This window comes from Peromyscus leucopus, chromosome 16_21 (genome assembly GCF_004664715.2).
Source record: "Peromyscus leucopus breed LL Stock chromosome 16_21, UCI_PerLeu_2.1, whole genome shotgun sequence".
Lineage (NCBI taxonomy): Eukaryota > Metazoa > Chordata > Mammalia > Rodentia > Cricetidae > Peromyscus > Peromyscus leucopus.
Window position 1 is genome coordinate 25,411,274 of NC_051084.1, and position 144,179 is coordinate 25,555,452.

At 47.7% G+C, this 144,179-nt stretch overlaps 2 protein-coding genes across 2 annotated transcripts in view; both read right to left on the reverse strand.

Annotated features, from left to right (window-relative positions):
* Mrln (myoregulin) overlaps positions 1-5,789 on the reverse strand; it is a 14,630-nt gene extending 8,841 nt beyond the window's left edge. Inside the window, exon 1 of the mRNA XM_028877207.2 lies at positions 5,393-5,789. The gene's annotated coding sequence lies outside the window, so the exon portion shown is untranslated. The remainder of the gene's footprint in view (positions 1-5,392) is intronic.
* Positions 5,790-14,597: 8,808 nt separating this feature from the next.
* Positions 14,598-115,130, reverse strand: Ccdc6 (coiled-coil domain containing 6). Its single transcript, XM_028877252.2, is given in 10 exon segments — positions 14,598-18,828; positions 19,829-19,953; positions 26,919-27,019; positions 30,183-30,339; positions 36,122-36,282; positions 38,097-38,200; positions 53,243-53,371; positions 66,054-66,203; positions 114,792-114,976; positions 114,979-115,130. Coding segments are annotated over 10 exon segments (1,440 nt in total). The 5' UTR covers positions 115,073-115,130; the 3' UTR covers positions 14,598-18,594.
* Positions 115,131-144,179: the final 29,049 nt, after the last annotated feature.

Consider the following 144,179-nt stretch of genomic DNA (forward strand, 5'->3'; position numbering starts at 1 on the left):
TGTTGACGTCATAACTGTGTTTAAAATAGACACCTACTTGGAAGACTTAATGGTCTTGTTCAGAAGAAAATCACAGTGGGAAAAACATAGACTACCTTTCTCAGAAAATCGTTTAAACAAGAAAAACTCCAAAGCTGAGTATGTTCAACTTGTCTTAATTTGGAAAGTGCTTGGCATTCTAGTGAGGGTTATGTTCACTAAGACTGTCTTTTTGAACTTGAGAAATCCAATGAAAATCTGTTAAGATGTTTTTGCTCTCTCTCTCTCTCTCTCTCTCTCTCTCTCTCTCTCTCTCTCTCTCTCTCTCTCTCTCTCATGCTTGCATGTACCTGGGAAACTGAATAAGGTTGTTGGCAGGACACAAACATTTGGCATGGGACTGTCAGGGCCTGCAATTCATTATATGGTACATTTGAGATTTGCAGCCACTAAGATCCCCAAATTCAAGTGGTCTGGGAATTCACTGGAAATGTATGCACTTTCAATAGTAAGTAGATTTCGTGGGTTCTATGAACTTCTGAACTGTCAGCTCAAGCTGTATTTTCTTGGCTAACTATGGCCCCATTCAAGGATGCCCAGAGTTGAATCATATCATAGAGAGGGACTTAATACAGAGCAAAGGTTTTGTTGAACCTTGGATAGGAGAAAACATGTATGAAAATAAAGGAAGTTCCTACGGCATTAAATTATTGCAGTCCTGATTGCTGTAGCCTGCTTACTGATTATGACATAATTTCAAGGTGATTTTCATCTTTTGAGCTAAGAAAAATAATTAGTACTGAAAGTATTAAAGAGATGCTGGCACCAGAATGCTATTTCATTTTTCATCATCCTTTCATTTGACACATGAGATCTTGAGAGGTACAGACTTGGTCAGGGTCACTGGTCATTGTTTTCAAAGCTGGAGCCACAACTGCCTAGCAACCTTTTGACATTTAAAGTAGTTGGTCTGTGTTTCACCAGAGTTCATTATTTGTAAAGAATCTGCGTTTGTCACCTACCCCCCTATCCCCCTGCCCCTGCGTTTTTTATTCAAGCCAACATATAACCAGAAAGCTCAATGTAATATAAAACAGGAGGGAAGACAGGAAATAATCTGGCAGGTCAGGGTCACACAACAAATCTGACAAAGCAAACTTCAACTAAAAACAAAGACATATTTGGCCACATTTGGGCAGTGAACACGAAGAAGGGAAAAAGAGGAGGATCTGGAGCTGGATGGAACTGGTTTAGATCCTGGCTGGCTCTGTAGTCTTTGCAAGAGGGATGTTCCTTTCTCTGGGAGAACAGAGAATAACGTCTGTCTTGAATGATTTCCTTCATCGCTAGCATGAACTGACCCTCCACACTTGCATGTTAGGCCCATGAAACACCAGCAGCTGCAAATTAACACTAGTCTTCTCTCAGTTGGAGAGACCAAAGCCCGGAGAGATCGATAGTCTCTCCAAGGTCATATACTGAACAAGCTGTGATGAGATTTGGAAAGAAATCTGTTTGGCACCAAGGCCATAGGCTTAACCGCTGTAGTTTCTCAGGACTGATAAAAACAAAAGCCAAGGACCCAGCATGCTGCGTGGTGCTCAGTAAATACTGAGATGAATCATCAGAATCAGAAAGCCAGCCTTTCTCAGTACCCAACCAGGAGAAGAGTGAGGGTATGGCTCAGGCGGACCTGTGGATAGAAAGCCCTAGGAGGGGCCAGGCGGTAGTGGTGGCGCACGCCTTTAATCCCAGCACTCAGGAGGCAGAGGCAGGTGAATCTCTGTGAGTTCAAGGCCAGCCTGGGCTACAGAGTGAGATCCAGGACAGGCACCAAAGCTACACAAGGGAAACTCCGTCTCAAAAAAAACCAAAGAGAGAGAGAGAGAGAGAGAGAGAGAGAGAGAGAGAGAGAGAGAGAGAGAGAGTGAGTGAGCCCTACAAGGGTGAAACCAATGGACACATGGTCAGCAAAGCCCTACTTTAGTTTGGTAGCACTTGGGAAGGACCACCTGACTGTCAGGTGCCGCCAGGGGGCAGAGGGGTTCCAGGACCTGGCTCTCACCACTCGGCCCATGCTTTTCCTTCCAAGCCATTTCTCTCCCTTTTCTTTCACCCATATGAATCATCATACCTCTCTTTTGATGGCATCATCATATCCCACACATGCCTCAGATGCTTGAATGTCAGCAGGCCCTCAGACAAACCCCTTTTGTACTCATGAATAAAAGTGTCCTCTTCCTCATCCACTACTGGGGCTCCTGTAGGGCTGGGGGTTTTTAGCCACTACATGCTCGCCACTAAGTAAGTTGTACACTGACCCTTAATTTCCATAGATATTGTTGAGTGGTATTAGAAACAGTCTGCAATCCAGATGGCCAAAATGTTATCATCCATTAAGTTCCCACCCTCTCCATGACTCACAGCCAGAGTGCCCTCTTACAAGGCCCAATGAAATGCCCTGAGCTTTGGTTGGATACTCTTGGTACCAGGCTTGGTAAGAGAGCCCCAGCGTGCAACAGGGCACCCACCAGCCACCCTTCAGGTGGGTTGAAGAAACAGGTATGGGAATTCGGATGGACTGGATGGTAGTGGTGGTGATGGGGGTGGGGGGAGGTGGGGACGGTGGGGGTGTCCTATGCAGAACTTAGCTGCCCACATGAATGTCATTCCTGGATTGGAAATGAGGAATGGAGAGTGGAGAATCCTTGAGCTTGAGTTCTCATAAAAGCACTTGGTAAAAGCTTTAGCTTGCTTCCATGGTTTGCTCATTTATAACAGCTCACTGTTGTTATAAAATGTTTTTTCAATATATATATATATTGAATATATAATATATATATGTTATATATAATATATGTTGGATATATATTATATATAATATATTGAATATATATAATATATAATTATATAGCTTCCAGTTTTTTTTTTTTTTTTTTGGTTTTTCGAGACAGGGTTTCTCTGTGTAGCTTTGCGCCTTTTCCTGGAACTCACTTGGTAGCCCAGGCTGGCCTTGAACTCACAGAGATCCTCATGCCTCTGCCTCCCGAGTGCTGGGATTAAAGGCGTGCGCCGCCGCCGCCGCCGCCGCCGCCGCCGCCGCCGCCGCCGCCGCCACCACCACCCGGCTGCTTCCAGATATTTAACTAAGAATGCAGAGGGCCTGGTTGGAGAACACCATTTCATGTTTAAATGAAACTATGGCTTCCTTCAGGACTGGCAACAATGTTGACTCTCAATTATTCTGGTGGCTACAGGGATGGTGAGGTGTATTTTTGTGTGCATGTATGCAGGGTGGGGGTACATGCATGGTTTGTGCACATGTATCAGTGTGCATGCTTATGTGTGCATGTATGTGTAGAAGCCAGATGTTAATATCAGGTGTCTTTTTTTTTTTTTTTTTTTTTAAACAAAGTCTCTCACTGAGCCCAGAACTCACTGATTGGCTAGGCTAGCTGTCCTGTGAACTCCGAGGATCTGCTTGTCTCCATGGTCTCTCTCAGCACTAGGTTTACAGGCTCGCACCACCAAACACCGTTCTTTTTGTTTTGTTTTAAATTGTCTGAATATGGGTGTTTGCCTGCAGGTACGTCTGTGCACCAAGGGTATGCCTAGAGTCCACGGAGGCCAGAGGAGGGCATTGGATTCCTAGAACTGAAGTCATAGATGGTTGTGAGCCACCATGTGGGTGCCAGGAACTGAACCTGGGTCTTTTTGTAAAAGAGAAGCAAATGGTTTTAACCACTGAGCCATTTCCAGCCTCCACACTCAACTTTTGTATAGACACTGGAGATCTCAGCTCAGGCCCCCATGCTTGTGTGCCAAGCACATGGCTATCATCTCCCATGCCCAGCAAGGTTTATCTTTAAGTCATTTTTTTCCTACGCTCATCAAGCCATTATGAAGATTATGATACTCACGTTGGGGGGGGTCCCCCAAAGTTCTGAATCACGAAGAAGCCCACTCTCTTATTGGAGTTACTCATAAAATAACCATTTTTTTTCTCCCACCACGTGAATGGCTCATGGGCGGTTCTGGCCCAGCACTGTGCCTTTACACAGCGGAAACGCAGTACGCCTTTTCATAGTATAAACGTACAGAGGAAAACACAAATCCCATCCTGCCTCCGGAGTCCCAACAATCTTCTGTTCTAGGCTGTGTCAGCAAAGAGTTCCATGGAAGTGCACATCAGGGGAACACAGGGAGATGCTGGTTGTCCCTAAGCAAGGGGTTTGGGGTGGGGCCACCCCACTATCTCTGATCCCAGCTGTAGCCTTACGTCTCGAGTTGTAAGCAAGATAGGATCTTCCCACTCGCTCACAACACGAGTGCAGCACACATTGTTCTGAAAACAAAGACATCAAGTGTGAGAAAGTTCAACACCAGCTTCTTCTTCAGACTAATATTTCCCTGTAAGCACGGTGTTTGGAGGCTCTGCAATTGAATTGGAAATGGTAGGTGATCCTGAAAACACATCGAGTGAAGGATTTTTAGGCAATATTAAAATAGTTGTCACTGTTCATGGCCAGTGATAGACATTATTAGCAGACACCCCAAACCCTGCAAGGTAAGTAACAATTTGCATTTCTTAAGTGGGGAAACTGAGGCCGAAAGGGGCTGAGTCCCTGTATTCAGTCTCACAATTGCCCTTACCTGGCCCACACTTGTGTCTTTCTAATTCATCACAATGCTTCTGGTAAGATTCTATCTGGACGTGCACACGTGCTCAGGAATGGAACTCATACAACCTCCACAGAGAGCTATGCTAGTGTATGGCTTCCCAGAAGGACTGTGTCGTCAGCTCTGCTCAGGAGGACTGGGCAAGCCATCCGGCTCTCTGAATTCCATGATCCTCCCTTGCCAGACAGCCAACACAGTGACCTACTTCACAGGCCTCTGAGAAGGAACCGTTACAAAGAGAGCTGCAAAGATAAAGCCCTTTGGTTATGAAACTAGTAAGCAGTGGGTCCATCCAACAAGACGGCCCTCTCTGCCCCAAACCTAGACCATGGAAAAACAGCAGGGCCTCATGCCTCCTCCAGCTCTCCCACATGGATTCCTGTAAGTGAAAACTCCCTTTGGAGGCCCTGGGATTCTATCTGGAGAGGCAACAGAGGAAGATGTGTCAAGCTGCAGCTCCATGCCTTAGCCAAGCCCTTTATATCCAGTATTATTAATAACCCACTTCTCCTGCCATTAGCCAAAGCTGAAACACAAGGAGTAGGCTTCTAATTCATTCATCTCTCCTATCAGGCTCATAAAACTTGGAGGGATGTTGAAATACGGGCAGTGGAAATCGGTTTTGTGAGTCTCAGCAGGCTTTACCATCCATTGTTTCCTATGAGAAGCAAACAAGAGTCCCACTAAGCTCTCCTATGGCGACACTACTTAAAAACACAAACCCAGCACTCACTGTTCAGGGGTTCAACGGGCCAAGTCCAAAAGTCACGGGGATGGTCGCTCTGCCTCTCAAAAACACCATATGCTCCTGGTGGATGCAGAGCTCACTGGGCTGATATTAATAACTGGCTTAGAGTGTGCGGCAGAAACATGAGCCAGTTTGTCATGGGAGGCGGCGAGGGGAAAGGAACTGACAGACACAGGTGGGATGGATTGTAACAAAAATATACTGACACAGAAGCTCAAGTACGTCGTTAGGCGGGGATGGCTTCCTCCACCATCGATGGGTCCCCATGTTGGCTGTTCTAAAATATTAACAAGCAACAAATATCTCCTTCATGCTGAAAGCACAAGGCTTGTCTAATGATGAACTACCCTTGCTCTTCCACAGTCCTTTTCTGTGGGGGTCTGGGTTTTTATTGTTTTAGTTTTTATTTAGTTTTATGTGTGTAATGCCATATGAATGAGTGTGCCTACGAAGGCCAGAGCTGCTGGAGCTATGGTTACAGGTGAGTGGCCACATGTGGATGCAGAAAACTCAACCTGGTCTTCTATGAGAGCAGTACACGCTCTTAACCGCTGAGCCACCGAGGACTCCCACCCCGTTCTGTTACTTTTTTTTGTATTTATAAATTTAACCTCGTCTACTTTGATTCCCCCATTTTCAAAATATATCAAGTGGATTTTAAAATGTCTATTATTGAGCCTGTGTGCACATCCGTGTTTGTGTGGGGTCGTGTGGGGTGTGTGCACAGCATTAGGAAGGTTGACCACCACTGCCTTAGATCCTCTCCACTATGTTGAGATTAGGACTCTCACTGACCTAGAACCTGACAAGTATCCTCGGCTGGCTGGCCATGGAGCCTCAGCGATTAACCTGTCTCTGCCTCCTCAGTGCTGGGGATACGCGTACTGCCACCACATCTGGCTTTTTAATATGCATCCTAAACATTGTCCCCATACTTGCACAGCAAGCAGCTCTGTGATGGATTGCTTGAAGTTTGTTTGCTTTCCCTTCAGAATCCCAAAACAATCTTAAAAACATATTACAGTTGTTTAGGAGGGAAGTGGATCTTGGGGTGACACCATATCCCCAAAGCAACCTGCAGAATTGATGTGGTCAGATGGAAAGAGTTGGGATATAGCTTCTGGCTTGAGGGGCTTTCTTTGGAAAATCTGTATTTCAAACATTTCCAGATGGTCCCTCCAAGCCCCTCACTCACACGGAACATCAAATTGTCCAGATCATCAGCGGAGCAACTTTAGACTCAAGTTCCACTGAACACATTTGTTGTCTTGTTAAAGGAGAAGTGGCATTTACCTAACAGTGATTGCAGTATGTTGTTATGCTGTGGCCATCTTCCGGGCAGTGCTCAATTTGCCGCTTTACTCCTAAGGTTCCAGGTGTCTTTTACACTAGCTCGGGCCCCATGGCGGTGAATCTTCCATGGTGAGTTTGTTTGCATTGGGAGTCGCCTAGGAGACACACTTCTGGGTATGTCTGTAACAGAGTCTCTACAGAGGTTTAACCAAGGAGGAAAGAATCTTCCTTAAAGTAAGGCACACCATGCCATGGGTAGGATATACTGGACTGGATACAAAGAAAAAAAAAAAAAAGCAGCAAGCTGAGCACCTGCATTCAGCTCTCTGCTTCATCACAGTGATACCCAATGTGGCCATGTGACATCTCATGTTCCTTCTGCCATGACTTCCCCACAGTGAAGGACTGGACCCTTCAGTGGAGAGAAACAAAGCATCAACAGCGAAATACTTAAATTGTCTTTGTCAACTGTTCTTTCAAAGTCTCTTATCAACTAAACACTGGTGACACAGGCGTGACCGTCGGTTCAGGGGATGTGTGCGAGCTTCCAGATTTCAATTATCCACACTACGATCAGCTTAACATTCATGAGTGTCTGTTGGGTGCATGTACATATGGACGACTGTGTGTTAATGAAAGATGGGGTACGCTGTCAGGTGATTCTGTTGCCAGTACACAGATCAAACATGGTATTTACCAAACCTAACTGTGATAGGTCAGTCAGTCCGCACAGCCTCTAGATATCTCAGCAAACTTACACATTTTGCCTCTAGCATCCATTATTTCTGCCAGGGACAGCTCTCTTGCTTTTTATTTCTTAAATTTCCAAAAAGGAGTATCAGAAATACCAAACATTATATGCAATTAAGAATGAGAGCTATCTTTTAATGGTTTCCTCTGATATCATTTAAAGAAGTTAATTATGCAGTAATAAGCTTGATGAATGTTGTATAAGTCAGTGAACCTTGTAAGAAAACCGAGCAAATCCTCAGTGAAATCTGAGAACCACTCCACTCCTTCCTCATAGACCTACTAGCTTCCTCCTCTCAGGTACCTCAGAGCTGCAGAAAGGAAGCTCTGGAGCTGTCTCCTGACAGTCATGTTGAACCTGGAGCCTCCACTGGGGGAAGAGATGGGCCAGCTGCAGGAAGATGATTAGCAAAATGGATTAAACAAATGCCTTTCATAGTAGTATTTACCAAGAAACTAACATCCGGTCCTTAATCGACCTGATCTATCTATCTATCTATCTATCTATCTATCTATCTATCTATCTATCTATCTACCTACCTACCTACCTACCTACCTACCTACCTACCTACCTACCTACCTACCTACCTAATCTGAGAGATGGGATCATCTTTGGGATGCCAGGTACATAGAGGGATTAAGAAAGACTGCCAATGGAAAGCTCTTGCCTTCTGTCCTGTTTGGCCCAATCTGGGCCTCATCATGATGTCTGTGCCCATTGTGGGGGGGGGATCTTCTGTGGCTGATGCAAATGTGGACCTCCCGAGACGAAGAGTTCCAGGCAGTTCTTAGACCTGAATGACAGTCATCCCATCTGTATAGTGGGGGCATGGCAAGTTAATCTTAACAAGTCAAAACATCCTACAGAAGACGATCCAAGACGAATAAAGTGTGCTTTCTTCTTTTCTGGCTCTGTCCTTTTGGGTGATGAGTCTTACTATGTAGATAGGCTCACCTCAAACTCTCCAGCCTCCTGCCTCAGGCTTCCAAGGGCTGGGATGACAGGTGTATACCACCATGCACAGCCTAAAACTAAGGAAATTATTTCATTTCTTTGTGTGTACAGAGGACGGTGGTTTGGGCTGCAATGTAGTGGGCCAACCTTGAACTCATCCTTCTGCCTCTATGTATTTTTATTCTTCTTGCTGCTTTACCAATGACATCTTTCAAATGCAACTGAAGAATAGAAGGGGACTTCCTGGGCTCTTCATCTAAGGGTGAGTATAGTCCTTCATGGAGGGTATATGTCGTGACCACAGGCATGTGTGGTGGCTGGTCACACTGTCCAATCAGGAAGCAGAGGAGGATGTCCGCTAGCAGTCCACTTCCTCCTCTTACTTCAGGACCTCAGCCCACAGATCCCTGCCACCTACATTCAAGATGTGTCTTGCCTCTGCAGTTAAACCTCTCTGCAAACACCCTTATCGGCACACCCACAAGTGCGTTTCCATGGTGATTCTAAATCCAACCACGTTAAGTGACAGTTCCCAAACTCTGGGATCACAGGTGTGCACCACGGCACCCAGTAGGAAGGACAGACAGACAGACAAAATCTAAAAGGTGGTATCATCAGTTTCATCTGCAATGTTCCTATGTCAGTGCCAGGAAAATCAGGTCACTGTTGGAGAATCTAACTGTTTTGTGTTTATTTGCAAGTTCATAAATGAAAACAGATTGGAGAAGCTACATTGGCTGCTACCTTGGGTCTGGGAAAACCACTGAACACGGGTGTATGTAACCGTTCTCAGCTTCAATCACAGACGGTGTCACTCTGGGTGACACTTATCCTCACGCAGCCTAATGGCCAAGACAAGAAGACAAATCCAGAGTGTCTACATCACTCCTCCAAAGACATGGGTGTCAGAGGTCACATGCTCTGGTAGCAGACGTCCTGGTTCCAAGACCATGTTCTGAATCCTGTGTGCTCAAAACAGACAGGAATGTCTGTGGTAAAACCATGCATCCTGACAGTAAAACAGAAGGGGGGAGGGGAGGCAGGGAGGGAGGGATGGAGGCGAAGGGGTCATGCCCAGAGCCAAATGCACTGCGTATTCCAGTGTTTCCGGAGCCAGAACCAAGGACGCCAGATCCTGTTGAATTGAAAGCCTCACAGAACAAACTCGATGCACAGCGTGGATGAGCACAGGCCACGCTTCATGGGCAGAACTCTCCTTCCTTAATTCTTCTACGTACTCGACATAACGAGGCCAGTCTAAGCTTGACCAGAAGTCCACTTGGTCTCCACAAATAAACAAAATGTAACTCAGGGCATAGGCTCTTTCCCATTCAAGGTCAAACTTAAGTCCCCTTCCTTCCTCCAGTCTCAAAGTGTGTGTGTGGGGCGCCTGTATAAATTGGCCCAATAATATGAATAACCTTTTCCTCTCTGAATGGCAATGAGATTAATTCGTCAACTAAGGACCTGATTGCCAATATAAAGCAACCGTTTTTTTCCTAAAGCACACAGAGACTATCATAAAAACAAGACTCACTGTTTAATTGTTTTATAAGCACACCCTCTCCTTCCTGTACAACTTGCCCTCTTGGTAAAAACTGCTGAGGTGATGGGCTGAGCAAGGTGTTAAAAGCAAGGAAAATCAAGGAGGTTTCTTCAGATTATGAGGCAGAATGTGATTTAAGAACTCGGCTGGAAACCTGGTTACTGGTAGAATCCGAAGAAGTCTTTGCTCTGATTCCGACTTCAACCCCACATTCTAACACTTCCTGCCCCGGCAGACAGTGAGAAACTGCAGATACTGTGGGTTTCTGGGCCTCAGAGTGCTTCACTTTCAGTGTGGTAAGCCACTGGGTTTAAGAACCAAGGTGGAAGGCACGGTGATCCACACAGAACAGGGGCTCAGGATGTCAAAGATGTGCTGCCATTGAGGGAAGGATCACCCACTGGAGCTTCTCCCACGGTCCGCTCATGTTCCCGCTTCTGCAGCCTCTGGGCTCCCGTCCCGGCTGAAGCATGGGGTGACGGCAAGGGGAGACAAAGGCAAGGAAGAGTGGAAAACCCAAGGGGAAACCATACTGGTTTCATGAGACCCTTCCCACACGACAGCAGTCTCAGGGTCCTGAGGTTCCCGAGATAGTCTCACCCTGCTCTACTGCATGTCCTCGGCCACATCCATTGCCACGCTTGCTCCAAGCCTGGAGCTGTGCTTAGTCTGAGTTTCCTTCATAAATCACTGCTTCTTCTCCCCTCCCTCCCGTTGCCCGAGGTGCCCCCCGACACACCCAGGGCATCACCAAGCACCAAAGGTTACCAAATGCCCAGACTTTGTAATACCATGGTGGTTCCACGTTGTCGCCTACCAAGTTCATGCTTGAGAACAGTGCAGTGAAGTCACAACCAACCACTCTCCCAAATGCAAAAATCATGTTTAAACAAGTTTCAGATTGTCTGTTGGGCTGCATTCACAGCCATTCAAAGTCACAGGTGGTCACGTGTGGCCTGTGGGTCAAGGGATGGACATGCCTGCTGGACAGCAGAGACTCTACTGACCTCAAGCCCAGATGTGCTAGGGCAAAGTTCATGAGAGCCAATGATTACATCTAGGAACACAGTCATCTGGTTGTAGAACATTGACACTTTAAATTACATAGAATCAGGATAAAAAATATACGAGATAGATAATCCTTAACACATTTCTTTTTAAATTAATTCTACTTTTGTTATTAATTTTCTTTGAGACAGTGCCTCATCTATTCCAGGCTGACTTCGCATACACTTCGCAGCATAGGTAGCTGAAGAGAACCTCGAACTCCTGACCCTCTGCCTCAAACTTCCAAGTGCTAGAATTGCAGGTATGCACCACCACTTCCGGTTTATATGGTGTGGGGAGAGAACCCCAGGCTGTGTGCAAGCCGGACACATGCTCAGCCACCAATCTACATGGGAGCTGCTGTCCGGCTTTTCTCACACTCACAAGAATCTTTATAGTTAACATAGTCACGTGGTACACAAAATACAACTATGTAACACTACAGCTTGAAATCACCAAAGAAAACGGCAAGCAATACGAATCAGGGCTATTTTCACTTCTGGGTGGTTTCTCATGAGACCTGGACTCACAGGATAGCCCTGCTGACTAGCTAGGGACTCACAGACATCCTTCTGTCACTGACTCCCTCTAGTGCTGGGAATAAAGGCATGTCCCAGAACACTCAGGAGATCCAGGACTTTTTTTTTTTTTTTTGAGACAGGGTTTCTCTGTGTAGTTTTGGTGCCTGTCCTGATCTCGCTCTGTCGCTCTGTAGACCAGGTTGGCCTTAAACTCCCAGGGATCCACCTGCCTCTGCCTCCAGAGTAATGGGATTAAAGGCATGTGCCAACACTGCCCGGACTTTTTAAACATACTGTTCTTTGGATCTCTTTATAGTACTAGACCTGTGAGTCCTGCCTCAGCTCAGTCGGCTAAACCCACACCAAGAGATCCATCTTGCAGCAGGACAGCGGTGGCGCACCCCTTTAATCCCAGTACTCTGGAGGCAGAGGCAGGTGGATCTCTGGGAGTTTGAGGCCAGCCTGGTCTAAAATGTGCATTTCAGGACAGCCAGGGATACACAGAGAATGTAGTTCCCCATGTTGTGGTGATCCCCAACCATAAAATTATTTTTGTTGCTACTTCATAACTGTAATTTTTCTGTGAAGACTCATAATGCAAATATCAGTGTTTTCTGATAGTCTTAAGTGATCCCCACGAAGTTGTTCAACCCCCCGCAAGGGGTCATGACTCACAGGTTGAGAACTATTGCATTAGATACCCCAGCTACGAGAACTCAGGAACACTAATTCTACTTTGTAGCTTGAGGTCCACAAGGAAGACTCATTTACCAAGGTCCCCTGGGTACATTTAATTTTCATATGATTAGCTGGACTTAATAATTATTCCAGGAACTTCTGGTATATGCCTTTTTTCCAAAGCAGGCTTTAATTTCTCTTCCTCTTTCCTTTGTACACACACAAGAACTAGCAGTCCTGGACTTCCCATATTCAACATATGCCCTTTCCAAGTAGGTCACGAACTCAAAGGCCTGCAGGTCCACCAACCCCTCAGCTTGGGATGATTACGCAATGGCAGCCTGCCAGCACTTCACATTTTCAAAAGGAATCAGGAAATGTTTCTTTTCTTTTTTTTTAAATTAAAAATGCCTCATTTCAAAATGAATTCCAATTTTCCATCAACACACCAGGCTATCTATCAAGCAATACTGAGATGGTTAACCAGCCCGAGGCTACCTGACTTCCCAGTGGTGAGTTGTGCCATTTGCTGGAATCCCTCGTGAAGCATGGGGTAGATGTTCACTTGCTGCCTCACGAGACTCTCACACACAGCACAGGAAACCTGGATGTAGACAGGGAGGGATCTTCTTCCCAGAGTCGCCTTTATCTAATGGGTAAAAGGAGCTGGTGGTCCAGCCGCTCCATCTTCTGTTAGAATAACTCTGAAGCTTGTCTGAGGCTGCCCTCAGCCCCTGGACATCAGCTCCAGCTGCCTCACTGATGAACAGGCAGCCAGTTCACTTACCCTGTGCTGACTCCCCTTCCGCCACTGACTCCAAGTCCAGGGATCACTTCCCAGCTTCCTGCGCCCCCAACTTGTGAAACTGGAAACAGGTGGACTCCATCCACCTGTTCAGAACCCTGCCTAAAAAAAATCAATTCCTTTGCCTAAGAAAAAAATCAATTCTTTTGAAGTCTTTCCCCCTCCTCTCTCTCATGTTTTGTTGAGACAGGATTTCTCTGCATATACAGTCCTGGCAGTCCTGGAATTCACTCTGTACACCAGGCTGGCCTCAAACTCAAGAGATCCGCTGCCTCTGCTGCTCAAGCGCTGGGATTGAACGCGGGCGCCACCACTGTCCTGGAAGTCTTTTCTGATTCAAAGTATATCCTTGTATTTAAAAAAAAAAAGGGGGGGGAGATAGGTTTCGACCCAATGAGATGGTATCAGGAACTCCTGAAGACTACATTCCTTAAAGGATTCTGTGATTATGCACTGCCACCCCCAGCCTTATCAAATTGTAACTGACAAGCCACACACCCTTCCAACAGATACCAACCCAAAATATTCTCTAGTACATACACACCATCTCAGAGACTGTTATTTTCCCCAACCCACTGATGTAATACAGTCATAGGATCTGTACTGAGGCTGCTGCTGGTGCCGCACAGCAAGCTGTTTGAAGAATAACTTCATTATTACCTTTTGTTAATCTTGGATGGGTGTGTACTGATGGGGTGTGGAGGAGTTGGTTCTCTCCTACCACGTAGGTCCCAGAGTTCAAACTCAGGTGGTCAGCTGAGCTTCTAGTAGATACATTTATCTCCTGGGCCATCTCACTGGCCCAAGAGTAAACTTTTTAACAAACAGGAATACACACACACACACACACACACACACACACACACAATACACTACTGACTACTACATACTGCAGTAGCAAGGAATGCTGTTCACATAGGGTTGATGTCACAGGCTTATCCATACTGGGTCCATTACACACATAACCAACGCACAGCATTTCACGACAGCCTTGCTGTCCAGATCTCTGTTCTCTTTCAGGATGACTCATCATCTGCCGAAATATCCTCTGCAACACGCCTTTGCATGCTGGCCCATGTGAGACATTTTGGGACGATTTAGCTTTCCATTCCATTTTATAACCCTCTAGGGTTTACTGTTGGAACCTAAAACACAGCATACTGGGAGAGCAAGCACTCTATCAAGACGCAAAACCATGGGACAGATCAGTGGTTCAAAGTACTGGCTGCTCTTCTGGAGGACCCGAGTTCAGTTCCCAGCACACACATGGTGGCTCACAACCTCTGCTAACTCTAGGTGCAAGGGAGCCCATGCCCTCTTTCTGGCTTCCGCAGGCACTGGACACATGTGGTGCATCGACATACATGCAAACAAAAAACCCATATACATGCATTTTTTTTCTCCCTCTTAAGTATTTATAAACAAGAAATCCTATTAATCCCATTTATGCTGCCTTCCTACATTTACTTCCTCTGGATGCCTTGAGAGTTTATAATTGAACTGACTCTGAACGTCTGCTGGAACCAACACCAAACAACGATCATTTCCAACTCAAAAGACCAGAAAGAATGAGAGGAAGTTTATGGTTCAAGAGGTACATTTTAAAAAAATTATCTTTATTTAGGTTTTTTTTTTTTTCTGATTCAGCACATGTATTAAAGACTGATCAACATAAAAGTAAATAAGACATGAACTAGACGCCTTACATCTCTCTAAACTCCAACAGAGAATGTCAGGATTGCCACCATTACCTGAACTCCAAGCTAGGGAAGCTGCAGACAGGCTATCAGAACAACACACAGAGCACACGGTACGCAGAGGCAGAGGGCATGCTAGCATCTGGCTCTCCTCTCTTCCTTGTCGACATCTTCCCATTGGACAGTCTGCTTTCTTTCCAAATGAAGTCCCAAATCAAGTCCACGGAGACAACTCAGGGCGCATCTGACTGGACAGTCTTCCGAAGGAATGCATTCCAACCTGTGGTGCCTGCAAACTTGTTTTTGTTTTTTGTTTTTTTTTTTTTTTTTTTTTTTCCAGGATGAAGTTCAGGTCAAGATGCACAATACAATCTGATGATGGTGAGGACCGAGTCCAACAGCGAAGCTCAGCAGTAACCCAAGTTAAGGCATGAATGCACACACGCACACGTGCACACACACACAGCACCCATGCTAGCACGCACAGAGGATCCCATTGATCACTCAAGGAGAGGCGACCTGGGTGTGGCCAGTAATCACAACTGCTGAGCATTCTGGGAAATGCTCCCCAAAATGGTAGGCTAACACATTTTTATCAAAAATTAAAAAAGAAAAAAAGAGAGAAAGAGAGAACTAAAACTTAAAAAAAAAAAAAAAAAAAACAAACCCTAAGAATCTTTTAGTCTCTCACAATGGCTCCTGAGAAGGAAGCCATGGAGCAGCATCAATGGCTGGCTCTTTAATAATTTGGAAATACAAGTTTTACTATGCATATCTTTGGTAGTCATCACTACAAGCTCTCAGCACTGGATACCCTATTAGACGTACTAGACAGAAGATCAAGCTACACAGAAAACTTCCTCCTGCACTTCTAAAAAAAAAAAAAAAACCAAACAAAAAAAAAAACAACAACATTCTGAAGCACGCATCGCCATGCTTTTTCCTGTCTTAGTGGGCTATCTTTAAGAGCAGAGCGCTGTGCTGGGCAAGTTCGTGTCTACCTAACCATGGGGGATACGCACTGTTTTCCTACCAAGGAAGGATCAACAAAAAATTAATATGCTCCATTAGATCTGGTCGAATCAGAAGCCAATGACAAAAGGCACAGGCAGCGTAAGGTGTCAAAGCCACATTCTGGTCACACATTCACTCCATGGTCACTTGTCCTGTGTCTCAGGAGCTCAGAACTGACAACTCCTTCCAATCAAAGACGTTGAAACAAGATCTTAAACACTTCCACATCTGCCAAAGGTCTAGAATTCTGTCTAGAATGCCAGCGTGCTTGACAAGAGAAAGCAGTTCAGAGCCCAGAGGCGCTAGGTGCTGGGTGCGTGGACTGGGTTCTGTACAAAGGCGAGGTCATCTGGGAACAGACCCTCAACCTATTAGCAGCACAGTGGTACCCGAGGGTCTCTGTCAGCAAGACAGGAAATGAAGGTACTGTTGATCTCACCTGCTGAGGATGGCTATGGATGTTCTCCCATAGAGAGTGGGGAGCTGAACCCAAAGGAGCCACGTCCTAAGTCCGTTTCCCACCGCAAGGAGACTCCTGTCTCCGGGGGGCTCAGCAGCTGATTCTCTTACCTATCGCTACTTGCTTCAAAAGTGACACACAAGATCCTAAATTCAGATTGTAGTGTTTGTTCTCTTGGTCTTACCGCCTGCAGGGAGAAGCAACTGGGTTTTGCTAGAAAGTGCTGTTAGCGGATCTGGGTTTATCTGGAGGTGAAGTGATGGGTCCGAGAGGAAGCTGCAGGGCATTTCCTGGGGCAAGTCCGACCGTCAAGAACCTATCTCTAAGAGGCTCTGCTGGGCGCACAGCACAGCAGCGCCTCCACACTTGTGCTTCTGGGAGGTAACTCAACTGATGGGCAGTGAAGGAGAGAACTTTACAGAATGGACTTGTGGCTGGAGGAGAAGCCGCTAGCCAACAGTACTGTAATCTACAAGTCCAGGAAGAGTCTTGTAAACATACCATACTTCTCTCACAAGGAAAAAAAAAAATCAAAGAAAGACTGTACCGTGAAGGGAGAATTCTTCTGCCCTAGCCTCAGAATTTCCTTGGAATGGTCATGTACCCAGAGGGTCAGTGAGCTGCTGGAGAAATGCCTGGGCTTAGCCTGACACTGAAAACCTAATGCCTTGACAGGAAATGCCAGACCCCACCCCGTGTCTGATAACGGCACTACGGCCTGTCCATCACACACACCTTAAAAATAAAACTTTTATAGACCGACAGTTTCTTCCTGGTCGTCGGGAGGATAACATTCTCAGTGTAGGGGCGGAAGAGGAGAGGTCAAAGGTCCTACGTTGTTCTTATTCTCAAGTTCTTAAAATGCTGTCAAACACTATTATCCAATAACACTTTTTCATTCTGTTAACTCTTAAATATGCATTCGAAGGCAAAAATGGAGGTTTCTAGACTGTACAATATTAAATATCTACAATGTCACCAGGGTATGTTCCTCGTTCTCGGGAGTGTGTTCCATGAGGAGTTGCTATTAGAGGTGGTTGTCACAAACATGAACTCTTAAAAATTACCGATAAATTAATTTTCAGTCCTCTGATTATATCCAACAGATTCACGTTTCTCATCATAAAATATACATTCTCTAGTAAGTTATTTTCATCCACGGCATATATAAATATGCGAACACAGGCAGGGAAAAGCACGTGACTACGAAAGCACACAGCAACCGCTGACAAACAGAAATGAAGGTGGGAACAGAGCCACTCGGGGTTCCACCCCAAGTGAAACCCAAGGATTTACTTGTGCTGAATGAATGGCAATCATGTGGAGAACCTTCCTGGTAACTCTCCTGCCTTATGTGTGATGGGCGAAGCGAGGAGCCGTCAAGGCCGATGAGCCCATTTGCTGGCTACACTTCCTTCCTGCCAGGTGCCAAGGTACCACCCACACTTCAAACAGTAGTATTTCCTAACAGCAGTTTGCACCTGGGAAATACTTGCTCACCCTCTGTCTCAGGACAACACAAACAAATGGAAGGGGGTTAACCATTTCGGCTCTGTTACAATCTCATGGCTCCTGCAGTGGAGACCCAAGACCACATTCAAGTCAGTCGTCAAGATCACTGGTGGGAAGGCATCTATCCACAGGGCAGAAGGGACTGGCTTAGGTGGATTAACTCTAAGGAGAAAGGAAAGAATCACATCTCAATAGGCAATAATCCCCCTCCCACGCACACGTGGGAGGAGATACAGCTATGTGATTTGTTTGCGTAGGCTGTTTCACAAGAGACACGGCGGTCCATTTACATCAAAAACAATCGGTAAAAAGTGTGTCTGTAGAAAGCTCTAGACTAGACATGTTGTGGGCACCGATTCATCTAACTTCCAATCCTATACTGAGAGTTAGGTTTGCAAAGGTCTGAACTGTAGTGCTCAATTCTTGGTATGTTCGGTAAACTCCACTGTGAACTGGAGAAGGAGGATTTCTAACAGCTCGGTCATTTCCTGAAAATTCACAGAGGAAAAAAAAATTATAAAAAAAAAAAAAAAAAAAAAAGATTTCCCTTCCTATTTTACAAACCTAAAAGCCAAGAAAAGAAGCCCTGGGGCCGGGGGAAGGGGCGGGGCTCGCACACTGCTTCTTATTACCAAATACCAGATAGCAATGTTCCAGCCAGGGAATGACGGACACGGAGATTCAAGTAAAACACCGATGGGAAAAAAAAAAGTCGTCTGGTTAGTGTTGCAGACCCCACGACACCGGCTGCGTTTCCGACAGACATTCACAACACTATGAGGAGGGAAGCTAGACAACCTCAGTGCAAACACATCAGATCCAAATATGCCAGGGGAGAGGAAGCCTTTGGCGTTGAGAAGGCGGCTCCATCAGACCGGTCCCGACTTGAAATTTGACTAAGCTCATGCATTAAGGCTGGGAGGAAGGATGCACCGAATGCTGCTGCTGTTGCTGCTGCTGCTGCTGCTGCTGCTGCGTTGACGGGACGGGCTGCGAGGGCGTGGCTGCCGAGGGCACCGAGGGCTGCATGGGGGGCGGAGGCGGCGGCGGAGGCGGCTGGACTGGGCTCTGTGTGTTGGGAGATGGAGGAGGCGTGGGTCGTTTGAACTTATCAGGACTGCTGCTTCTCCGCGGTGACGGCCTCTGTGAGGGAGGACAGGGACAGAGGGTCAGTTTGGGACATCGGTTCAATTCCAACAAAGTCCGAATCAGGGCTGAGGAGAATCGAACCTAAGACCAACGAGGGCAAGAAAGCCATGGGTTCCTTCTTTATCATTAGTGGTTCCTGAACTCATTGGGACAACATACACAAAGTAGTGGTCATACCTACACCTATGAAGAAGTAAATACAAAGTGATAGTGCATCTTTCACAGCCAAACTTGGGCCCTTTAATGAAAGAAAAATAGTAATAATGATAAAGATGCCATATTATCCCCTTAAACCTGTCACTCGCGTGTCCTTATTTCTTTTCATCATTCAGCTTGTTTTCATACTCTGAGGCATCAGGATACAACATTTGCAACCTCTACACAACGTCCTTCAAGCTTCAAAAGACCTGCATGGGCACCCCCCCCCCAAATCATTCCACAGAGGAAGGCTCCTGGAACTATTTCCTCCCCTCAATCCTATGTTGGCATTTCTTCCCGTTCTCTCAGCCAAGCACACAGTCAAGGGTGCAGGGCAACTCTCCTGAGGGGAGCCCGAGAGCCGGATGAACCTGACTCTCCTGAATCCAGGGGAGAAAATTAAAACTAGAGGCCAGGGCGACTTTTAGGAAGGCCACCCAGGGTCAGTGAGCTGCAAAGGTGTTGAGAAGAGGTATTTTCCCGATATTACGGCAACACCCATGATGCTTGAGGGCAAGCAGCTGGCAACAGTTAAGGGAAGACACTGTCCAGACTTCAAATGGCATGTCATAGAGGGCAAGCTCCACCAATGAAGACGAGTCTCACCACCTGGGGACACATGTTTCAACACCAGAACTCTGTCAAATTCTCGGGAGCACTCTGTAACTAGAGGGAGGAGGGGATCCAAGACCCCAGGTGGTAAATGGAGAACAGTAGTAATCCTCAGCTCCAACCAGAGACCAGCTAGGACCTTGTCGTGAGTGGGGAGCTGCCTGCTCCCCACAGGGACACTTACTGTGATGCCGTGGGAGGCCCCCATGTGCTGGACGTGGAGGCCTGGAGAGTTGTAGTAAGACATTCCAGCCCGAGTCAGGGAGGTTGGCGGGGTGAACCCGACCGTGTGACTTGCATATGAAAGACCTGAAACACAAGAGCAACAAGGTTCGACATTGTCTGTAGCCTGGTTGTCTAGAATAATCGGCAACCGTCCAGGAAAATGTAAAAGACAGAGCAGACAAGCAGAGGTGTGGGGCCACTCAGCGGCATGCTGGGTAACAGGGTGCATAAAAACAAACAAACAAACAAACAAACATGAAGAACTGGAGCTGAACAGTTAAGTCCAGACATGAACGTGGTCATCACATTCCATCAAATGACCCTTCACACGGCTGACAAGAGACGAAGAAGGGATGGACAAGAACGATCTCTTCAATGGTGTTGGGAAAACTTCACACCCACAGGCAAAACCAAACAAACAAATCCTGTGTTGAATTTGCGCTTTAACTAGGCAAACATTTGTTTCTGCTGCATTTGTTCAACGACATAGACGGGTGGCTGTCTCACCGTGCCTGCCTCAGGTACCCGATGGGTCTGGTGAAAAGCTGAACGGCCGACAGTTAGGCAGGAGAGGGGCAGGTGGACAGAAGAAGTGGGAGGAGAAATCTAAGGCGGAGAGAGAAGAGAACAAGAAGGAGACGCCCAGGGCCAGAAGCCACGCACGAGATGCAGCGAGAGTTAAGATATACGGAAGGAAGAAGAGAGGGAAAAGCCCCGAGCAAAACAAAGATGAAGAGGAACAGGTTACGTTATGAGAGCTGGGGGGACACACAAGACATGGCCAAGCCCTTGTAACTCTTCAGAAGTCTCTGGGTCACGATTTGGGAGCTGGGTGGTGGCCCAGGAGAGAGCCTGCTACAAACACACACCTTTTGTGTCACACCATCCACAGGCATCACGTGGATTATGGAGTGGCCGAGCACGTCTGTGCTCACCCGTGGGTAGAACCTGCAGTGTGAAAACAGACTCACTGCTCATCCGTGCTTCAGCGCGGATGAAGGAGGGAATCAGCGATCCAGATGGCGAGTTCTGTTCTGTCACACAGTGGGAAATAATCCTGCCTTACGCGTGTGCCAGAGAGTACTACACCAGGTCAAACAGTCACAGAGGGACACATAGGGCACGGTTCCACGTCCATGTGGAATCTGGAAAGGCACAGCACAGACGCAGGGGAATGGTGGCTGCCAGGGACCAGGGGGAAAGGCGAGGTCTGCTGCTCTGCGGGCCTGAGGCTCCAGCACGGTGACGTGGAAAGGGGTGGCTGGAGAGCACGGACTGTGCCCACAGGTCACCACAGTACGAGACACTCAAAGAGAGGGCAGACCTCGGGCTAAGGGCGTGCCACAGCTTAAAAAAAAAAAGTCAAGCCCTGCCAGTTCAGGCCTTTACAGAAGAGTATAGAAGAATCCAGGGGAAAGTGAGAAAAGGGTGAGAATCACATGTAAGAAAAGGAAGAAGAGAGACGAGATACATCAGGACAACTGTGTGTGCACGTGCGTATGTGTGTGTGCGCATGCGTGAGTGTGTGCGTGCGTGCGTGTGTGTGTGTGTGTGTGTGTGTGTGTGTGTGTGTGTGTGTTTGTTTGCATGCACACAAACTCTGCCACCTGCAAGTGTTTGGTCCAGGATACAAAAGCCCCACACATGCCAATGTTCCCGGAAAGATGCCAAGAAAAACAGCACACATCAGGGCTGAGGAGACGGCTCAGGTGGTGACGTTCTTGCTGTGCACGCATGGGGATCCGGCCCGAGCACTATCCCGGTCGCCCATGTAACACGCCAGGAGGGTCCCTCGGGCTTGTCGGTCAGCCAGCCTAGCTGAACTGATGAGTCTCAGGTCAACGAGAGACACTATTTCAAAACACAAGACGGACAGGTCCCTCTCTAAGGAATGATGCTTGAGGCTGTCCTCTGGCCTTCAAGTATGTGTACCCCCCCACCCACCCATGCACACCCCTTGACACTCTCATTTTCTCTCTCATTAGATAGGCCCGGGGTAGGGTCCAGTCAGCCCTATTTGAAATATTCAGAGCGACTTAACTGTGGACGCTCTAAGAAGCTCTAGAGAGCTGGTACTGAAGGCAGTACTGGTCTGGGCAACGCTGCATCAACCCAGCACTTTACCTTTCACTCCCAGCATCTAAATGGAAAAACTGCACGGGGTAGGACCTTGCTGTGGCTTCAGTGTGTGACGTCTGGGGCGCCTGTGTTTTCATGGGAACGCTTGGTCCCCAGCAGATGGCGCTGTTTGGGAAGGCTGCGGAACCCTTAAGAGGTAGGGCCTCAGAAGGAGCAGTCAAGTAGAGAGAACCTGAAGGTTCTATAGAGTTCAGCCTCACATCCGGGTCTGTTCTCCTCTGCCTGTGGACACAATGTGACCAGCCGCCTCATGCTCCCGCCCCCATGTTCTTCTCTGGCGGAACAGGCTGTAACCCACCCTTAGGGTGCTTCCTGTCAAAAAAAAAATGTTTGGTCATCGTGTAACTAATACAGAGCCATACAAATGGATGAAGTAGAAACCCTAATAGAGATGGGTTTGGACAAGGACCTGCAGGTGGCTAGAGGCCAAGCTGTTACTTATTGCTGCCCTGAATGACACAGGGACAAGCTGCAGGTCTGTTTACTTCCGCAGTGATACTCCCGAGTATCTCACAGGACTTTTCTGTGCCCTCAATATCAAGTGCCAAGAACGTACTTCCCGACTTGACAACGTCACTGGTGCTTTTTGTCTGATAGATTTCTCTCTTGCCAACTGATTCTTGACTCACATTTACAGAGTGGCGTTCGGAGACGAGGCACCAGTCTAAAGACCAAAGCGGTCGTTTCACAAGCTGCTGACTGATGGGCTGAGTGAGACTCAAGAGGTCGTCTTCAAGTAACAGCCCGGGAACAGAACCCTAATTCTGCTTCCTAGGAACGGAATGGTGAGGCTGGGGGTGGAGGCGGGGGTGTCCCACTCAATGCTAAAATAGTTGTCTACAGGCACAAGGTCTGGGTTCAATCCCCACCACCAAGAAAAACAAAACAAAACAAAAAAACAAATGAATAAACACTCCCCCGGGGTTTATTTTTTATTTCATTTTATGCTTTTATGTCTGACTTGTTAGCCTTGTTGACCACGTGGCTCATAACCACCCAGTTCCAAGGCCCCCAAATCCCTCTTCCCCTGAAGGAATCAGGTATGCATATGATACACATACATACATGTAGGCTAACAAGTCAGACATAAAAGCATAAAATGAAATAAAAAATAAACTCCTTTCATGAAACAAAAAATTCCAGCTGATTTACTAGGTTTATTTTGTTTTTTTTTGTTTTTTTTTTTTGAAGAATAATTTTAACTATGTTAAACCACTAACCAAGCATCTCCCAAGACTCTCTATTCCCTACCTAAATATCTTCATTCTCTCCCCTGTCCCCGCCCCGATGCTCTAGGTCGGCAATTCTCAACTCTGAACATCAAGCCTTCTGACCCTAACTCCAACTCTGACCTTAAACCAAATCAATCAAGGGAGTGGTGCCTAGAGCAGCCAGGGATGACCGCCTCTGTCACCTGGTACTGAGCTGCAAGGACATATTATTTAACCTCATCGCGCTATAAATCCCACCACTAGAGAACATGACCGCTCGAACACCCTCAGATTATTGCAAGGACTAAATGAGCGTCTAGTGAATTTTTTCTACCCTCTTCCCCAGGCCCTGTTGATTATATAAGATTCAGTCGGGGGAATCTTACTAATTTTTACCCCTCCTTAAATCTTAGTAACCATGCGTCTCACCCTCCGGCCCAGGAATACATTAGAAAATAAACAACAGCAATAACCAACCTTTGTTGAAGCTGGCAGTCAGCAGACGGTGGCCGCTGAGCAGAGTAGACTCAGTGCATCTTAAGGACAAGGGACACATTTTAGGAACTGTGTCTGTCAGCAATTTCAACGAGAGCGATCAGAGTGTCCCCAAACTGCTAGGGAATACCACCACTAGGAAGTACTGTGGTCTCTGATGTCCACTGCTGACAGAATCATTACCACAGTGCAGATAATTAGATGGCTTTCATTGGTCACACTGTCCTAGCTTTGGAACCCAAGGGCTCCTGACTCTCAGTCACATCCCTACATAGGTCCTTACTGGTCACACTGCTCTAGCTTTAGTATCTGGGGGCTCCTGATTTTCTGTCACATCCTTACAAGTGTTTCCGAGAAACTCTTTACTTTGCAAAGGTGTCTCAGATCTACACACACACCCATCTTTCCAAGTGGCCCAAGATCCTTTTAACTGAGAACAGAGATAGAAACCAAATCTGTCTTCTGGGTGCACTCATTGTTACTGGGGATACAAAGCTGCTTTTAGACCTAGTTACTGCCCACTCCCAATTTAGACACATCCAAACATGTTATTGAGAAGATCTTAGTACCATTATACAAATGCAGTAGGATTGCTCTGCAGATCATTTCAACAACAGAAATACTATTCTAAACCAAACTTTCACATTTGTTGGTCCGCTCCCCCGCCCACCCAATGACTGCAGTATTATTTCTGATCATTTGGAAATGACATGTACTGTGGGATAATGTTCTTATACACTGGTTTAATAAAACGCTGATTGGCCAGTAGCCGGGCAGGAAGTATGGGCAAGATAAGCAGACCAGGAGAATTCTGGGAAGAGAACTGCTGGGTCAGGAGATGCCAGCCCGCAGTCCAGGGAGCAGCATGTAACGGCACACAGGTAAAGCCACGGAACACGTGGCGACATATAGATGAACAGAAACGGGCTGAGTTTAAGTGTAAGAGCTACTCAGTAGTAAGCCTGAGCTAATGGCCGAGCAGTTTTAATTAATATAAGCCTCTGTGTGTTTACTTGGGGGACGCAAGTGGGAGAGATTTGTCCCGACCACCAGCACGCCGGGACACAGGAAATCTTCCTACTACAGACGTGCCTCTAAGAAAGTTGTCAGCTTTAAGTGTATCAAACAAGATATGAAATTACATTCAGCATGAGCTGGTATTCCTGCCTGCTAACAAAGAGACCCTCCCTCTTACTCCTGACTTTGATTTCCTTTTCTGCCAATAAATCAGAAGGTAAAGAGAGACCTTCACCGTGGGAGTGACAGCCTAGCACTATTTTGGGGAAAATTAAGAGGCAGCTAAGAGCCGCTTCTGGGGACAGACTGACGGCCGCTGGAGACTAGAGGAATGGATCCAGATTTGGGGACATCTATTTGGTAAGAACAAAGCACAATGGCCAGCCCCATGGCTCATCTTGAGAGGAATCCCTGGTCATCTGTGGTCTCCTTTGCCTCAGAGCACTCACATCTACAACAGAAGAGTCGCCACCGTGTGGGAGACTCTTTCTGTTCGCACTGAGTGTCTCCTTTGAAGAGGGAAAGGGAGTAGGGAGCTGGAGGGATGGCTCGGTGGTTAGAGCACTGGCTGCTCTTCCAGAGGACCCGATGCAAACCCCCAGGACCCCCAGGATGGTGGCTCACAACCATCTGTAACTCTAGTCTCAGGGACCCAATGTATCCCTTCTGACCTCCGAGGGCACTGCACGCAAGTGGTTCACAGACACAGCGAAAGAATAATAATAATAATATTAATCTATCATTAAAAGTCACTGTAGGGCTGGCCAGACCCCACACACCGATAAAGCCAAGACATCCCTACCACACTGTCCTAACTGCTGTGGCTCTAGAGCATCACGTCCCCTTCGTCAACCTTAAGGGACATCCTTGTTTTCACCATGACCTCAGACGAAACAAACCACAGTCCTAACAAAGCCTTTGCAAGGCCACCCCCCTAGGGTGACACCCCTCCAACCTGGCGCCACCCCCACAGACTCGTCCCTCAACTCTATCTGCAGCGTGTTCACCAGCTGGCACATAAACAGAGGTCTCCACAAGCTGCCAGCTTCTGCCTTGTCCCCTCTACTCTCGCCACCCACCCTCTGCCTCACTTCCGCCTCATCCTTGAGGGTGGATCCCGTACTGGCCCACCAACATTGGAGTCCCATGCAATGCTGCTGGTGCTAGACCTGGGACACTGAGGAGTATTTTGGGGGCTCAGATGAAGCCAAGCATGCTGGGAAAATGAAAGCCCTTGGGTAACACAAAGCAGACGAGGAAGCAGCTGCCTTGCTTCTTCCTGGCCTTCCAGGCCTGGCTCACAAATCACTGCAAGTATCAGGAGGCTGCTCAGGTGAGGTTTTGGACAAGGAAGCCCACCCTGGCCTCGTCCTGGCCCAGTGACGGAGAGCTGGTAACTCATGAATGGCTGCTTCTTTATTTTAACAAGAAGGGTGCTACAGTATCTCTGAGGGCAAAAGGGAGATTAGCGGAGTAGGAATGCAGTGAGGGGACCTACAGAAGACACACGGTAAGGCATGCTGGAAATCTACCCGGGACCCTGCCCACCCAGGGACTAATCACACACACAGTCCTCCCCTAGAAAGGGGTTTTCAGGTCAAATTTAAGGTTAAGAAATAATCTATACCTAAGGCTCACTGAACATTGAGGAAGAGGAGGTGGATAGATGGTATGAAGTACTCAAAAGTTAAAAACTAAAGAAAAACACTAAATAATAAAATAGTAATTAAAAAAAAAAAAAAAAAAAGCCGGGCGGTGGTGGCACACGCCTTTAATCCCAGCACTTGGGAGGCAGAGGCAGGCGGATCTCTGTGAGTTCGAGGCCAGCCTGGGCTACCAAGTGAGTTCCAGGAAAGGCGCAAAACTACATAGAGAAACCCTGTCTCGAAAAAACAAAAAAAAAAAAAAAAAAAAAAAAAAAAAAAAACCAACCAACCCATACAGTCCTTGTATTTAAGAACTTCAAGCCAACACTCATGACCGACGGTGACGTATTTTTGAAAAACACAAAACAGAAGGACACACAACCAGGGCTGCTGCTGATTAAACGTATCAGCAGAGCTAGCTGAAAAATCAGTGGGGGAGCACCTGGCTACACCTGTGTGAGGCCGTGGGTTCAATCCCCAGCACCGCCCCCCCACACACACACACTGGAAGTCACACTGTGGTAGCGGAGGACACACTCACCGGGTGATATAGGCCTGCTTGAACTGGGAGAAGGCGTGTAAGGGATTGGGCTGGACACAGTGCGAGGTCTTAATCCTTGTGCAGACATCTCATTAAAATACCTAGAAGGAGAGAGGAGAGAGGGAGGGAGTTCAAACACCAGTATTCAAGTGGTCCCTAGAAGACATCCTCACAACAAAGGTGTGAAGGCACAACTTGAGGTCAAAATCCAGGGAGTTGGTGGAGGCTGTACCCTGGGGGTATTTCTAGTGTAGACTTCTGAGTCAAACTGCCCCACTTGGGCAGACCTCACTACCCCCAGAGGCCTGTCACAGCCAGGCCACACATCAGAGAGGACCAGCCGAAGGAGTCCCTTCGGTGACCCCAGAAGCGCCAAGACCTCTATGCTTCAACTGCTATTTGAAACTCAATACCAAAGAAGCTCACCAAGAGTGAAGTTATCCCATTGAGTTTAAAGACACCTAGGCCGCCCCTCCCTCCCTCCCCCAACCCCCCGGGGGCTGAGGGCCGCGTGTTTACAAGGCAAGCTCTGTGTAACAGATGGTCGGTCACACGTTAGATTTTAACAGGAGACACCCGTGCTAAGCATCTTCGCCGGGTCACGCTCCGCCGCACTGTGCTGAGTCAGAGCCTCTACCTGATTTTAGAAGCCACGTCAGCCCTGAAAGTGCTGAAGTGTGATTATCAGGACCAGCCGGCTTTCACTCTGTGATCCAAGGACAGAGTACTTGCTGCTTGACAGACTTCCTGACAAACCGCCCTCCCTGGCCTTAAAGCTCAACAGGCCTGTACTTTCCTCCCTGAGCACCGTCAGCCCTGGCGTTCATTCACACGAGGAGCTAACATGGCCATTTCCCAGCAGGTTAATGGAGCCTGATTGTCACACAGCTCAATTAGATGCCTGCCTCTCTGTCTTCTTCCCCTTTAAAAAAAAAAAAGCCCACCACAGCAATACCAGGTAGAACCTTCCTTGTGCCGTACACGCAGGCAGGTGGTTCGTACTACCCAATGGTCTGAAGTGGTTAGAAGTGTCTCAAGTTTTCTTTCCCCGAGATCCACCACATCACTATCAGTCCTAAGATGCAGAGTGGTACTTAACCAGGCATCTCCACTGTACCTGGAATAATTTACCAAAAAATAAAAGCAGGGCTGGGGATGTCGCTCAGCTGGCAGAGTGCTTGCCAAGCATGCGTGACTCCAGGTTGTGCCTCCATGCTCCTGTGGTGGCATGCACTAGATAGTTTAGTAAGTACTTTAAGACTCAGAGGAGACTGGGGGTGAAGTACAAAACACCTGGATTTACATACGAACCAAATTCCCCTCTCATCCCTCTTCCTGTTCCCCACCAGCCTTCCACCCCCGCCCAGCCCCTCTGAAAAGGTAAGGCCTCCCACGGGGAGTCAGCAAAGCCTGGTACATTCCGTAGAGGCAGGACCAAGACCCTCCTCCCCCTGCATCGATACTGTGCAAGGTGTCCCACCATAAGCCACTCAGAGCTTAGACAGAGTCCATCTCAAGCTATGAGACTGACTTAAGTCACAGAATTACAGAGATTGTCTGCACACCTAGGCTGTTACGGCTCTGTTCCTAACAGCCGAGTTGTGGATTTTGCACAGAGATCCATCCCCAAGGGAAATGTGGTGTGTGTGTAAGCAGCGGAACTCATGCGGTTGTAAAGATAGAAATGACGCTATTTGCAGGATCACAGAGACGGCTGGAAACCAAAGTCAGTCCAGACTCGGAGGCAAGTCTCGAATCTTCTCTGTGGTGATATATTGTGGACCCTAATAAACTTGCCTGAGGGTCAGACGACAGAACCAGCCACTAGATTAGACACAGAGCCAGGCAGTGGGGGCACACACCTTTAATCCCAGCACTTGAGAGCTCATGCCTTTGCTCGGGAAGCACACACGCCTTTAATCCCAGGAAGTAATATGAAGGGCAGAGAAAGGTATATAAGGCGTGAGGAGACAGGATCTCACTCTCTTCAGGCTGAGGATTTTGTAGAGGTAAGAACTAGTGGCTGGCTGCTCTGCTTCTCTGATCTTTCAGCTTCACCTTGATATCTGGCTCTGGGTTTTTTATTAAAAGACTATCTAAGATTTGAACAACACTTCTTTCATTTGAGGGTTCTAGATTTTTTTACAGACACACAAAACCATATGTACACATACGGCATGAAATCAGAAGAAGAGGCGGAGGGACGGAAAGATGACCAAGTAGATGGAAGAAAGTGGAGGAAGAAGCTGGGGGTGTGAAGTGAACGAGGTCAACGCACGTAACATACTTGAGACAGATCGTCTCTATGAAACCCAACATTGTCAGGAAAAAAAAAAAAAAATCACACCCAACCCCCCACAGATTATTCTGCAATTACTCTGCCCCGATGCTTTTCTGATCAAGATCCTAAGAGTTATTTCCAAAGGATACGGATGCACGGACGAGCTAAATGCTAAACTCAGCGGGTTAAAAACAAAGATAGCAAAGGGGGTGGGGGACTGCTGGGTGGGGTGGGGTGTGAGAGTGATCACACATGGGGGATGAAAATGGCCCAAATTCAATCTACAAATGTTTGAAATCATCAAGGAATTTTAAAGAAGAGCTTGGCATAGCGTATTGACAAATGAGGTTAACATAAATATTCTAAAAGGGGAAAAAAAAAATCACTGAAATGTTTGCAATTCAATTAAAGCAGATTTGGAGAAAATCCTGCTAAATGTGCCTGTGATATTTGTATCTAAGTACGTGAACTTATTTATTCCTGTTACTAGAAATAGGAGCAGCAGCAAATGCATGTCTCTAGTATCTTTGCTTGCATTTAAATATCAACGTTGAAAATTTAAAAACAAAACAAATGCCAGCTTGGCCTCCATTTCTCTCCCTCGCACGCCATTCCAGAAGGGCAGCTTCTCCTCCAGGGTAAGCAGAGTATTCAATCCCACACATACCCTACTGTGGGTACATGCTTTAACTTGGGGGGGGGGGGTTATTCATCACCACAGCCCGTATGACATTTAAGCTCTCCTCTTCTAGAATATATCATTTTAAAATCAATGTATGGATACGGGTGTTTCTGCCTGCAAGTATGCCAGCACCCAAGCTACAGCCCTGGTGCCCATGGATAAGAGCACCGGATCCTCTGGGACTCGAGCTATAAAGGGTGCGTGTTTGTGTGTGTGTGTGTGTGTGTGTGTGTGTGTGTGTGCGTGCGCGCGCACGCGCGTGTGCAGGGGATGGGGTGGGGGGAGCATGCAGGGTGCAAACCTTTCGTCATCCATTTCCAGGCTGGACTCGCTCTCGGAGAGCTGGCGACAGAGTGCTTCCCTCCTCTCCATCTCCCGCTGGAGCTTCCGCTGCAGTCTGAGGTTCTCTTCCCTCATGTGCCTCTCCTCCTCCAAGTACTGGGCCATCTTCTCCGAATCTGAAGAGCCACAGCGCGCAATTAAGACCGTGTCGTGGGCAATCATCCCCCCACCCCTCACAGGAGTCCGGGGTTTAAAGTTTATCCTCAGCATCAGGTTCACAAGTGAGGTCCAGTTAGCAAATGATCTAACAGGCAGAGCGGACAGGCTCGGCGGCTTCACCCCATCCCCCTCGCACTCGCAGGACACAGGACGAGGGCTCTAGGTGATGACGTGACAGAATTGGGCTGAGTTTCATTCACCACCTTGCCAGACTTCCTTCTCCACGGTGGAAGCTTGGAGAGCAGGGAGTCTAGTTAGGGGGACAGACTGGCCCACCGGTTGCCCTATAGGCTGTCTGTCCACTCTAGCCAGGCCACCTGGGGGGTGGGGGCGTCACCCTCAATAGCACATCCACCGTGCATGGTGGGCGAGCACCACCAGAAGCACTGTGCTAGTGGGACACTTTTGGTGGCAGATAACATTCTTGTAAAACACAACTTCACACAGTGAGCGAAAAGCTCTTGTTCCACTAAGTGTGTGTAAGCCTCATCCAGGCGTGTGGATAATCTTTGGGAACTGCTTCATGCCCATCAACCACGTGGGTTCTGAGGATCGAACTCAGGTCCTCAGGCTTGGTGGCAAGTGCCTTTACCCACTCAGCCCGCCTGCCCAATAATGACTTCTGATGACAATTATTCAATGATTTCCAAGTACATATCATTACAGAATATACAAAAGCTTTTAAACTTTATTTCTTAATTTAAAAAAATTGTTTTATTCTAAATTATGCATAGATGTGTGCCTGTGGGTTAGTATATGCACCAGAATACAATGCCCATGTAAGCACGAAGACATCCCATGTCCTAGTGCTGAAATCGCAGTTGCTAGGAATTGAACTAAGATCCTCTGGGTGGGCAGTAAGCAGTCTTAACCACTGAGCCATCTCTCCAGCCTGGTCTCTCCCTGTTTCAGAAATTAAAATACTCAGATTATCAGACACCATTATGTCCACTAAACACTAAATCTCTCAGCTGTTTTGAATACAGCCAGAAACCCCCGCTGCCTAATCCATATGCGAAGTCTTTTTAATTGAAGTGATGCTGGGAAAATACTTACAAAGCTCACTTTTAATATGAACAGCTTAAATTAAGTCTCCCCAAGTATGCTTGTGTGCAGATTTCTCATTGAGCTCAACAGGAAGTACCAGGTGGCCCTGGGCATACCTAATGCTTGCTCAAACTCAGATGGCGACTACAGAGCAAGTTCCCAGAACAGTGATTTAAGAGGAAATGTTATTTTTCAAAGAAAACTGCTATTCAGGCTGGACACGGGATACATGCCTATATTCCCAGCACCCAGGGTTAAGGCAGGAGAGCTGAGAGTTTGAGGTCAGCCTGGGCTACATAATGAGACCCTGTCTCAAACAAACAAAAATACAATAGAACAAAACTAAAAGGAGAGGTCAATGTGTTAGGATATGGGGACTTGGCAGAGGAACGCTAGGCCAGTAACTTAGAGGTAAGAATGTCACCTCAGGAAGGACTTCAGGACTTCCTGTCAATACATCAACTCAACTCAGATACATTAGCAGGCCCCAAGTGCAAGTTCTCCAGTGTCAAGACCCAGGCACCGGAGGCTGGAACCAAGGCATTCCTTGGGTGCCCTCTGCTGGTACTGTCTCTTTCCTCTCCCACACAGCTCTCTAGTCCTGGGGGTCCACGGTTTGTACAGCCCTCATCGTCTACTACCTCCTGAAATCGAACCTCAGCCATCCGGTGAGGATGGCCACCCAAACCAGTTTCAAAGCAATGCCCCCACAAGCAGATGGTTTTCCGTCCCCTTCCCAGCCTATAGACCACACGGGGACCAAGCCCCAGCCGAGTCTGAGGCTCAACCCAAACTGAGAACTCCTGAGAGATTCAAGTGTTTATGAGTCAGGGATGGGCTGAGGGGCTAAGGCCACAGCTACACCCAAGGAGGTGCAGGCCGCCTGATGTACAGAGTTGGAGACAGAGGATAGGACGGGTCAGTAACACATTGTCCTCTAAGCCTTACTGACACCAGCTGAGCTGATTGGTGCTGATGGCCTCTTTGGGCCAGCCTTTTCTGTCCTGGAGGGGGTGGGGTGGGGGATCACACTAGCATTCCCTGACCCCTTCAGCAAGATCTGCAGGCCCTTCCAAGACCAAGCAGTGCAGTGAGTGCTAAGGGATGAGAATACAGCACCCTTCCCTTGGAGGTGACTAGCCAAGCATGAAGGAGGAAGGAAAAAGGGAGCTGGGTGCCCTGGAAGAGGGGATAAAAACACGCTGCCTATCCAGCCCAGAACAAACTGGCACTGAGAACATTTTGATTTAGCTCATCCGGTGTCATGGAGTATCTGCAGCAGTTACCTGAGATACACCTCAGAATTCCCTGGATTAAAAACAAACATTTCAGAGGACTACCGTCTAGGCCTGGAAGAACTCAGAAAACCACCCAGCGCTGGCAGGAACGATGGCGGTGCTGGCGGACTCATCCCCCACCTACCGCATGACACCAAGACAAAAGGGATTTTGTATGTGTGATCAAATTAAGGATTCAGGATGGTGAGATAATCCTGGATTATCGGGGTAGGTAGAAGATAATCACAAGGCTTAGCCAGCGTGAAAAGGAGACCTGAACAGGGAGAGGATATGGGAGAAACTTCCCCACAAGGAAGAGCCACAGTGGAGGTATGGATGGAGCCTGAAGAGTCACAGACCAAGAGGAGAGCCTCAGAGTCTCCGGACATCTCCAGAGATACATAGTGCTACATACTATATAGACAGCCTTGGAAGCCCCCCACATGTCAGACTTCCGGCCTCCAGAGCTACAAAATAATCCATCTGTGCCCTTCTGAGCCACTGTGCCTAGGCTTGTTGCAGCAACAAGAGAGAACACGCCATACTTTTGAAAGACTCCAGGATTTTGAGATATCATCCAGGACAGAACACTGAACCTCTACTTGTAATACTCTTCAATGGAGAAGTGAGTGAGCCATTGAGATCATCAGTGTGCCTTCTACTGAGTGGACTGGTCTGTCTGGGGTCTGTCCAAGGCACTTGTGCACAGGGAGATGTGCACACACAAGCGTGCTCACTGCAGCTCGAGGACAACACCACACGGGGTCATTTGGGGCCGGGGAGATGGCCCTTCAGGTTAAGAGGCACACCTACCACCACGCTTGCTAGCCCGAGCTGGACCCCTCGACTCACACGGTGAAAGGAGAGAACCTACTCCTAACAAGCTGTTCTCTAACCAACATATGAGCACCCGGCCATGTGCTAAATAAATACATGTAATAAAAATATTTAGAAAGGGGATCCTTTGTACGGAGCACTGAATGGGTAGAATAGTCAGCCTTTAAGGGAGGGCCCAAGGCAGCTGTGTAGGCAGCCGGGAGAAGAACTGCAACACTAGCTGTTTTAAAGTGATTTTGCCGGGCGGTGGTGGCGCACACCTTTACTCTAGCACTCGGGAGGCAGAGGCAGGTGGATCTCTGTGAGTTCAAGGCTGACCTGGTCTACTGAGCGAGTTCCGGGACAGTCAGGACTACACAGAGAAAACCTGTCCTGAAAAAAACAAAACAAAAAAGTGTTTTCAAAGAGAAAGATGCAGAAGGTCATGCTCACTGCGCAACTCTGGGTATGAAGCAATTCTGGCGCATGCACACATCTGTGTGAACACTAAGTATTTGCCTGTGCAAACTGCTCACCTGGCAGAAACAGGGGATTGGGAAGCCCTTCCCCCCACTACATTACCTCAAGGAAGAAATGTCTGCAACCAAACATCAGAAGTAGGGCAGACCCCTAAAAATGCAGAGAGACCCAGACAAGTTCAGCAACCCAGTACCTTGATTTCTACTCCATACCCTGCCTGGCCTTTTCCAAACATTAAGTCTAAATTTCAAAAGCATTTATTCTGCAAATACCATGGGCAAATGTCAGCTGAGATTAGATTCAGCAGTAAGGAAGGCAAACACTCTTCACAGCCCTCCCTTCATAGTCCAGAAGCGCAGGGAGGGCTCCTGTGCAGATTCATTAGCACATCATACAGATAAACATGATTACAAAGGTCACCTGGCCTGACAGTTTTAATTGCCAATTGGATACTGTCTAGAACTCTAACAGGCAGAAATGCAAATATTCTAAAACACTTGTGTCTTTTATTCTCACTATCAGACTACTGAAACAGTGTGCACCAAGGAAATTGTAATTTCCCCAGGAATCTCATACTGGTAGAAGGGAAGGGCAACCGAGAGAGCTGGCGGGGGAAACCTGTCTCCCTGGAAGAGATTTCACACTCTACAGGTTGAGACGGAAACCCAGACAAAGACGCACCCACGGCGGGAGGGACCACACCTGGACCAGAACTGCTTAGATGTGCAAATCCGTGGTCCCAGGGAAGGGTGCTGTACTCGCATCCCTTAGCACTTCACTGCACTGCTTGGTCTTGGAAGGGCCTGCAGATCTTGCTGAAGGCGGCAGGGAGTGCTAGTGTAGTTTTTCCCAGGGCAGAAAAGGCTGGCCCAAAGAGGCCATCAGCACCGATCAGCTCAGCTGGTGTCAGTAAGGCTTAGAGGACAATGTGTTACTGACCCGTTCTATCCTCTGTCTCCAACTCTGTGTATCAGGCAGCCTGCACCTCCTTGGGTGTAGCTGTGGCATTAGCCCCTCGGTCCTCATCCCTGACTCATACATAAGCTCTTTGTCCCCTTCCCCAAGGTGGCCAGTGATTAAACCTTCCTCTCCTGCTTTCCACTGTGAATTTGACCTTTTTACTGCCTCACTGAGGACAGGTAGTCAGACCCGATTTGGGGTTACAGGTTGTGACCCACTCCCCCAGCCAAGTTCGGTAACAGAACCATGTGGAAAGGGGCCTCAGAAAAGTGTATGAGAAGGATTATTTTAATTATATTAATGGATGTGGGAGGACATGCATGGTGAGTGGCACCGCTTTCTTGAGGTCTAGGGTCAGAGTCAGGTCCTGGTAGGTAGGCTGATTCTGCTGTAGCGGATGACCCCACACTTGAGTACCTAGAGAGCTCGAGGGGGTTCAGGGAGTTAAATAAAATGCAGACACAAAGTTGGAAGTGTGGTGATGGAGGGTGGGTGTGGCAGGAGTTACGAGGAGGCGTGAATGGTGACAATAATCAAAATACATGACATGAAATCATCAAAGCAGCAATAATATATATAAATACTATATAAATATATAAATACTATATAAAATATATAAATACTATATATTATAAATATCATAAATACTATATAGACATCATATAAATTATATATGTGTGTGTGTATATATATATATATATATATGAAGGTAGCTGAGCATAGGTATGCATTAATTAACTGTTCTCTGTTTCCAACTATGGGTGTGATGTGACCGGTTTCTCCATGACTTCCCATGTCATGATGAGCTGTAATCTGTGTGCCAAATAAGCACGTTCTCCCTTAAGTCAGAGAATTTTATCTCAGCAAGGAAGGAAGAAGGAAGATACCTGGGATCCCGATAATTCAGTGTCTCCCTCTTGAGATGATCAGAATTATCTTCTGGAAGTATTCTAAATTACGGGCCCTCCCCTACGATAGCTTCCTTTTAAAAAATGCATCCCAGAAATGACAGGTACTCGTGTACCAATGTCTACGTGTCACTAATAAGGCACACTGTGAGTACGGCTAGGCAGGTTCACCGGTAAGTGCAGAGACTGATGTGGGCCTGGTACACGCACTGATCTGACAGACAGGAACGAGGGGACGGGACGCCACGTACGCTGTAACTGGGCTGCTCGAAGCTGCTTCTTCAGCCGCTCCACTTCATTCTTTAAAAACCTGATATGCCTCATCATGTTCTCAGGAGAATCGATCTCCATGGAGATGTCTCTAGGCGATGGCGGGGCGGACACAGGCTGGTCTAATTTCTCCTGTAGAATTCTTCACAGGAAAGAGAAGGAAAAAGAAAGAAAGAAAAAAACAACAACAATGAAGAACAGTTTGCATGCAATAGAAGACTCTGCGACATTCGAGCTGAGGGCTGGCCTGAAAAGCATCCACAGGACAGACGGATGCCTGTCTGTCTCACCACCTCTCTGCCCATCCTCAGTTACAAGTATCACAGGTCAAACAGGCAGAATGGCAAGATCTCATTTCTTTTGTGTTTATTGTGTGCTCTCGGGTTAGCACAGGTGCACACGTGCCACCCACACGTGGAGGTCAGAGGGCGCTCCCAGGTGTGGGTCCTCCCTTCCCCCTGGTTCACAACAAGGTCTCTTGTTCTCTGCTGCTAAGCAAGGTAAACTGGCCAGGGCTTCTGGGAATTCTGTCTCCACCTCCCACCTTGCTTTAGGAGCACGTTTGCGGTTACACGCAGGGGCTAGCGTGTAACTAGCGTGTCCGGCTGCTGTCAGTCCTGGGAATCTGAACTCAGGTCCTCACGCTTTGTGCAGCAAGTACGGCACCACCGAGCCACCATCCCTGTTCCTTCTGCTCTGTGAGTGACCCTGGCAGCCGACCGTAACTGTGAAGTCTGTGGATCGCGTTTCCCGTTCCTATGCCCAGAGTCCAGCAAACATTCAGAGACCTAGCTGATGATGTAACTTAGAAAAGGCTCCATCGCATTTTACCTACACAATGACCATTTCTTACAGCTAAGTTCAGTAACAATACAATTATAATATGTATGTAAAAGCCTCCGACTGCGTTCCAAAAGGCAGGCTAACTGCAACAATCTCTCACCTCCCTCTCTAAGCCGCTGGGGCTCCCGGGGTTTGCTTTATATTGAATTATTTACCTCTCAATTTGCTCAACTGCAAAACTGACCGACCTGTAGTTCCTACCCTCGCTGAGGAAATTAACAGGGAAATATGGTCGCAATCACAAGGTAACTTCATAATTCAGTTTATTGGAACTGCTACCATGATGCGGACTGATTATGGCTGGAGGGTTTCTCCTAGACATACAGTTAGAATCTTCACGTTTCTTAGGCTCTGTGGTTTGGTTTGGTGTTTGTATTTCGACACGTGAACTCGGAACAGCGTGGAACAGCTCTTTGAAACCAGCGACATACAGCATAGGCTTCTGGGAGGCAAACCCAAGATTCTGGGGCAGGGGGCTAATAATCAGCTTCAAAGGAAACTCGCCTTTACCCCACACAAAGCTCTGAGACAGGTTCTTCTTGCTATTTTTATACGCTCTGTCCCTTCTAACCCCAAAGTACAGAGCGGTCAAAAACAAGGACCAAGGCAATCTGCAACCAGGCAATTTGGGAACTGTCTGTTGCTGGGTGATGCTTTACATCTGTGTATGTACACTGAACACACAAGTATTAAATATCCACAGGTATCTATTTACAGTGGGTTTAAAAGCTAATGGATAGCCATTTTTCTACTCAGGTCTCCCAACTAAGTCAATCCTAGAGATGTGCACTAATTAATAGGTGACCTGCGGCACTCAAGGTCGACTTCCGCCTTGGCCTTGTACCAGCCAATGAAATAATCCCTATGTGTGGCAGGAGAAAAGCCAAGCAGAGAGAGGAGACCGCCAGCGGAGAGACCAACATGTATTTCCTTTAACAAGTTAGGATGGTGTGTATCACCCAAGCAATGCAAATGTCTCACTGTTATCCTAGTAACAGTCAGGAACCCTCCAAACAAGCGCGCGTGCGCGCGCACACGCACGCACGCACGCACGCACGCACGCACGCACGCACACACGCACGCACACGCACAGGTGAGTGAGGCTAAACAGACCTCTTTTCAGCTTCCAGCTTATCCATCCTCTTCCACAGCCGATTCACCAGCGCCTCTTGCTCTTGCTCCAGGGTGTTTTCCAGGTCAATCTTCTCCCGTCTCAACTAGAGGAAAAGGGAACAGCTTTACTGAGAATAGCAGGGCACTGGAGCATCCTTGACTGGATCTCACCAGGTGGAAGGGATGAGGAAAGAGCTGGAGGAATAGCTTTGGAATGACTGGGCCCTGGATACAACTATTTTCCTGTAACTGTAACCACTTCAGCAAGACGGCCAACCCGGCGCTAATTCACCGCCATAATCAGACTCACCTCTGTTTCTCAAACAGCCGAGAGAGAACCAAGTGGCTGTGATCACAAACCCTGCGTCACATATCTGGGTTCAAATCCCAGCTCCACCAATGGTCAGCTGGAAGAATGGGAAGTTATGAGATGGGAATTCACCATTTGTAAAGGATGAGCATAACGTCTGGGTGACTGAGTTTAAGTGACTTAACTTAGGCATCATTAATAAGTGTTACTTAGAATCCTGTGCTCGATATTTGTCACGGTCACTGGTTATTTGTTTTATCCCGTTCCAGTCATCTAGGATGTAACTCCCCAGGTCCCTGTTCTTGATATATATATATCTCAAAACTATAGTAGTATATCACAACCAAGATACTAACATATATATATATACATATACTAACATATATACTAACACATATATATATCACAACCAAGATACTAACATATATATATATACTAACATATATATACTAACATATATATGTTAGTATCTTGGTTGTGATATACTACTATACTTTTGTGAGATGCTATTGTATTTCATTCACTTTTATTACCAAAATATCTTATACAAAGTAAGGGGTGTCATTATGAGACCCGTGCACACCCATGTAATATGCTGTGACTATATGCACCCCAGTCCCACCACCCTCCTCTCATCTCCCTTCACCCTCCTCTGTTTTGTTCATGACTGAATCCTAAGTGTCTAGACTCAAGACTTAATCAGTAAAACAGTGGCGGGTTTTTTTGGACAAGCGAATGAGCCAAGATCATATAGGAAACAGAAAGTCTCTTGTGTGCGTGGTGGAATGTGGCTTTGCAGAACAGCTCAGGGGCAACCAACAGGAGGGAGCAGAGTCAAAATACTTCAGAAGCCTTGGGTGACCGAGCAGGGAGCTTCGTGAGGTCCCTGGGTAGCTTGAGTGCCAGGTAAGAATGGCTTCCACCTCAAAAAATACAAAAAATGCTCAGTAATTCTGTAATTATCTCCTCTATACCCTTCTCAGGTTTTTTCTGTTCGTTTTATTTAGTTTTAAACTCAGAGTTCCCACAACCGGCACCCTCTCTACCCACAGTCAAAAATCTACATATCAGGCCAAGCTGCCCCCCGCCACACACACACAGGTTATTCTGCAGCCCCTAGGATCCAGGGCTAGAGCTCAGCAGCAGAGAGCTCATTTGAAAAGCTGCTTCCTAATTAAGTCTTTCAGTGGCATGCCCAATTCTTCACTGGTGTTCAGCAGTTCCACTCCTCATTTCGGGTTAATTAACGTCAGACTGGGAGTCCTATTATAGTCCCCCATTAAACCTGGAACTTCCTCGGTGGGTAAACAGTGTATGGAAGTCTGCCCGGGATATGAGATCCCCTGGCTTGTCAGGCTTGTGTCTGGGGAGTACAGAAAAGGGCAGGGAGGCCCAGCTCCACTGTGGCTCCCTCCCACTGTTCACTTCCCTATTAGAGCAGACTGAGAAAACCTGTAATCCCAGCACTCAGAGGCTAAGGCAGGGGGATGGAGAGCATGAGGTCCAAACTGAAATGAAACAAAATGCATAATAAAATAGAGGACTCATCCTGGAGAGGGGACGGGGGAAAGGGATGCTCAGTAACAAACCCAAATGAGAACTCCGCCCTTTCACACCGGGTTCGGCTGTGAGACTCACAAAAGTTTTCCCAATCCACTTTGCAAAGGTTTAGTCTGAGCCCAATTTCATCAGTGCCACTAAGAGAAAATACACTTCGAACTTCAAAGATCAGACCCCTCAAACAAAACGTGGAAAGCAGCCGGTTAGAACTCAGACATCACTAATCTAGGCGTTAATGAGAGGAAGCCTTCCCTACAAGTGGAACAGACGCAAAGTCTCTTACAACGAAGCTTCTCTCAAAGTTTGCTCCTCAGGAACCACATGGCAGAAGAGAACTGACTTCTGCTGATTTTTCATGTGACCTCCACACACATGCCATGGTACATACCACCTCCCCCCCAAATAAATAATTGTAATTCAAATTAAAAAGAGAAGGAAGACAAAAAGCACTATCGATGCTATGCTGGGAGCTGGCTCCGGAGACAAAACACTCACCGTGCAAGAAGGAGGCCCATGATTTGGATCCCCATCATTCCCACGGCGTGGAAGTCTATCTGTAATCCCAGGGCTCAGGAGGAAAGAGTACTGGGGCATGCTGGTCCCTAGGGCAAGCCGGCTAGCTCCATGGACCCAATCGGCAGGTTCCAGATTCAATGAGAGAGGCTGCCTCAGTAAATAAAGTGGAGTGACCCAAGAAGACACCTGACCACACACACACACACACACACACACACACACACACACACACACACTCTGTAAGTAACTCATGAAGTGCTAGGTGTGCCCAAGTCTGAAGCCACCACATAGCAAGCCCCCACTCACGCCAAGTATATAGGGAACATAATCTATTCAAATACAAGCACTCCATCAACCAAACATGTAGGCAGGATTCGTTTATCTTGGTTGACTGAGATGAAGACAAAGCCTAAGAAAACATGAGACTTCGGAGCAGTTACAGCTGAAGGTCAGACTAGCTCAGCCCACTCCGACCACTAGTCTTTGTTTGTTTGTTGTTTTGTTTTGTTTTTTGCTTTTCGAGACAGGGTTTCTCTGTGTAGCTTTGCGCCTTTCCTGGAACTCACTTGGTAGCCCAGGCTGGCCTCGAACTCACAGAGATCCGCCTGCCTCTGCCTCCCAAGTGCTGGGATTAAAGGCGTGCGCCACCACCGCCCGGCTCACTAGTCTTTTTAATATTGTCTATGACCAGGTATCCAGAGTGCTGACCTAGTTAGTGGTAGATCAGACCCACTTGGAAAAATACAAGCGGAGTATTTAGAAAATGACCCAGGCACATCAGGAACGAGCTATGTGTTCTTCACTGCTGGAGTAAGGATGCCATAGGTCTTTGTCTCATTCTGTCGTCCTTCCCTGTAAGCTAACCCAACTTTTTACATACACATCAGAAGAAAGGACCTCAGAGGACTCATGAGGGGTCACAACAGCTGCTGACAGCACAGTGGAACCCCTGCCTGATGACATACCCTTCACAGAGCAAACCTGCAGAGACAAGCCGGAACCTAAGCGTAGCCTCTGCTGGTTTCTGGTGAGTACTCAGCCCTGGCAACTCTCCTCCTAGCAGGGAACACCGCTGATTCTGGCCCTTGCGTCCAGAAAACAGTCCTTAAACAACAACAACAACAACAACAAAACCCACACAGTCCATTTGTGTTAGTTCTAGATCGAGACCCTGCCGCTGCCCCTCCCCCTGACCTGATCAACCAATCAGCAACTGTTTCAGAACAAAGGCTATAGGTTCAAGGGTATCCCCCGGGGCTCATACACATGGAAGCTTCAAAGAAGTCAACCAGCAAACATTAAGAGGAGGGAAGGGTGGCCACTTCCAAGTTCCCAAGTTCCAACCATCACTGAAAGTCAGTTACGTACTCCAGAGGCAGAAAATGTTTCTGCACCGGGGGTGAGGGGGTGGGGTGGGAGTGGGGGGCATTGAACAAAACTCTCTAGCATGACAAACAGTTCACTGGAATGAAACGGTCGTCTCTTTTCCTTTCCTGCCTTACCCAATTTTAAAAAACAAACATCTATTTTTGTCATTAAAAGAAGAACATCTAAAGGCATCTAATTTTAGAAGTCTGTAATTTCATAACAGAAGCAATCCAGCAACCACCAATAGCAATCCTGCAATAAATTGGCGTTAATTTATGTGTATTAAGCACCCTTAAGGGGAAGATGGATCATTTCCTACAAGGATGGAAGTGAACAAAGGTTCACCTCCCTGGGAGACTGCGAGGGAGCCCAGAGTTAGGCTTGTATAATACAACCTACATCATTTTTCTTTTTGAAGAACTTTCTTCTAAAACACTGTTTTTCAACCTGTGGCTCATGACACACACGCACGCATGCACGCAAGCACACGGGGGTGGAGAGGGGGGGTGGAGGTTGGGGGGGTGGGGGTTGGGTTATTGAGTGACCCTTTCAGAGGGGTCGCCTAAGACCATCATAAAATGCAGATATTTTTATTATGATTCATAACAGTAGCAAAATTAGTTATGAGGTGGCAACAAAAATAATTTTATGGCTGGGTGGCGGCAGCGGCGGCGGCGGCGGCGGCGGCGGCGGCGGCAGCGGCACACACCTTTAATTCCAGCACTCAGGAGGCAGAGCCAGGCAGATCTTTGTGAGTTCAAGGCCAGCCTAGTCTACAGAGCGAGATCCAGGATAGGTACAAAGCTACACAGAGAAATCTTGTCTCTCAAAACAAAAACAAACAAAAATAATAATTTTGTGGTTGGAGGGGGGGTCACAACATGAAGAACTGTATTAAAGCGTGGCAGCATTAGGCAGGTTGAGAACCACTGTTCTAACATCTGTCTGCCTCTGCCTCCCAAGTGCTGGGATTTAAAAGCATGGGCCACCATGCCCAGTGGGAACTTTAAAAACAAACAACAACAAAAACAGACACATGGGTCTCCCTCCCGTGACATCAGCACTCGACTACACAACCTAGCACGCTGGTGGTCCATAACTCTCCACATTTATTTTTCCTTTCTGACCAAGTAATTACTGTGGATGGAAAGCAGGGTGCAAGCCACTGGGTATGTGTCCTTCACTATGTCAAAAACTCAGCGGAGGGGCTGGGGGGACGGCTCAGTGCTAAAAGTTCTGGCTGCTCTTGCCTGAGGACCTGAGTTCAGTCTCCGGCACCCAAACCTGATGGCTCACAACCCCCCCATCTCCAGCTTCAAGGGATCCACAGCCCTATGCAGGAAGCCCTCCTAAATCACTCCACACGCATATCAATATGTATCACATACATATCAATAAATTTAAATCTAAAAAAAAAAAAAAAAAAAAAAAAAGGCAGTGGCCAAGTCCTTACAGAAATCCTACCAGCGACTGCCACAAGCCTCGGTTCATTTACTGTTGGGGGAGGCTGGTAGTGGAGGGACAACTCGCACGCGTCAGCTCTCTGTTCACCATGCAAGGCCTGGGGCTCAAACTCAGGTCATCAGGCTTGGCGACAAGCTCCCTTAACCGGAAGCAATCTTGCTAGCCCTAAAACGATGTTCTTTAAGGAAATAAAGCCAACGAAACTTCCCGAGATGCACTGTATCCAAAACTCGAGTTTGCTTAACACGAAACCACTTATTATCACCACATTCATCCCACTGCCCTGTGTGGGGCCGCATTTAGCCCTTCATTTATTTCCCGCGTGGGCACCGCTCAGCGCCGTCTCCCCTAAGTCAACCGACATCCATCAGGATCTCAGCAGGTACCCGATGCACTTCAAATGATAAGCAGACAATCTCGGGATGTGGGGGGGGGGGGCTCTGGATTTCACCACCCTCGCCACAGCACCCTAGTGCCCTTTATTAGACCCCCGAGGCCTGATCATCCAATGTCCACCCCTGGATGAAGAGACGTTGCCTCTCCCTATGCAGGACAGACGCTGTGAAGGTCCGTCACGTACCGCCACCTGTGTGAAGGGACCCATGTGGAAATATTACCGGACGCTACAAAATAAGGCTAAACAAGAAGAAGGACCACAGTGGAGTTTTTGTAACTTAAGTGAAATGTCCCTTTCAACGGCTGCAGCACACACGACCTCTCTTCCCTGACGGCAGTGCTCAGAGACCTCTCAGTTGACGCTGTGACATCTCAGCAGCTCAATTCGACAGAACAGATGGAGTATGGAGACTGCCAAGGCTTCTTGAGGGGAGGTAATGACCCCAGTTCATCTACCTCCAGGGCGTAAGGATCTGACATATTCTTCAGCATGGCTGGAGGGGTCTCCATCCCTCTCCTGGAGGAGCAGTGGGTAGGCTGGAGGTGTCTCCATCCCTCTCCTGGAGGAGCGTGGGTATGACTCTGGGACCCAAGCTTTGGAAGTAACGGGCATAGCTCCAAAGATTGACTCTCATCCCATTCTGAAATGACAGACTGGCTACTTGCTTTAGGAAAGAGGAAGAGGAGGGAAGCTGAAGACCTATCAACAGCAGCGGGGAGTGGGTGTGGAAACATGGGGGCTGTCATGGTAATATTTCCGTTATCTTTTCGTAACTGTTTTCCAAATATTCGTGGGAGAGCAAGGGATTATCACTACAATGCAAACACTGAGTTTAACGAAAGGTTTCGAAACTTCCAGGATTTGAGGTTGACGTTTGAAATTGAGCTTCAAAACGTGTATGGAGGTCACGGGATTTCACTGCCTGAATGCAGGAGAATGCTCAAGGACTAAAGGTTACTCCTCTACTCTCTGCACCTCAAAACACACAACCAACAGCAGGTACCACCGGCCCCCTTCCAACAGGCCCTTCCAGCTGCGGGAATCTGCAAGGACAGTTGTCAGTGTGAATGGGACGCTAACAGACCCTGTCTGGTCCTCACAGCTACAGCTCTAAGATATACGCTGTTCTCCAACAACAGAAAAGTCAAGGACTTCACTCTTGTATAAATCACAGGCAGGGAGGGACAAGCCGCGCGCACACCGACCAGTGCTCGCTCTCGCTCGTCCACTCACATGACAAAATATGCACTCCGGTGGCTATGTGTTCCGAGTCACGAGTGGGGTGTCACAGTTTGGCTTTTGTTGCGGGCCACTTATCTTTCGGGCAACATAAAAGGCGTTTTGTAGCACATGAACAACCCCAATGCTAAGGGCAAGAACCCCAAAATGTAAATTTAAAATGTATTAAACATTTCCCTGTTTTGCCTAAAAAAAAATGAACGATTGTCAAGCTCACATAGAGACTGGTAGGTAGGGAGAAGGGGGGTTGGTCATGGGGGGCTTAACAGGAAGGGGGTTGGATGAGGAAGTGTCATTCATAGGGGTGTAGGTCACTGACAGGGAGAAGGAAGCCTGACAGGGTAGAATGGGGTGGCAGGGAGGAGGGGGTCCATGGGGCACAGAGGTACTAACAAAGATGAGGAAGGCGGATAAGGATTAAAGGAAGACACAAGGGTGCACGGAAGACAATAATCGGAATGTCGTGTATGCGTGCACGCTGAGTCACAACCTTAATCAATTAAAAAATATAACAAAAAGGAAACTTTTCCCCAAGGACTCCGGCACTGTGCTGTACCGGCCGGTGTAGTTTCCTGCAGCTGGAGATGGCACAGGACACTCGGCCGTGTCCTCAGAAGCTGGGCTCTTATCACGCCCGTGAGTCACCCACCCGCTAGGACTAGGAACTGAGGGTGACAGTTCATGGGACACTGCTAGCACCGAGGTCTGGCCAAAATGACTCACTGTTAACGACGACGAGCGTATGCCCTCAAAATGGCGCTGCCACAGCCAGGAAGGATCGATCCATTTACCACTCCCTAGCATTTCTGTTATCAGCATGGCTGTGCGGCCTGCTGACACTCTGGTGGCCTCCTCGCTGGAACACTGCTGCCTGCCAGGACATCTGTTCCCCTGAACACGACTGGACGCGGGTGTCTCTCTCTAGCTGGTCTGGGCCTGTCTTTTCTGCCTTCATCTAGGCATGTCCCAGTCTCCTCTGCTGCCTGGTGGCTGCTTCCCTCCCTGGCAGGCCTCCATCCAGCACTTCCTTCATCACTGACCACTGGGGACCACTTGGCGACCCAGAACAAGGCTCCAAGCCAGGAAACTTGTATCCTCTTTCCCGGGAGACTGTGACAAACGGAGGGTAAGTGATAAAGACACGAGTTCATAAAGAATCATGTCATCTGAGTAGCACAACTGAGGTACGGGCAAAAACGAAGTCCAAGGAGACGGGTCACCAGGACTTACGAGGAGAGAAGCCTCAGAAAGTGAAGTGTGGGTGAACAGGCTGAGGAGAGGGAAGATGTCTGTTGCTTGTGTTCCTGGAACACAGGTAGCCCCAAATACCCAAAGGGACAGGGAACAACAGTTTTTTGTTTTTGTTTTGTAAGATTTGTTTTATTACGAGCGTTCACACTTATGTCTGTGCAGATGTATGGGCACTCGTGTGTAAGTGTCCAGAGGCCAGAAATGGGCACTGGATCCGTCAGAGCTGGAGGTGCGGGGCGCTTAACCACCAACCCCATAGCTCCCCAGAGTTTTCTTGAGTGTGAGCAGCAGGAAATATTAGATAGAAGGATTTGGATTGTGGAGATAAACAGATAAAAATAAAGGATAGCCTCAAGAGGGCCTGGAACCTATTCCAACGGACTGTCTCTGCCCCAGGGTTTTTATAGAGACGCCAAGGGCTGGAGGAAAAGACCTCCTCCCCCAGCACAGCCAAGTGCAGACCATCTCAGACACCTGCACTCAGGCCCGTGGTCCTGATCATCCTCTGTATGCGGACCTGCTGGGTAAAGCCACGAGGAACCCGAGAACAGGCTCCCACATGGAGGTACAGGTGTTTGTTGAGTTAGCAGCCTTAGGTGGGTGACGGGATTCGAACTCAGTCCTCATGATTAAGCAGCAAGGGCTCTTCGCTGCCGAGCCATCTCTCCAGCTCAACAACCCCCACTGTTTAATGGCAGCTGCTGTGGTACTCGCCACCGGGAACGTGATCGCTGGGTCAGCACAGTGACGTTCCAGGGGAGCTTACGACGGAGAAAACAACAGAGCCAAGCGTGGAATGTTACAACATGTGCAGACGCCTGGCTCACCGGAGGACTGACTGGGAGGCCTGAAGGGGCATGGAAGACAGTGTTCTAGGCAGAGGGAACAAGCCCAAGAAAGCTCTGGAAACAGCAAAGCTTCTGACACACCAGAGCATGTTTTTCCACCTGCAGGTCACAGCCTGTTGCTGGATTGGGAAACTGGCCTCGTCTTTGGTGACCCACATCTTCCAAAAATGAGGCAGGATTGAAGAATCAACGCTCAGCCTGTGAGCGCCTACCTTCTTAAAGTCACCGTCACACACGGTGACACAATGGGTCCCGAGCTGGGCTATCATGTGAACTGATTCTTCCTGCACCAGAGGAAGAGAGAGAGGGCCTCCATTTACACGCAGCGTGAGAGAAGTGTGTGTGTGGTGTGTGTAAAAATACTCCCTGAAACCTGCAAATTAGATATTATGCCTATTTCACAAGAAGGTCAAACTATAGGCCTGGGGGTCACAGGGCTCATTCCAGAAGAGAGGGAGAACGGATTCCAGGGAAACATCTGGAAGTTACTTTGGCTGAATAGCTGCCATTATAGTTGTTAATGAAATCAAATGACTGCACCAACCCGGAATCCACCCTTCCCATATGGATTCTGAGAGAGTAGAGACAACTCACATAGGAGGACACTCACAATTCCGTGAATAACTGAAAGTTACATGGGGCCAATTGTGGGAGGGAGGAAAGGAGGGAGGGCGGGTATCTGGCCCATGGCAGGCAACTGTGTGTCGTTCAAGTGTGAGCGGAGTCACATGACTGGATTTACTCCCCTTTCTTCCTGCTTCGTGATTTGAGCATCTATGTTGGGTGTTGGACGGCCACTATTTCTTTCCCTCTTTCACTGGTCCATCTTGTGTTCCTGGAACAAGATACCCAAAGCCAGGGATACACTTTTGGAGGTTCAAAGTCCAAGACTGGGTTCGGTTCTGAGGAGGGTCCCCTGGGTTGGCATCTCAATATGGTGTGTAGCATCATAGTAGGATACTGGACAGACAGACAGATAGGACAGCAGAGGCCCAGGATTGGAATTGCTCTTTCATGACTTGGTCTCTCTCCAACACCAAAACTACAGCACTCTGAAGGCAAGGCCCCCAGTGACCCAACCCCTTCCTCCCAGCTCCTACAGGTCCCAGGCCACGCCAGCAGCACCAACCACATCATCGCACCGACTGGCCACATCCAAGGCCCCGCGGTTCTCATGAGACAGTTTTCTGAGCCAAGTGCTGAGAAGGCCCTGGTAACTAGGGAGCTGGACTCCACCTAATAATCTATATCATGTGACTTGCCTGGTAGACAGGCGAGGACACTTTTACCCAGCTGACAGTAGAAAACATTTCTGGATCAAGACTTTCAGACACAGAAAAAGAAAAGGAAAAACTTCTAAATGTTGTTGCTGTCACCTGAGGAAAATGTGAAGAGCGAGCAAGAGACCTACGGAGACCAAGCTGTTGGGAAAGACCTACTGAGAAGGATCCACAGGCAATGGACAGTGTTGACTAAAGGCACGCTGGCTGGCCAGACTAGTCAGGTTTACTACTGTGTTCAGCAAAGACCCCGCAGGTTACCGTTATTTTCCACAGGCTCTCAAACATCTGCTTATAAATTCTCTTCGGCATCAAGCCTTTAGAAGGTGAAGTAAACCCTAAGTAAACAGGAACTGTGTGGGTTGCTTGAACAGACAGAAGGTGAGTTCCCTGAGGGACACAGAACACGCTCCCTTGTCTAGAACACCAGACTGGGGACGTTCCCTTCGCCCGTCATGTGACCTTCGTAACAGGAGAGAGCTTGGTACCCCTCTCTCTGAGTCCATCTCTGAGAAGGGAGCCCGAGAGGGTCGGGCCACTGACAGGCCAAACTTATCTGTCACTAAGGAACAAGTCCCAAGAGTCTCTCCTCCTCTGCAGAATGTTCTGGAGGAAGTGCAACAGGAAGAAGAGGAGACTGTCGTGACTTCTGAAAGCAGAGCTGATCTCCCCAAATCCTTATTGTCTCGGGTCCCCATAGGGTTTGAGGACGACATTTATCTTTCCAACAACAGGGCCTTTCAAATACGAATTCACAAGCTGCAACAAAAACACCACCAGCAGCAGCAGCTTTGATGATCCAGGAACCTTACTCATTGGGCAGTTACCCTCCCAAGCCTTGATGATGAAAGAATCCAGGCTCCGCATCTAAGAGAAGACCAAACACTGCTCATTAACCTGTCAGGAGGAGGCCCTGACTTTCAACGCCATCAACTGACAGCAAGGGCCCTGTAGAAGTGAGGTCCAGTGTGGCCTCCAGAAGGGGGAGCCCAAGAGCATAGCTCATGGCCAGGTAACCTCTGCTTCATGAAGAACAAGGATGATGCACCTCTTAAAAACCCTTCCAGCCCAAGCTGCACCTTCAAATGAACACAGCCAATACAGAGTTCTGGTGGAACACCTTCCAAGAGCCCTTCCTCAGGTTCAATCCACCGTGTTAATTATGCTAAAATTATGTTTTGTGCAATTTTTAACAGTGACCATGTGATCCAGTGATTTTCATTCCTAGGTAGGTTTTTGAGGTCATACAAGTAGGGGGTTCTTGCTGTTCACACAGGAAAACAACAACAACAACAAAAAATGTACACAAATCTTTGTAAAACACTGTTTAACCATCAACTCAAACATCTATTAGATGAGTGGATAAGTAAGATGTGGTATACTGCATACAGTAGGAAATTATTTGGCCAGAAAAGGGATAGAAGTGTGCAGACTTGGAACACTATGCTAAACGAAGGGTGTCTATCTCAAGAACCCACATGCTGTATGGAGTGAGTTGGAAGAAATGCCCAGAGTAGGCAGATCCAGCTTCCGAAGGCAGTGCAGTGCTTACGGGGAGCGGGACAGACAGGCGGAGGTACAGAGCTTCCGTCTGATCCCGTGGGACTGTTCTAAAATGACTAACGAACAGGGACACAACCGTGAATGTACTAAACGAAGTATGTGATCTGAGAATCACATCTCAATAGAACCGTGTCAAAATGGGGAGGGAAGTGGGGGGGGTGTGGGGGCCAGCAGCTCGGGCTGCTTGTTCAACGCCCACTTAGCATGCAGGAAGGCCTGGGTTTGATTCCCTGGGTTAGAAACTTGGGTGTGGTGATGTGCACCCCTAATGCCACTGGAGGCAGGAGGACCAGACGTTCAAGGTCACCCTCGCTACAACAGTGAGTCTGAGGCCAGCCTGGGCTATCTGATATCTGAGATCCTGTCTTCAAAAACACGACAAAAGGAAAACCTAAACGGAGGAAGCAGCTTCGCACCTGGCTCCTTCCTTTCACACCATCAGGCCCTGAACACTCCTCCCACCTCATGCTATCTTCTAACAGGCAAACGACAGCTCCCTTGTGCTCAAAGCAACACTCAGGACGGTTCTGCCTCACCACGGTGTGTATGTGGGGCCACAGGGCAGAGCACTCTCTCGTAGCAGCTACGGCCACAACAGTGCCTGACTGCAAAAACAAGTGCACACACCATTGACAGCAACAGGCCACGCAGAGCACGGAACAGCACACACCGTCAAAAGCCATGCTGCCTGTAACAGACGGCACAGCACCCCATCACATACCATACAGGTACACAGAGCGGCTCAGGGGATGCCGTAGAGGCCCCACTGTGGCTCACAAGGAACCAGAACATCCCTCCCCAACGCTGGTTAAGATGACCCGCAGTGTAAAAAGACGCAGTTTAGTTCTTCACACTTGACCACCCAGACCCACCCACACGGAACTCGAGAGAAATGTTAGGCAATGTTACATCTCTCCACTTTAATGAAAATACAATCTTGACAATGCCTCACCTCAGATTCCCTTCCACCAAGAGGCGCACTCTGCTGGAGACCCTTTCCTAGTCAGATGCAAGCTCATAGACAGAATGTACACCTTGGGCTGTTACTTAAGCCTGCAAAGTATCTAGACCCTGAAAGACAGTGCGTTCCACCATCCATGCTCCAGGCTAGCCTTCACACCCCTTTGTACGTTTCCTCTGAGATGGATACATTCCATCCTACAGCACAGTTCCTGAAGCAGGAAGGTAAACAACTCAAAATAGCTTCATGAAGCCCCTGAAACTCACTAGACTTACTGGGCCCCTCCCTGCCCGAGTCAGCAATAAAAACCTAGAGTCCCTCACCTCTGACTCCAGGAACCAAAGCTGCAAAGAAGACTTGAGGCCAGACCGGCTGGCTGCCCGGAAGCGGCAGGAACCGGCCCACCTGCCTAGGAGAGGTCTGGACTCAATCTGCTGAACATGCCTGCAGGCTGTGCAGTGTGCTCCAGGTTTCTAGCTTTGGTGAGCTGTCACCTGTGCTGGGGAAGGCCTTGGGGATAAGAGCTGTCTCTGAGTCATTTCTGCTCCTATAATAACCCCTCACCCACATCCCTGTCAGCAATCTCATTAAAACTCACTGGTTCACCAGGCTGGACTTTGGTGGTATCCATATCTTGCCTGTTGTGAGGTCCCTACCTGGGGTAAGTAGACATGTATGTTGTGTCTCCCCTGGAAAACTGCTGGCACCGGACAGGACACCCATTCCCTACCTCATGCCAGCTTACTTCCTCCACCTTGTGGCCACAACTGACAGCCGGGGACGAGGGTCACAGCTTATGAACACAGACCAGGCAGAGGCTGCCGAAAATACCAGCTAGCAACACGGTAACATCCCAGCACAGTTCACGCAGTACCGAGACTGTGAGACTCTAACTGGGCTGCCTGGGTGTCCCTCGGTGAAACGGTCTAGATGCCTGGGACCTGGATCCCGGATTAAGACACAAATCCTTGGAGGTTTACCTGGCTGGGCTGTTTACCATCACAGCAATGGAAAACACTGGAACAAAATGGTTTAAAACTGGGGAAACAAGTCTTCTAAAACTTAGATATCACATCTACCCTGGAAAGGTGATGAACAGAAATAGAGTGCTCTTAGGTACAGTTAGGAAACAACCAGCCCTTGGAAACCCAATCTGACATAGAAAGGGTGAGGACCTTTTTAAAGGAACCATTCAGCCCCACAAAACCCAGGGGCCATCGGTCCCTTCCTTGGATACCTTTGGGCAGGGCTCTATGTAAGTAACAAGAAAAAGAAAAGTCACTGTTGGCTGGAAACGCCTCTCACTCCCCAGCCTGGCTCCAACTCGGGCAACTGTTAACAACCAGAGTTAGAGAGTGATGGGCCAACGGGTCAGCACAGGGATGGACAAACAGAAAAGACGTAGGCTACGAGAGGGATCGGAGTGCTAGCCCGAGAGGTGTAGCCAAATCATTATATAGTGTTCAGCATCTGTAAGACAAGAGCTGGGATGTCTTATCCTACCCGGCTCAGCTTTGTGTGGAAGGCCAGAGCCCCCCCACCACACACACACATACCGTGAACGGCCTTTTAGAAGGTGTCTTGGGGAACACACACACACACACACACACACACACACACACACACACACCATGAACGGCCTTTTAGAAGGTGTCTTAGGGAAATGTCATTTCGGGCTGCCGAGCGAGAAAAGACACCCAAGGTCCCAGTGCCAGGGTCACGGCAGCCTGAACGGAAGGATGGCGGCTGCCACAGCCGTGTATGACTTGAGTAGAAGGACCAGTGTGTGCTTCTAAGGCCAGCTCTGGAATGGGCACCCACCCCAGCCTGTCAGACACGCGGATGGGTCCAGTTATACCAGCGTTCCCTGTTTTCTTTGCTAACGGAGACCTGGGGCTCAGAGAAGTGAGCACAGTTCATCAGGGCCATCCTACCCAGGATGAGCCAGTCAAGTCTACCACTCCTTTATCTGTCTTCACAAGGCTAGCCGAGCGGAGCCTGTTCCTGCAAGAGGGCTAGAATTGTGGGAAGATGTCCATCGTTTCTGCTGAACCACTCCTGAAAGCAGCTTTTGGTCCCCACAAGCCTGCCGTAGGACTGACCCAGAAACCGTCCTGGCGTTAGAACCTTCCTCTCTACTTCACAGAAAAGGAACCTGATGTTTCCCCTGCTGTAAATCAGGAGCTCACCGCAGTGTTTGTGACTAAAGTGAGCGAGCGAGCGTGTGAGAGAATGAACAGGGACTCTGGAAACTCACCGACGCTTGCTGTGGGGAGGGAGGGAAGAGCTGGAAGGAGTCTCCCTCTCCTCCTACTCCACCCCCCCCTCAACACCCCCACCCCCCCACCAAGGTAGGCTTAAAGAGAAAGCCTGGGGAGCCGGGGCTCACCTGCTCTAAGGTGAGCTGCTTGGAGATGGTATCATTCTCCAGCTTCTTAATCTTCTTCATCAGCTTGTTGACCTGAAACTCCTGTTCCTGCTCCAGATGCTGCTCCAGCTCCGCTTTCTCATGCTGCAGCTGGAAGAGAAGAACATGGGTGTGGGCCCCGAGCAACTCCAACGCCATAATGCAAATCCGGGCTTCCGAAGGCTGCACCACTAGGAAGCCGCTCGATCACACACACAACAAGGGTGCCCGCCTGTGCTCACACGCGCACGACTGGTAGCTGCTTCCATGTGTACGCCGGGCATCATCCAAAGAGCACATACTAAACCACAATTAAACACGGTTAGCTATTCTAAAAGAGTTCAGTGGATGTCTCTGCGGGGAGGAATTGGGAATTCGAAGAAGAGAAGGGAGAGGCACTTGAGAACGCGTACTGCCATCTCTCTAAGTTATACATCATGGGCGGAAAGACTAAAGGACTTTGGGCACACACATGCCAATAGCACGTGGAGGTCAAAGGGTAACTTTCAAGAGAAGGTGAGCTCTCCTCTTCTGCCCTGGAGACTTGGGACTGAACTGACGTCATCGTCGTCGTCGTCATTGGGCTTTTGTGACAAATGCCTTTGCCCACCCTGCTCAGCCATCTCACCAGCCCGAGGAATTTTCCATGTAGAAACTGCACACTGCCAGTCATCAAATTAACTGTAAGCTACTCAGATTTGCATCACGACTGTAGAAGGAGATGTCACAATCCAAAAATACACTTAGCAAATTATTCAGAATTATGCGATTTCCCAAGGTGCGCGTAAGCTGGTGTTGGCAAAAATCAGCAACATTAGTTTTCTTTGCATAATGAAATCATCCATCACACCTCCTACGTCTTGCTAAAGAACCCAGGGCGTGGGGGGTGGGGGAAGGAACAGGGAGGAACCTCAGATACGCAATTAAAAGTTAAAGCTATGGTGTTACAAGTAAAAATTTTACGTAATTTTTTTAAATACAAACCAACCTTCAAAACCCACAGGGGAGGCCAGAGTGCTCACGAATAACCAGCCATGATGTCCGGCACTCTGGGTGGGCGGGGTCAATGAGACAGGGACAGTCAGCCCTCTGCTTCAGAACCCTGGAGAAGCTAAGCAAAGGCTGCTGGGAACAATGAAGTACACCAAGTTGAACTCTCGCTGAACAGTGTGTTCTGCCTGAGCAGTGGGGCCCAACACAGTCACCTCCATTTTTATACAGAACACAACAGCTCACCAAACAAGAGTCCGGAACCACAGCCTGCTCCTGACCCCATCCCCCAGCAAACCCAAGACAGGCCAGGAAGGCTGCCTTCAGACTCTGCCGCCAGCTGTGCCTAGAGACATGTTTGGTACTTGGAGAGTCAAATGATGAAATCCAAGAAAAATTAGGCTGGCCACTCTTCCTCAGGAGGGCACAGTGGGTGACTGGGAGACCCCGGCCAGGACACCACACACTCACATCTGGCAGGATTTCTGCTGCTTAGGAAGTGCACACTCTGTTTAAAAGCAACTTTCAACCTGAGGTCATCTTCCGCCATGGGAAGCGTTAACTGAAACAGCTGCCGTATCATCTCCAAAAGCAAGCTAAGCTGGTCACCCTTGCAGGGACCCAGAAGGATAACGGAAAGCAGATGTGAGGGGATGCTTACAGGGGTAAACCTATTCTTAGCTCCTTCTTGAAAACTCAGGTTCTGCAAGACCATGCAGTCATGAAAACTACACGAACAGACGGAGCCCCGGGAAGAGACTCTGAGCGTCGGACCCTGGACAATAAGCAAGGTGTTCACCAAATACGGCCATTCCACACCTGTGTGGTTGGAGGTATGGTGGTGGCGGTAGGTAAACCCACTGTTAAGATGTCCCCGTGCCTTGAAACAGACTAGCGACATTAGGCAAGAGGCACTTAAGTCTTAAACCCTTTAATCTGTTTGCATAAAGGTGTTTCTAAATACATCCAACGTATTTTTCAACGGCAGACATTTTATTAGCTAAAAATGGCTCCTTTAATTTTTCTTTCCTTTTTTTTTTTTTTTAAAGAGTACTATTGATTCTGCCCCAGGTAAATTAAAACAATAAAGAATGGAATCTAACACGGCGGGAAAGCTTCTGGCCTAACCAGCATCATCTGTCAGAGAATGTTAATCCGAGAACAGAGAGGCTCCGGCTGATGGCAAGAAGTCATATTTAGACAGATGTTCGGCTGCTGTCAATAACCAGTGAGGCATTTCCCTTAAAAGACTGCACGGTGAACTTGGAACCAAGGCTGTAAAGGCTCTGCGTCTTCTGTTTCCTCAAGAGCCATGTCCTCAGGAAAACTGGATGCTAAAGCTGTCATTACTAGGACAGGGTCCCCAGGTTCCCCTAACCACCTGGAAGCTACCAAGCTACCCCAAACCCAGAGGCTCCTGGAGATTCACAGCTGTTCTTGTCCCCCAAGGAGAAAACAGAGTCAGCAGCCCTCTGCGGCTTCCTCTGCCACCTCTCAGGTGACAGGTGATTCAAGGCAGCGCATGGAGCTTCTGAGCAGAGGAAACCAAAAATAGGGTTCAAAGAGAGGAGCACAGGGATGTCCTACACCCCCACAGGGATGGGATGAGGTTTAAGATGAAGGGGGGACAGGGAGGGAGGTGGAGCGGGGGAGAAGGAGGGAACAGGGAGGGGGAGAGGTGTGCGTGGGGGAGGGCTGGCAGTAATGTTCAAAGGACTACACAGTTTGCTGCAGATAGTCTGCCTGAGATAAAAATGAAAAAATTATCCGTTTCAGGCAGATTCAGGCTGAGTACCCTTAACCTGAAAGTCCCAAACGCTTCAAAAATCTGAAACTATCTGAGCACCGAGAAAACCCCACAGGTAGTAAGTGTCACACCTGCCTTCATGTCAGGATAAAACTAAGAGGACACTCAACCCCAGAACCATATCCAGGCTGGGTGCAATGCTCACACTGTATGATGGACATTCAGTGAATTTTGTGTTTTCAGACTCGAGTCCCCTTGTCCATTAGGAATAAACAGACAACCCAAACTCCTAAAATACCTGAAATTCCCTACAATGTGTGTCTCAAGCATTTCAGAAGAGACCCTCAACCTACCCTCACCTTAATTCAAGCCATCCTGGACTCGAATGGACACCCCGACTCCACCTGCTGGTTCAAACCACAGCTCATGACACTACAAACCCTCCAGAGAACCCTAGTGGAGGCAGATCGGAGACACGTCACCAGAAATTAGCTCCTCTCTGCTCTATCTCCAATACGGGTGAAACCCTCAAATACATCCTTTAAACTCCGAATCTCATCAGAGCCCTTCACACACTGCTAGTAAGGTCTCCGAGTCTTAACGAAAACTAAAGTAAACTTGAGCAAAGTAAGCAAGCAAACTCTCCGACGTGCCTGAAATCAACCGCCGGTGTTTCCTTAATGCATCTCTACTGCTAAATGCTTCCCGGGATGAAAAGAGTCGTTCTGAAAATTAAAGAGCTTAGGGGCTGAAGATGGCCCATAACGGCCCTTACAGAGGGCAAGAGCTCTGTCCCCAGCACCCACATGATGGCTCATAGCCAATTCTAACTCCAGCTCCAGAGGGATCTGATGCCCTGTTCTGACCTCCCCAGGTTATGCACGCACGTGATGCACATACATACACACTCAGGTGTGTGCATACATATGCATGAAATAATGTTTTGAAATCAAGGGTTTAAGCACACTCTCTAGGAGGTCATCTCAATGATTATGGAGTAACTTATAATAATAACAGTTATGGTGTATACTGTTAATACTGACAACAGCAAATCTATGAAACTAGAATCACGTCACACAGTAAGACGTTCACCTAGCAGGTTTCACTTTAAGACAGGATCCCAGTTGCTCAGGGGAACACGTAAACCTCCTGCCTCCGCCTCTTGAGGAGCTGGGATGACAAGCCTACAGAACCAGATGACCTTGTGCTCTCAAAAGCATTTGCTACGACGGGGAGGAGCCACGGGTGCCCACAAGGTGTCCCTTGCCAGGTCCCAGGCTGCACGGCAATGCTGTGGGTCTTACTGATGCGCTCTCACCAGTATCTGAGGGCCACCCCAGGACCCAGCTTCCTCAAGGAGACCCGAGGCACCCCTCTCAACAGCCTCTTGGTGTACAACTCCCTGCTCCCCCCGTCCCAATATCCTCAGATGACTGACTGATGGCTCAGATGGCCACAGCCACCTGCACGGGACCAGGTAAAACCTACCACAGGACAGCCACTGGAATTAGTCGCTGGACTGTCATTCACCTAGTCCTTGAGAAAATATCTCAAAATGTCTGAGAACATTCATCATCCCTCAGGAACCAATTGTACATCCCTCGACTGAGAGGCAACTCAGATGCACACCGTGAGCCCTGGGATCACCGCTAGGGTCTGAGCGCGCTCTGACTTCAAGTCAGAATTCCATTCGATTCTAATTCAGAGCGTGCTCTGATTTCCAACCCTTGACACTGCTGGTCCCGACCTTCTTGAGCTCAACGGCTCCCTCATGTCTCTCTCTGTCCTCCACCACATCAATTCAGCTTCTGCCAGGGCTGTCATACGCCCTCTATGATGCAGTCCAGCTGAGGTCTTACTACCTTACATGAGATTATGCCAGTGGATATCCCCAGATCCACTGACGACCATGGATCTGAGTCTTCAGCAGATCTGGATCAGCAGAAGTCTTGGTCAGGGTTTGTATTGCTGTGATGAAACACCATGACCAAATAACTTAGGGAGAAAAGGGTTTATTCGGCTTACACTTCCATATTGCTATTTATCACTGAGGGAAGTCAGGACAAGAACTCAAGCAGGGCAGGAACCTGGAGGCCGGAGCTGATGCAGAGGCCATGGAGGGGTGTTGCTTACTGGATTGCTCCATATGGTTTGCTCAGTCTGCTTTCTTATAGAACCCAGGACTACCAGCCTGGGAATGGCACTACCCACAATGTGCTGGGCCCTCCCCCATCTATAGTTAATTAAGAAAACACCTTACAGGCATGCCTACAGCCTGATCTTATGGAGGCGTTTTCTCAATGGAGGTTCCCTCCTCTCAGATGACTATAGTTGGTGTCAACTTGGCATAAATCTGGCCAGCACAGCAAGCAAGCCCTGATAATCCAGTGTCCTCTTCAATACTCTAAAATAACTGCCTATTAGCTGCAAATCAAGTCCAAAGACATTTCCATAACATTCAAGTCCTTCTGTAATCTAGTCCAGTCAGCTGCTGGGCTTTCCTCCATGCTTAGTACAAGTAACAGCATGAGGTTCACCCCAAAGCAGAAATGGATGGGCCTGAATAAGGGAGCGGCTGTGGAGATAAACCTTGGGCTACGGAGATGGTTCAGTGGGTGAAGCCCCTGCCATGTAAGCTTGAGGACGCTGTTGGCCCAGCACCCATGTACAATGTTGGCTGAGATGTTGGCATGCTTATAATACCAGAGCTTGGGGGGTGGGGAGGGAGACAAGCAGATCCCAGATGCTCACTCACTGGCCCACTGAAGAGATGAATTAGAGAGCTCTAGGTTCAGAGAGAAATAAAGTGGGCTGAGAAGATGGCTCCTCGATGAAACAATCTCCAGAACCCACGGAAGACCACCAGGTGTGAGCATGCATCTGCAATCTCAGGGCTCCTAAGAGAGGCGGGAGGCAGAGGTAGGAGAACCCCAGAAGCTCTGTGTATAGGGAACTGTGACCCCATGCAGTGCACAGGACAGAAACTTGCCGTCACAGGCTGGCAGGCAGCCAGCCAGAAGCCTTGCAGGTAAAGGGAAATGCAGGGTTTCCAGCCAAGGTCTCTGGCTTCAAACGCTCTGCCCTTGGCCTTGACGTAAGCGGCGGCCGCCCACACTGTACTGCCCTTAGGGGTAGGGACCAGGACTCTTTACTCCAGAATCTCCCGAGAAAACTCACACAGTGGCTGGATGAATGACGGCACCCACACTCTGTGGGCACTGTCTGCCCTAGACTAGGCCTCGGGATGAGTGAAAACAACTCGCTCGGTATGTACCAAGGACACCATAATGAGCATACCAAATCCATACCAAGAACAAAGCTGTGATGGTGTCGAAGTTCGACTACACCCCAGGAGGCTGCAGAATGCAACTAGTGCCTGCTACTGTCCTCTCAAGAGCCCTCACCCAAGTCGACACATCCAGGCTCCCCAAAGCCCCGCATGCCTCTCCCTCACCATACCCCATCCCCAAGGCCCTCAAACCCCCTTTCTCACGGCAGTCACGTCCCCACATCCTTTTATTTCCTTTTCTTTGACTGTCCACATTTAGATACAGCTTTGCCTGCTTTTGTGTTGTTTTGAACCGTTTGTTAAAATGTTAAATGTACTTGTGATAGGTCAAACCGCGGCTCTTACGTTCACCGCGTTGAATGTCCAACTCAATGAGTATGCCATGTTCATTCTTTGGTGGTCCCAGACACTGAGTTATTTCCAGCTGGTGGTTATTAGGAATGATAAGACAACAGAACCTCTTCTCCAGGGGTGGTGTCGACGCGCAGACAGGGTGACCCCGAGGGACGAGTGTGGCTGCCGCATCATCGGGAGTCAAGATTTCCAGCTTCCTTAGGAAATGCAAATCTCTTCCAAAGATGCCACAGTTCCGCTTCTCTCTGAGCAGCGGGTGCATGGTAAGCTGTTAGCACTTTTGCTGGAGTTCTGTACTTTCTCACTGGTGTCCTGGCCATTCAGCTATCTACCAACAAGAGCAGCTTGGTCAAATTCTCTGTCATTTCTCCTCCTGACTGTGTCTGCGTGTGTCTCTGTCTCTGTCTCTCTCTCTGTCTCTCTCTCTCTCTCTATCTCAGGACTACAGTTCCACATTGGCTGTGTGTGTCACAGGCACCTGGTCTCTCTCTCTGGCTTCCCTTGCACCCTCCTCCTCAAGCAATCTCCTGTGGCGTCTTTGACCCTCAGGGCACATCTCCTAGGGATGGTGCTGATTGCTATAGAGATAACTAGCTCCTAACGACAGTACCTCCAGCCTGACTTATCGTCACTAGCCAGGATGTCTCCACTGAGCCAGGGCCTCTGTCCAAAGGCCTGTTTTCTCCATCTAGAGTCTAGACATCTCTACTGAGTTTCCAGCCGTCTACATCAACCTACTCCGCCGGCTGCTTTCCCACTTTGAATGATGGGAACTGCTTTTCCAGCCACAGAGGCCCACACCTGTAGGTCTCCTGTGATCCTCTTTTGTTTGAAAGAGGTTCCCATTGATGGCTAAAGTTCATTCCGTCAAGTCAACCACCTATCAAGACACAAGATGCACACTTCCAACTAGAAATACAATGCTCCCCTCCCTCTCATAAATCCAGCAAGCTTTTGCCCTGGCTTTACCTAACGATTTTTATTTTCCTTTAACCTTTATTTTCCTTGCTATCAGAATACTCTATCTCATATTTTACGTCAAAGTCAAGACAGAAGCTTCTGACCCCTTACCATTTTTCCAGACTGACTACTAACTCACTTAAGGACGAACTGTGTGTGTGAACACTCGCGTGCAGACTTTCAGAGAAACGTGGCAATGTTGGGGCTTTCCATCTCTTTTTTGAATGTGCATGGGTGCTTTGCCAGCATGTATGTCTCATACACCACACGTGTTCAGTGCCCATAGAGGCTAGAAGAGAGTTGGAGCCCCTGGAACTGGAATCATAGATGGTTAAGGCACAGTGTGGGTGCTGGGAATCGAACCCGGGTCCTCTGGAATTGCAGCCAGTGTTCTCAAGCATGGAGCCATCTCGCCAGGCGCTAGGCAATGTTTTGTCACTGAAGAGCTTTATCGTTTTCTCTTGTCCTCATACTGATCCCGTTCTACTGAGAGCTGCCCCGGCATGCTATTTACTGGAGCATTTGGATTTATGCTTTGGCCACCGGTGGGTCTGTGGCATTTCAAATGCAGTTTAAGCAATCTGGCAGCTCCCTGCAGCTGTTTTATGAATGGAACTTATTTGCTCCATGAAAGGAAATGAAAACCAGACAGAGATGAGAGTCTGGTAATTGGGAATGAGAAGCAAGTAGAAAAACAAACCTTCCGACTGTTTTGATAGCTATAATGTAAAAGCAATCTCGCTCGGTCAGTATTCTCTCCAAACACCACTGGCCACAAGGACCACAGGTCCAGCCAATCTAACGAAAAACATATAGCAAGGTCTCTTCACCTCCCCCACAGGAGGCCAAGTTGTCATCTGAATGGATGCCAAGGCATTCTTGACCTTGGTGACCCTGAAATTAACAAAACAGTTTCTTATTATCACTACGTCATGTGATTTTGCTGCCTGCACAAACTATAAAATAAGTTACCACCTTTGTGGAAATGGCAGGAAATGACCTCAAATCCTAGTGTGCGTCTTTGAAAATGAAGGTCTGGGAGTCTCCGCTCGCTTCCAGTGAAGTGAGCTACAGACACACCAGGCATAGCACTTAGGGGGTTCTGGGAAAAATACGTCCAATCTGGTGGTCCCGAAATGAAACAAAACTTCTCCGTCAGTGAGAAGGCGGGGGCAAGTTTCTTTTCTATGGCTGAGACAAAGCCCCACGACCAAGGCAACGTATCAAAGGAAGCCTTTGGTTGGTCTTGCGTGGTCACCAAATGGCGTGGCGGCAGGAACAGCCACAGGGAGGAGGCAGAGGGGGAGCGAACTTGAAATGGCACAAGTCTCAAAGCATGTCCCCAGCGGCATACTTCCTCCAGCAAGACCATCCCTCCTCATCCTACCTCAGCAGGCGGCAACTGAGAATCAAGGACTCAGACATACAGGAGACTATGGGGGCCATTCACGCCAACCATCACAGCAAGGGCAGGTAGGCAATCAAGAACTGGGTACCGCCCATGTTTTTATTCCCCTGTGAGAGACGGAAGGATGCTATTGCTGCTGCATGGCACCAGTCTGAAGCACTGGCCATCATCCTCTGCATGATGCGCATCAGAGGCACCGGCTGGCAATCTCCTGGTGCTAGGGGCTTTACTGCCAGTTCTGCATGAAACTTCCTTCCGTGTTTCTGCAGATGCTAGAAAACTAACTGAACTACTATAATTCTAGAAGGCAATCTAACCTTGGGGGCCAAGCCGGTAACAAAAATGGCACCCGAGAGGCTGGAGAGAGAACAGCTCCAGCAGTTATGGGTACCCACTGCTGTTTGCAGAGGACCTGAGTTCAATTCCCAGCCCCCACATCGGGCAGCTCACAATCATCTGTAACTCTAGCTCCAAGGGGATCCAATGATCCAATGCCCTCTTTTGGCCTCAGCAGGCATTGCACTCACATATACACATAATTTAAAAATAGAATTGATGTCTCAGCAGAATAAAGTATAGTCATTTCTATTCTAGCTAGAATGACAGCATTTCCCTCTGGGCCAGATCCAACTTCAAATGCAAATCAAAACCAGACCATGAACCTATTGGTTGTTTTAAGGTAAGCAAACAAAACTGGAGTAGATTTTAAAAACTGAGGAATATAGGAAATCCAGCATTCCTTATTATCCTCAATTATTCTATGGTGAAAGACTGGGACCCTGAGTATTTGTTGACTTTTTGTAGTCCATTTTGCAGAGAGGAATGAAGACAAATATCAGAAACAGGGTAACAACTACCCCTCAACCCAACAACTTGCCTCCAAAGGTAATAAATTAATAAATAGATAATAGACTGCATGCTTAGCCCCGAGCCTAGTTACTGCTAACATTTTGGAGAACTGCTTTTGGGGCTTCTAACATACGTGTCACCTCTCGGTCTGAGTTTGTTCATTAAAAACATATTTATTTATTTTACAAATAATGATGATGTTGCCTTCTCTGAGAGATTGCAGAGCAGAGCTTCACTGTGTGCTATCCTTCCAAAGTGCCTACTCGTTCAGGTCAGTCTTTCAAGTAGCCGGTCCCACAATCTGGGCTCAGGAAACCCACAATCTGGGCTCAGGAAAACACGTGTTTCTTAGAATAAAGTTTCCATACGACAGAAAAGCATGCAGGGAGAAGAGCTACACGCTGCAGGCCTGGGGGTGCTGTGTGGTTTGCTTTACTGAGGATTCAGCATATCTGCTTCCCGGACTGGTAGTCTGAAGGGCCCCTCATCTACAGTTACATGAACTTGATTTTGTTTTTTTTTGTTTTTTTTTTTTTTTTTGGCTTTTCGAGACAGGGTTTCTCTGTGTAGCTTTGCGCCTTTCCTGGAGCTCACTTGGTAGCCCAGGCTGGCCTCGAACTCACAGAGATCCGCCTGGCTCTGCCTCCCAAGTGCTGGGATTAAAGGCGTGCGCCACCAACGCCCAGCTTGATTTTGTTTTTAATGGCATCTCAGGGGGCAGGTGTGACCATGGCGCTCGCTCCCTTCAATCCCTGGAGGCAGAGGCAGCCAAATCTCCATGGGGCCTGAGCTATTACATCTCTGGTTCTCAGGAATCCCTTTGAAATATATAGTAAGGAAACGTCCAATCACGACAGAGAAACTACACTGTCCTATAAATAGATGCCCAATGGCCTTTGGGTGCTAAGCACTGTCACGGAGAACAGATCGGTCGCCACCTGTCTGTCTGTGGCACCTACAACACAGTCCCTCTTAGCAAGCTTTTTATTTCAAAACATCGTAAACAGAAGCAAACACCTCGAAAGCCATATTAAAGCAATTACACAATTGGAAAAGCCTATTGGCATCAATTACCCTAAAAATCTTCCAGATGGGAAAACTTTTTCCACACTGGATGGTTCAGAGTTTATAGAGTCTCCGACAAAGGACCAGTTGAATCCATTGAGGAAATGTGCACCAGGAGCCTGGAGAGTGAGGATCCAACACCAGACAGTGCTCTCCTGGAGTTATGAATCCTCCAACTGGCCAACCACGGAGGCAGGTTCTTGGCATGCGTATGCCTGGTGGATTACTCGCTGTGATGAAATACTTCGTTCATGGTTTGAGGGTGTGTGTCCATCATACCCAAGGGTGTGGCAGTGAGGGTGTGTGTGTGTGTGTGTGTGTGTGTGTGTGTGTGTGTGTGTGTGTGTGTCCGTCCATCAAACTAAAGGGTGTGGCAGTGAGGGTGTGTATGTCCATCACACCCAAGGGTGTGGCAGTGAGGGTGTGTGTGTGTGTGTCCATCACACCCAAGGGTGTGGCAGTGAGGGTGTGTGTGTGTGTGTGTGTGTGTGTGTGTGTGTGTGTGTGTGTGTCCATCACACCGAAGGGTGTGGCAGTGAAAGTGTGAAGCGGCTAGTCCTGCTGCATCCTCAGGCAGGGAAGGATGAACGTTGGTGCTCAGCTCACTTTCTCCTTCTTAGATAGGCCAGGACCCAGCCCATGGGGATGGTGCCATCCAAACAGGGCAAGTCTTCCTCCTCGGTTAAACCCGTCTGGAAATGCCCTCACAGTATAAATCCTATCAAGTTTTCAAGTGAAACCAACCATTACAGCAGAGAGCTAACAGAATGGGTTTATAAAGCTGTAAAATGAGCCCCACTTGAAGATAAGTCAGAGATGCCCACCTTCAATCAACATGCCTTCAAAATTCCAAGACCCAGAAGACAATGAGGCAATATGGTTCATCAGTTAAAAGAGTTTCGATTTGAAAACATCCTGGAGATGGAGGGCAGTGACATCGTCAGGTGCTAATGTATGTACCGCCACTGAATTATACCCTCAAAAACAAACTACAGGTTCACCACATTTCAGCAAGTGAACAACTAACAACCACCTAGAGGTCGAAACGCCAAGCCAAAATTTATGAGAAACTGTCTAGGAACATGTTAACCATCCCTACATCCAACAGCGAGAGTTTGGCCGTGTGTTCTGAGACACTCTGTACCGTGATCGAGATGGACATGAGACGCAGTCACATGAAGTCTCAGACTACACACTACTTGGGGGGACGGGGGAATTAGTTTAGTGTATCATACAGTTCAAACACTAATTTATTTTCTTTAGAAAGAAAAATTGGGGGTGTGGCTTTAGGTTTCTAATATATGCATATTTAGATTGAAGGATTATGGAAACAGTCTCTCCAGGGTGGAGCTGAATTCATAAAAAACACTGGAAGAACACACCTGAAGTCCAGTCACCACTTTCTTCTGCACGTGGCTCTTAACATTTTTCCTTTTTTTTTTTTTTTTTTTACGTCTTATTTGAAGGGGATCCGTGTCAACTGGAAAGGCTGTGATCAGTGAGTGGGAAAGCCAATCACACAAACAACACAGCCCCTCGGCCCCGAGGTGAATCTCTACAGAGAAAACAATCTCACTGGCTGGGTTTTAACTGCTTTGAGAAATCACTTCGGCCAAACCCTAGCAACAATGTGAGCTCCGTAAGAGAGGGGGCTTCTCAAGCACTGTTAAATGAAGACGACAGTCTGATGCAGTCAGTAACTCACCACGCACCCACTAGAACACGGCCTCACTTCATAGGCACATACGTGGGTGCAGAAGACCCACCCACCTGACTGCAGGAGGGAGATGTCTGTGACCCAACAGCAGAGCAGAAAGGAGTCTTGCGGTAGATTGTCGAGTCCCATGTTTCCACACCGCTACCTAGCTGCAGCCTGGCTTGTGCTTACCTGGCGATCACGGGCAGTCTCGTGAAGACTCACGCAAAACACTCCCGCCTTCCTGTGCAGGTGGGCTCCAGAGCCAACTGTCTGAAGGATCCAGACCCCAGCATTTTTAAATCAAAGAACTAAAGTGGACAATCGCATGGGCACATATTAAGATGAAACACTCTAAAGCCATTTCCCCCCCCCCAGGAGAGTGGGAGGAGGAGGCAAGCGTGTGGGGTAGGAAAGGTCACAGGGACCATTTACCTGCATCAGCTTCCGCGAGAGCTCGTTGGTGAGAAATTCCTCTTCTTTCTCATAATTCACAGCGAGGGTTTCTTTCTCCTTCTGCAAGGCCTGGATCTTCTTGAATAAAGTGTTACTGATGAATTCTTCTTCCTGCTCAGCCCTGGCTTGCTGTTTCGAAGAATTAAAAGAACAAAACAAAAACACGTGGTGAGGACACAGAGAATTTCCCAAATGTTAACACAGCTCCCCTTTCTAGAGGCGCCTATCTTAACGAGGGCTCTGTTTTCAACCGGGAACCTTCGGCCCCCCTATACACACAGCCAAGGAATTCAGCAGTGGCTCTAGGTACAACTTCACACTAGGAGCCAGAGGGCCTCTTTAGGCTATGCATGATCCTTCTTACAAGTGACGGTTCAAATTATCAAAGGCCGGATCTCATGACGTCTTCGCACCTGAACACGTAAAGTCCCTCCTGACAGGACCCAGCCGGTGCCGTACACACCTGACTAGTGAACGCTCCCTCCATGCCACCACCTCGAATGAACTGAGGCACATCTGTGTGTTTGTGGAACTGTTACAGAGGAGAGGTACTGAGCCCTCGAGAGTACTTTTATCATGAGGTACTAAAAGTGCCTACAGGCCGATGGGAAGACCAGAGAGAAGTTTCACGTTCTACTTTCTTTCCGCACTAGGAACTGTAGGGTGGAAGGTGGGGTGATTGATTGCCAAAGCAGGCATTCCTGAGTTGAAAACACACTGGAAACACTGAACCAAAAGGGGGCCAAGCATAACGCAGTGGGTGACAACATTCTTCTCTGAGTTACCTCTCATCTCCCAAAAAGCTTTACTAAACAGCAAAAAGCTTTACTAAACAGGAAAACCCCTTACAGAAAGAAGGGGGTTCAACTCTATCCAAAGTAAAAGACACCAACATTTTTATATATTTAGTCCACATACATTCCTCGAAGTTGTTTACTTTTTCAATTTTGAGATTTTTATTTTATGTGTATGGGTATTTGCCTGGGTGGATGTTTGTGCACCGTGTGTGTGCAGTCCTGTGGAAGCCAGAGGCAGTATTGGATCCCGAGGACCAGAATTATAGGCGACTGTAAACTACTGTGTGGGTGCTGGGAATCAACCCAAGATCCCCTGGATGAGCAATCAGTGCTCCTAACTGCTGAACCATCTCTCCCAGCCCTGCCCTTTATTATTTTAAATAGATATTTTAATTCTATTGTTGGCATTTACAAGTGGAAAGCACACAGCCAAGTCCGGGGAGAGAGAAATGCATAAATTCTACGCCTCTGCTGACACCAGACAACCAGAAGGACAGGGAAAAGGGAGGAGGCTGTCTTGACATTAAGCAGCCACTACCTTTATCATGAAAGGGCTGTACAACTCTTCCACGTCCACTGCCACCTCGATACCAGCTTCCCCAACATACACCGAGATCCTCAAGGCTTCTGTGGCAGCACAGCCCTGGTTCATCATCCTCCTAGTAACCCTAGAAAACTGCCAAATACACTCGCGACACACGGACTGAAATCCAGAACTACACAAAAGCTGGGCCCCCGGAGACAGGTCAGTACCACAGAATCGAGCCACAAAGAGCATATCCACTAGCTATAAAGTTCACGGACAGCCAAGGTCACCAGAAGCAGTCTTCAAGTCCCCTGGGAGTTGGTTCCCTTCCCTGCCTCTAACTTCACCAGCCCTTGGCATGATCCCACCCTCCCCGTTACAGTCAAGAGAAAGAGGTGTGAACTCAACCTTTTTTCTTCCAGAAACTTCAAGATCCCCTACTCACACGATTGGCAAGAATCCCAAGTATTTAGCTAGCTAATCTATCTATCTAAACCCGCGATCTACCCGAGCTACTTGCTTTTCTGGTTCTGACCAGCCCGGTCCAATTCTGACTATTCTAAATGTCATGGGAGAGAAAAGACAGGGGGGATCTGCCCAGCTGGCGGAGCTGCTGCTGGGATTGGCTCTCAGAAGGGTTATCCACCGCTTCCGCACGATCACACATGATCTTAAATGAGTGGCAGTTTCCTCACAAGCAGTAAAGGAGGCTCCAGCCAGGCAGGGCAGGCCACCTCCTCCTTTGCATGGGGCCTACAGGGAACGGCGAGACGTTTCCAGCTTTTCCAGCGTATACTTCTGGCACGGGAGACCAACCTCCAGCCTTCATCTGTTAAGTTCCTTCCATCTCATCATTTCACATCAAGTTAAAGGGATGGCAGGCTGCAGTGTCTTTTAAACAAGAACTTTAAAGACAGGTAAGGGCTTGTGGCTGCCAAAGCGCAGGGAATGGCCACTGCTGTGCCCGGGCTGCTCACAAAGCTGAGGGGAGCATCTTGGAACTAGGTGGCATGGGCAGTTCTTCTGAACACACTAGCAGCCATCAAAATACACATTCAAAAAGGGTGAATTGTATCCTTTTTATATTATTAAAAAAAGGACTCCGCTAATTAACAAAGCACGTTTTACAGGGCTGTGTTTTTCTACACAGTTCTTCTCAGGCAAAGGGGCACATTTTTAAGGAGCTGCTGTGGAGTTCCCTTCCCAACTGACCCACCACAGGGGTGGGAAGCTGGGTATGTGGCAAGCAAAAAAAAAAAAAAAAAAAAAAAATCGCCATTTGAGAGTAGACATTCATTTCTTGGCAAAGCCCATTAGTAGAAAATGCTACTCTGAAACCCCGAGTAACAATAATCACCATGTTGAAGACTATCTGAAGTTGGGCGTCCTGGTGCGTACCTGCAATCCCAGCATTTGGGAGGCTGAAGCAGGATTACAGTGAGTTCAAAGCCAGCCTGAGTTACACAGCCAAGGTGCTGTCTCAAAAGCCCAGTGGGGCTCCCAGAGCTTATGAAAAACCCCTTCAGCTATGGCTTCCTGGCAGTTCTGAGTTCTAGCTGGGGCCATCTGATTGGCACAGGTTATGTCAGGCATGAGTTGATAATTGAAGACAAGCGGTAAGATGTATTCAACACTGCCCTGGAGAACAATGTTCCGAGAAAATCTGACATGGCATCCGGCGTCCTGCTGGTGTCCTGACAATATGGGAACACCTGATCACTACAGAAGCCACACATCACAGAAAAGCATCCTACGTCCACCGGATCCTCCAGCAGGCTTTCACCCCCAGTGTGCAGTATCACCTCAACTTTACATCCCGAACTTAAAACAGGCCCTTGTATTTAATCTGTACACAGTCATCTTTGCAATGCATTCCCCCTGAGAGGTCAGGAAGGAGGCAGAGAGAAAGCAGAGAAAGACCAAAGAGGAAGCCGGGGTGGTCCCAAGACACCAACAAGTTGACAGAGAGAGAGATAAATCAGGTTCCTTGTGAAATCTCATCCTGGAGTTACATCAGCTATCTCCCCTGTTAGCTGAAATATTTAAAAATCTCAGTGCCCCTAAGCACATCTCAGTTCAAAAATCCAACCTGCATCTCCAAGCTGAACAAACAAATCCAGGTTTATCTATCTCTCTGTGAAGTCTCCAACCAAAATGTAAACAAGCATATTAGGAACTCAGAGAAGAAAGTTTTATTGTTCTGAGGATTTGGAGACCCGAAGATGAGGGAAAACATACTATTCTGTTTTCATATCCAATACGAATCTAGCTGCTTTGAAATGAGGACATCTGAGCAATCAGGCAAGGACTAGTATCTCTGCAACACGCTGGGCTCCTTCCACTAGTGAGCACGCCTCAGTCTATCAATGTGAAAACGGACCGTACAACCTCTCCATCATCTTTTTTTTTTGGAGACAGGGTTTCTCTGGGTAGCTTTGCTGCCTGTCCTGGATCTCTCTCTCTGTAGACCAGGCAGGCCTTGAACTCACAGAGATCCACCTGGCTCTGCCTCCTGAGTGCTGGGATTAAAGGCGTGTGCCACCACCGCCCAGCCCTTCCTTTTCTTATCCTACAAAATACAATTCCAATATAACAGAAGGCGAATAAAAACAAAGGGAGAGATGTATCAACTGCTTAGGAAAAGCAAGCAAGAAGCAACCCTTGGATGGGATCTTCCCGAGTCACCACATTAGTGCCTACCATGATGGGCCATCATCCTCAGCCTGTTACTCATGGCATTCTGGAAAATTCCAGAACTATCTACGATAGCATTCACTGCTGATGAGGACATCCAAGTGCCTGAATGAACCAGAACCATGAAGGTTGATATAACATCTGTAGGGCTCAATAAAAGGCGAACTATTTTCCCAAAGCATGAAAGTCCAGGCAAACATGCCCTTGACCACCACAGCTTCAGTAGAGGAAAGGTCAAGTGATGACCGACTGAACTCATGGCACCGACTTAAAAATATTATCTTGACATTGGCTAGTGATCAAGTTATCAAGCGTCTTAGTTATCAAGAATTATGAACTGTCAATGCTTAGGAATTCAGACAGGATCCATTGACTACTGTAATCATTTAAATTTATGACTATACTTGTATGTATTACTCTAATTATTTAAAAAAAATATTATTCTGGGACTGGAGGGATGGCTTAGCGGTTAAGAGCACTGGTTGCAGCCAGGAGGTGGCACACACCTTTAATCCCAGCACTCGGGAGGCACAGCCAGGCGGATCTCTGTGAGTTCGAGGCCAGCCTGGTCTACAGAGTGAGTTCCAGGAAAGGCACCAAAACTACACAGAGAAACCCTGTCTGGAAAAACAAAACAAACAACAAAAAAAAAGCACTGGTTGCTCTTTCAGAGGACCTGGGTTCGACTCCTAGAGCCCACATATTGACTTACAATTCCATCTGTAACTCCACTTCCAGAGTGTCCAATAACTTAGCATACATGAACTCAAATAATAATAATAATAATAATAATAATAATAATAATAATAATAAAAAACATTTACATTGCTATTGTGCTGTCTAGTCACTGATGATCTAAATTTAGCCTTGGGGGAGGGGCACTTGTGCCCTGTCAAACACGTCCAGGTCAGAGGAAGACTTGGTGGGAGTCCACCGTGTCAGTCTTGGCAGCACGATCCGCCCCCCCCTCCCTTCCCTTGAGCTACTTTGCCATCCCCAGATCTAAATTCGAAAAAGCTTAAAATCTTCTTCAGCAGTTGGGGAATTGGGGAAGGGACTGAATTTGAGGCAAGCCTGGGCTACATAGTGAGTTCTAGGCTATCCTGGGCTACAGAGTCTGACTTTATCTCAGGGAAAAAAAAAACAAAAAAAAAAACAACCCCACCATACCCAAAAATCAGTTTGATATCTGGCATCTGGCAACATATTGTTAGGGCAACAAGAACCACCCAACATATTGCCAGGCAACTGGGTCAAACCGCATTCTTTCTAAACTGTTATTTGCAAGGTGCAGCCTGCATGTATTGACTGCTCCGGCAGATGCTCAGAACTGAACAGGATCCCTCGAGACAGCCAGCTGGCAGGTCTTATGGGATTAGCTTACACACTGGTTATACCAATAGGTTTATCAACACAAACCACTTTGCTGCAGGAATCTGTTTAAGGAAGGCGGCGGTGCCACCAACCACAAGCCAGATGTACCACTGTTCCAATGTTCCAATGTAAGGCTCAAGGAGAAGGGTTCCCACTCTACACCTGAGAATTACGATTCCTCACCTGGCTGTACCAGCTGGCGCATGCTCCCTCCCCATCCTGCACACCAGTCCGCAGCAAAAGCAACTGACAGATTAAAGCAGTTACTAATTCTATCCCAGGATGGACACACACATACACACACACACACACACACACACACACACACACACACACACAGGGAAAGACAGACAGACAGATGGACGGAGACAGAGAGAGAGACAGACTAACTGCCTTGCAGACTCTTCATGAACAGTGCCTACAGTACCACCGTGCGCAGACTCTATCCCAGACCACGGTCATAAGACTGTAGGACAGGAAGACAAGCAATGCCCACGTCTGCTTTCTAGATAACAAGAACTCTGAGATACTGAGGTTAAAGGGAACCTAACAGTCACCAAGTTTATCAGCCTGTGGTGCCTGTCAAGTGAGAGAGGCTAGTGCCCCCACCACCACCACCACCACCATCACCACCACCACCACGGGCACAGGATAGACACATATTCTCCTGTGCACAAGCTGCTGCGTGTGAGAAGAACCCAGCTCTTAACACATACATCTCACCCTAGCATATGAATTCAACACCACCGAATCCACAAGTGAGTCAAGATGAAACTCTTGCTTACCTGTCTGGGTACATCACAAGGCTATGAACCGGACTGGCCTAACAGATCAGTGGCAAACAGACCACACTTTGAGGGAGGCTCCTATTCAACATGAAACCCTAGGGGCAGGCTACCTGCTTCACAAAATGGGGATGTGGGTGGCCACTTCTGTGTGGCCCCAGGGGGCCAGGGCTCCTTCAAGGCATTGTTTTCTCCCTTGTTAAATGAAAATGTCACCTCCCTCTGAGGTCTTGTGAAGACACACTGAAATAATTGGGCTGGGCTGGCGAGGAGATGGCTAAGCAGGTCAAACACTTGCCATACAACCCTCAGGACTGGGGTCTGGAAGCCCAGCACCCACATAAAAAGCTGACCACACTGGTATCTGCTGGAGTCTGAGACAAGAGGATTCTTGGGACTTTCCTGTCTCACCAATTGATGACATTCATGTTCAGGGAGACACTGTCTCCAAAAAAAAAAAAAAAAAAGGTGGGCTGGGCGGCGGTGGCACATGCCTTTAATCCCAGCACTGTGAGTTCGAGGCCAGCCTGGGCTACAGAGTGAGATCGAGGACAGGCACCAAAACTACACAGAGAAAAATCCAGTCTCAGCAAACCAAAAAAGGTGGATCTGGGCCTGGTGGCACACACCTCTAAAACCCAGCACTCAAGAGGAAGAGGCAAGTGGATCTTTGAACTAGAGGCCAGACAGGTCTACACTGCCCGTTTCTAGGCCAGCCATGGTTGCATAATGAGACCCCTATCTTAACAGACAAAGTGGGCCATGATTAAGAAAGGCACCTGACACCTGGCCTCCACGCCATGTGCACAAGTGAGTGTGTGAGCACACGTGCACACACTTCACATAGAGAGCTCACCACAGTACCTCCGTTTTCTTGGAAAAACAAAAAGGTTCCCAAACAAAACTCATACGCGAGTGTTCACAGAAGCATCGTTCCAAAGCACCGTTCGTGAAGGCCAAGAAGAAGAAACTACCTTAAATGTCCATCTACAGAATGCCATCCCATCGCCAAGAAAGAGGTCACGACCCATACTACAAGGTCAACCTTGAAGGTGTGAGACCCAGGGAAGAAGTCAGTCAGTCATAAAAGGCCACCTGCTGCAGGATGCCACATCAAGAGCAAGCACATCTAGAGACAGAAAGAACCAGAGCTGACTCCAGCAGGGTGGGGAGGAACGAGCACTAATGGGGGGCAACTCTTTGGGGTGATGGAGTGTTAAATACTGTTTAACAGGATGAGCACAGTAGCGTAGACTATTCACATGCCCTGCACACACCCTAGTAACTGACACTGGAATGGACGGCATACTCTGCTTTCCTGACCCCCGCCCCCCAAATTCTGTGCTTGACCTGAAGTGCTACCCCCCTCCATGACCTGGGCAAAGAACCACCTGCGGGGCAAGCAGGTATCTCTGTCCTGCCCAAGACACACACGAGACTTGAGGCAGAGTTTTGGTAGCAGAGGAAGAAAGGGGCAGATACACCGGAAAGACCCTGTCTCCGTGGCTGCACCTCCTAATGCTCCCTGAGGAACTGAGTGAGAGCCACCCTCAGCCTCCATGGGGTGCCCAGCCATGAGGGACAACCGACCACGATCCACAGCTCTCCCCAGACATGGCAGGCCAGGGACACAAAGACTCCCAGAGCTTAGAAGACGGAACATGAGGATGGGAGCGTGGGTACCACAGGCCCGGAGAACAGGGTGACAGAAGCCCTCAGCTGGACCAATCTACAGCCCTCAGGACAAGGAAGGAAATAGTCCCAGCAAAGCCCAGCAGCCGGCCTAGCTGCTGAGTAGATAGATTCAGCCGGAACTGAATGCCCAAACAGAGGAGGTGGTACGTTATGAACATGCTGACTTCGGTTCAGGCACAATGCTTACCATTCTCTCAGGAATGACAAAAATCAGAAAAATGCAAGCACAAAAAAAAAAAAAAAAAAAAAAAAAAATCAAGGGGTCAAACTATCAATAGGAGAGATTTGGATGTGATCTTCCAGATACAGGAACTCAGGGTTTTAAAGCAGTCAAAACAGACTGCTGAAGGACCCGGCAGAAGAGGCTGGGAACGGGGATCTCAGCAGACAGAAGAACACTGAAATTCTGAAGGAATACTAGGGACAATTTCCCGGAATCAGAACCAAGGAGCTTTTCCGCGGGGTCATCCCACTGGGGGTGAGGTATGATCAGGGACAGGAGACCCCAAAAGCATCCCTCGAGCATGGGCACCCGATCTACCTTCGCCGTGGCAAAGCGGGCTCTATTACTATGAAAAAAGAAACTTTCCAGAGGGAAAATGGTCACAGCAGGCCGCACTGCCTACCTTCTGAATGACCAACCCTTCAAAGAGTCACAATCATCCCCACAAGCGATTAAGAAGGTACAAATGAAGACCACCACCTGTACGCTCTAGACCGGTGAAAAATTAAGAGGTTAGATAAAAATCAAATTTTGATGAGAACAAAGAGCCATGGGAATTCTCCATGCAGTACAGCTGGCAGTGTGAAACGGTCCAGATGTTCTGAAAACGGAATGTTGTTATTCTCTCCAGGGTACCAAGTCCACTCCGGATGTCTGCCTAGGGGGAAAAAAAAAATCTTGTCCTGTTCATCAAGAGATAGCTTCTTCCTGCACATGAATACCACGAGCACCACAAATACCTAGTCAGAACAGAACCGGTGGATTCAAAGGAACTGGAAGGCTATGAAGTCCAAACACACAGCTAAATACATCGTGAACCAATCTAAGAAACAGCACTCAATCAACAAAGCTTCAGGAGAAAAACACAGAATACAGGATGAACTGGCTGGTGAGGGGGCTAGAGAGAGGGCTCAGCAGTCAAGAGGCCTTTGGACTCTTGCAGAAGGTCCCAAGCTCGGCACCTAGCAGGTAGGTCAGATGGTTCCCAACGGCCTCTAACCCAGCTCTGGGAGATCTGAGGGAAGCCGCTCTTTTGTCCTCTCCATGCACTGCAATCATATGTGCACATACGCACACTTGCGCACACGCACACACACACACACACACTTAAAGAGATAAAAATAGATTTTGAAAAGTTACTGGCTTAGGTACACCCTTGTGAAATGAGGGGTGGGTGGATGGCAGCGGGGTGCTTCCAGGTCTGCGGGAGCCAGCCTGGCTTGCGGACCTGGGCAATCCAGTTCTTCTCGAAACTTGCGCATGTCTCACAGTCCGTTTATTTTGTCTGAGTAAACTACTACATAATAAAAACGCCAGCCAAAAGTTATATAGCCATGGTGGAGAGGCACTTCCCCGTCAGTACTGAGACATATTATAACGTGAATAAATCTCCAAAACAATAAAGGGCACAACAGAAGCCTAACAGAAAAGACCACACATTAGAGACCCGAGGATCTGGCTTAACGGACAGAAAGATCTGTTATTACGTACTGAAAACAGCAAAAGACCCACAGGTAGACAGAGGACTAGGCGGGAATAAGGGGAAAAGCTGAGGGGAAAGCGCCAAGGGAAAGTCAAGGGTGAATATAAATTATCTAAATGCATTTCAGATGAGTGTGTAAAAATGTCTAATAACTAATATATGCAGTCTTAGGGTTAGGGCTATGATAAAACGCCATGACCAACAAGCAAGTGGAGAGGGAAAGATTTATTTGCCTTACACATCCTTATAACTGTTCATCATCCAAAAAAGTCAGATCGGGAACTCCAAACAGGCCAGGAACCTAGAGGGGGGCTCCTTACTGGCTTGCTCAGCCTGCTTTCTTCTAGAACTCAGGACCTCCAGCCCAGAGGTGGCTCAACCCACAGCGGGCTGGACCCTCCCCCATCAGTCACTAAGAAAATGCCTTACAGGCTTGTCTATAGTCCAGTCTCACGGAGTCTCATCTTCACTGAGGTTCTCTCCTCTCAGATGGCTTTAGCTTGTGTGAAGGTGACATAAAACTATCCCGCACACATGCTAATAAATAACTTAAAAAAAAAAAAAAACAACGAAACCTGTCAGTGTATTTATTCTAATTCCCTCTTTGTCGTGGTGATAAACACCTGGATCAAAAGCACCTTAGGAGAGGGAAGGGTATGTTTTACCTCCAGTTCTAGGTCACGGTCTAACACAGAGGGCAGGCAGGGCAGAAACTGAAGCAGAGTCTATGGGAAGGGCTGCTCACGGGCTCAGCTTGGCTCCTTTTCTTGCACTGCCCAGGACCACCTGCCCAGGGGATGATGCTGCCCACAGTGGGCTGGGCACTCGGCATCACGTAACTGTCAGGCTAATCCTCCACAGACAGACATGTCAACAGGCTCCTCTGATCTGGGCAATCCCTCACCTGAGACCCTTTCTCAGGTGACTCTCAACTGTATCAAATGATAATTAAGCTAACTAGGACAATACTAAAAACAACCATGGACCCATACACATTTAATACACAAATTTTCATTCCACTCACACAAAAAAAGGAAATAGCTCACATAACATGTCTGTGGTATTGTGTTCCCCAAAATATTGTGCATGCTAATAAACTTATGTGGGGTCAGAGACAGAACAGCCACAATATTAAATATAAAGGATAGGCAGTGGTAGCACACGCCTTTAATCCTAGCATTCCGGAGGGAGAAATCCATCTGGGATCTCTGTGAGTTCAAGGCCACATTGGAAAGAGCCAGGCATGGTAACACATGCCTTTAATCCCAGGGAGTGAGCCTTTAATCCAAGGGAGTGTTGGTGGAAAGCAGAAAGGTATATAAAGCGTGAGGATCAGAAACTAGAAGCATTTGGCTGGTTAAGCTTTTAGGTTTTGAGCAGCAATTCAGCTGAGAGCCATTGGGATGAGGACACAGAAGCTTCCAGTCTGAGGAAACAAGACCAGCTGAGAAGTTGGCCAGGTGAGGTTAGCTGTGGCTTGTTCTGTCTCTCTGACCTTCCAGTGTTCACCCCAATACCTGGCTCAGGTTTGATTTTATTAATAAGAACTTTTAAGATTCATGCTACACAGGTCCAACTATAAAGTGGGGCAGAGTCGGACTCTTAAAAGCAGAATTGTTTTTAAGAAGCAAGTGGGTTGTCTGTTTGGTCTACTCTGTGGCTCTGGGCTGTATCTGAAATCCTGATCCTCCTGCCTCAGCTTCCCGAGTACTGGGATCATGGGTGTGCACCATTACATTCAGCCTATGCTTTTTGTTTAGACCAGAAATGAAATAATAATGTGAAGTTGCCTCAAAACAGGCGGAAAAAGAGATGCATATTTTATAACATAATAAAACACAAAAAGGATCCAAGTTCCTATGGTTAAGATAATTCATGAATTTCCATAATTATTAGACATGCCTGATACTTATCATCCTGACACATTTAGACAAATGGCTAGCCCATGCTCCGAGTATCATCTCTACTACGCTCTAAGGCAAACTCCATCTTCTAAATGCTTGACAAGTTAAAAAATGTTCTAGTGTGCATGTCAGTTAGGGTAACATTCTCCACCGCAATCTCATTGTGATTCAATTCCCCAGGCCAGCTTTCAAAAACTCATCCATGCCACGAAGTGACTGGAGTACGGTGTGAAAAGAAAATGGCCCGGATCTTGGTTTGGAAAACACCGGTTCTGCATATATTGGAGAAAGGAAGTTTACCTTCCTCTTTAAATCCAGACCCACCTATTGCTCCGCTTACCAGTCAGGTCGGAGTCCCTAACAACCAGAAGACCTCTCTCTTAGATGAATCCTCCCCCAAACAGCCAAACTCCCTCCCTCACCCAGCAATGGTGGCGGCCCACCCCGCTGGAGATTGGAAAGAGGCTTATTAAACTGACCTAAATTATTCGACCATGTGGAAAAAACTGCCCAACCTTGATTCTGTCTGAGGTGTGAAGAGATAAGAAGGTGTCACAAGATCCCCACCAGAACGGCATGATCTCCTTGCTTCCTAACCACGCCCAGGCTCGAAGAAACAGCAAGGCCGTGTGATGGGCTGGCTGGCTGCCCCGTCCCTTAGCTGGTAGCACTGGATCTGCGTCCTGCTGCAGCTTCTACTGAACGAGTAACCAAGATCAACAGCATGATCAAGGTGCAGGAAACAGATCTACTTTTTGAAAAGAAGTCCTATTGATGGCAGACAGGCAAGCAATTGACAGAGAAGTCTCTAATCACACCCTCATAACCACAAATACATTGGGGGTGGTGTTGATCTACTTCTGGCCATTCCATTGTTTCTGAAGCTTCCACCATGTTGTTACCAAGACCATGCTGAAGCAATACCCTACACTGTGCTCACGGATCCATCCTGCCCTGGGTATTTATTTCAGCCAACAGCGGTTTCCTGGGCTTGCTCTAAGTGTCTAGGGGCGTGGCTTCAGAGACTGATGTCCTATGGATGGCAAGCCCTCTGACTTTGGCTTAACAGAGAGCCGGCTGGTGTTTTGTGGCTGTGTGTTGCTCTTTCTAGATTTCCTAGAGAGGGAGGAGGAACAGTAGACTGAACCTTGCTCATAGGGATTAACTTCCAGTGTGAAGGTTTTCGTCTGGTTGGACACCAGGATACAGGGGTGAGACTACGTTACCTCCTTGAGACCCCGAGTTCAGTGGTATGTGTTCTAATGGAGTGTGGAGCCTCCCAGATTGAGGGGTGGAGAGGTAACAGATAGTTGAGACCCAAGTCTCCCCTGGAGGAGCTTCCTGGAAAGCCTTACGTCCACTGCAATGGATTAAGGTGGTTTCGAACCCCATAAATACAATTCCACGAAGACTCAAAACCAAGAGTTGCAGTCATTTGGCCAAGAACCCAGACAAACTGCACGCCACTCTAGACGGGCTCTCGGCTTTATCACACTTCCTGTGACTGTTCACAGCTGGGTGATGTGTCTCAAGCATCTACTGGTCCAACCCACCGGCAGTGTTACATTCTCCATCCTGCTTGCTCAGGGTTGTTTTCCATAGTCTACTACCAGTTATGGGATGAACTGGGCCCCTCCAAACAGATAGGTCAAAGTCCTAATTCCCAAGAACCAGTGAGTAGTGAGGGTGACCTTATTTGGAAATACAGTCTGCAGATAAAGTTAAGATGAGGTCATTAGGGTGGGTCCTACTCTAACTCCTGGTGTCCCTAACAAGGGAAACCAGAAGCACAAGGGGGGTGGAGGGAAACAGCATTGTAGCCAGAGGCAGGAACTGGCTAGGAGAAACAGCAAAGATTCCCTGAAGGCTCACTAACAAACTGCCCTGGTCAGTATCTGGCCATGGGACTTCCAGCTTCCAGAGCTGGGTAGAAACTGCAGATTGTTGTAAACCCCAAGACTGGAGGATGGAGTCTCCTTGGGCTATGAGCATATTCCACAAGCCACACACACACACACACACACACACACACACACACACACACACACACACACCCTTTGTCTAAAACAACTCACGTATAAGGAGCTATAGAAATACATTTTAACATTCTCACACTCCTTGGGCAGCTAGCATATTCCACAAGCCACACACACACATAAACACACACAAATCCTTCCTCTAAAACAACTCATGTTTAAGGAGCTATGGAAACACATTTTTACATCCCTTATCCCACATGAACCTCCAGGTTTCATTCAAGGTTCTAAAAACGCATTGGCCTTAACTGTGGAGGTTGTGTAATAAACTGGGGGAAGGAAGGTATGTTTAGCCTTCAAAATTAGCAAGAACAGTTACGACCATCCAAGCACGTCTTTATGAAGAACGAACGTTCCCCACCTCAGTGGTGGTGGGGCAGATACACACAGACACAACAGGCATCCCACAGGCTACAGCATAACCCTGGCTGGCATGCTAGAAGGAAATAAGGAGGAGGCGGCAAAGTGCAGATGAGCAGACATTTCCCTACACATTTACCTGGCAAATGCACACCAACAAGTTAACGACGCCACAAGCACAGTAACATAATAAAATGGCGGTAAGAGACAGTAAGAGGTGGGACATTACATTCTCCCTAGGAAGGCAACTAAGGGACAAATTAGTGTCCTTTCAGTTCTGAAAATACCTCGCTGGCGTTCAGCTTGACTCCTGTTCGCCAACCCAGTCAAACACTAGAGTAGCATTTAGGCATTTGTTGGCTTTGGGGTTGTGTGTGTGTGTGTGTGTGTGTGTGTGTGTGTGTGTGTGTGTGTGTGTCTGCCACATGTGGAGCCCTTTGTGTATGTGGGTGTGATTCATACGTATGTAGAGGTAAGTTGACACTGGGTGTCTCCCTTGATCGTTCTCCGTCTCACATATGGAAGCTGGGTCTCTCACTTGAACCCAGAACTCACCCAGCCAGATAGTCTCCCCAGCCAGAGGATCCTGTTTCTACCTCCACCTACAGGCGGGCCACCAACCATGTCTACCTGGCATTTACACGGACTCCAGGGATCTGAACTCAGTATTTTCTCACTGAGCCACCTCCCTAGCTCCCGGGTGGACATTTTTACATGGATTAAGCAGTCGAGAAACCGACATTCATGTGTTCACGGAAATGTCACTCACTGGAATCTAAAAACAACCTTTCCACCCATCGGCAGTCGGACACCAGCGTGAGGTGCCACCATCATGCCCAACTCACTTCCAGACACCCACGTCCAAACCCAGCCCTGTAGACTTTTCCCGTGAAGCTGCAGAGGGTACGGCTGTAGTTCAGAGTTGCTGATCTACCGGCCCTACTATGATCCTAGCTTCTCCGGGTGGGGCCAGAGAAACCCTGAAAGTGGAAAATGAAAACAGAGGAGATCAGAGGGTCACCACATGAGAGGCCTCAAGGCACAGGGCTAACTTTTGAGAGGAAGAGAGGAGCCACCAGTAAGGCATCCAAGCGGCCTGCAGAAATTACACAAGGCCAGCAAAGAGACGCCAGACTGGAGGTTCTCAACCTGTGGGTTACGACCCCTATCAGATATCCTGCATATCAGACATTTACATTATGAGTCAGAACAGTAGCAAGATTACAGTTATGAAGTAGCAATGAAAATAACTTTATGGTGGTGGTGGTGGGGGTCAGCACAATATGAGGAACTGTATTTAAGGGTTGTCGCATCAGGACGGTGCCGACAAACTGCTGCTCTAGACGCTGTGGGTACTCAAGCCTGCCACGCTCTGCTGTCCCTCCCAAATAAAGACGTTATCCCAACAGAACTTTAAGATAATAAATCTATACAGTATTAAGCCACGACATCTGTGGAAATTTGCTACAGCAAGAAGGAATTAATGTAGGCGCTGGGAAATGATAACTCATCCCGACCGTAGAGAAAAATGTCGCTATAATTAAGAACAAGTGAAAACCTGTCAACCGTGTTCAGACCATCAGTCCTCAGCAGGGAAAAAGGCAAGGCTGAGAGACACACCAGGATCCCGACGTCCTCACGGAAGGGCTTCGAGTCATCCCTCAGGTGTCACAGGAGACTAGAACATGGAAACCAGGTCAGAGGTGCTTCCCAGGACAGCACGGATAGCCCGTCTCCAGTAAAGCCACAGTGCTTATGATCAGTGGGAGAAATGATGATTAATTAGGACTGCAGAGGGAGTAAAACGCCTGACATGCAAGTGTGAGGATCCGAGTCAAGGCCCCAAGACTCTTGGGCCTGGACACTTACAGCTTGTCAAACAAAGAGGCAGGGATCTGTAACTCCCACCCTCATCCGAGATGGGACATGCAAATGAAGGCCAGCTAGCTGTCCTGACATATGCAGCCACGAGGTCTGTCTAGAAGGCAAAGACAGACAGATACCTGAGGTTGTCATCAGATCTCCACATGTTCACTGTGGCATGCATCCAAACACACACACACACACACACACACACACACACACACACACACACACACCTTATATGCACAAAAGATATTATACAGACTGACTGAAACAGATGGAAAATAGACAGACTGGCTGATTTTAGACAGATTTTAGACAGTCCAGTAGAGACCTGTTCATCTAAAAGGACCATGACAAGCTCTCCAGGATCGAGCCAGGAGATCTGAGTTGGATAACCTGAGTGGAAACAATCATACAGAGGGAGACAGAAGACAGAAAGTTCCAAGATGCATGGCCAGGGGAGCTTCCAAGACAACATCTTCCTACCATGGAAGGCATTCCAGACACTGGAATTACATTTGCAAGTTTTCTGTGGAAAACAATGTCCAGTGCAAGCTGTCTCTCTCAGGGAGGCAAACACTGGTCAGTTCTAACACCACCACGCAGTCTGAGTAAGTCCCTGTCCCTGGTCTCCTGTGCCCTTGCAGCCCTGGTATATCTTGTGTGTGGTTTTCTGAAACAAGAGACCACGTTAGGGCAAAAGCGCTGCTTTGCAATTCCACGTTTCAGACTGACTCAGTGGCACCAGACTACGCCAAACACCTACCATGCAGCAGCAAAGAACGTGTGTTCTCGGCCGTGCCAAGTGTACTGTTATTTTGAAGAAAGTTTGGCCTTTGCACACCTGCCAAAATACGGAAGTCATTCTGCACACATGGAAACGGGATGATTTTAACACTCCCAGGAAGCGACGCAATTCACAACCACAAGTGTGTGCAAGCAGCACACACTCGCACCGACACATCCTCGCACACGTCAACCATATGAGAATGTAAGAGTTGGTGGATGGGAGGAATGCTGGGAAATGCTGCCATCTGGACAGGACATGGCCAACAAGCCCAGGAGCTCACTGCTGTTACCTGCATGAGACCTATACAAGATGGAGTCGGCGGGATGGGCCACATCCCGGCAGGGAGCACACAGCTGACTCCATGCTTTAGACAATGAGGAGGAGGATGGTATGATGAGCACAGAAGGGAAGTGTCTCAGGAGAAGGGGAGAGGAGCTGGAGGTATGCAGCCTCAAGGCAGACTACATACATGTGTGAAACTCGTCAAAGAACAAATAAAGGCCGTCAAAAACCAGCATATCATATCCCCATACTGACTACCCAGCGACCTCACTACTTAGTCACTGCTATTCCCCAACATGGAACTTTCTGGCATTCTTGAAAAGCTGCTCTGCCTAAGAAAGAAGATCAAACTCTTTCCAGCAAGTTCCACCAAACTTAAAGATGACCACCATATTACATAAGCTTCATCTGTTAACTAAAGGGGGGAAAAAAGGAAAGCCACTCAAAATAACCCCACAGCCAATCTGTACAACAGAAAGACAAATGCGACTCATGTGCAATTCATACATAGATGTCTTGAATAAAATGTTAGCAGAATGGGATGGGCCGAGCACTCACCTAATCTGTGAGGCCGAGTCTGATCCCCTGTAATAACAGTAATAACAAATTTTGATCGTTTTTTCAACACAAGAATGTGTTTTTTGCTGGGCGGTAGTGGCTCACATCTTTAAGCCCAGCACTCAGAAGGCAGAAGTAGACGGGTCTCTGAGTTCAAGGCCAGCCTGGTCCAGAGCAAGTTCCAGAACAGCCTGGTTCTACACAGAGAAACCCTGTCTCAAAAAACAAAACAAACAAACAAAAGGAACCAAAAAAAAAAAAAAAAAAAAAAAAAGAGCGCATTTTTTTAAAACTCCAACCTAAGAAAGCTCATAGAACAAGAAGATAGTTCAACACTGGATAATCTATTACTATACTTGCCAATGCTGGGATTTTTAAAATAAATACCCTAGAGTATATAGTATTAGTCATGACAGCCAAGTGAATCAAGGGAGTACTCCCAGCGTCTCCCCAGAACTTGCAAACAACTTTACTGGTGCACTCCCGGGCGCATGCAGAACAGGAGGGTGGCTGCTACCGTAACAGCATCCTTCAGCCCATCCTTCAGCCCGGTACAGAACGTCCTGGCTCCAGCCATAAAAAGGAAGCAAAGAGTGGTAGTGCTTCTTAGGTGAGGGTCAGGGCCCAAGGTCAGCACGGAAGTAGACCAGAGCAGGCAGCTAGGCTTTCTTGGACTATGGTGTGGCTGGGGTGCAGTTAGGGAAGGGGTGGACTTGGGGGGGGGGTCCGCGTCATAGGATCCTGTTCTATTTAAAAACAAAACAAAAAGAACAGGCATCAGTGGAAAGGAACAAGAAACTTGTGAGGTAAAGAGCCTGCCACGTCAACAGGAGATTCTGAGTTTGAACCCCAGAACCCGTATCAAAAGCCAGGTGTGGCGGTTGCCCTTGTCATATCCCAGGGATGGGAAGATGGAGACAAGCGGGTCCTTTAGGACTTGGTGGCCTGCCAGCCTAGCCTCATCAGGGAACTCCAGTGAGAGAATATCTCAAAAGGACTAGGTGCACAGCTCCTGACCTCTGACCCCCACATGTACAGGCACCTCCGTGCACGGGCGCATGTGCACGCACAACAAAACTGACATCTCCAACTGAGGCAAGGAGATGAGCCCCGGGCTTACACTCAGGGAGTAAGAGACGTAGCAGGGGAGCTGACGCCGTTAAAATGATTACTGTCTCCTGGCTTGAATATGTTCAGTGACACATCCCATACGTAAAAGATTGGAAGGGGACGGAAGACACGGATATGTTGCACTTCAGGACAGAACCCACATCTCCAGCCCTCCCCTTGCTCACTCTCGTTGCGTACAGTGCCTTGGACTTGGCATCAACCTCCCCAAGCACGTTCTAACCTCTTCTCTTACACGGCTGGGCTGCCTACTACAAGGTAAGGCTCACCATTCCTACACACTGGTTTTGTACTCTCTGAGACCAGACAAGCCACACAGCGGCAGCTCACAGGTAAAGAAAGACACATGACATGTTCATACCCAGAAATCAAACAGCTGGATGCTATCAGAAAGCAGTATCGGGAGGGAGGTGGGAGGCAATAGCTGGTCATGTAAAGGGCTTTGCCATGCAGCCATGAAGACCCAAGTTCCCCTGCTACTCTTATAAAAAGTCCCAGCATGGTAGTGTACACCAGTGATGAATGCCAGCACTGGGGAGGCGGAAACCAGAGGAATCCTAGCCGGCCAGTCTAGCCACGCCACATATATGTGTACACGCATGCGCACTCGCATGCACGCACACACACACAACACTAGGAAAGCGTGTACTGACTAAGCCCCATTCCCAGTCATAGTGAGAGAAGCCGGGGAGCTAAAGGAGCACAGAAGGATGACCCAGATAAACCCCACTTTCCACATCTCCACATTCTGAAAATACCAACAGTATGCTAAGGGGACCTGACAGCCTAGCATCTAAGTGCATTTTCTGGGCAGTCTAGTTCCTGAGATCTAATCTTAGTCCAAACGCGTGCATTCACCATGGTATCACCACAGACCCAAGGTCCGCTTTCAAAAGGGAAAAGAGAAACAATACGGAGGAAGACCCTAAGAGAGAAAGACTGAACAGCATCCTGTGCAACTGGGGTGTGGCCACTGTGGCTGGGCTGACAAACTGGGAGGTCGGTGTCCAGGGTCTCAGGACTGTTCTGCTGTGTGACCCGGATACACACCATACAACTATGTCCACTCTCTGAAGATGCCCGGAACTATCACTGCATCACCGTCACATGTCAGTTACACTACAACATGTCTTTTTCAAGGAACAGATGCGGCAGCCGTACAAACTCTGCAGGTAGTGTGTGTCCACTGTCTGTCCAGTTCTGAGCCTCTCTAGGACTGACTTTCCACCCACGAGGGAACAAAACTACTGACATTCACAGAGTTCTCGGGATAGCACTCAACCTTAGCATGATGATGCACCATTAGTACAGACACTCAACCAATGGGATGCCATCCCCTGTGGGCTCTGCAATTGCTCTGTGCCACCTGGGAGGGGCGCTCTGTGGTGACAGCATCAGAAGAGATGGTTCTCTTATTTTAACCCGGAAGGGAGTAAATCAATGTCCAACTGCCCCTTGCCACACCCACTTTCTGCCTCTTCCCCTGCCTGTGACCTCGAGCCTGTTCAGCAGGTCTCGGGAGGCCCTCCCGGTGCACCTATCGGCTGACCATCCTCTGTCCTCCGACTTAGTTTCTTTTCCTGTTGCTGACAAAATACTCTCCCAAAAGCAACAGAAAGCAGACTGGGTTCTTCCGGCTCACGGTTCAGAGTACAGCCAGCCCATCATGGTGAGGACGTCAAGGCAGCCATGCTTTTGAACGTTTGGTTACACCCAGTCAAGAAACAGAGCCGTAAAAGCTTGCTCAGCTCGCAGTCTCCATTTCATACAGTCCAGAATGCCTTGCCCACGGTCAATATGTGTCTTCTCACCTCAATGAACTCAAATCAAGACAATCCCCTGCAGTTCTGGGGTGGGGTGGGGGGGAGGGGGACTCATCTCCTAGGTGACACCAGATTCTGTGACCATGACAACACATACATCGCGATATCCATCACCCACTCTCAACTGTCAACAAGCAATTACCAGTTGTATCACTCAACTGAGACCCCCTTTTTCTCCCGTTCTCTGTCACGAGCACAACACTGAAAGGGGACCAGAGGAGGGGCTATTCCTGTTAAGAGAAAGTGGGGCCCCGGCACCCGGAGAAGCAGGTGTGAGCTAGAGTATGAGGTGCCCTGCATGTAAGTCTTCAGGAGGTTTAAGATGAACTTCAAAGCAGCATATTCAAGGCAGAAGACGTGCCAGGGGCTGCAGAGGAGGGAAACTCTACCAGCCTGTCCCTGAGGGGCATGACGGGGTGACGTGGCTCTGAACTTTGACTCTCAAGAGTCAGCCTGGGTCTACTGTAATTTCAGATCTGCTCTGGGCAGTCTGTTTATATACCAATTCATCCTAAAATTCATTAAGACAGTTCTCTGAGTGCACATAGGATTTGAAGGATGAGTAGATACGAATGGTCATGGGGGGGGGGGGTAGAGGAAAAAAGTCGAACGCAGCCAAAAATGGAAATTACAGAGAGGGTAATCAAGAGCCGCTCCTCGCCAAACAGAAATCTTGGTCCTGGATGTCCCCTGGTTGGCAGCCCACTGCCTCTGCAACTGAAGGGGCTTTCCTTCAGACCGAAGAAAAGAATTTCTTCTTTGTGGGGACACTGGGATAGGATAAGTAGTCAACTGTAAAACATCCTCACTTCCCAGCTGTGTCCCTGGGAGACGCACTGAAGATACAGGAATGGAGCAATACATCGGAGCCCTACTTTGAGATGGTTACGCAAAGGGGCAGGGAGAGGGGTACAGAGAGGGTCCTTTGGCAGTGGACGATGATAAATATCTGTGAGTTCATGTGACGTGTACAAGAGGGCTCACTACGGAGCACTTTGTCTACATTTTAATTGAATTTTTAATTCAACAGGAACCAAGAGAGAGAAAGGCACATTTTAAACATCCGTTTGTAGTCATTTCCTCTGGCTTAAAACATCACATCCCAGAGGAAGGCTTAAGTCTCAGGAGGTAAACAACTCACAAATCCCAGGAAGTCCCTGAAATTTACTAGATTCACAAGGCCCCTGCTTCTCCCGGGTTATACAACAGTAAGGATGGGTGAGGAAGAGACTCTCCAACCTGTCCAGCCGCCTGAACACTGCAGAAGGCTCCAGGATTCCTAGCTTCTGTGAGTCGGCACCCAGGCTGGGACCTTTCAGTGATCCAGCTGCCTTTGAGTCATCCACGCTGCAAGTAACTCACCCATACTCCCGTAAGTTGTCCCAATAAACTAACTGGGTCACAAGTCGGACTTAAGCGGGATCATTTCTTTGGTCTATCATTTATGCCCTATTTTGGGTGAGTAAATGAAAAAGTTCTACCGCAAAGTTGCTCAGACTACAAATCCTATCCAACTGAACAGTAATAATAAAAACTTGTATTCCTTGCTTGGCTTGATTTATACAAATTGGCACAGACTCAATTGACTATATAGTTAATGACCAAATGCACTTTGCTCTAAAACCGCCTAACATATTTGAGAACAAAGGGCTTCAATTGCTATCATGTGAAATGACACTGGTTAGGGCAGGGCCTGTTTTAACAAACTCTAGACAAGGTACACACCAGATTTCGAAAGGTCAGCAGCTACCCAGAATTTAAAACCCTCACTCTTAACATAAAGCTCCAAACTTAGCAAAGCTCCAAATAGATTCTAGGATTCTACGAAGACCACTTCCCCTGCTGGTGATCATCACTAAGGAAGGATCACATTACATACTGCACAACATACAGGCAGCTGGACAGGTTGGAGAGTCTCTTCCTCACCCATCCTTACTGTTGTATAACCTGGGAGAAAGAGGGGCCTTGTGAATCTGGTAAGTTTCAGGGACTTCCTGGGATGTGTGAGTTGTTCACCTCCTGAGACTTAAGCCTTCCTCTGGGATGTGATGTTTTAAGTCAAAGGAAATTACTATAAACAGGTTTTTAAAATGTGCCTTCCATGGCTTCCACCTCCCAGTATTTACAAATTTGCAAGTTCTTTTTGAGAAGAACATTGGTGATGAAAAACCACATTATTATTGCTCTCCGTTCACTTTTACATTATTTAAGCAAAAGTAGAGTAATCCCGTGGTGTTGGGGGGGGGGGCGGCAAATGGAACCAATGCAGCAGTTCTTCTAAGTAAAAGCAGAACCTACCAAACTCAAAGAAAACAAGATGCTTCTTCCTACGAGAGAGAGAGAGAAAGAGAGAGAGAGAGAGAGAGAGAGAGAGAGAGAGAGAGAGAGAAGGCAAAGCATAAAGAAAAAAGGTCTTTGGGCTGAAAGAGGACTGGGCAGGTAGGAGAGAGAGTCTGGTGTGTAAAAACTCCAGCCATGCAAGCCTGAGGACTCAAGCACAACCCCTGGAACCCACAGAAAAACAGATGAAGTATCCCAGCACAACGTCATGGGAGACATAGACAGGAGAACCATCTGGAAGCTCTTGGCCCAGGGAGCCTGGAGTACATGGAGTTGAAACAACAAGGTGGAAACTGAGGAGCTGTTCCCTAAGGAAGTTGTCCTCTGACCTCCACATGTATGATGTTCTGTGTGTGTGCACACACACATACAAATACTCCGTATGCACACACAACTAATAAAATTTCTAAAAATATATAGTATATATTTTTTAAAGAGACAGAGACCAATAAGCCAGAGCATCCAAGTGAACATCAACAGAAAAAATCTGAAAGCACACACGTAACTCCGAATTGGCGATTCCAGTCCGAGACGTTCCAATGGGCAATAGAGACCACCACTGGGTTGATGCATGAAATGATTTTAAGGGGACGAGTTTGTGGGAAGCAACGCACCTGATGTAAGAGAGGGCATGCTTAATGCAGCGCTGACCTGCTGCCAACCACTGCGGATCCAGCCCTTGAAGGTCGCAGCACCATGCCCAGAGGAAGGATAAATGCAGTGTTCTTTAAGTGGAGGGAGGACAACGGGTACCGTGTGTGCTCACTCATGAATGTCTTTCAAAAAGGACATGGGACACACTTCCATCTGCATAAAATGTTATCTTAAAAAAAAAAAAAAAAAAAAAGAAGAAGCCTAAGATTGAGATCAGTGGTCTCTTCTACGGAGGCAGATGTGACAGGGATGGAGATCCCATCCTTGGTTTTGCTCTGGTCTCAGGTTGAGAGGCAGTAGCTCTTCGCTGCTTAGACCTGCCCTAAAATACAAAACTACCTACATGGTATACGTGTGACGCGGTCCCTACCATGATCCATTAAGGAAGCCATGTGTCCCCTCCTGTCACCACAGAGCAAGGCAACAGCAGACACCTCGGCGTGGGGACAGAGAAGAGCAATAAATCACATCTAATGATGAGAGAGGCACATCAGAGACACACATGATGCATCCTCAGAAGCTGCCAGGGGATAAATCTGCCTGTCTTCACCTACGGACTCCAGTCCCCGAGGCAGAGAGCAATCGATGGGCATGTCAGAGAAACACATACGTCACAGTTATAGACTCCTGCCTGGTGGCCTGCATCCACAGACACCCAGTCCTTATCCACATACCTCTCGAAGTGACTGACCCATGGGTGAAAGCATCCTCTTACACCCGACACCACCTCCTATGCACTACGCCTCCCTGCTTGCCTTCACCGACTCTCCGGCCCCAGCCACGGACCCCCCTCATTTCCAGTTCCGCCAAGCCAACTTTCTCTCCCAGGCTTCCTTTCCAACACTAATATGCTAGCCAAGATTCAAAGTGTTCCTCTGAGTCATCTTGGAGATGACCACACCAAGAGGCTCCGCCAGATAAGGAAAGTCTGGCCTCTGACTCATCTGGGCTGCAGGTAGAAGGGTCTCCGTCCACAGTCCAAAGATGCCGACGAGGGAGCCGGTGAAGAGTGAGCCAGGAAAGCCTCAGACTCCAACAGCCAGGGGGAAACAGGGTGGTTAGGAGAGCGTATGCTCCTCTTACTGCACACACAGAAAGGAAGGGCAGAGAAAACACACTGGGAATGAAGGGAGACACCCATCTGGGCTGCATCTACAGCACATCCCCGCCCCCATCTCCACTTCCTTCTTCGGACTCAGCAGCTGCAGCTTTGCTTAACACAGCTGCATCTTTCTGCCACATCTGGATTTTAGAGCATGAAGATGACCGGCACAAACATACCCTAATGAAAAACTTTAAAAAGAAAAAAGATGGAGTACCCATCCCCCTTCAGCCTGATTCTGCTCAAATGGAAGTAGGTCTACTCTGGCAGAGTACCTGAAAAAGCAAATGAGTAAATGAAGACCAGCTCCTAACTTAAGAGGCACTCCAGCCAGCGCTACCTTTTGAATTAGATGTGGGACTGTGTGCCAGGTCGCAGACGACCCCACTCTTACCAAGATCTGTCTTAGCCACATCCCAATGGCACCCAGACATCCATTTTTCACTTCCCTAAACTTGCCACGCTTCTGACGTTTTCAGGATATAGCCGTGGTCTGTTCCCTTGGCCCAGAACATTCTTTGACCAGCTCTCTGCATGACGAGCTTTTTTTTGTTGTCGTTCAATGTAGTTACAGATGGTGGCAATCGGCCTGTCACTTCAGGGACGCTCTCCCTGGCTGTCCCAAGCCTGAGAGCTCAAGTCAGTCACGTCCTCTGAGGAGGCTTATCACCATTTAAAGTCAGCTGTCTGGTGTCTGCCTCTCTCTGGAGAATGTAAATTATAAAAGGAAGAGCCTGTCCCCCAAGCCTCGACACACAGAACAGCTGCAGTAACACAATGCCTGTGTCTCGGACAAAGACCGGCTACTATGGAAGAAGAGTAAATGGACGGATGGTCCAATGCTCAAAATCCATGCTAAGAAAAGGGGAAATGGAAAACACTGCAGGGTGAATTAAATCCGCCAGATAAACAGCCCGAAATCACCCAGGATAGAGACAGTTAAACCTGAGAGATAACAGAGCTTCTGAGAGGAGAAAAATGCTGCTATAAATGAATCTAGAAGGCAAACATTTCAGCATCTGATCAACCAGCTGTTTGTCCCAATTCAAGATCTTATATGAAATATAAAGTACTGCTATGGAGCAGAGAAAATACCATGGAGAGACTAGGGATATAAGGGATATATCCCAACACAATGAAGGAGATTTACAGACAGCCCGGACAACATCAGCTCAAGCTGAGACAATCTCTTAAGCATTTCCACTAAAATCAGGAACAAGGCAAGGCTGTCCACTCTCTCCATACCTATTCAATATATAGTACTTGAAGTCTTAGCTAGAGCAATAAAACAAAAGGAGAAGGCCAAAAGAATACAAATAGGAAGAGAAGAAGTATCTTTATTTGTAGATGACATGATAGTATACATAAGTGACCCTAAAAATTCCACCAGGCATCTCCCACAGCTGATAAATACTTCTAGCAAATTAGCTGGATATAAAAATTAACACAAAAATCAGTGGGCTTCCTATATACAATTGACAAACAGTCTAAGAAAGAAATCAGGCAAACGATACCTTTCATAATAGCTTCAAGAAAAAATTAAAATCTCTTGGGTTAACGCTAACCAAGTGAGTGAAAATCTTGTATAATAAAAACTTTATGACACTGAAGAAAGAAACTGAAGAAGATATCAGAAGATGGAAAGATCTTCCACACTCATGATCAATAGGGTTAATGTAGAGAAAATGGCCATCCTCCCCAAAAGCAGTTCAGAGATAAAATGCAATTCCCATAAAAATTCCAACACAATTCTTCTCAAAACTTGAAAGGACAATTTTTAGCTTCATATGGAAAAACAGAGTATCTAGGATAGCTCAAAACAATCCTGAATAATTAAAGAACTGCTGGAGATATCATCATCCCAGACCTCAAATTGTATTACCAAGCTATAGTAATAAAAACGGTATGGCATTGGCACAGGATCAGACATAATGATCAATAGAATCAAATTAAAGACCCAGACATATACACACATTCCTATGGACATCTGTTTTTTGTTTTTTTGTTTTTTTTGTTTTGTTTTTTGTTTTTTTTTTTAATAAAGAAGCCATAATACACACTAGAAAAGGCATACTGAATGATGTTGGTCAAACTGGACAGCCGCATATAGAAAATGCCAATAGATCCACCCTTATCACCCTACACAAAACTCAACTCCAAATGGATCAAAGACCTCAACACAAGGCCACCTACACTGAAGCTGACAGAAGAGGGGCATAATCTTGAACTCACTGGCACAGGAAAAAACTTTCTGAACCAACACTAATAGCACAGGCACTAAGATCAACAATAAATGGGGTCTCATGAAATCAAAAGCTTTCTGCACGGCAAAGGACACCATCATTTGGACAGAGTGGCAGGCTACAGAACGGGGAAAGATTCTTACCAACCACACATCTGCCAGAGGGCTAGTATCTAAAAGAAACTCAAAAACCTGAACATAGAGAAAACAAGTAACTCAACTGCAAAAGGGGGTACAGCTCAAAACCAAGAGTTCTCAAAAGAGGAAACGCAAATGGCTGAGAAGCACCTGGGGAAAGGGTCACCACCCTTAGTCAATCAGGGAAATCCAAATCAAAACTACTTCAAGAGTTCACCTAACATCAGTCAGAACGGCCAAGATGAATAAAACAGATGACAGCTCGTGTTGGTGAGGATTTAGGGCAAGGGGAACGCTCATCCATTGCTGGTGGGAGTGCAAACCGGTGTGGCAGTTCCTCAGGCAGCTAGAATAGATCTACATCAAAGATCCAGCTATACGCTGCTTCACCACGTACCCAAAGGATGCTTTATCCTACCACAGAGATACTTGTTCATCAATGCTCTATTCATAATAGCCAAAAATTAGAAAAGGCCTAGATGTCCGTCAATGGAAAAATGGATAAAGACAATGTGGTACATTTACACAATGGAATACTACTCAGCTGCTATAAAGAAAGAAATCATGAAATAATTTGCAGGCAAATGGATGGAGTTAGAAAAAAATCATGCTGTTTTTAATCCCAGAATTTAGGAAGTAGAGCCAGAGGCAGATAGATCTCTGTGAGTTCTAGGCCAGCCTGGTCTACAGAGTGAGTTCCAGGACAACAAGGGCAATTATGCAAAGAAACCCTGTCTCAAAAAAACAAACCAACAATAGCAATAAAAAAATAAAAATAAAATAAAAAAATAAACATGGTTGGAGAGATGGCTCAGAGGTTAAGAGTACTGATTGCTCTTCCAGAGGTCCTGAGTTCAATTCCCAGGACCACATGGGCGGCTCACAACCATCTATAATGAGATCTGGTGCCCTCTTCTGCTGGGCAAGGGTACATGCAGACAGAACACTGTATACATAATAAATAAATCTTTTTTTAAAAAAAAATCATCCTGAGTGAGTTAATCCAGATCCAAACAGACAAATATGGTATATTCACTTGTATGTGGATGTTAGCTGTTAAGTACTTGTTAAGTCGGCTATGAGCCATATAACCACAGAAGTTAGGTATAAAGTAAGAGACTGGAGGTGGAGGGATGGATCTCCCTAGGAAAGGGAACTAGAACAGATTGTTATGGAAGGTCTGTGAGGAAGAACAGAGCAGGAAGATCAAACAGGAAGTGGGAGGTAAGAGGGGATAAGGGACGGAATATAGGAAGAGACGACTAAAACTGGCCATTTGAGGGGTTGTATGGAAACTTAATACAGTAGAAGCTTCCTAAAATATATGCATATGTGAAAGAAATATAAATAGATTCACCAAATAACATGGGAAACAACGCCCCAACTAGACATCTCTTGTCATGAAATGAAACTTCCAGTGCTGGGAATAGGTTACATCTCATTGAGTTGTTGCTCAAAGGAGCCCCATGGAAATCCCCAAAGAACCCAGGCTATTGCCAAAACTATCAGTTGCTCTCCACAAACTGATGGTAAGGCCCAACTGCTGATAATCACACCTACACAACTCACTGAAAACGGAAGTCAAGCAGACACCTACACACAGCCTTCACCCCTACTGACTAGTGCTCACAGTGTGACACCAGAGGAGAAATGTAAACACCAACCCAGCTACAAATCCTTCTGTCTACAATGGTGACCTACCTACAAGATACACCAGAGCAATAATGGTACAAGACTTGTGGGAGTAACCAACCAATGTCTGACTGAACTTAAGGCACACTCCAGGAGATGGAACCCATCCTGGACACCTCTCATGTGGCCAAGACCATAAGACTAGACAAGCCAGAGACCTAGAGAAATCCAATACCAGTGTTCTGCTAAAGGAATGTCGAAATGGTTCTTAACGACATCATTCTTCTATATGCCTAGATCAGTGCCTTGCTCAGCCATCACCAGAGAAGCTTCCCATCCTGAAGTAGATGGGGACAGAAACAGAGTCCCACAGCGGAACAAACTGCAGAGAGTGAGAGACTTGGGAACGCTCAGTCCTAAAAGGGATGTCTCTATCCAATTGCTCCTCTCAGAGCTCAGGGAACCCTGAAGAAGAGGAGGCAGAAAGATTCTAAGAGCCAGAGGGGATGGAGGACACCATGGAAACAAGGCCTTCAAACACAGCAGGAGTGACACACACATGAACTCACAGACTGTGTCAGCATGCACCGCCCCTGCACAGGTCTGCGCCAGACAGGGTCCCAGCTCTGAGAGGGAAGTGGACACAAGTCCCCCCATCCCTAACCCAAAAGCAATCTCCAGCTGAGAACCACCCACAAAGGAAAAATTCATTTTCTCCAACAGTGTCTCACTGGGTACACAAACCACTCTTCAGGACAGACTCCCTTGCCCAGCAGCAGATGAACAAATGAAAAGGAACTCGGCGGTACTTCTGGAGGTTTCTTGTCTCACAATGCTTTGTCCGGGCATTGTATTTTTCCCCATACAGGTCTTCCGTGCATATATTATGATTTCTGGTGCTGCGTTTCTATAGGATTTCTGTGTGTGAAAATGTATGTATCTCTATGTCTATATGTAGTTTTTTTTTTTCTTCAAATTTGTATGTGCATTGATGTTTTGCCTGCATGTATGTCTGTGTGAGGATGTCAGATCTTGGAATTACAGACAGTAATTTGTAAATTTGTAAATTGACATGTGGGTGCTGGGAATTGAACCCAGGTCCTTTGGAAGAACAGCCAATGCTCTTAACCACTGAGCCATCTCTCCAGCACCCTATATGTGTTTCTTGAGCTTTTTCTTTGGCTATTTTTCTCCTGGTAGTTAGTTTGCTCCATCCTATTTCAGTTTGTTTTTAATCTTATTTTGTTTTATATTATTAGTATTTTTAAATACCTGTTTGTATTCTATTGAGAGAGAAAAAGAGAATTTGGGTGGGTGGAGAGTCAAGGAGAATCTGGGGGAAACTGTGGAAGGAGAAACCATAATCAGAATACATTGTATAAAAAATATCTACTTTCAATTTTTAAAGAAGTTCTCATTTGTATTGGTGGGTCAAAGTGATTGAAGCGGGGAAGGTGGGGGAGAGGGGCAGGGAGATGGCTCCGTAGATAAATCCCTGGAGTTCAGATCCCCAGGACCCACAAAAAAGCCAGGCACGTGAGGCTGCCCACCTGTAATTCTACTGACCGGAAGGGAGAGACAGGGAGACCTCAGGGAAAACTGGCCAGCCAGGCTAGCTGAACCGGTGAGCTCTAGTTCCACAGAGAGCCCCTGACTCAAAAAAAAAAAAAAGACAGAGAGCAATTGAAGGAAATATTCTAGACATCATAGGTCTGCAGCTGCAAGCCACAACCATGTGCATGCTCAACGCACGCATGCACGCAGGCTTCTACACACAATGCAAACATGCATTTGTCACATATACTTCTTCAGAAGCCACTTTGGAATCATTTGAAAATTTTGGAATTTAACTCCCTTTTTAAGTACTCAATACACCCCCACATGCCCACACACTCTCCCCCACACTCCTCTACCCCCACAATCTCTATTTACAGAAAAGGGACCTTGGCCTGGGAGCAGACTGCCCACCCTTGACCCTTCCAGTTCAGCTGTCAGCACGGTTCCCTGCCAGGTAACAGTGCCCCAGATCCTTTACGCTGACCCCGACAACACCCTGAACACACAACCGAGATGACTCAGTCGATACCATGCCACTGTACATCTCCTAGGCAGAGATTCTGAGCTGGAACCACTCACTTGTCTACCTGGTCCAGAGCCTTCTGTCTGCACATGCTCCCCTCGGCTTCCTGTCTAGTTCTCTCTCCTCCCCACCTCTGAGGCTTCAAATACCCCGCCAGACTTTCTGGAAGCCACAGGGAACCAGCCTCAGGGCACTTGTCAGACCTTGCTCAAGCTAAAAGCTCCCAGGGAAGACCATGCAAGATGCCTACTTCAGACGTCCTTAAGGGGAGCTCCAAGATTCCTGCTCCACCCGCAAGGTACCTGGAAGACTTACTGCTGTGTGCTAGGAGGCCAGCTGGCACACCTTCCTGAGGGCTACAGCAGCATGCCTTAGATGCCTGGGGGATGGCTAGCAGAAAGCAGGGCATCGGGCAAAAGGCCCTTGAACCTGCTGTCAACGGCTCAAGGGGAAAAGGGACAGAATGGAGGCCAAGGGGCTCAGCATGGAGGTGAGGAGTTGGAACGGGGACAGACAGGAGAGCGTGCGTGCGGGGGCAGGGGGGGGGACCAGGACGGGACGGACGGACGGGGACACACACACACACACACACACACACGGATAATACACAGGAGCCCAGAAATGCCTATGCTCCTTGCCCTCCAAACATACATTTCCCACAAGGCTGGCCACGTAGCTATCAGTCATTAGTGAAGATGGGGAGTGTGTAGATCCATACCTCCTTGGGGTACGCCTGAAAATTTCTCATGATAAAAAGTTTACTACATGGAGACTGGAGAGAGGTCTCGGCAGTTAAGAGCACTCGCCGCTCTCGTAAAGGACCTGGGTTCTCATCACCCCCATGGCAGTTCACAGTCACCTCCAACTCCAGTGCCGGGGGACCCAAAACCTTCCTCTGGCCTCTGTTGGCACGAGGTATGCACAGACACCCACCCTACAGGCAAAGCCCCCATACACAAAAATAAATAAATCTTTAAGAGTTGACTACAGAATTCATGGTCAGCATAGGGCTGGGGAGATGAGGTGGCCCGGTGGTTAAGAATGTGTTCTACCCTTCTAGTTCAGTTCCCAGAACCCACAGGTGGGTGGGTCACTACTGCCTGTAATTCCAGGGGATCTGACACTTCCGGCCTTGAGTATCTGAACGAACACACACACACACACACACACACACACACACTCTACCCATCATTAAAATTCATTAGCACTGAAAAACTAATGTCACAGCAGAGGAATGTGAGGACTGTGCACATCCCACCAATGCGGTCCAAACAGCAGACACAGGGCCGAGAGACAAGTCCTCAAAGGGCATTGGCTGGGCAGCCCTCTCTCCAGGATGCTGACCCAAGGGGAACCAGAGAGCTCATGGGCAGCATCTCTATTCCTGTCCATGAACTTCCTCCCAACATTGCTGGAGCATCATAAGTCACTCAGTACTAGTTAAATGGTGGTGGGTGGGTGTGTCAGAAGCAGATGGCCTGTAAGACATCCATGTGCAAAGCCTCCCACAGGCATCCCCGGGGAAGATACACGTCAGCCAGAAGTGACAACATGAACTGGCGAGGAGATGTTCCATCACGAGGTCCTAGAGGCGAACAAGAGAGGAAAGACTCTAGCCCTATCCGGCCTAGTCCGGCCATCTGGGGCTGCACAGGAGGACATGCCTTTCTCTGTCTTTAACTGGTCCCTCTCCCTGGAATGCCCCCCGCCATACTCTTGAGAAGAATCTAGAAGTTGTAGCATGAATCTTAAAAGTTCTTATTAATAAAATCAAACCCGAGGCGAGTTATTGGGGTCCATGCTGGTAGATCAGAGAGACAGAACAAGCCACAGCTATCTCACCTCGCCGGATCCTCAGCTGGTCTTGTCTCCTCAGACTGGAGGACTCTGAGTCCTCATCCGGAATGGGTCTCAGCTGAATTACTGCTCAAAAGCCTGAAGCTTAACCAGCCAAAACCTTAACCAGCCAAATGCATCTAGTTTCTGGTCCTCACGCCTTATATATCTTTCTGCTTTCTACCACCACTTTCTGGGATTAAAGGCTGGCTTTCTGGGATTAAAGGCGTGTGTCACCATACTTGGCTTTTTCCAATGTGGCCTTGAACTCACAGAGATCCAGAGGGATTTCTGTCTCTGGAATGCTAGGATTAAAGGTGTGAGTGCCACCATTTTCTAGCCTTTGTATTTAGTGGCTGTCTGTTCTCTGACCCCAGATAAATTTATTAGAGTACACAATATTTTGGGGAACACAATACCACCACAAGAAGTCTTTAATATTCTATCATCTGCAAAACATTCAGTGAACTGCCCAGGGCAAACACAGCCAACCCACTCTTTTTCATTCCATTAGTTCTGAGCAAGCAGCCCAAGAGGGTCTCACTGCTTTCTCCTGGTCTGTAAAGGCAGGGGTTGTCTGTAGACAGTAGTAACTAGTTCCTGAAGTCAGCTCACCCACTGCTGGGTTCTACCCACGTGAGGCAATCATGACAGAAGGTGGGGGGACAAACCCAGGTGTTTCTCTCTTCCCCCCACCTTGCCCGATCTCCCCACTGTGAATCCATCTTCTGGGTGACAGATGCTCATGGACTCCAAAAACACCAGCTGCCTCCTGCATCCTTCAGAGGAAGCGTGGGACCACTGGTCCTGCAATCCCCGGGCTGCCTCGTTGCCCAGCTTCCGGCTTCACGGCAATGCTGTGAATGGCTGATTCCCAGGATCTCATGCTTTCGGTGAATCCTGAATGAAATGACCACCCTGGCAGTCACACTGTCCCTACCTGCTTCTCCAACAGCCTAGCGCCATCTATCACTGGAGTCACAAGGCCCCTGAGCTTCGGACGGGCAGGGCACCGGCTTACTCCTCACTCCCTGACTCGCTTCCAAAAGAGGCATCTTAAGCTCACAGCTGACACTTTCCAGGTGTCCAAAAACTGTCCTGTCAAATAAACAGGCATTTCAGCATCTATAAAAGCTAAGCAGGAAGGCCACGAGACAAGAACACTTTTACAAGCATGTCTAAGGAACAGCGGGTTTAAGAAATATTTATCTATTAAGGATTCACTCCCTAAAAATTAAAGCAACTGTCAGACCGACAGGCAAGCACCTGAATTCATTTTAGAAATATGAACAGAACCGGTTGCTATGTTCTTAGCCTCTAGGAGGACTTCCACAGGCCCCCAGTGGCAGGCAGTCACAGAAACCTAACTGTGGGTAAGTACAAAAGCTCCAAAGCCAGGCTGCCAAACCCTGGTGCCACCAAAACCAGCCGTGGCCAAGGCACACCTCCACATTAGTTCTTCAGTTTCCAAAGCTGCAGCTACAGTGTCCCCCAGTTTTGCTTCAAGACCTGGTCCAAAGAGAACACACTGGTTGCCTTCATTTTTTTCCTCTGTATCCTACATCAAGGGTCTCAGACTCAAAGACCATCAGAGTCACAGCGCAGGCAGGTCTGGTGTCTGCCCCAAGACATCCCTTTGCCAAGGGCTTTCCGAACTCAGCAGCCAAGCCGCTCGCCTGTGGGCCAGAACACAGGTGTCTGAAGCAAACCCCAGATACACTTCAGCATGCTGACGAGAAAAGTGAGGTCCTAAGAGGTAGATTCCCAAATGGTAAAAGGCCAAGAGGCCAGTTCTCCCTGGGCCATCCACAAGCTCAGGAGAGGAGGACAACCAAAGAGACGGGGTCACGTGTGGTCGATACACATACAGTGAAAGCCGGAAGTGGAGACGAGGACCCTGACGGTGGAGGGGCAGGAAAGGTGAGGTGAGGACAAGAGGCAAGGCCATCCCTGAACCCATCAGAAGTGTCCAGAACCCACTGGAGAAAGCTCCCTGGGTCGGGCTGCCTCTAGGGAGGGCAGGTATGAAAATAGGCAAGAGGCAAATTCACAACCACTGGAAACAGGAAACAGAAGTCCCACGGACAGATCCAAGAGCTTTCATAAGTGGTGTCCTCTATCTACAAGCCCGGAGAGGTGAGATGGCCCAAGATCAGAAGAAAAGCCCCGATTTGGAAAGCAACTCCAGGGCTGAGAACCGCCAGATGGCACCCAACACCCAGTTAAACTCAAGTTCAGATAAATCACAAATAATATTTAAGCATATATTCCATGCAACATTCAAGGTGTACATAAAAACTTTATATATATATGTGTGTGTATATATATATATATATACACACACACACATATATATATGTATATGGCTATATATCCTATTTTATTTGTAACTTTTCCTGGTTTCCAGATGTCTCCCCATTATCCTCCATCTCCCTCAAAGAACAAATAAAACCAAAAAGAGGACTTATTGACAGAGCTAATCTACCAGAAGCCGAGTGGCGGCACATAAAACCAGAAGCATGAACCAAAGGTCCTGGACGCTAGAGGACTTGGAGGCCTGGGGACAGAGTGCCTTGTACTCACAGGAAGCAGCCACTGCTGGCTGACATGAAGACCACTTTCCTTTCCTATCACCCAGCAGGTACCAGTGACGCAGCGCCCCAGAGCTCAAGGTCAAGTATGAACGAAGCGAGGGAACGCGGTGGCTAGTGCTCATCTCCCTCAGTACAGTGGGAGGGCGTTCAGAGGACCTGATGAAGACAGAAACCCAAAGGTCCCTGCTGCAGCCCGGCATCCCCAGTGACTACAGAGCAGGAGGTAAAGGCATCCTTGCCAGCTTTGTAGCCGGTGAGAGCCGAGCTCTTGAATCGGAAAAGGTGTGCGCCTTGCCCTAACCACCATTCCCAAAGCTCAAGCGCTGTGTCCTTGGGAGAGGCACATCCCTCAACCTTCCTACGTTCCCAGGACACTCGCCCGTTCCCAGGACACTCGCCCGGCAGCTAGGGAGGAGACTGAGACAACAGAGAGAAAAAGAGGGCAGGTGACAGCCCGTCTACCAGACCCGCCCCCGGCTCCCGCTCCTGGGCTAACTCTCCATGTCTGCATTCTTCAAGCTATTCTCTGGGACTCAAGCCCCATCCATCCATGTCACCACCATTGCAAAGGTTTATGTTCTGGCTTCTCTTCTTCAGACCAGCTGTTAAGCACACGTGGAGCTAGGGTGTTGCCCGCCAAAGTTCACCTTCTGGAAGCCTACAGCAGGGACAAAGGCCACACATCCGAGAAGCTGACCAGGACAGCCCTGTCTTTCCATAGTGCTCAAGTCAGGAAGGTAGATGTTGGCTTTATTTTCCAGAAAGGATAGAAAGAGTTCTTTAACCGGGGGTGGGGGTGGGGTTGGATCAATCAGGAAGCCAGCTTGCCCCTATATAACAGCATAGCCCCATGGGCTACTGCAAGCCTGATTTACCAAGTCCCTAGACACTGGCCAAGGTCCCAGGCATCCCATCCCCTGGTGCCAGAGAAGAAGTGTGTGCGCGAAGAAACTGAGCTGAGGTGAGGCTCTCCCTAGCCTGAGGTCTCTAGCATCCAGGTGTGGTTTAAGTCCTTCTCTCAGCTTTCAAAATATCACTGTCATCTTGGAGGATTAGCCAGAACGGGGCTGTTTTTGAAATGTACTCTAGGCAGCTGTAGAGAGGGATGGGCTGAGATGATCTCTAAAACCCACACTAGGGGACAGGACAGGGAACACATGGAAGGTGCAAGGCCATCAGAATCCACAAGGCAGAAACTAAAAACTCACGGAATAAAACATTCTCCAGGAATAATACCCAGCCTGTACTCTGCACGGATGTTGTTGGATACTAGTAACTAATAACAGGGAGGATTCAAAGAAGTCAACTGCACAGAATACTTTGCATAATCCCGAAGATTTGACACAAAATAAACGTCTACTGGAAGGGGTCAGAAAGACCTCTGGGGGAATCCGATGGGGGAGAACGCTGAAGATCTCAGGGTGCTGCCAACAGCTGCCACCCTGAGCTGAGCAGAGATGGCAGCCGCGGCTTCCTTTCTAGACTCACCACACCGTTCAACCCATCTGTGGGAAGTTCGTGCACGGCACAGTAATCATGCCATTCTCCCCTCAAAAGTTTGCACGGCATTCACTGTATTGAAGAGCTGTGTTACGTTCCTAGTCAACAAAACTAGCTCTTCACACTAGTAGGGTCTTCACATGCAGGGCATCACGTAAGGTCCTGTTCCAGCAGCACACACTGCCACATCTTTGAGGTGCCAGAACATCCTTGTACCTGTGACTGGGAGACCCACAAAGAGCTGCTGCATGGTGAGAACTGACCGGGCACAAGTAAGAGGACAATATGTAGCCTGTACCATGATGAGGAATACGATAGATCATTTTACTGCAATAAAACACCTGGTCTTCAAACAAAACAACAAACACATGTGTGCCACAAGCAACCAAGGCGAGTGTCTAAAAGGCAGGATGCCCTGACGTCTCCCTCTCCACCTTTCCTCAAGAGCCGGGGCAGAGCCCAACCCAGATGTGCCCACCGGCCCCCCCACCCCACTCCTCTCCCAAGACCCATTCATCCCTAGATATCTGGGTTTTGTCTGAGCGTGAGATCGATCCCTCTTCCTCTAGGTTAAATCCAGTTTTTCCTTCATGCCTTGGCTAAAAACTGGCCTCCTTCTAGAACAGGGGTTCTCCACCTGTGGGTCATGACCCTTCTAGGTTACATATCAGATTATGGTTCCTAATTACAGCTAAGAAGCAGTGAAGGAAATAATTTTATGGTTGGGGGTCCCCACAACATGAGGCACTGTATGAAATCAAGGGTGGTCGCAGCATTAGGAAGGTTGAGAACCAGTGTTCCAGAACAAGCCATCTGACTGCAGACCCCACTCTCATCTTAAGCCAGGCCAACCACCCGCCTCCCTAACCGTCTCTCCTCAGTGACACATAAAGGCATGGTTTCTGACATGCAGCAGGTACTCAATGTATCTGTCGGGGATGGGGGGGGGGCTCCTCGTGCTATGCTAACCAAGCTATTTTTTTTTTTTTTTTTGGTTTTTTCGGGACAGGGTTTCTCTGTGTAGCTTTGCGCCTTTCCTGGAGCTCACTTGGTAGCCCAGGCTGGCCTCGAACTCACAGAGATCCGCCTGGCTCTGCCTCCCGAGTGCTGGGATTAAAGGCGTGCGCCACCACGCCTGGCCAGGCTATTTTTTTTTAAGCCGAGACCATAACATAAGCAAAGAATCAGAAACTGGCTCCAGCCTGGGATGGGAACAAACGGCGCGGCACGGTGTAGGAGCGGAATAAACATGGTGCGCCCTGATGCAGCACTGGGCGGTGGACCAGAGAGGAAGGCAGCAGGACAAGCCCCAGACAGCACAGACACCCTCTCGGCTATGGCTGCTTTCCCCAGACAGAGTCTGCTGCCCTGGCAACGCTCCCCGAAGCCCAGCATCCTGGGGAATTCGCTGTGGATAGGGCTATGGCCCCCAATGACCTTAGTGTGTGAATGAAGGCGTATGGAAACCAAGAGCGAACGCCTACAACCAGATCAAGACCAAACCGTCTACATGAAATGTACCACCCTCCCAATGGCTGTTACCTTGAGCTTTTAGGTTGGAAGCCAGACTCAAGTTCCAACAATGGCCTCGCCTGAAACATCATGAGACACCCAGCACCCAGCACACCGCCCCCCGGCCCCAGATAATGAAACCTCAGCACACCTGTTTGTGGGTTCACAGCAAAGAATATGAGAAGTACTGATCCGTAGGGTCACAGTGAGGATTCAGTGAGCAGACGTGGTACCCAAGAGCAGGTTCAAGGGTGCTCACTGCCAAGCCTGCCGACCTAAGTCCCATCCCTGGGCCCCACACGGTGGGAGAAGAGAACAGACTCCCTCAAACTGTCCTCTGACCTCTACATGCCCATCATGAAACACACACACCACACACACACACACACACACACACACACACACACACACACACACACACCACACACACAGAGTAAATGTGCAATGTACATGAGAGGATGCATGCAAAACTCCTCCCTGGGTATCTCTCTCATCACAGTGACAGAAAACTTGGAAGCGGCCGGAGAGGTGGCTCAGTGGTTAAGACCATGGCTGCTCTTCCACAGGCCCTGGTTCAGTTCCCAACATCCATGTGGCAGCTCACAGCCAACCGCAGCTCCAGCTCCAGGGAATACAAACCCTTTCCTGACCTCTGTGAGGACTACACACACACAATACACATACATACAGGCAAGCACTCATATGCATTAAAAAAAAAAAAAAGACTTAGAAGTGGGAAAATGCTGACAAGAATTCTCTTAGGCTTATTTCTTTGTTCCTTCACCCTTCAATAGTTGAGTCAGAGTTCGGTTCAGAAAATGCAATGCTTTTCATTTTAATATTAATGAATTTAGATTAAAAAAAAAACAAAAACAAAAAGGCAAATAATCTGTGATGTGGCAACCAAGACCCTTCTCTCTCTCGAGGTGCCCATACAAATTAGGGCATCAGTGTCGAGCGCAGGGCCAGGGCACTGTGCGTGACTGTTTCACAGTCAAGAAAAACCAGGCACTAAAACTTCTGTTGGAGCAAGCGATCAACGGCACCTGAAGCCTCAACTCTAACCTCACTTCCAGGACATTAACAAAACAGCTAACTGCTTTAGTAGATCAGAGTTTGTCTTTAAAAAAAAAAAAAAAAGAAAGAAAGAAAATCTGAACAGAGGGGGCCAGTAGGGTGAAGACCTTGGCCTCAATCATAAAGACCTAAGTTTAGAGATCTAGTGTCTTAGCTAGGTTTACTACTGCTGTGATAAAACATCGAGACCATAAGCATCGTGGAAAGAAAAGTTTATTTCATCTTATAGCTTGCAGTCCATCATCCAGGGACGTTGGGAAGGAATGCAAGGCAGGAATCTGGAGGCAGGAGCTGATGCAGAGGCCATGCGGAATGCTGCTCACTGGCTTGCTCTTCACGGCTTACACAGCCTGCTTTCCTAGAGCACCCAGAACCACATGCCCAGGGGTGGTACTGCTCACAGTGAGCTCTGCCCTCCCATACCAATTGAGAAGATACACCACACAGGCTTGCCCACAGGCCAGTCGGGTCGGGGCATCGTCTCAACTGAGGTTCCCTCTTCACAAATGACTCCGGGCTTGTGTCAAGCTGGCGTAAAACTCGCCAGCGCAGCAGCATCCACGGAAAACACAGGGTACAGCATTTAGCACTCGCATGGAATCCCAGCACCGTGTAGGCAGAGGCAAGAGGAGCCCTGAGGGTTGGCATCAATCTAGCCAAGCGATGAGCTCCAGGTTCTCTGAGACCCCGTCTCCAAAAAGTAGAGAGCAACACAGGAAGACACCCAATGTCCACCTCTGCCTGCCTCCCCTCCCCTCCCCTCCCCACCCCACGTTCCTACACAGGAACACACACACAAGCAAACAGATAAATATGGAGCCGAGTATGGCACTCAACGGGCGAGTCCTTGCCTGGTACGCTGAAGGCCACGGTTTCCACCGGACACACCACAGATGAATAACGTGAATAAATCAATATAATGATTATTAAACGAGATCACCACCCGGGAGGAAAAGTGGGGCCACCAAGGAGCGCGGAGTTCTGGTTGGGGATTAGCAGAGACACTACACAATACTCTGAATGCCCTTGAGGCCCTGAATCTTACGCTGCAACCTGGTGACTGACATCATCAGAGTGTAACACTGAGAATCTACCACGGAAGACAAAGTTCCTGGCCTCTCCTCCGTCTGTGCCTGACACAGTTTCCCCGTGACGAACTCCTGGTGTTCAAGGTTCAAAGAGGTGTGCTGGAGTTCACGTTCCTTCCAGAAGACACATGCCTTCTCAGTGGTACCTGGGCGGAATGTGGCCACCTATCTGCGTTATGAGCTCTCTGGTAGCAAAGACCCTCAAAGCTCCTAGCCAGTCGTTTGTATTCAATCTCATGCCTCGACCCTCTGGAGGCAGGCGGTGTGTGGGCTCTGAATGGACAAAGGTTCATCCATCGAGTGACGAGCCCCCTTATGCACAAAACGACCCTCTGCAGAATACAAGTTATTTCTTCGGTGTTTACAGACAACTGGACAAACATAATAGTTTTGTAGGCTGAGGAATCACTTCTACACCGGACACCCATCTTTCAGCCCCCTCTCATTTCATCTTTCAAGGCCTATGCCGTAAAAGATTCCATGCCAACAACACATGGAATATTCCACACAGGCAACTAGGCTTCTAAGCTGAAGCACGCCCATAATCCAGTCTTCTCGCTTTCATTTCCTCTTCCCTTCTTTGGAAAGCCCTTTTGAAGGGTGACCTGTGTCTGTGAGGACACCCCACCTCCATTCCCCATTGAGCATGGCCTCATTTGATTCCCCAGTGCCCTAAGATGCCCTGGTGGGTATTAAGCAGATCATGCTGGAGGCACACCTGGCATCCTTGGGAGCTGGATTGATCTGAAACAGATGTGTGGAAGATTAGCCCCATCCATCAGCACCCGGCTTTTAACCGGCTGGGATTCAAACCTGCCCAGAAAATCCTCTAGCTAATTAACTTTACCAAGGTGTCTTTTGTTTTCCCACAGTTTGGGGTTAAAAACTTTTGACGGTCCGGTCCCTCCAACAGCACTCCGTGAAAGGCAGGCAGGAGAGAACCACTGAGGGCTGGCTGGCTGCTTATGCTGCCAGACACAAATCACAAAACTTAAACATCGGTGACATTTCTTTTCTATCAGCGCCAAATAAAAATGAAAATGAAAAATAAACAGAAGGCTCTGAGCCACCTCAGCACGGGTAAACCGAGCGCCAGCTCTCGACACCTCCCCCTTACAAGACAAACTACCGCGAGCTAAGGAAGCCGGGACGAGCTGGGGAACCACGCTTTCCTTACAGGTACTTATCAAGATGGAGAAACTTCATCTTAGAAAGCTGAATGGAGACATGCCCTGGTTCAGAAACCCTGAAGGAGTATGGACTGACTTCCTTTCTTCCTTGCATGGGGGTTACTGAGGATCAGGCCCTCTAGGCTGGAGGTAAAGCCACGCTTCCCTCTGCACTCAGTGGCCGGCAGCGCCCAGCCAGGGCCAAGATGGATAAAGTCAAGTCAGGCGTGATCCTGGGTGAGCATCGGAGGAGCCCCCCAATTCCCTCTGGATGTGTTTCAGTTCCTGGCACACAGGAGGTCAGGTACAGTCACTGGGGAGGGGCTCCTGTCGCTTTAACGCTATACTTACTACCTGTCCTCTTGTGCCTTTGGGGAAATAAAGGTACAGGGTAGAGGGATCGCGGATTAATTCCCTGCCCTCAAACAAAGATGCATCCTGACTTTGGATCACTGAAACACACTTCACACAGAAGGGTGAGCATGGTCTAAGCATAGGACACACGGGAATGGAAATGTCCTTAGGGAAGCCACCAACCTGTACAGTGAACAGGCACTAATTAAACCAATTTTATATAAAATGCACTGCACACTGGGTCTAGGGACCCGAAAGGAGCATTGATTCTAAATAACGTCAGTCACACTGGGGTACCTGTGCCCTGGTTCTTCATCAGTCTTACCCCTCAGAGAGTGAAAGTGGCATCTGCAACTCACTGACATGGGTGTGGGGGTAAGCTTCACACTGCATCGGACAACTGTAAAATATCAATGTGTTTACACATGTGCGGGCGCGCGCGCACACACACACCACACACACACACACACACACACACACACACACACACACACGATAATCCGTGGAAGACACGTCTGCAAGCTTCCATTGCAAGATTCTGACCATTCCAAATGTTTTCTAGAGCATCCCCTCCTGTCAGGAACACACTAAAACCTGTGAGCATTTACTCTGCTAGCTTTGACAATAATTCAATACACCTAAAAGCAACTGGCGCTGTGATTGAAGAGAAAATGCAATGCCTCCCCACGGAGGAAAAAATTATGCCGAAGGACAAGAAACAGGGCTTCCTCCTCCTCACTCAGCCTGGCTGCATTTTAAACACAAGCATTAGCATGGCTAGGTGTAAGTTACATCCGCAAGGCATGTCTTCAGGGGGAGCAAAGCCCGAAGAACGCACCTACAGAGTGCATGGACTCCCCACCTCTACTCAGAGTATCACTGACAACGGACAGCTCTGGACTCCAGCCTCCTGATCCTGTTCTCACACCCACCCTCAAAGCAAGACCCAGGTCTCCTGTATCTGCACAATCTCCCTGCCCTGTGATGACGATGGGCGTTTCCCAGAGGCAGTGGAGGTGATTTTTATATAAAAGAAGCCATAGGAACCATCTGGAATATTGTCACCATCAGTACCACCAAAGCAGCAAATGTGAACATGAGCACTTCCAAGAGGCCTGCTTCTGTCCCAGGCCTTCCTCAACAACTCAATCGGAAGACACTTTGTCCCCTTGCGAATGAAATGTAGCAGCAACATCCAGGTATGTGCTACAAGGTAGCCTACAAGGTAGGGGCCCGGGCTTAGGGCATACTGGCTCAGTGAGTCCCCACAATATACAGTGTATCCACTCATCCACCTATTCTATTAAGCAAAACACGAAGATGGGGTTTGCTGTGATGCTAAGAGTGGCCTATGAACATAAAGTGCAGGTGACAAAACCCTCACCCCAAAAAACCAATATAAACAGAGAACCCGCCCTCCCCTCCAAAAAAAAAAAAAAAAAAAAAAAACCAAATCACCAACCCTCGTGTGTCTCCCAGATGCCAGATGCTGAGAAACATAGACAGAGGAGGAAAGGTCTGACCCTATAGGAAGACCTACCTCTCCTGAAGAAGATGAGACTACCCGATTATGGCTCACAAAGCATCACTGCCAGGGCATACTGGGAGTGGAGACTTGCACAGGCTACTAGAATTCCCACCGAAGAAGCGAGGGTGGAGTAGACAAGGGCAAAAAGGGGCCGGGGGATAACCAGAGGGGAGCTGGGGAACTTGGCTCAGGCCTGTGTGTGCTCAGAAAAGGCACACGGGCCAGCATATCAGGAGAACAGTGTAGTTGAGAAGGAAGAAGGGTCAGGCACGCAGCCTGAGAAACCAACAGAAAGCCGACCTGGACAGAGACAGCACAAATGACAAGTTTAAGCCGCTCTGCTGTTGGCTTAAGACGGGTTTCTGGTTTCTCTGGTCCCGAACGGCAGCCCCCCTGAACCTGACACTGTGGATTCTCTACCTAGTCTCCCTTTCTAGCACACAGATGACAAGAGGACTACAACAGAATACAGTGACCTCCTTCAGGTTTGGGATGCTCGGGTCTGAGACTTCCAGAAGGCACTCACACAGAGTTGTAAAACGAACTTCCAATGCAGGATATGGAAGGACAGCCTCTTTAAGAGCCATGTACAGACAGACCCAACACTGAGCTCCCATCTCCCTCAAAGCTGTGCCTTAAGTGGGTGTCTCCTTAAGAACCTAAAATGTTTTGTTTTTCTGAGGAGGGGGGAAGACATTCCACCCTCTTCCAGGGGCAGAACTGATGGGCTTGCCAAAATTAAGCCTTAAAAATGGAAACTTGCCACCTGAGTGAGGCTCCACAGTAAATAAATCCCAAATGCCCGCTATGAACTATATATAGGGTGTCCTTCACTGGGCAAGGACACCATGGTTGACGGACAGACCATCGGGGTTTCTAAACATGGCATTCAGCCATTGTTCTAGCTATCACTTCCAAATGTTCTTGTATTGGACTGGAGAGGTGGCTCCAAGGTTAAGAGCACTGGCTGCTCTTCCAGAGGACCTTAATTCAGTTCCCACCACCCACATGGCAGCTCCCATCCATCTCTCAATTCCAGTTCCAAGGGATCCAACACCCTCTTCTGGCTGCTGAGGGCACTGCACGCATGTGGTGCACATACATGCATACAGGCAAACACATAAAATAAAATCTGTTTAAAAAAAACTAAAAACTAAAAACAAACCAACTTTTTATTTCTGTACTGACCTAAACTTCTATAAAGAAGAGATTTGTCTTATAGTCAGAAAAGACACTTAAAGGCTTGCAATAAATCACTAGGATTTATTTCCAAACTAAACATACTGAATGTCTGAGCCTATCTAGAAAGGACACATACCTGGAGCAGGCAGCTGACCACTGCTCACACCTGCAACACCGGCAGCTGGCTGAGAGCTTTGCAATCCGACAGGGACTGCCCGTGATTGCACTTCCACACCTGCAGAGAGCCGACCAGCCCTGGACCACCCTCAGGCTCTGAGTCAAGACAATCAGAGACCACGTTCTCCCAGGACTTGCCAGCCTGATCTGAACTAGCACATAAACACCGTGCAAGGGGGTGACTAAGCATTGGGTTTGTGTTTATTTTCCCACTCCTAAAAAAAGAAATCGTCATCTATAATCAGTAGCCTGGCTCCACTTCTGATTTAACGGGTAAAATTGGATAATCACTCAGAACATTCCAGCCCCCTCTAAGCTCCAGATAAATTACACTGCAGACTCCCTCTGACTCCTCCCCCCACATGATGTACAGTCCGAGAGAAGAGGCCCGTAACAGGTTATTCTCCCCACAGGCAATGGCGACCTCTTGCTACACAGATACTGAGGAAACAGACCAAAGGATCTACCTTTCTTGAAATGGTCATCATGGTGGAATGAGCTGCCTACGCTGGAAGAGACAGGAGATCTCAATGGCTTAGAGTTTCTATCTGCCTTGAACCTGACTGTGTAAAGAGAGGTCCAGCTCCGAGCCTGTGAGAAAGACAGAATTCAGGACGGCCTTCAGTGAAGAGGGGAAAGAGCATCCCAAACTTCACCTAACACCGGTAGGGATGAAAACACTTCCAGGCACTTTGGAACACAGTTTGGCAATTTCTTACAAAAGTTAAACATGCAATTACCACATAACCCAGCGACCCTAATCCTGGGCAATTCACCTAAATAGGCTGAAATATTTTGTCTAGACAAATGGATGTGAATGTTTAAGACAGATTGGTTCCCAACTGCCAGACCTTGCAAGCAACTAAGATGTCCTCCAGTAGAGATAAATGGCTACTACATCCAAGTACTAAAAAGAAACAAGTCCCCAAAATAAATATTGTAGAGGGGCTGGGAAGAGGGCACCTGCTGTATACTCATGAGGACTGGGTTCAAGGTCTCTTAACCCAAGTATAAAAGCCATGAACGCTGGATGGGCCTAGTACCAGCCTGTAATCTTAGCCCTCGGGAGGTGGAGACAGAGGGGTCACTGAGCGAGCTGGCTAATTAGACTAACCTAATCTGCAGGCTGTGGGTTCAAATGGAAAGACCTTGCCTTAACATATAAGGGAGGGATGAATCAAGGCCTCCATACATACATACACACATACATACATACATGCATACACACACACATACATACACACACACACACACACACACACACACACACACACACAAAGAGCATGGAGGATCCTTCACTTCATTCCACCAAGGGACAGAACCCAACCTGTCTCCACCCAACTCAACACAGAACATCCTGGGAAAAGGCAAAAACTATTGCAAGGGCTCAGCAGTTTCCCCGTCTTAAAGGAAGAAAAAAGGAGGACAGAGAATTCCTACGATGGAAGAATTCTTCTTCCTGGTGCTCTTACGGTGGGCCATGTCTTTACAGATGTGGCCAAGCCCAGAGAACATGCAACTCCAACAGTGAGCCCTGATGTAAGACATATGGGCGACCATGGGACTCTCAACTCTAACAAATGCACCACCACCCTGATGCTCTCGGGGCTGGTGGAGGAGGAGGCTGTGCCTACCGAGGGCGTAGCAAGCAGGTGGGAGAAACTGCTTTCTTGATTGTTACCCAAAAACCTAAACCTACTCTGAAAAAATAAAACCTACTTGTTACGTGGGTGTCTCTCTCTCTCTCTCTCTCTCTCTCTCTCTCTCTCTCTCTCTCTTCAATATGCCTTCCTGAGAGTGTCCAAGTATAGCCTTCATCACCTGTAGTGTTGTTCATCAACACGAAAGTTAGTGTTATAATTAGAAGAACTAATAAGAGCCAGGAAGGCAAGAAATAGGATGATGTTACTGATCTTCCTGCCAAATGAACTAAAACTGTGGAAAATAGCAGCGGCCTCCATTAACGCCTTTGGCCTTGTCATAGCCTCCCCAGTCGGGGTCTGTCAGGGACTGCACACAGCTTGACGCTGGCAGAAACTCTACAGGTGGCATTCTCCTCTGCCTCCGTAAGCAGATGGAAAGGTCAGACCCTACCCCACCCCCAGTCTTCACCCCAAAACCTCAGCAATCTCTCTGCTGCCTTGGACAATTAGCTCCTAACACCTGCCAAGAATGAGGGACCCAGGTGGACCACATGCACTTTGATCTCCCCGAATACATTAGGGATTAAAAAAAAACAAAAAAAAACGAGACCTGCCTCACCCTTGCAACCTGTCAGCGTGAACAATTAAGACCCTTACTGGATAGGACTTACAAAACACTGATACAAGGAATCTGACCAGGCAGTGCCTGTTAGCAGTCCTTGAGACTGAGTGCTAAGAAACCAAGCTGCTCCCTTAACCCCTGTTCCCAAGTATTCAGGAGGCTTCTGGTCTTGCACGCCAGAAACGAGCATGTTTGTCCCTGCAAGGCCACTGTGTCTGTGTACACGTGACACACCTACTTATGGGTCAACAGGTCAAACAGATAACCCTTTCCCCGTGTCCCCTGCCTCTAGACAAACAGCAGTCTAACCTGCTGTTCACTGCAGGGAAGAGGTTAGAGGTACCCTCTCCTGTAAGTTTTCCTCCCTCGGCTCTGCACTGGTCTGCAAAAGGCTCATGTTCTCCTTCACAACTCATTTTAAATAGTTTTCATTGAGATCAGATCTTAAATAAACAACCTCCACCGATGTCCTCTCGGCTCCAACCTCAACTCTGCCACGTCCTCTCTTAGGCGAGGAAGACTGGAGGCTTGCAACCGGCCACCTCCACAAATCGCTTTCCTTTCCCATCAAAAGGCCGATCCAACAACTTGTAGCCAGGAGACGCATGCTTGTGGGTCCAGTTCCACTGAACAGGGCTGGATGAGAGCAAGAAAAGATGCCTTCCTACAAAATCAACTGCTTATTTAGGTTGCAAATCACACTGCCTCCCTGGTAGAAATCTGCCATCCACACAAACCAGGAAAGGCCATGTAGAAAAGCCAGGCACAGGGAACACACACGCTTCACTTTTTCTTGGCACGAGGGCGGCCTAAATTTGTCCCGTTTTCGTCTCCAGGATGTGATCCTTGACCCATCACCAAATTTCTTTTCTCCCTTGGAAGGTTTCGTCTAATCAGCTGTGGGCAAGCAGCTCTGGCAATTTATCCTCCTTGATTTCTTGACATTTTCTTCCGTGCCGCTGGCTGGGAAACTGTTTTGATCTGAATAGGGTTGTCTGTGGGGGATTCTGCATGTTAATGATGTGGAGTTGGCAAGGATGAGAGGTGAGAGCACAACGCGTACTTTTTCCTAGTTACGTTTCGTCTCATCACCGCTACCGGGGCCCTTCCACTCGGCTAGACCAGGAGGCTGATCTCTGACTAATCTTACCCTCTTTCCAGGGAGCCTCGAGGGGCCAGGTAGAAAGAGAACAGATGGCCTGTGTTCCCGTCAAGTACCTAGACTCACACAGGCAAGTACTCCTAAGCACTCCACCACCAATGAAGGAGACGCACGTACATCCTCGCTCAGCCAGGCAGTCCCAGCGGCCACCCTCCATCCCGGTTTCAGCCCCAACCCTGTCCCAGCCAGTGCCAGACGCTACACTCCCCCCTAACTCTGTACCCGCCCACCCTCTCAGTCCAAAAGGACAGGGATTCCGAACGAGGTACTGTGGTAGTCCCAGTGCCCGCCCTTCCCTCTCCATCCTGGCCAGAAAACTCCACTTCCCGGATTCCGGGCCACTCTCTCCCTCCCCTTGGGCCGGCGATCCAGCAAAGCGCCGTCCTCCTGCCAACTGGGTGCCCAATCCAGCGGCACACCCCGCCTCCCCCACTAACCCTCTAACAGACCCCCGCTTCGTCCACTCATGAGGGCTCGGGGAGGAGGGGGTCCCCCCGATTCGGAGCCTTCAGGCGCCGGAGGACTGAGAAAGTCCCACCCCGCCCCCCAAGCCACGCCGCCAGCCTCCAGCCCAGCCTCGGAGGGGCCTCCACCCGGGGCGAAGAGGAGACGTGGGGGGGTCTCCCCAGGCACCTCCAACACCCCAAGGGAGGGAGGGCGCGCGTGGACCCCGAGGCCGGCTCCCGGCGCCCGCAGGCCGGCAGCCCCTCGCGGGGGCGCGCGCTCAGGGTCGCCCCCCGGGTCCGCGGGGTGCCACTCACGATGGTCACGCTGGCTTTGCGCAGGTCGCGGTTCTCCTCCTGCAGCGCCTTGCACTTGAGTTTGTAGGTCTCCAGCTCGATCTTCAGCACCTTGTTCTCCTGCTGCAGCGAGGCCAGGCGGTTGGTGAGCTCCTCCAGGCGGAACGGCGAGATGACAATGCCCCCCGACTTCCCGCCGCCGCCCCGCCGCTGCCGCCCGAGGTCGCCGAGCAGGACGACTGCATGGCTGCCGGGCCGCCGCCCGCCGCGTCGGTATCGCTCTCGCTCGCACTGTCCGCCATGGCGGGGGCGAGTATAGGCGCGGGGCCGGGAGCGGGGCGCGGAGGAGCGGGCGGGCGGGCAGGCGGGCGGGCGCGCGGCGAGTGGGGCGCGGGGCCGGGCGCGCGGCGGGGAGCGGGGAGCTCAGAGCGCGGCGCGGGCGGCAGGGCGCAGACGCGCGGCGGCGGCGGCGGAGAAAGAGAGGGCGCTTCCCGCGGCCGCGCGAGCTGCTCCGCCAGGGAACAGAGACCCCGCCCGGACTCGGGCAGTACTGCAGCGCCGGGACCTGGCGCGCTCCGCGGGGGGACGGCCCCGCAAGCCCCAACCCCGCGCTGGGCGACCAGCTGCACACACACACTCATACACACACACGCATACACACACGCGCGCGCACACACGCACGCACGCAGGCTCCGGCCCGCGCCGCCTTCCCGCGCACGTGCTCCCGCCCCGGGCCCCTGCGTCCCAGGCCCCAACCCACGGCCGCGCGCCGCCTCTTCCGGAGAAAGGCGGACTCCACGCCGCGCCAGCCCTTGCAGGTGCCGGGACACGTGGGAGGGGCAGCCGGGCTCTTCAGTCCACCCCACCCTCCCACCCCCGCCAAGCTGTAGCCTGGCACCTTCCCGTCGGCGCCGGCGCGCGTGGATCTCTCTGGCGGCTTCAGGCAGAGGCTCACTGGGAGCTAGGAACAGAAAGTTCCCCTGCAGTGGGCCCCGGGTGAGACGGGGGACGGGGGAGGGCGCACGACATGAGCCACAGGTTAGCCTTGCTTGGGAAAGAATTTTGCAGAAAAGACAAGCCCCTTTCGTCCAGTTGTTTAAACCAGGCGCAGCCCCCCGCCCCCCTTTGCATCTTGCAAACACTCAGTGCACAGGTCACGAAACAGGATTAAGCCACCAAGATGTGTCTAGTCAAGGAAGGGGAGTATTTTTCAGAAGGGTTGAAACGCACTTCAAGTGCCAATTTTCCAAAGTAACTGCAGGCACAATGCTAAACAAATAGCCACGATTAAGTGAGGGGAACTGTATAACCATTATTACCGCTCACCAACTCCTACAAAACTCCAGGAGGTAAAAATAAGACCGTAATTACTACCGTAGAGAGCCAGCCTCAGACAATCAGAAACTCAAACTCATATACTGTTAGGCCCCTTCCCTCCTAGAAGGGCTTGCAGGAAACGGGCCTAGCAGGTGAAAAGGGTCTGAACACTTCACCCCGCTGATACAAAACAGCTTTCACTTATGGGTAAAAAAAAAAAAAAAAAAAAAAAAAAAAAAAAAAAAAAAAATTGGAAAGTGAAACTGACCAGACGGGTTTTATTATCCAAGTTTAGCCAACGGAAGAACAAACTCATGGAAACAAAATGCTAAAAGGGGGTGGGGTGTGGGGGTAAAAGGTGTTTTCTAGCTGTCAGCTGCTCCAGGAGTTTTTTCAAGCACTTAGTATGACTTAAGGAATCGCTTGCCTGGTTCCCAGCCCCCCCTTCCCCCCCTCCCCCGTGCCCTTTAAACCTACTTTTGATCTGGCCTCACCTCGGAATAAACTCAACCTGCCAACGGTGGAGGCTTGACCTCATCTTTACCAAGATGGCTACTTCTGGTCAACTCAGAAATGCCAATTTGCAGTGAGCATCCCCCCCCCAAAAAAAACAAACTTCTGGACATTCTTGAATTTAATGCTGGCGGGGTGGTGGGGGGCGGGCTTCGGAAAACACCGTCGGTGAAGCAGAATTTAACAGTAACAGTTAACCATCGAGGGCTTGGGAAGCCTTTGGCTTTGCCCTACAGAGATGTATAGCCCACCTAAATATCGCTCTGCTGTCACCCAAGTTTAACTCGGCTCTTGGACTTCGCCATGTTGGGTCTGGGACAGGAGGCACTCGGCTCCTTCGGTTCCATGAGGAAGCTTCTGGAAAGCCGACTCAGGGTGAGATGGACGGGGTACGGGGAGCGCTGCCTGGGACTGGGATTTAACTCTGCATTCTTTCCGCTTTATTCAATGCAGGGCTGGTAGTCTGGGGTGGGCGTGGCTTCCATACTGCACAAGTTTTCTATTGTTCGTTTCCCTCCCCACCTCCAGACTGCCACCTCGAGAGGGCTTACAGCCCCGGGAACATTCCTTCCAGGCAGAGTAGGGGGGCAAAGGAGCTCTCTGGTGTTTATCACTAGAACTAACCGCCTTAGGAAAGCGACCTGCAGGCTTCCAGTCGGCAGAGGGGTGGAGTTAGAAGTGCCTGGCTTTTCTTAAAGGGCCCATGTCAGTATAAGCTTGAGAATGTCTTGGTCTTCCTTAGGATCTCGGGGAACTGCATTTTTTTTTTTTAACAGCATGTTTGTATTTACTAATCGTTTTTTAGAAGATGTTAGAAGAAAGTCCATCTTCTAAAGCTTCTCTGCTGCTACAGATGGGAATACATTGGAAGATTTTTTTTTTCTCCCACCCCGTCCAGGTTTTTAATGTTACTGCAGAACAGAAGCATGTCTAATGTTCTACTTCTTGTGGAAGTGATTCTCCTCATAAACAGACGATTTGTCACGACACTGGTTCCGTAATAGCATTACAATGGAAACACCAGCTACAAAATAGATAGGATCATTATAAACCTCCTCAGCTCTCCAGTGGAAATGAATCAGAGGGTAGCGGTAGCCTGAGTTCCCTGGAGGAAGAAGGGCTGAGTGTAAATTACCACCTCCATAGCAGAAATAGTGAAATCCGCTTCACCCTGAGCATAAGTCTCAAGATATGTGGACGAAGGAATAGGGTACCTTGCAGTTGAAGGTGGTGAGGGGGTGGGCATCGAAATCTCTATTTCTCAAATATCATTTTTTTTCCATTTTGGTTTGCTGGGTTCCCCTTAAAACTTTAATCTTCTCAATGCTGACATCAAAATAGTGGCATAAATCATAGGAAATTTTTGTCACTTGGTTGTCATGACCATATATATATGTCACCAGGCATCACTGGTTCGGTCAATATCAGATCCATGGGACATCACTCAAACTCTCAATGATTTGGTGGATTCGGGACCCACTAGAGTTTTAAACAGACTTAGAGTGGCCCAAATGTGGGCTGGCCAGAGGTAGAAAATGCTCCTGTGGGACCATCAATTTCAGAAAGGTAGTCTCCACTGTTTGGAACCTGTCTGGCCCCTGGGCCTTGCAGGGGGATCTGAACATTGGCCGTGTCAACTCTTGGGCCTAGATAGCTTTTGCTGGAGTGAGCTCTGGTGTGCATTTTAAGATGTTCGTTTTGTTTATCCACACGTACACCTCTGCCCTGCCTGCTAGATGCCGGGAGTGGGCCAACCAAAAATGTCTTCAGACATTGCCAGGATCACCTCCCACCACCCCCACGCCCACCACAGAACAGCTGCTTTGATAGTGATAAAGAAGGAAGTCTAGAATTGGTGCCGTAAAGGACTTACTACTGGATTTGCTTAGGAGGCATTAAGCCACACAAGTGGAATTCAGCTAAAGGAGCGATGCCTCTAAAATGCACCCACCAGACCTGTTAGAGATAAGAGAAATTCAGGGTGCTAGGATGTGAATGTTTGTTCACCAGGATTGACCTCCAATTAGGCTCCATTCCTATAACAAAAGGAGACAGCCCTGACTTACCAGCCATTACGCCCATCCCTGTATCAAAGAACGTTCCTCTAAGGGTCAGCTCGAGGAGGTCAGCGCAGGGTCACAGCCGCCATTAAGCCTGGTCTGCCATTAAGTCCCCTGTGGTCTTATCAGGAAAAGCATAAGTCTGCCCAGTGGGCCAGATGACCCCGGTAACAACTACTTAGGAAAAGAACAACACTGGCGTGCTTAAGAAATAATTCTGCCAGTGTCTTTGCTGTGTAAATCTCCCATCTGCCCAAGTGGCCAGACAGGCAGTCTCCTGCCGTTTAAATTGTTCAAAGTGTGACCTGGGGCTCCAGAACCTAAAAGGGGTTTGAGGATGATAGTATTTATGGAATGCATAGACCGGAAGTGCGTGAAAGTTAGCAAAATCTTCTCTCCATGGTTGTCTCTTCTTTGGGCATTAACCAGAGTCAGACAAACACTGCTAAAGATCTCTCCCTCTACAGATATCACCCGGAAGGCATACTAATATATCAAGTCTAGAACAGGAGTAGAATAAGGTAGCCCCGTTGGGATGCTTTTAAATCAACCACACATTGCCGGCACACTGCAGAGCCACCAGGACCCGTTTGTCCACATTTTGTGTAAGTGTCATCTCCCCTGAGAGTCCATCCCCGAGCAAGCACATCCCCTTCTCCTCCTATCGGTATCTCCAGGCACTCAGCTTCTTCAGCTCACCTTTTCTCTGGCTTTGCTTTTAATGTTGTTAACGTTGAACGTGCGGCATCCCATCCAGGCAGGAGGTCGTGACTAGAAGATGAGTTGTGATACGTCTCTCTCTCTCTCCACTCCTCTTGTGTGTTGGTGTGTTTTAGATTTAAGTTACAGATTAAGGAGGATCAAATAGGCAGATCTGCAAAAACTATTGAAATGTAAAATATGTCTGGAGATGTGACAGCCTAGTCATGTGAAAATTGTCCTGAAGTAGGCCATCTAAAATTGCTAGCCAGAAAAAAAAAATATATTCTTTAAATCCTATTCACCATATGGCAGAGCTCAAAAGAAAGGAAGGAAGCTGGGCACTTGGGAGGCAGAGGTCTGCTGGTTTCTGTGAGTTCAAGGCCGACCTAGTCTACACAGTGAGTTCTAGGATATCCAGGGCTGTATAGTGAGACCCTGTCTCCAAAACAACTAAGTAAATAAGTAAATAATAAACAAAAGAAGCCAGACTCAAAATCTGCTGTCTAGCTGCACTTATGAACAGTTAAATATATTGAACCCATGACTATGTGTGGAGACTGTCAGCCTCTGCTCCTGGAAACTTGTCCTGCAGGGGACTGGCTAGAACTGGTATCCAGAAAATTCTCTTTAAATCCTCTTTGGTAAGCAGAAGAGCATAAACACAAAGCCATTTAGTTAATCTGTGCTGTCAGGGGTGAGACTAATGACTCTGTATGAGAGAGAGAAGTGTTTGCAAAGTCCTGGCAGTGTTACTCTTCTTTATCTGGGCGCTACGTGTGTTCAGTCACAAAATGGTGTTTAGACGTGTACCTAGGATGGTGCATGTTTCTGCATAAATGTTATATTTCAGGAAAATATATGAATACAAACAGGAGGGAGACAAGGTTGAAAGAGGGTGGTAAGCGTGGGGTCTGAACCTGAGGTGGCAGCAGTGGGGGACCCGTGACCCACAGAGTTTGGTGTTTAAATATCTTTGGAGACATTTCTCTGTGGACGAGGATTCATGAAGGATGAGAGTCCACACACACTACAGTCTCCAAAACAGCTTGCCTTCCTGAAAGGTGGCCTAGAGACCTTCAGATCATGGATGATGCCACAGGTCTCCGGTCTCGTCAAGCATACTTCAGAAGGGTGAATCACACCCTGTGTACAATATGACAATAAAAATAAATTCATTTAAAAAAAAAATAGTTGGCTCTGGGCAGTGGTGGCGCACGCCTTTAATCCCAGCACTTGGGAGGCAGAGGCAGGCGGATCTCTGTGAATCCGAGGCCAGCATGGTCTATAGAGGAAGTTCCAGGACAGGTTTCAAAGCTACATAACCCTGTCTCAAAAAAAAAAAAAAAAAAAAAAAAGTTGGCACTGGCTCGCTAATATCCTTGGGGTACCTTGAAAACACAGGACCCAATTTCACAATGAGGATGCAATTACAATGAAAACTACATAATACAGTCTTATAATCCACTCTGAACAAACATCCTCGGGCAAAGAAGAGCGGGATGTTATGTACAGCTTCCGTCAATAAGACTATCAGAAAGAATTGAGTTGGATAAAATTGTTTAAAATAATCACAGCTATAAACAATGCAATGGAAAGCATGGAGGGAAGATCGTTAAACATAAAAACAGAATTACAGATGAGCCAAATAGAATAGAAAACAAACTCCCTAAAGTTCAGTTTGTCATGAGTTCCTGGACTGCACGGCAAGATTCTGTGACTCAGTCAATCAGCCGTAAATCATTGCACAAAGACCAGGAATGCCCCTGAAATTTTTGGTTTTTCGAGACAGGGTTTCTCTGTGTAGTTTTTGGTGCCTGTCCTGGATCTCGTTCTGTAACCCAGGCTGGCCTCCAACTCACAGAGATCCACCTGGCTCTGACTCCCAAGTGCTGAGATTAAAGGCGTGCGTGGCCGCCATCACCACCACCACCCGGCTGCCCCTGAAGTTTTTTAAAAAACAAAAGTTAGGTTTATTTAGTTCTTTGTAGCTACAACCATACACACCAGAGGAACTGTGGGACAAGAGACTTGGGGATTTTGCACTTGGTAATTGAATGTCCTGAGAAGTTTTGACTAGGGAGTAGGTGTCTCCAAGGTATCATCTGCCAAATAGTCTGACAAAGGAGCACAAATCAGTCACTTTAGTCAAGAGGGTTACTCTGTCTCCTGTGGCTGGGTATCATTCTGTGCTTTGTTCTAACCGCCAACATGGAGTGGACATATCCAGGCAGTTTTTTTCTGCTAGAGTCGGTTGTCTTGTTCCAGATGGGAACGTATTGGCCTAGCTGCCGCAGACACCTGAACACTCCTTCAGTTTAATTTGTTTGCTTGTTTTTTTGTTTGTTTTTTTGAGACAGGGTTTCTCTGTGTAGCTTTGCGCCTTTCCTGGATCTTGCTCTGTAGACCAGGCTGGCCTCGAACTCTTTTTTAATGCACATGGGTGTTTAGTCTCTGTGTTAAGTCTGTGTGCCTTGTGGGTGCAGTGCCTGTCAAGGCCAGAAGAGGGCATCAGATCCCTTGGAACTGGTGTTAACAGATGGTTGTGAGCTCCTGTAGGGGTGCTGGGAATTGAACCCAGGTCCTCTGGAAGAGCAGCCAGCACACTTAACTACTGAGCCATCTCTCCAACCCTCATCCGGGTATTTTCATTTAAAATTTGAATTTAAATTCTCGGGAGATGAATTAGCAAAGAGTAAAAAGGACTAAGAACCTTAGAATGCTGCACTGAGAGGTCCAGAGATTAAAAACAAAGAAACGAACATAAGAGCAGATGAGATCTGTTTAAGGGACAGGCCCACTGTTCATCTAGTAGGCCACTGGAGAACGAAGGAAATGCAGAGGGGCAACATTTAAAGTGGGAATGGCTGAGAACTTTTCAGAATTAAAAAATAATAATAATAACAATATTCATATTCAGGAAGTCATGACCCAGTATGAAATTATAAGGAACAGTTACAGATAAATAAAAACAATATTACCCAACACCAGACCAAAAAGACAACCATTGGCTACAGAAATATCAGCCAATGATGAGAGATAAGGGCAATTTAAATCTCAACAATAACCACCCTGTTTGGGGGAAGTTTTAAATAAGAGGATAGAGGAAAATCTGAATTGAGGAGTCTGAAGACTGGCGAGCAGAGCAGATGATATCCTGAGTGAACACGTATTGTTGACCCGAACATGACCATGCCAAGAACCCCAGTGCCTCAGACTGATGGGAATGGCAATGCCTTGTCCTGGTCCAAGTCCAGATGTTGACTGTGTGCAGAAGCCATCAACCACAGCTGCCTCCTCCTGGGGACTGCTGCCTGAGACTGCTTCCCTACAGGGCCCCCCCCACCAAGGTTCGCTAACCCGACCTCCTCCTCTAGCTGTACAGAAGAAATTCTCTGAGCTTCCTAGCCGCCGCTGCTGTGTCTGCATCAGAGCACAAGGCCCACCTGAGGCCAGCTTTGCTAACTCACCATGGATCTGTCATGTCTTCATCCCTGTCACCCCAGTCAGGTCAGTGTCAGAGCCTTGCAGGTCACAGCAGAAGACATTTTGAAAATAATAAAGTAGTAGCAAGTATTCACCATTATCACTATTTTGTTGAGTAGTTTATATTAATGTTTTATTTTGGTTTTTCAAGACAAGGTCTCTCTGTGCAGCCTTGGCTGGCCTTGAACTCAGAGATCCGCCCGCCTCCGTCTCCTGAGTGCTGGGATTAAAGGTGTGTACCACTAGGTGTGTGCCCAGATAGATTAAAAATTTAAAATAAGAGGGCTGGAGAGATGGCTCAGTGGTTAAGAAGAACACTGGCTGTTCTTCCAGAGATCCTGAGTTCAATTCCCAGCAACCACACGGTGGCTCACAATCATCTATAATAAGATCTGATGCCCTCTTCCAGCACACGGGTATACATGCAGAGCACTCATACATAAGATATAAATAAATAAAATTTTTAAAAAAAATTAAAATAAGACACTAATGAAATCAAAGTGCAATGTTTGCCTTCCAGACCTGTCAAGCAGAATAAAACAGAACAGCCAATTACTTGCTCAAGTAATGAAAAGTTATCCAGATCAAAGGGGGGGGTGTGTGTGTGTGAGGAGCAGAGAAATGGGAATGAATAGAAACCACATACGTATTTATAGTGAGTTATGCAGACCTATTAGGAAGTGTCCAGCAGTAACTGAATGTGCCAGTTAAGACAAAAAGATGAGCAAATGCCAAGTCCCCTCCCCAGATGCGGGGGTTATAGCCGTGTTCCCTATGATGGGCTACATGTGTGTTTGAGCAATATAGGTCGTGGACGTAATGCAGACTAACCTCTGGGTTGGACTGGGAGTGTAGCTCAGTGGTAAAGTGCAGAGTCATGGCGTTGGACCCATCAGTTGAGTGGCATGGGAAAATTAGCTCCAATCGATGATATGTGACAGTAAAAGGCATAAAACTATATATTCCTAGGAAAAAGCCTTTGTGAATTTAATCATAGGTTGTTTTAGACAAAATATAATTTAAAAAGTAGTACAAATGGGTAGACATAAATGAACAGAAAAACTAGAATTCATAAAAACATTTTAAGTTGTGATTCAAAGACTACCACGAGGAAAACCTATGTAAAAGAACCCTAAATAATGAAAGAAAATATTTGCAAATCACATGTCTGATAATGGTTGTATCCTAAATATACAAAGAGCCTATTACCCATCAATAAAAAGGAAATGATTCAATCTAACTACAAATGAGAAAAAAAAAAAAACTTGACAAAAGGATTTTGAATGTATATTTTCCAAGGAAGACATACAAACTATTTTTTCTTTTTCAATTTTTGAATTAGGGTTTCTCTGTTTAACCCTGGTTGACCTGAAACTCACTGTGTAGACCACACTGGCCTTGAATTCACAGAGATCCACCTGCCTCTGCCTCCTGAGGTGCTGGGACAAAAAGGTGTGTCCACACCTGCCTTCACATTTTCAGTGGCAAATGAAAATACTGTATGCCTGTTGCTTTTAGGGAAATACAAATGAAGACCATGAGATAGTCCTTCACAAAACAAATACAGACATTATAAGCTATTGTGGAAAAAGTGAAAAAAACCTTTTATAATCTTCATTGCTGGCTGGGTTATGTATGAAACTGGCAGCCATTTTGGAAAACAAGTTGGCAATTTCTCAAGATTTTGAATGTTCAACAAGAGAATTGTATTACTCATCCATCCTGTTCCCAGTATACATCCAAGAGAAATGAAGCTGTCCGTTCAAAAACTTACACACAAAGGATCATAACCTTGTTATTCAGAACCACCCCAAAGTTAAAATAACCCCAATGCTAGTAAGCTGATGAATGGATAAACAAAATGAGGCAGATCCATAAATGGATATTATTTAACCACAATAAGAAAGAATGATTCATACCACAGAGCACACAAGCCTTGAAAATGCTATGCAAAGTGAAAGAAACTAAGAATGAAAGACACCCCTCACCTGGTTTCACTTTAGCAGCTGAAGAGATAGCCCAGCAGTAAGTTAAGACCACTTACTGCTCTTGCAGAGGATCTGGGTTCAGTTCCCATCATCCTCTCTGGGAGATTGACAACCATCTATATCTCTAGTCCCAGGGGATCTGACACCTGACATCTTCTGATCTCTTCTAGTACTGCCCACACTTGTTGCACAGACATATATGTAAGCAGCACACTTGTACACATACATTCAAATATGGCTTTTAGAAAAAGGATTTCATGTCTGTGAACTGCCAGGGTTTGGAGATCCATGCACATAGAAAGTAGACTTGTATTTTTCAGAAATTGAGAGAGAAAGGTAAGGTATAAAGCCAATGGATTTGTTCAGAGCTCCACAGGCAAGAAGGAATACTTCTTAGGTTGTTTCTCAAATACCTGTTGGCGAGTAATGAACTAAGCCCAGTGCATAAAGCATCATAGACCACCTCACCCAGGTTTGTCATTCTTGGTTTTCCTTCTGTGAAGATTAGTCTTCATTATCTACTTGACTGGATTTAGAATCTCCTGTGAGACAAGCCTTGGGGTCTGCCCATGAGGACGTTTAGCTGAGGTGAGATGTCCCCTGAGTGTGGGTGGCTCCATTCCAGGGCATGGAATTCTAATCTAAATCAAAAGGAGAAACAATCCAAGCCCTGTCATTCCCCCCCCCCACTCTCTGCCTCTAGGCTGTGGACACAATGTCACCAGCCACATAGAGTGTCATCACACTCTGTCATGCTGCCCTTGACATAATGGTCTTTGTCTCTTCAAACTAAAAGCTAAAATAAACCCTCGTTCAAGTTGCTTCTTCTGTTGTTTGATTGCTTTGTTTCAAATAGTTTTTTATTTATTCCTTGAGAATTTCATGTGTATGTGTAATGTATCTTATCATTTCATTTGCTTCTTGTCAGGTCCATTGGTCATAGCAACAACAGCAACAAAAAGTATCTAATACATAAAATGACTGCCAGGTTAAGTTGGCCATGGTCCATGGATGCCTCATACCCCTGAGTATATGGGTAGCACACATTAGAATAAGTAGACTATTAAAAAATATGAGGGTATCAACTTAGGAAGGATGGGGATGAATCTGGGAAGAGTTAGGAGAAGGAATGGGGGGGTTAACATATTTTATATTGTATACTTGTATGGAAATCATCAACAGTAATAAAAATATACTTTTAAGAATTGGTACCAGGAGGGGCCTCTGCTTTGATAAGCATAAACATGCCTTTCTTAGGCCTTTGCAGTGTTCCATGGGAAGTCTGGAGCTTCAGGCTAGAACAACCCTAGAGTTCTACAAGCCGAGCTTAGTGGGCTCTTCTACTTGGGAGTGAGGGAGACCAGAATACCGAGAGAACTGCTGGTAGGGGGGACTGTGTTCATGAAGTTTCAGAGGGCAACAGGCCTGTGTTGAACTGTACCAGGGGCCATGTGTATCGCATTCTGGCAAAGGATTTTACTGCATTCTACTTAACGTTCCAAAAATTCAGGTGAGGTTGTATTCCAAAGTAATGAAATGATTCCTTTGGCAGAGGACAGTTCAAGATCGCACAGCATTCAGGGTGTGGCATGGTTACTGCTCGCTGCACTTGGTCAGATCTACAGTGGAAGAGCAGAAAGAGCACGGGAAATGTGTGGTTTGGTGAGGAGAAGAATGTGAGAAACTCTAGTGTTATGGACAAAAAGAGGGCACAGAGGCAGCATCTGCAATTGTTAGGAAGATTAGTGCTGCCACACACCACCTTTAAACCCAGCACTTGGGAGGCAGAGACAGGGGATCTCTGTGAGTTTGAGGCCTGCCTGGTCTACAGAGTGAGTTCCCGGATAGCCAGGGCTGTTTCACAGAGAAACCCTGTCTGGAAAAAACAAAACCCAAACCCCCACCCCCACCCCAAAAAAAAGATTGGTACCATTAAGAATAAATTTTGTGCTCTTACTGGGAATATTGAAAAGGTGTCCTGAGAACAAGACCCCACCAGAGAAAGGTTAAAATTGTAAAAATGCATCTTTGTTTGAAAGGAGAGAGCCTGTGGGTGATGTTGAAGGGTTTCTCTGCTTGAAAACAACAGTCTAGGGGAGTCTTTTCTCAGGTTCAGTCACCAAGGTGCACAGCTCTGGTAGACGAGAGGTGGATTGCTCCCAGGCTGAGGACAGAACTTCTCAGAGTGCACAAGTTCATTAACAACCTCCTTGATGTATGCAGAGATGCTTTGTGCACGGCTGTCACCAAGGGTGAGGTAGAAGCAAATATGAATTGATATTAAGTGTATATAGTCCAGACTCAAGGAGGATTTGTTAGGGAAGTTTATGTCATTCGGAGAATTAATTGCCTTTATTCTTTCGTCAATTGAACTTTTCAGGTTGTTCATAGTGAGCAGTTTCTTCTTTTCTTTCCTTATGTCTCTGTCTCTCTCCATTTCCTTCCTTTTTCTTTTTTCTTAATTAATTAAAAATTAATTAAGACATTAATTTCAGAAGAAATTGCAACAAAACTGTCTCATCTCTTAAGAACCCCACCTCAGCCAACTGTTCATCACAATTTTAAAATGCCTCCAGTCCTTATTTCACCCAGGGAAAACATATTAAAAGACATATACTGGCTTACTTCCAGAGTCTCCAGGTTTTCCCAGGCGCATCTCGGCCCCGCTGCTTCCCCTCTTTGGCTGAGTGTGTGGTCCCTTCCAGTTCTCTGCTCCGTCTTTGGATTTTCTCTAGACAAGGCTCTTCTCTTCAGTGCCTCCATCTTGAAGCATTGCTTCTTTTCATTGGCCATTTCCTGGTGCTGGGATGACACACTCATGCTTTCTGGCCCTCTCCTGGCCTACCCTCCTGTTTTTCTTTCGCATTTACTCACTCGTACAACTCTCTCTTTGGCTTATACTCTGTTTGGTTTGGTTTGGGCTCCAACTACAGGGATTTGCCTTCATTGCAGGTTAACCCGTCATGATAAGAGCTTGCCATCTGGAGTCAGGTGACTTTGATTTCAGTTTCAGCTCCACCTTCCTCTTGCCTTGTGAGATAAAAATGAAGTCCGTTGTTCTCAACTGGAAGCAGTTTTATCTCTCGGGTGACATTTGGCCATGTTTGGACTATTTCTGGTTGTCATAATTGGGGGGTTGTTAGTAGAATCCAGTGACCTGAAGCCGGGGTGCTGCCAAAACCTTACCATGTTCTAGCCAGCTCCTCACAAAGGAAAAATGGTTTATCCCCAAGTGTCAACAGCACCGAGGTGAGGAGCCTACGCTCAGGTGTGCATTTGTTATGGTCTGTTTTCTCAGCAAATTCACCTTGCGAAAGCCTACCTCTATGAATACAGGTCCTTCTTACACTTTAGGTTATATGTGAAGTTGATCACCATGCCATGCAATCTTTACCCAAACTGATAATCAGACAGAGTGCAGAATCCTCCATTAGGTCATTGCCAGGACAGCTTGGGTAGCCACCAAGCAGGGGCCACAACTGGAATCGGCTGACATTCACATGGCATCTCCATTGACAACCTATTGTGTGGCTGTGGGAATTTTATCTGATGAACATGGGTCTCAGCTTTCCTCCGCTGTTAAACGGAGTCATAACTAGATAGTTAACACTATAAAGTTTAGTGAGACACTTAAACAGCTCCAGTACTCGGGAGCTAGAGGCTGGAGGATCACAAGGTTGAAATTAGCCTGGGTGATATAGCCAGTCCAGGGCCGTTGTGTAGCTCTTCAGTGAGACCGTGTCTAAAAGGACAAGGGCTGGGGCCAGTGAGCTGGCTCAGCAGGAAAAGGTGCCGCCTGCCGACTTGCCACCCTGGTTTTCCAATTCACAGGCCTCACATGGTGGATGGAAAGGAGCAACAAGCTGCCTCCGGCCTCCATGTGCACACCCACACAGGAATGAATGAACAAATAAATAAATGTGTGGGGTGTGTGGGGTTAGCCGTCTCCCTGGTGGCTAAAAACATTTAGTGGGCATCAACACATTTTAGTCTAGTGACTAACCCATAGGAAATGGTACTTAACCAACTACCATGTCAACTAGGTAAATATTCCGTAGTAATACTAATTTAAAGAGTTACACGTGCACACATTCCCTAATCTGTAATCCCAGGCACAGCATGAACCTTCTGTGGCAGGACATCAATTCCCAGAAAGTGCTGAGAGGATCCCAGAGGATGCTGGGAAAAGACGACTTAGCTCCTTCCGCAGATCTATCTGGCACCTCATCGTCCAGGGCCCTCGCCTTTTCCTGAGTAGTGGGTAGAGACAAAGACGAGTCTGTAGATGAATGTGTGTGCAAGTGAATCAACTCAGGGTTTATACCCAACCTCTGACAGGTGCAGGGGACCCAGGGTGCAGCCAGATGTGGCTGGCATCTGGCAGGCAATGTTTGCACCTAAACCTCTGAGGTTTCAGTGGGTCCTGGGAGCAGTGGAAGCATGGTGGAGGGGAAGTGTGTGATTCTGTGTTACACTCTCCCCGAAAAGCACAAGTGTTACTTGTCCTCATCATTATACATTTTTTGCATGACAAAAGGCACAGCATTTGATTCGAAGCGTACCCTTCAACGTCCTTAAGTATAGATGATGACGTCGGAGAATGTTCGTTGCGATCTTAGACATGACACAGCTACACTATATTAGTTGCTTTTCTGTTGCTGTGCTAAAGCACCAAGACCAAAGGCAAGCTATGGGAGACAGGTTTATTCTGGCTTACGGTTACAGAGAGTCCGTAATGGTGGGGGAGTGAAAGCACCAAGCGGCAGGCATGGTGGCCAGAGCAGGCAGCTGACAGAGCACATCTTCAATCTCAAACGCGAAGCAAAGAGAGCAACATGGAAGCTGAGCAAGGCTATAAAGTCTCAAAGCTGGCCCCCGGTGACACACTTTGTCCAGCAAGGCTAAAACACCTCCCGAAACACAGTGTCACCCACTGGGTACCTGCTCTTCAAATAACCAAGCCTATGGGCGACACTTCCCACTTAAATCACTTACAAACACCAAGAATAAAATTCAAACTCCCTGTCCTAGCCTGCAAATGAGATCTCTGGCTAAGAGCAGGATCGAAGAAGGTTCACTCTTTGAACATGTGCATGCTAGTACCCAGTTTACCTATATACACATAACCGCATTGTTCAGCTCAGGGAGACAGCTAAGGGAGCCTTCACCCACAGGGCAGCTTCACCCAGATAGATCATCGTGTGAATTCGTTTCAGTGTAGAAAGGTGGTCCAGCCAGGGGTGAGGTGGAAACAGACATATAAACTGTTACTCTCAGCAGCCAAGCTTTCGGAAGTCCCGTGGGTAGAGAGGAACGCTTCTGTTGGCTACATGTAGACAGTGAACGGGGGTCAGGCTTTAGGAATCTGTGGGTGAAGACCCGAAGGAAAAGAGAGAGCATGCGTGAGGAGGAATAGCCAGGACCAGGGCAAGAGCATCCTTCAGGCAGTTGAGAAACAGCCCTCACGCCGCAGCTGTGGGAGGCAGGGCAAGGTGAAGGGAAGGGAGTTTGTGTGCCTGGAAAGGATTCTGGGTTAAACTTGGGCAAGAGACAGGCAGTCCTTGGGGTTGGAAGAGGGAGATGTTAGTTAAACAAAAACAGTCATGTAACAATCACTACTGAGGTTGAGGGGAGAATGGATGTAGGGTTTTTTTTTTTATCACTATTCACTGTGTCTGGTTGTTAATATGGAAGGGTTCAAATACATCAGAACTCTTCAGAGAACACGGGGAAAGGTTTCAGGAAGAATCGTGTTTAAAAATGTCATAATGAAACTTAATACTGTGTATATGCTAATAAAAAATTTTTGTTTTGTTTTGTTTTTTGTTTTTGTTTTTCAAGACAGGGTTTCTCTGTACAATTTTGGTGCCTGTCCTGGATCTCACTCTGCAGACCAGGCTGGCCTCGAACTCACAGAGATCCGCCTAGCTCTGCCTCCCGAGTGCTGGGATTAAAGGCATGTGCCACCGCCGCCTGGCCAATTAAAAATTTGTAAAAAAGTAAAATGTAATGTAAAAAGTGAGAGAGAGGGATTTTTAAAAGGCCTATTAGAAGGTTCCTCCAAATTCAGGGGAGAAGCGGTGGCGGCGTGGGCTGGTGACATCCGGGCTGTGGAGAAGTGGGGGTGCATTGTGGGTCTATTTTAGGAAGTAGAGAGAACTGGCTGATAGGTTTGTATGTGGAGTGGGAGAGAATCGAGAGTCAAGGATGACTGAGCATCTGCAGGAGAGGCGTTGCCATCCACGGAGATGGAAAGAGGGAGGGACGCCGGAAGTTCGAAAGTTCAGCCGAGCTTTCCACGCTTGTTAAAGTGAGTGGAGATGGGAAGGCAGCAGCTGGAGGTGAGAGCCTGAGGCTGAGACAGGGTCAGGGGTGGAGCCGACAGTGTCTAGAGAGTGGCTAATGGTTTCCCAGGCTCAGGCCTGGTCTCAAGATGGTGCCATGATTTGGGGCGATGGTAGACACGGAGCTTGTTAGAGGGAGTTCATCCCTGGGGTATGTGTTTTTGAAGGTTACACCCGTCCTGGGTCTCAGTCACTGTCGTCCTGCTCGCCTGTTACACTTCCTGTCTTCAGAAGACCCCGTGACGTTGCTGTACCCCACTACAGGAACACAGAGGCAAGCGACCTTGCACGGCACACTCTGAATCCTGGGTCTTCTTGAGCAGCTTACGCCAGGGATTCGGAACTAGTACAAGGGCTCTGGATGCTATCACCACCGCGATTCTCTCGTATGCTGTGGTCCTATCGAAAATAAAAAGGCCCTTTCTTACATTAAATAGCCCGCAGTCACACATACACAGTACACACACACACACACACACACACACACACACACACACACCCCTCACATCTCTGAATGCAAAACAAACAAACAAACAATGGATGATCTGAGCCATCGCGGTATCAGGACTCTGAATGCATACGTAGTAATCATTTCTGTGAGGGCCACACTATGCCATCTAATAAATTATGTGCTTCTGGGTCACACTAAGTGGAGTGTGTTGGTTCTGGCAGTGTGAGAAGAAATAATTTTACATCTTGAAGGGTTGACTGGAAGACAAATGAAGTCACTTCCTTTCCCCATGCCAGTAATCTCGGCAGCTGAATATAAATTGTTCGGTATATTACTGTATTACTATGCTGGTCACCCTTCGAATACATCGCCAGCGGAGATGCCCATTGTCCTTTAAACCAGAAACCACATGTGAGCTTCCTCCTCTGGGACTTGACTGAGCATGCTCTGTGGTGTCTTGCATGTCTTCACAGATACTTGCAGTATTTTCTAAACTGACTGATCACTGTAATGGACAGCGGTACCCTTAGTGGCTACCTTAAGAAACAGTGAGTCGGGGGGCCAGGGTGATGGATCCGTGGGTAAAAGCACTTGAGTCCCATCTCCCAGAGCCCACATAAAAACCCAGATCCTGTGATTCCCATCGGCAAACCCCAGCACTCCGGCTGGGGCATGGCAGGAAGAGGCAGGAGAATCTCCGGGAAGCTCACAGGCCCACTAGCCTGGGCTATGCAGTACAGCTGTAGAAATGAGAGAGACCCTCAAGGTGGAAGAGACCAGCTCTGGAAAACTTGTCCTCTAACCTCCACACAGGCACTGTGCTGTGTTGTGCACACACGTGCACTGGCACACACAGAGGCACATTTACACACTCACATTCGTACAAGGCACATTTACACACACATGCACACAAGGCACATTCACACATGTGCACTCACAGGCACATTTACACACTCACATGCACACAAGGCACATTCACACATGTGCACACACAGGCACATTTACACACTCACATGCACACAAGGCACATTCACACATGTGCACACACAGGAACATTTACACATACTCATGCACACTGACACTCATAGGCACTCACACACATACACACACTCAACAACAATAACAAATAAATGAAAAAAGAATACTAAAGAAACGCAAGTCAGTGTGGCCCTCAGGGAATCTGCATTTTGGCGTCTCCATTTTTGATTCCCTCCGGCAGTTGGCACCTACAGCCAAAATCTGAGGTGACGTGGGATTAGGATGTGTAATACCGGGTTCTTGCTGGGGGGACTCTTCCCCCCTGACCCCAATGCCATTCTCAACTTGACCTTCCATGAGACTAAACATTTGGTTTTCATTCATTTTGAATAAAGCTATTTAAATGTGAAGGTCTCCAGTGGGATTTACATTTAAACATGTCTTAAGGGGAAAAGACCAGAAAAAAAAAAAAAAAAAAAAAAAAAAAAAGCAAAAGCTTTGCGCTGTCATTTCTTGGGGAGTGTGCTAGGATTATTCTCTTGAAACCACAATTATTTTTAATTCTGTGAAGTGTCATTGTGAAGTTCATATAGTAATTCTAAGGTTTTGAGATATGGCCTTTAATTTATGTATATGTGCACACACACACACACACACACACACACACACACACACACGTGCACACATGCCACAGACTACAGTGGAGGTCAGAGAACAACTTACAGGACGAGTCAGTTCTCTCCTTCCACCATGTGTGACCCAGGGATCCAGCAGCAGGGCCAGCAGCAGGTGCCTTTACCCACTGAATCATCTCCCCAAGTGGCCCCTCCCCCCCAAGAGCCTGGGCCATGCTCTCCTTTCCCACTTAAGTAAGGAACTGGCTGAGTTCTGCTGACCTTTGCCCTAAGTCTCTTCCCTCCGCCCTGCTAAAACTCCTTTAGTGTCTTAAGATTTATTTATTTTTCCTGGTACTTTCTTTTCCAAGTCTTCTATGACTTATCTATGGCTCACCTCTTCAACTGCTGCTTTTTTGCTCTCTCTTAATCCCCACCAGGCTCTGGACTCAGCCTTTTGTGACCAGATGTTGTCATCCACAAATGCACTGGGCCACATTATGGCTATCCTGAGATACAGATGGCCCCTGAGTCACAGGTTCGACACCCCCAACTCCTTTCTGTGTAAGCATTAAGGCCCCTCCTTTCTCTACTCTTCCCGGTCCCAGGAATATCTTCTCCCAGTCTTCACCGAGCTGCTTTTCTCTTCAATGGGTCCTCTAAGGATGATACGCCCTCATTTTCTACAGAGCATTTGCCACAAGTCAGTAGCTTTGTGTTTGTTGACGCATGTCTGGTTAATTTTCTGTCTCCTCTCAGTAGAATGTAGCATCTGTGGGGAAGGAGATCTTCTTATTGGCTGTGGTGGTTTGAATGACAATACAATGTCCTTCATAAGCTTGGGTATTCACACGCTTTGTCCTCAGCTGTTGGCACTGTTTAGGGAGGATGTGGAACCTTTGGGGGGTGGAGCCTTGCTACAGGAAGTAGGTCATTGGGGTGGGCTTTGAGTGTTTCTAGTCCCTCCCCACTTCCAGTTCGCTGTCTCTACTCCGTGCTTGTTCAAGACGTGATGTTACTCCCTGTTCTTGCCGCTGTGTCTGCTGCGTGAGGCTCCCCTCTCGTGGTGGACTCGTCCCTCTCTGGAGCTGTAAGCCAAAATAACCTCTTCCTTCTGCAAGTTGTTCCTGGTCATGGTATTTTCCTCACAGTAACAGGAAAGTAACAGATAATCATTTATCAATGGCCTGCACGTGTCTAGGACAATGGTTGGAATGTACTTGTAGTCATAGGAGCCTACAGAAGTATCTCTTAGGGTGTAAGCGTTCAAGGCCAGTTTGGGCAATATAGCAAGACCCTGTCTCAAAACTTTTTGTTTTGTTTGGTGTTTGTTTGTTTCAAGACAGTGTTTCTAGGTGGGCAGTGGTGGTGCACGCCTTTCATCCCAGCACTCAGGAGGCAGAGCCAGGAGGAGCTCTGTGAGTTCGAAGCCAGCCTGGTCTCCAAAGCAAGTTCCAGGAAAGGCGCAAAGCTACACAGAGAAACCCTGTCTCAAAAACAAACAAACAACAAAACCCAAAACAACAACAAAAACCCCCCAAAACAACAACAACAAAAAGACAGTGTTTCTGTATGTAGCTTTGGCTGTCCTGGAACTAGCTCTGTACACCAGGCTAGCCTCGAACTCACAGAGATCCACCTGGCTCTGCCTCCCAAGTGCTGGGATTAAAGGTGAGTTTACCACCACTGCCCAGCTTCCTGTCTCAAAACTTAAAAAAAAAAAAAAAGTTAGACATGTGGATAGATGGATAGATGGATGGGTAGACAGACAGACAGATATATAAAAATAAGACAGATTGGCAGGACTGATTTGAACCAAGTTGATAAAGGTGGTTGTCCCAGGTATAGGAAAAAGAGCAGGCTTAGATCTTATTTGTTTTTGTTCGTTTGTTTTTACCATAAAAAGAGACATGAGTATAGGTAATTTTCGGGATTCTCTTTGTGTTGTATGAATTTCCCATATTTTGTAATATAAACAGGTTTTATTTGAAACCAGAAAAGCCGAATGCTGTCTCGAAGGTAACTACTAACCTCTCTCCCGTTGTTGGAGCAGACTGGCTTCCCTCTTCTTTCCCCAGACACTGTTGCTTTTGTTTCCTGCAGAGGACATCATCGTTTATTTGGGTGTGAGCCCACGTATTAGAATATTTTCTGAATAGGTGTGTGTGTAGGTTTTCTTGATCATCACGAAGGGAAAAACAGAAGACTTAGATGGTCTCCATGGCAACGAATGCAGAGCTAAGACTGATCCCTGAGGATAACAGCAGCAGATATTCCAGCCATGGGAGGTGTCTTGGCTTGCCTCCAGGCCACACATTCAGTGGTCGGAGTGCCAGTCTTGGGGTCCATCTTTAGCCCCAGCCCCTCTGCTTTCCAAACATGATGGGAGCCAGGGCCGGGGGAACCTCCTGCCCTCCTGGCACGGCGCTCCAGCAAGCTGTTGCTCCCAACACCCGTGGCTGCCTTCTGAAGTCTGCCCGTCCTTTGCTCTCAGAACCTAATCCTGGAATGAAGTGCAGCTTGAGTCACAGTTACTATAATCTCTTGTCTGCAGAGGACGTCTTTGAAGAATCCTAGTGATGCTTGGAAGCTGGACAGTGCTGAACCCTACATGGGAGCCTACGATAAAGGCCTTCTCCCCCCCCCTCTTTCTTTCCCTCTTTCTTTCTTTCTTTCTTTCTTTCTTTCTTTCTTTCTTTCTTTCTTTCTTTCTTTCTTTCTTTCTTTCTTTCTTTTTTTTTTTTTTTTTTGGTTTTTCGAGACAGGGTTTCTCTGTGTAGCTTTGCGCCTTTCCTGGAACTCACTTTGTAGACCAGGATAGCCTCGAACTCACAGAGATCCACCTGCCTCTGCCTCCCGAGTGCTGGGATTAAAGGCGTGTGCCACCACCGCCCGGCTCTTTTCTTTTTTTGAGACAGAGTCTCATGCAGCTCAAAATGGCCTCAGACTTGCTATGTAGCTAAAGAGGATCTTGACCTCTTTCCTGTCTTTAACATGTCACCCTGACTGGGTCACGGGGTGTCCAGGCATCTATCTGCTCAGATGTATTATATGAATGTTTCCGTGAGAGTGTTATAAGCAGCTTTAACATTTGGATCCATAGACTGAGCCAAACAAATGGCCTCTGTGGCTGGGCTTCCCCCACTGAACACAAAGGCTGAGGAAGGGAATGCCCCTGCTCCCAAGCTTATGCTGGTCCTGGGCTCCTGCTTTGAACAGAGGAACCCTGCTTCCTGTCAGGTATTTGGTCACAGCTGGAAGAGAAGCAACTCAGACAAGAGGTGTCGAAACTTTGTCTTAGAACCTTGTGGTATTCTCAAAAGTCACTCAGCAGTTTCCTTTTCCCTGCCTGATCTGGTTATTGATATGCATTCTTCCAGAAACGGAAGCAGGAAAATTGTAAATTTAAAGTCTGTCCATTAAAATCCATAAACCCATCCAACATATCTGTTTATGGAAAATAAGTTTTTGAAAGGAAATGAAATTTAATGAGAAGAGTGGTACATTCTCCACTAAGGACATTGAAGTCATGCATGTTCTCTGGCATCCAGTCTCTAGTGAGATTTTTTGTTTGTTTGTTTGTTTGTTGAGACAGGGTTTCTCTGTGTAGATTTGGTGCCTGTCCTGGATCTCACTCTGTAGACCAGGCTGGCCTCAAACTCACAGAGATCCGCCTGGCTCTGCCTCCAGAGTGCTGGGATTAAAGGCGTGCGCCACCACCGCCCACCTCTCTGGTGAGATTTTGCTCTTGTTGAAGGAAAGGAAACAAATTTGTTCTTTCATGAACGTGAAGTTGGGGAGGGAAGGGTATTTGAAGGACTTATTCTTTGATATTGTAACAACACATGCCAGCTCTCGTACTAACCCCAAAACCAAACTGCTCACGCTGCTGTTAAAAATTGTTGCCCCAAGGGGCTCGAGAGATGGCTCAGCACTTAAGAGCACTTGCTGCTCTTCCAGAGGAGCAGAGTTCAGTTCCCAGCACCCACACCAAGGAGCACACAACCCTCCTGTAATTCCAGCTCTCCCCCCAGCACCTGCACTCACAAGCAAATACACACAGTTACACAAGATGAAACATAATAAAAAATAAATTTAAAAAAGTATTGACCTGGGCCAGTGTGATGACTCAGTGAGTTAAAAGTGCTTGCTCCACAAGCCCACCTAAGTTGGAGTCCCAGAACCCATCCATGTAAAAGAGCTGCATACAACAGCATACAGCTATAATCCTAGACTTCTACAGAGAGATGAGAGACGGGAGAATTAAGCTCCTGGGTCAGCTAGCCTGGAGTACAAAGAGCATCAGGAGTGAATAGAGAGACCCTACCTCAAGAAAGTGGAAAGCGAGTCAACTCCCAAAAGTGGTCCTCTGGCCTTCACAGGCATGCTATAGTGCACACATGTACGTACACACACACACACACACACACACACACACACACACACACACAGATCATTTAAGTATAACTGAGCAGTACTCCATCCTGGATGCAACATTTTTCTGACATATGGTTGTATAGCAGTGAGCATTGATAACTTAGAACACCGCTCTTTCCTGGTTAATGCAGCTTTTCCAAATGTTGATGCTATCACTGTATAGTTCCAAACATACCACTTCTGTTAATATAGGGAACCACTGATCTTTTCGGAAGAGTCCTTAAGCACACAGAAAAAATTAAGTGCACAGTAGATCTGTTTTCAATATTCATTTGGGGAGGGGTGGGCACAAAGTCTCATGTTCATGTAATCCGGGCTGTCTTCATATTCACCAAGTAGCCAAGGATGCCCTTGAACATCCAATCCTCCAGCCTCCGTTCATGATTTGATTTGGATGTGAAAGTTCAACGTTGAGATAGCAAATATCCCAGTTGTTTTACGTGAAGTGCCAGGCTTAAGGCAAAGGCTGAGGCTGAAGAGATGGCTCAGCAGTTAAGAGCACTTGCTGTGCCAGATAAGGATCTGAGTTCGAATCCCTAGCACTGACCATAAAAATTAGGGCTGTTCCCGAGAGGGTGCTGAAGAACTTTCTCAGGTCAAAAACGATAGGCCACATTTGTCTTTGTGTCTCAGAGAGTTGTTGAGTTTGGGCGAGATAGTGGAAGCTTCCCAAATGTGACTAAGGGAGGAAAATGAATGATCGGATGATTGAATGAAACTCTGACCAACTGCTTTTCCTCCCTGCAGGCATCTTCAGTTGTGTGTGACAGTCTCTTGAGACATTCCTCAGTGGCTGCAGGAGGCTGGGCTTTGGACCACCTTTGGCCACCTCTCTGTGTCTTTAAGATCCTGTCACATGAAAGACAGCTGACATACTAACCTCCTCATCTGCCGTCTTCAGTCAGGGACACTGAAGGTTTACTAACTATGATGTGTCCTCATGAAAGACCCATCAGGAAATCAAAGAACCTTATGGTGAGACAGGCCTGCTGAGGCAGGGGGCTAAAAGTCACGTTTGAACATCTGCAGCTTGTCATCGCCAGCCTGCGCCTGCCTCGAGAGCTGGCGCCATTTCTAGTGACTTCTTGTAGGTCGCACCCGATTCAAAACCCCTCGTGAAGGTTGGTGGTGACAGAGAAGCAAGCTTTGGGAGACTTCCAGACGTGACTCATTCACAGTCACTGTGTGCAGAAAGATGAGAGAATTTTGAAGACCCCTTTATCGTTCATTTTTGTCAGAGCAGTTTCTTTTGTTACTAGGAAGATACAGTGACAGACAAAGAGGCTGTAGAGGTGACTCAGTCAGTACAGTGCTCGCTGGGTCTGATTTTGATCCTTAGGACTCACCTGTAAAAGAAATACCTAGGCAGCATGGGTCTGTAATGCCCGCCGTGGGAAGGCAGGGACAAGTGGATCCCTTGGGCTTGCTTGGTTGGTCAGTGTAGCCAACGAGTGAGTTCCAGGTTCATCCTGGAGAGATCCTGACTTACAGATAAATAAGTCAAATAATATGGAGAATGAAGGAAAACACTGATGTCGACCACTGGCCTCCACATGTGCGCACACATGCACACACATGTGAACATGTATACACATACACATGTTAGAGAGAGAGGCTAAATGATTTCTGTAGCCCTTGACCTTCCAAGAGTAACTCCATGCCCATCAGGACCCAGTTCTTTTTCTCTTAGGACACACTGCCTGTGTTCAGTAAATTCCAACTCATAGAAACAAACAGCGTGTAATACCCTACATGTCTCCAGAGTGTCTCTCTCTCTCTGTCTCTCTCCCTCTCTCTCTCTCTCTCTCTCTCTCTCTCTCTCTCTCTCTCTCTCTCCCTCTCTCCCTCTCTCCCTCTCTCCACTTATATGACTATTAATCCATCTCTTCTGGGTTGTGTTTCTCTGGATACAGAAACTTCTATCTTGGGTTAACCAAGAAACACTGATCGCTTTGACAAGGAGACAATGAGATGGACTATAGATAGAATTTGAAGATCAAGTCCAGGAAGGCTTGCTTAGGAATTGGACACAAGGGAAGAGGTGAGCAGGCCTACCTTGGGGGCATTTAGAAAGAGTGAAAATATTTATGCTACACAAAATGGTGTCTGTTGAGTCAGTGAGAGATATCATATCTATATTTGAGTCCTAGTGTAACAAAGCCCCAGACCTTAGTAGGCCCCTAGACTTTAGCACAACTGACTCCATGATGGAAGTAGCATTCCGATTGTAAAACTCAGCACATAGACAGCACCACCTGCCAAAATGAAAATAAAGACCTAACCTGTCAAAGTCTGTAGTTCTAGGAAAGTCTAAGTACTAACCTTGCGTTTTGGCTTCTGTAGTTCTGCTTCTGGCTGGCTGTTCTTGTTAACTGAAGTATGTCAACTTGAACATGGTTTTTGTGCTTAAAAGCTCACCCTGAGAAGGTCTCAGTGCTACACTGGGATCAGGAACACCCAGTGTAGTCAACAGCCAGCTAATAAAGACTTTCTATTGTTTAAACCCATGTCCAAGGAGTCTTTGTGGCTACCCCACGAGCTGTCCTGGAGCTCCCAATGTAGATGAGGCTGGCCTCGAACTCACAGACATCCTCCTGCCTCTGCCTCCTCAGTGCTGGGATTATCTCACTTGATATTCATCTTTTAACTTGGGGATAACAGAACCTTGAAAACTCAGCAAGATACAACCTAACTGAAGGATTACAGATAGGAGTTGCTGGAGAATGGTAGATTTGTGCCTGACAGACCAAGGGAATCCATAACCAAGTGACAGGTTCATTCATAGGAAATTTGGATTACTGTCACTGCAGGTACTTAGGTCCTCTACAAATCTCTTTTCTAATTACAAAGAGATCTATATTGCAGTGTCTACCCATTGTCGAATATTAGTTGAAGATGTGTTACCTTTGTTTATGCTGTGGAGTATTTGTTTAATGATGCAAAGATGTGTTGCATTTGTTTAACTCTGTAAAGCTGTGTAACTTTGACTGCCTAAAACACCTGATTGGTCTAATAAAGAGCTGAACAGCCAATAGCTAGGCAGGAGAAAAGATAGGCAGGGCTGGCAGGCAGAGAAAATAAATAGAAGTCTAGACTCAAGAGAAAAGAGGGAGAATTGAGAAAAGGAGAAGAGGATGCGAGGGGCCAGCCACACTGTAAGCCACGGAGCAAGAAGGAAAGAAAGACATATAGAATAAAAAAGTCCAGAGGCAAAATGTAGAAGAGAAACAGGATAATTTAAGTTAGAAAAGCTGGCAAGAAACAAACCAAGCTAATGCCGGGCATTTAGGAGCTGGGTGGCAGGTCCCCAAAGAGTCAAAAAACCAACTACATCTACCAAGTAAACTATTAGAAGCCTAAGCTAAAGGTTTCCATTTGTTCTTTCCTCTTCCAGGAAGCTTGGCCAGACTTTCGTAGAGGGCTTTAAAATCAAGGCGCTTGCACTGGAGGCTTAGAAGCATGTCCACCTCTCCCTCATGCCTCACTGGGGTGCACAGAAACTTGATGGTGTTTTGACACACGCTGAACAGGCCATAGGGACAAGGGCCTAGCCTTACATCTTCTCCAATCATCCTCTCTCTCTGCCTGAGATGGGAGATGCATGGGGATTTCCTTTCATGATTCCAAACTGGGAACCAATCAAAACTGCCTTCCTTTGGGATATTATTACAACCAGTGGACACAATCTTTTGCCTACAGGCCAAAGATAGCTCACACGTGCAATAGCTGGCTGTGGTAGTTTGAATGTAGTTGACCCCCATAAGTTCATAGAAGTGGCACTGTTTGGAGGTGTGGCTTTGCTGGAGTAGGTATGGCCTTGTTGGAGGAAGCATGTCATTGTATGGGCAGGTTTTGAGGGTTCCTATACTCAAGATACAGCTCAGTGTCTCAGTCCACCTCCTGTTGCCTTCTGATCAAGATATAGCCAGCACCATGTCTGCCTACATGCCACCATGCCCCACCATGATGATAATAGACTGAACAACTGAAAATGTAAGCAAGCCACCTCAATTAAATGTTTTCCTTATAAGAGTTGCTGTGGTCATGGTGTCTCTTCACAGCCATAGAAACCCCAACTAAGACACTTGCCTTCTTTTTCTGTTACTCTCCCTGTTTTTCAAGTGCTGACCATGATGTGTGTGATGGCTGTTCTTGGTTGTCAATATGATTACATCTGGAGTGAACTAGAACCCCAAGATAGGGCACACCTGTGAGGAATTTTTGCTTAATTTGTAGTGGGAAGATCTACTTCTAATCTGGATCTTTGAGGTGGCAAGATACACCTTTAATCCAGATCTTTTGAGGTGGGAGGAACCACTTCTAATCTGGGCCCTACCTTCTGCTGGAAGCCTATGTAACAGTGGCTCTCAACCTTCCTAATCTGTGATCCTTTAATACAGTTCTTCATGTTGTGGTGACCCCCAGCCATAAAATTATTTTCGCCACTACTTCATAACTGTAATTTTGCTGCTGTGATGAATGGTAACGTAAACATCAGTGTTTTCTGATCGTTTTAGGCAACCCCTGTGAAAGGGGACATTCGATTCTAAGGGGGTGGTGACTCACAAGTTGAGAACCACTGCTATACAAAGATATGGAAGAAAGAAGTTTTTGCTCTTTACCTGCTTATTCTCGCCTTGCTAGCAAGTCTATTCCTTCACTGACATTACAGCCTACTTCTTTGGGACTCCAGTGTATACTGAAGACCAACTGAGACATCCAGCTTCATGGACTGAACAACTGCCGGATTCTTGGACTGCCCATTCACAGGCAGCCATTGTTGGATTAGCTGGACCACAGCCTGTAGGTCATTCTAATAAATCCCCTTTATATATATACAGAGAGATTCATTCTGTAAGTTGTTTCTCTAGAGAATCTTGACTAATACAATGTGTTTTCATCTCAATCTCTTGTTGACCAGGATCTCCCCATAGCTAAGCCTCTCACTTTGCTTTCCCGTGTGAATGTTCACATATGTGGGGATGCATGCAAATATGAGTGTTATGTGTGCACGCATATGTGCACATGTGTGTAGCCCAGAGATTAACCTCTGGTGTCATTCTGCTAGAGTTGTCCATCTTGTGTTTTTGATATAGGGTCTCTTAATGATCTGGAAATCACCAAACAGACTTGGTTTACTGGCCAGTGAGCCCAGCGATTCACCCATCTCTGCCTCTCTGGCAATGGGATTGCATGGCTGCCTCCCACACTCATCTTTACATGGCCTCTAGTGGCCAAACTCAGTTCCTTGTACTTGCAAGGAAGCATTTTAGCATCTAACCTGTGTCTCTGGCATCTCCTACTCTGCTTTGAATGACAGTGTGGCAAAGTCCTGGCCTGACAGAACAAAACAAAACAAAAACTACGAAGTACTTGACACGAGTGCTACATGTCCCTAAGGTTTGAGAGCCAACTGCAAACACAGATGAGCTATTCAATATGCCTGGGTATTTCTCCATCATGACATTGCCGCTGTCATCATTATGATAGAAGACAGGCTTGTTTCTCTCTCTGTGCCCTTTCACCTTTCCCAGGGACTCACACCACCTGCCAGATCCTGGACTTTCTAGCTCTTTTGCTTTTTAAAAAGACAGTCGGAAGACCATCCACCTGCTGTTTGCCTGCAATTCAGGAAATGAACATCATACCATATGGGCTCTTTAGCACCCACCCACATGGCCCTAGACACAAGCAGTGGATCCTCTGGCAGCTGGGACAGGTGCCACTAGGGTGGCTGCTTTGCTTGGAAATAACACAGTTTTTTTTTTTTAAATCTCCATTACATTTTTATTGCACATATGCAGAATTAATTTTGTTTGGTCTTCTTACTAACTGCAGACAGATTCAGAATTTCTCTGACTGTCCATCTCACATAGCCCAATGATAACAAAAAAATGATATCAGTGGCATGTTGTAGAATATTAGTTAAAGATGTGTTATATTTGTTTATGCTGTGGAACATTTGTTTAATGATGGAAAGATGTGTTGCATTCTTTTATATTGTATTTGTTTAAACCTGTGAAGCTGTGTTACTGAGCCTGTCTAAAACACCTGATTGGTCTAATAAAGAGCTGAACAGCCAATGGATAGGCAGGACTGGCAGGCAGAGAGAAAAAATAGGAGAAATCTAGGAAGAAAGAGATCTAGGATTGAGAGAAGGAGGAGGACTCCAGGGACCAGCCACCCAGCTACACAGTCAACCACAGAGTAAGAAGTAAAGAAAGGTATGTAGAATAAAGGTAAAAGCCTAGAGACAAAAGGTAGATGGGATAATTTAAGTTAAGAAAAGCTGGCTAGAAATAAGCCAAGCTAAGGCCAGGCATTTATAAATAAGAGTAAGACTCTGTGTGATTATTTGGGGGCTGGGTGGTGGGCCCCCCAAAGAGCAAAGAACCAAAAGAGTTAAAAAAAAAAAAAGAAAGAAAAAGCAACCAACTCCAGTGACAGCTTTGCAATTAAATTCTAACCAACAGTACTAACTTAATAGAGTGAATAAAGGTAAGATGTGATTCAAGGTAAGAT